The sequence below is a fragment of the Bos indicus genome, chromosome 10 (assembly GCF_029378745.1).
Source record: "Bos indicus isolate NIAB-ARS_2022 breed Sahiwal x Tharparkar chromosome 10, NIAB-ARS_B.indTharparkar_mat_pri_1.0, whole genome shotgun sequence".
NCBI lineage: Eukaryota > Metazoa > Chordata > Mammalia > Artiodactyla > Bovidae > Bos > Bos indicus.
In genome coordinates, this window is record NC_091769.1 from 80,848,177 (window position 1) to 80,977,455 (window position 129,279).

The following is a 129,279-nucleotide window of genomic DNA, read 5'->3' on the forward strand; positions in this document are numbered from 1 at the left end:
CTCTGGTCTTATCACTGACCTGTTTATGAGGCAAATTTTGTTCCAGACCTAGGTGGAAAGGTCTGTCCTAACATGTACCAAATGATGAAGTCCTTGACAAAAAGATGAGTATTACTAAGAACTTGGGTCCAGGGCCTTGAAACAGGGCATCTGACAGGGGAAAAAGCTAGTTCTGTCTCTTTGTCTTCACACGAGGAATCCAGAGGTCCTGATTTCTGGTGCACATGCCATCTCCCCCGTTCCTAGGTGCTGGGTACAGGTAGCCTCCCAGCTGTTTCTGCCCCAGTTGTGTTACGGTTTTCTCTGCTTAACTGACCTCTTCCACTCTTCTCCTGAGCACCAGACCTGGATTTAAAACTTCCTTTCCGGGTGGATCACAGAGAACTCAAGTTCAGTAGAACATGTCTCCTAAATCTGCTCCTCCTCCTGTGCTCTCTCTTTCAGTTAGTGGTTACCTTAAACCAAAGCACTTGTCTCCTACCAAGAAATGGACGTGTTATCCTCAAATCGTCTCTCTCACCTCCGCCTCTAACTGGTCACCAAATCCTTTGAGTCTACCTTCCTTCTCTTCTGCTCCAGTGTTTCTGCCCTAGTCCAGCCCACAGCATTGCTTGCTCGGACTATTGCAATGTCATTGTGCCCCCCTGCCAGTGGTCTTCAGCCTCGTCACTAAAACTAATAACTGATCGTGTCATTCCCTATTAAAAATCTTGGGTAGTTCTTCATGGCTTTCCAGAATAAGTCCAAACTACTTACAACAGCACACAAGACGCCTGTTAACTGGCCCATCTATCTCTCTAACCTGGTTACCATCACCACCCCCTCCCCCATACACACCAAACGATCGACCACTATCTTCCCCACCTGCTTACCCTTTAAAAAGACTCAGCTCTCAGATGACTTCTTCCATATGACGAAGGCCTCTTTGTGCTTGTATAGAGTCTATTATACCACGTGGTGACCATTTGTGCCTATTGCCCTAATATCAGTGACTGGGCTCCTCAGGAGCTGGAATCAGCTTTTGTTCATGCTTGTATTCCTGGCACCTAGAAGTGCTTGGCATGGTAGGTATTCAAGAAGAAAGGGAAGGGACTTCCCTGGTGATGCAAGTGGCTAAAAAGACTCCACATTCCCAATGCAGGAGGCCTGGGTTTGATTCCCGGTGGGGAAACTAGAGCTCACATGTTGCAACTAAGAATTCGCGTGCCACAACTAAAGCCCTGGCACAGCCAAACAAATAAATACCATTTTTAAATTGGAAAAAAAAAGAAAGAAAGACTGGAAATACCACCCTAATGGGCAAACAGGCATTGGTTTACTATTAGAGTGGTCTCGGTGACATTTTAATAGGACAGAATGAGGAGTAGCAGCAGATTGCCACCCTAGATATTCATTCATTCACTCATCGCACAGATACTTAGTGAGAGCTGCCACAATGCCCAACGCTGTGCTAGACACTGGAGATACACAAAAGAAGACTGCCAGGCCCTGCTCAGAGGAACGCTCATTCAAAGGCAAGAGAGAGGCATGTAACAGGCAGTGGCCTGACATTTGGGGCCATCTGGTCCTCTCTGAGGACCTGTGCTACTCAGATCCTCAGAGGCTGAGGAGGAGGGGACAGGGCAAAGGAGACAGGCAGTGAGATTGGGAGGTCACGGAGGGCTTGCAAAGGGCTTTGCCTCTGGGACCAATCCTGCTGATTAGCTGGCTTTATTTATGCACTTCTCCTTTGAAGGAATTCCTTGCTGTTAAGAAAAAGCATTTGACACATTTCTAATTAGCCCTCAGACTCTGCAGTCCTATTATTCCCAAATGTAGCAGCTGGGTCATCTCATGATCAGTAATAATGTTTGTAGTTCCTGCAGTTCGTCACCAAAATCAAGGTCATTCCTCCCCTGACTTCTGGTGGGACCACAGAGGATTTTCTCACCCTATCATCTGGGGCAGCGGGGCTTAGTGCCTGGCCCTGTGGTTGGGGGGCAGATAGCTGCTGCTGCGGAAGTCCTGTGAGGAAGCCTGGGTTACTCACTACACCAGCCAACACTGACCCAGGTGGGTCATGCCCTTTCTCTGGGCTCTAGTCCTGCACCGTCTCTCAGGCCCTCGCTTTAACAGAGAAGCGCCGAGTACCCTCCTCCCCATCTTCTTCCCCTTTTCTTCCACCAACAAATACTCAACAAGTATGCATGGTACAGCAACAACTGGGGGGACAGGTGAACAAAACATACAAGAACCCCTGCCCTCAGGGAGCTTACACTCCAGGGGCAGAAACTGATATAAAAAGCCATGTTCTCAGTCAAATAGAATGTACTGTGTGCTCAGTCATGTCCAACTCTTTGCGATCCCATGGACTGAAGCCCACCAGGCTCCCCTGTCCATGGAATTCTCCAGGCAAGAATATTGGAGTGGGTTGCCATTTCCTTCTCCAGTCAAATAGAATGATCACCGATAAAGAACTCTTCGAGAACTTCCTTGGTGGGCCAGTGGTTGAGAGTCCATCTGTCAAAGCAGGGGACACGGGTTGGATCCCTGGTCTGGGAAGATTCTACATTCGGCAGAGCATCTAGCATCTGCAGAGCATCTGGGCTCATGGGCTGCAACTATTGAAGCCGGCACACCTAGAGCCCATGCTCTGCAACAAGAGGGGCCACCGCAATGAGAAGCCCACGCACCGAAACTCAAGAGTGGCCCTGCTCCCTGCAACTGAGAAAGCCCATGTGAAGCAGGGACGACCCCATGCAGCCCAAACTAAAAAAATAAAAATAATTAAAAAAAAAACACTTCTCATTCCTTCAAAGAGCCAGGTCCCCTCCTTGATCTATAATGGCTTGTAGAAACCTAACTTATAAATAACCTTTCCTCAGACAAGCTGGTATGTTAAGTGGGGACAGCAGGCAGTGGGTAGCGTCTGTGCCGCCTGATGGCTGGGTGACCTCTGCCGGCCTCAGTCTCTCCATCTGTGAGATGGAGAGTGTCAAGCCTTCCTCACAGGGTCATCGAGAGCATTCTGAGATCCGGTTATCGGCACAGTGCCTGTTTCACGGTAACATGCCTTCTGTTCACCATCTCTGCCTCCTCTTTCCTGCTTAGAGCAGACATGGGAGTCTAGTCAGTTCCCTGATTAACCCACCTCCTGGGCCCCTGCTGCAGCTGCAGGCAGGGCAAGAGGCTTCGGAGGTGACCCAGCATCTCTAGGGTAATGGCTGTGCCGGCAAGAATGGACACCTGCAGAAGCTGGGGCCCCACGCTGCCTCTCCCCTCTCCTCCGTCCAGCCCGCTGAGCAGAGGGCCTGGAAGAGAGCCACATACCTGTGGGGCAGGACAGTCATCCTTGTCGGGCCTTGAAGAGGCCTACCTGGGATCTGTTCTTTGCAGCCCCGGTGAGCAGTCCCCTGCATGTGCCTGGCAGGCCCTTCCGGAGTCCCCTCACCCCGGCAGCCAGCAGCAGGGCCTGTGAGGATGGGATTTCAGAGGACCAGTGGGTTCCCAACCACTGGGTGTTACGTGGTTCATCTCATCTGACCCTTCCCAACAATGCTACAAGTTAAGGGGTGTCACTGCCCCATTTTCTAGTTGAGGAAACCATGGCTAAGAGAGGGAGTAAGAATTTGCCCAAACCACTCCCACATGTGACAGGACCAGTGGTTGAATTCACGTTGTTGAACTCCAGAGCTAGGGCCTCACACTGACCTATATCCTTTCTGCCCTCTGTTACCGCCCCCCCCCCCCCCCCAAATCCATGCATCAAATTCACAGGGGCAGACAGTTCCCTGGGACCTCTTGGAATGCCAGGAGCATGCAGCACTTTGCCCAGCTTACATGGGCTTCAGCACTTTTAAAGAGAAGGGGACAGTGTCCAAGAGGGATGTCACAAGAAAAACAATGCCCAAGGAACTGCAAGTCCGAAATGGCACAGCTGGAGTCCAGAATGGATGACCTGGAGGTCATCTCTCTACATCCCTTCTTTTCCAGAAAAGAAAATGGAGGCCCAGAGCACGAAGTGAGGTCCCTGCACACAGGACTTCTGACCACCCTGCAAACTCCCCAGTGGCCTCAGAAGCCAGACACTGGTGCCCAGACACTGGTATAGAAAATGGGACTGAACCCAGCCCCTCTGCCCACCTGTTGTGTGACTCTCTGCAACTGAGAGCTTCCCTGAGCCACCTGCAGTTTTCAGGGGCTTTAGAGATAATGTGTGTGAGATCCTGGCCCGGCAGCTGGCACCTGCTAGGAACTCAGCGAACTGTAGCTATTATTATCACCGTTGTTGGTTTCGAAGTTCACTGATGTTAGGCACCACTAAGTCTCTTAGGTGTTGCTTTTCTTCTACGGTTCTGTGGAGTCATTCCTAGCTAGGCCCAGAGAGGGAACGATGTTCCCAGTCATCTCTGAACACTGAAATCCATCTCAGGGAGGGCTGAGCCTCAGCTCTGTGTCTATTTGGGATTAGAATCTGGAAGAATGACCATGCACTGTAGCCACGGTGGCAGCTGCGAGTTCCCAACTCTTCCAGTGTGCCTGTGACTAATCACTCATCACTCAACCTCTGTCTATATCAAATTTCTGGGGGTCAAATGAGCATGAAATCACTTGCCCCCACCCTCCACCCCCAAGGGAAGTTTCTTGTGCTTATTTTTAAAGAGGGGCTGCCTGTGAAGTCTAACACCCCCCAGAGAGGCTACACTCCTATGGTGTTTTGGTTTTTTTTTTTTTTTCTTTTTTTGATGAGGATTGAGTGGGGACCAACCTAGACAGCATATTAAAAGCAGAGACATTACTTTGCCAACAAAGGTCCGTCTAGTCAAGGCTATGATTTTTCCAGTAGTCATGTATGGATGTGAGAGTTGGACTATAAAGAAAGCTGAGCACCGAAGAATTGATGCTTTTGAACTATGGTGCTGGAGAAGACTCTTAGAGTCTCTTGGACTGCAAGGAGATCCAATCATCCATCCTAAAGGAAATCAGTCCTGAATATTCATTGGAAGGACTGATGTTGAAGCTGAAACTCCAGTACTTTGGCCACCTGATGCGAAGAGGTGACTCATTTGAAAAGACCCTGATGCTGGGAAAGATTGAAGGCAGGAGGAGAAGGGGACAACAGAGGATGAGATGGTTGGATGGTATCACCAACTCAATTGGGTATGAGTTTGAGTAAGCTCTGGGAGGTTGGTGATGGACAGGGAGGCCTGGCGTGCTGCAGTCCATGGGGTCACAAAGAGTCAAACATGACTGAGCAACTGAACTGAACTGAATGGGGAAGTTTGTCTTCGGGACAGAATTACCAGGCAGTGATAATTTGGGGCAGATGTATGGCATCCTCCCCACTGAGCCCTGGGGAATAAGGGGTGAGACTTGCAGAAATCCTGACAAATCCCAGATCCTCCTTCCCTTCCTCTCATGGAGCCCTCCTTCTGGAGCCATCAGAAACCCATCAGCCTGATTTCAGTTTGGCCTGATCCAGCTTCATCCCCCATGCTGAAGGGTGCTGATGGGATGTCTTTGGATTCCACATCCTCTCACCCGGTTCTTCATGACCGAAGGCAACTAGACATGCAAAGACCAGGCTGATGGAGGGAGCAGCCTATAGCAACAGAAGGCCATTCTCTGAGTCTTCCCATCTGGCTGACCTGAGAGCCTGGACGGAGGTGGGGACACCAGGATGGCAGTTCCCTAACATTTTCTCATTGTCTGGAGATGCCTGTGGGGCCTGATTGCTAAGGAGCAAGGTCTCCCTGGCTTCCCAGAGAGAACATGACCCCTGGATCTGCCCCATGATTCCTGCAGAAACCAGAGAGTGGCTGGATAGTGGTTTTCTTGGTCTGTGGAAATGAATCCTGGTCCCTGTTGCAGTCTAATTAAACTCTCCAGGCAGGGCAGACGGGGGACAGTAAGGTTGGCAGGTATCCCCCCACCTTCTCCTACTGCTCCTGTTACCATCTCCTCCTGCCTCAGATTCCCTGCTACTCTTACAGAGCTCTTGGTGAGATCCTTTTTTGTCCATGACCCTTCTTAGGGTCACATTCTTGGTAGGGTCATTTTTGGATTTGTCCTCATGGTGAGACTTCAGAGTGAGGAAAGGATATTGCAGTTATAATGATGACTTTTCTGCAGCCAGAAAACCTACTCAGGTTTTCTTCCTTCAATTTACTTCACTCCAATGGAAATATATGGAGCATCTACTACATGCACATTTCAGTCCTGCTGCTGGAGAAACAGGGAAGGAGGGGTGCTGATGGAGGTGGTAGGATAAAGCATGAGCTGTGACCATACCATCTGCCAGCTTCATTTAGAGGCCAGGACCTGAGGTGGTCTTTCAGACCAGCCAGTGTCCAGGAGCACCAGCAGGACACAAACTCCTTGACAACCCTGCCTCTCACATGCAAGGGCCTCCTGGGTCCAGATTCCCTCAGCCTGGCCAACCTCAACTCCCACCCTTTTCAGATCCTGGTGCCCAGCACCACCAGGTACCTCTCTTCTTTGAAAATATCAAGTACTTTCATCCTCTGGACCTTTGCTCAGGCTGTTGATGGAGCTCACACCCTGCCCTGTCCTCCCCTTTCCTGCCTCTTAAGACTTTATTCGAAGAATTTATCCACTTTCTTTAAGAAGCCTTTCCTTAAGACTGCCTTGCGGTACAGTATTTCTTCCTCTGTGACCTCTGCTTGGTTAGTTAATTTAATATCTATTCCCTGAATGTCTGTTTCATGCCTGATCCTGGTCTCCTAGAACTTAGTCCACCTTGCTTTCTGCTCGGAAGTGACAGTAGTTCACATACAGCCGGGGCAGAATCTCACTGGTTTCTGTGTCCGTGTCTCTCAGCACCGTGTTTTGAACTTTGCTTTAAGTGTCAGACGGAGAGGTGGTTTCTAGACTGGGCTCTGCCACTAATTAGTCATGTGGCCTCGGGCGAATCTTCCAGCCTCTCTGGCCTCCTCCCTTCTTCCTGATGAAACGGTGATGACGATACCCTGGAGTTGTCCAGCGGACAATGAGGCGGGGTGGAGGGAAGCGTCGTGAACGCTGGGAGCCCCAGGACAACGGATGAGGTGAGGTGGTTGTACCCACAATCTCCTTTCACTGGCTGTGAAGCCGCGTCTCTTCCCCTTCGCTCTCTTCGAATGTCAAGTGCACCGGCTTCCAATCCCTCCTCGGGGCGGGCCCTCTGGCGGCTCGGCATCCTAGGCTGCGGAGGATCCCGGTGCAAACTCCAGACTCTCCTCGCACCCAGCTGCCCCTTCCCAAGGACTCGCCGAACACACCTTAAACCCTGTCCAGAGCGCAGCCCCAGAACTGCAGCTCCGCGGCGCGGGCTCCGGCCGGGGTCGCGCATCTCCAGCCGGTGACTCAGGGCCGCTCGGTCCGGGAGTGGGTGGAGGTAGGCGGGACAGACCCGGGCCGCGCGGGGGCAGGCGCCGTGAGCTCGGTCGCGGAGCAGTTGGAGTCGAGACTGGCTCTGGCCCGTCGCCATTCCGCCGCGGGCGTCTGCCTCGCCGGGCCTTCCTCCCGCGCCGCTTCGCATTCGCTGCGCTCCTTTCCCCGGGCGCAGCGGCCCGGCAACCCGCCGGGGCTGGAGCGCTGGGCGGGCTCTGCGAGCGAATGAATGGGCGCCCGGGGGAGGCGCGCGCCTGGGGCTGAAGGGCATTAGGACCGTGAGGATCGCTCCGCGCTCCTGTCTCTCCCTATCACCCCCCCACCCCCCACCTCTCTCCTTTTTCTGCTCTGCAGGACCGAGCAGCCCCGCGCGAGCGAAAACAAACAGCTGGGGCTGAGAGTGCCCCCGCCCCGGCCCCGAGAGCACGCCAGCCCGGGCCCCTACTCCGGGCGTCCGCCCGCCCACCATGAGGAAGATCCGCGCCAATGCCATCGCCATTCTGACCGTAGCCTGGATCCTGGGCACTTTCTACTACTTATGGCAGGACAACCGAGCCCACGCAGCATCCTCCGGCGGCCGGGGCGCAAAGAGGGCGGGCGGGAGGCCAGACCAGCTCCGAGAGGACCGCACCATCCCGCTCATTGTGAGTACGCGCTGCGCTCGGGGTGGGCGGCCGGGGAGCCGCGGCGCGCGTCCTAGCCCCGCGCGGCTGCAGAGGGCGCGGGGCCGGGCCGGGGGCTGCGTGCCCGCCGCGCTCCGCCGGCTTTGTATACGTTGGAGCATTCCTGTCCGTTGTTATGGCAACCTCTGTCGGGCTAGCGGGGCCAGGGCGCAAGGATGGAGGGAGGGTGACAGCGGGTGGGGGCTGGGAGAAAGTACTGCAAGTTTGGTGGGCCCGGCGTGCGCGCGCGACTGGGAACGTGGCGGCGCTCTCGGCACTGCGCCGCGGGGCCGGGGGCGCAGGGGCCGGGGGTTGGGGGTTAGGGGTTACCTCCGCCTCACCCGTCGGCGGAGGCAGCTGGCCCTTGCGCACCGCAAGCGGGCAGTGGGAACCGCAAGCGGGCAGTGGGAACCGCACGCTGCTAAGCGCGTGGGTGGCCGTGCTCTCCCCCTAGTCTCTTGGGGGCAAAGGACATGGATTGGGGACGCTGGGTGAGGCACGGTCGCTAGGGGCTGTGCTGGACTTCGAGCCCCCTTCTCAGACCCGGTCAACTTGAACCTTGTCATGAGGACTCCCTATGACTACTCCCAGGGTTCTCTGGATCGGGGAAAGGTCTCGTCCTGAAGGCGTCCCTCGCCCCAACATCAGTCCATCACCACGGGTGAACTAGCAGTGTCTGCGGCCAGCCCCGCGACGTCAGTGCGAATGGCAGGGCATGGCTGGGGCGTCGATGGAGGTGCAGGGGTGCCCTCCCGCGCTAGGGGCCTGGACTGGGGCGTGCCTGTCACCGCCTCCTCCTGGGCCCCGGGTGACAGCTGTGTGTGGCAGGGGCACCTGTTGAGACGGGAGGTTCCGGGACCCGCGAGAGGCGCCCTCGGGCAGGACGCGTCCTTCGGATGGGGGCGGATGGTGGGCGAGACCCTTGGGCGACCCTCGGATCTGGGCGGAGGGGCGGGGCCGCCTGGGGGAGCGGAGTGTGGGGCTGAGGGTGGGGGAGTGCAGCAGCGTGGCCATTCTGAAAGGCCTAGCCTTGAGGAGCCCACCTGGGAGGCGCAGGGTCAGGAGGGCGAAGGCTTGTGCGGAGGAGAATCTGAGATCTTCGTGCCAAGGCAGCTGAACCCCAGGAAAACGGAGTGTTGTCTGTAGGGAGGTTGTCGTTGTGTGGAAGGGCTCTCGTGTTCCCATCCTGTCCCAGATTACGTTGTCTTGTTACCTACCAGGAAAGAAGTAGCTATCCCCTGCAAAAGAGCATTTCCAGGCTGTGCCTGAGGAGACCTTGGGGTCCGTGGGTTTTCCCCCAGCCCCACTCTCCCATGCCCAGCTCCCGCTCTGGTCGAACTCCCTGGGACTGCGCCCTGATTAGGTGAAACGCTCTGCTCTGGGCTGAGGGTCCTTGCCGCTAGCACCCTGTTTCCAAAGCACTTGTGGACGTTTGGACAGACAGGCTGATGAGGCAAAAAGCCTCCTGGGTCAAGATCCCGGAGAGTTGGGATCTGGGTGGACAGACAGATCAGAGTCCGAACTGGGCAAAGCAGGAGCGGCCCCTGACAGACCCCGGGGGGAGCTTCCACAGCAAGGACTCATCCAAGCTGCCACGTTCCTGCTCTCCAAGAGGGCCAGCTCTGGTCCAGGGTAGGCGGGCTGGAGTGGCAGGGGAGGCGCAGACTGCCCAAATGTTCTGTCCTTCTCTGTGGTGACGTGATGGGAGGAGGGTCTGAGCTCTAGGAGGAGGGGGAGGGGATGAGGGAGAATGGAAGGGAAGAGCACAGAGAAGCTAACTGCTGCTCAGAGCTCCAGGCTGGTCTCATCACAGGTGCCTGCGCTTCAAAATCCAGGCCAGGCCACTCAGACTGAGAGCCCGGGAGGGTGTCGGGGGCTGCGGGGGCTCTGCTGAATGTGGGTGGCACTCATTTTGAGGGGGTGGAAATTGGAGGTCATGGGGGCTGCAGTGAACGTCCTCTCCTTGTTCCCTTGCGGTTGGACTTGCAGCAGATTAGAAGAGGGCTGTGAACTGGAAGCTGGGTTTCAAGTATGAAGAAGAATCAGGGAGCCAGGAATGGAGGTGCAGGAAGAGAGGAAGAGTGGAAGTTCCTCGCAGTGAGCTGCAGAGCCTTCTCTGGTCACTCTAGGCATAGCCCGCTCCCTCGCTGTTCTTAGGCTTTAAGCCCAGGATGTCTGTTCCCTGGGTGTTGATCCCCAGTCTCGCCCTGCCTTTGACACAGCCTTGCATTCCCATCTTCTGGGGTATTTCACTTCATTGGGATTCTCAGCTATTGGCCTGTCTCTTCACTGAGTGGCAGCTATCACTCAGGGACTGTGCAGGAAGCTTCATGCAACCCCACCTTGATGAGCACAGCAAGACTTAAGAAGTACTGTTAAATGAGTGAAGAAGGATTTTTGCTCATCTCTGGGAGCCATCAATGATCCAAGCTTCATATCCCACTAATACTTTATTCCAGCTCCAGCCTGACTCTTAACTAGAGAGCTAGAGGAATGTATGTTCAGCTTCTCCGGGAGATAAACCCTTTGTTCAGCTTAAAAGGGGCAGGTGCAGCTGAAGATTTGCTTTCTGTCTGAAATCCGTGGTTAACCTCTCACTGGTCGTCTTGCCATTTCAAAACATGTCCCTGTCTAGTTGGGCCAGAACGCACCGCACATGGATTTTCAGATTCTTAGGGAATGATGCAGCCAGCTCTGCTGACAGAGGCTAAGAAAATTCAGACAGGCATCATCATCCCTCCCCTGGGGGATCAGAGAGCTGAGCTGGGAAAGGGAGGGTCTGCATAACAGCCTGGGCCAGGAGGCAGCTCTGGCTTCACAGTGTCTGGGTGATCTGAAGCCAGCCAAGTTGTTTCTGGACCTTGGAGACACTTGTTTGGCATTGTGGGGTGTCGGCATGGCAACGGGATGGCCCAGATTTCTCGGGGAGGTCCTGATTTTTAATATTCTGTCCTGCTGTCAGCCCATGTGTCATAAATTTTGATGTGCAAAACTGGTTATGGAATCTGTCAAACTAAAGAAAGAGAGATACTGACTTCATCAGTAAATGGCTGCTTGCGAGGTGGCAGGGTCTGTGATTTTCTCCATGCTGTGCTTTATGGGCAAGACAGTGGATTTGAGGATATCCACTTGAACCTATACTGATGCTCGCTAGCTCTGGACAGCAGCCAAAGCAGGAGGTGGAGCAGACACAGCTGGCCTTCAGTCTTCGGGCCTCACAGCCGGGAAGAACATTTGTGATTGGTTTGGTTTTCCATATGTGAAGTCTCTATTAGGCATGGAGAGGGGGGCGGGATACTAAGGTGTTACACGGAATTTCACTTTACAGACATATTTTTAAAAGACTGTCTATTGTGGGTATTTTTAGGATAGGTGTACTTCTTTGTAAGGTCTCCTATTTGAAACTATGGAGGTTTTAGGCAAGAGTTTTCCCAAGCCGGAGTTCTTTATCCTACCTTTGGGGTACTGCTCAGTGAGCATGGACAAAAACTTGTATCTCTGGACTTTAGTTATTTTGTATGTTAAATCTGAGTGAGGGAATTCCCAGTGGTTAAGATTTTGCGCTTTCCATACCAAGGGCATGGGTTTGATCCCTGGTCCAGGAACTAAGTCTCACAAGCCCTGCTATGTTTGGGATTTATTTAAATAAATAAATTTGGGTGAAATGATTTGTAAGGTGTGTTGACCCTTGGGTAAGTTGATGATAGTTTCATTTCTAGAAGCAGATAAATGGCTTTAAGGGAGTTCTTTTGAACAAAGTTGTAAGATTTATGGCCAATTGAGGGGCTACCCCTGTCTGGAGTAGTTCCCCTGGTAACCTTAGAGCCTGCACAGGGATCCCTGCTTACCTAGCAGAAGGGAATATAGATGATGACTTTTCCAGCACTGTTCTCTGAGAGCAGAGGCTTCAGTTCAGTCTGGATAGGTTTATATTTTATTTATAATGTGTGCATTTCAGAACTGTGGGAATTATGATTTGCCTAAATGACAGAAAATGATGTTATATTTAATTTGTGTAGGTACCACACAAGATAGAGGGTGGGGAGGGAGAATCCCCAGTTCTTTTTGCCAAAATGTTTGAATTGAAAGGACCCAATTTCCTCTTATTGGGCTCCCAGCCTGGATCATGTTGAGACCTGTCTGTAGGACCTGGGGACCACACTGAGGCCGCATGACTGGTAAGGGCCCTGACAGCCCAAGAGTCCCCTTCCTGGGAGACCTGAGTGCCGAAGACACAGGATGAGTTTCAGGGTTCTGCTCGTCCTTCCACTGCTGTTGTAACAGCAGTTCCCACACCGGCTGCTCTGAGGGTGTTGGGCCTGGCTTTCCTCTTTGGTGACTGTGTTTGTCAGCTCTGTGGGCACAGGAAGCCCTGGGGTCTGAAAGTGCCATTAAAGTGGGCGTGGAAGGGCACTGATGGGCCTGGCTGGGCCCTGGGACTATCTTGCTGTAATGGAAGAAACCCCCCTGGGTCAGAGGGGAGCCTGGATCCGAGCAGTTCATTACAGTTACAAGATTGCAGATTTATCCCTGTCGGCTTCTTGAGACCTGAAACACCTCCCCCTCACCATGTGAAAAGGAGGGGCAAAGACACAGTGAGGCTAAACAGACAGGAGACCCAAGGGTTTCGGAAAGGAGCGGGGGGCAGAATTGTGAGACTCAGGTCGGTGATGAGTCCACGTGGGCGGTTCACTGAACCAGACAGCGTGCTTGGTGCCGCCCCAGGCGGTGTGCAGCTTGCTTTGGAACCGGTCTCAGCTTCTCTCCCCTGAACTCTGTAGTCTTTGATCTACGCCTGTTAGCCTCCGTGATCACTGCTGCCTCTGTGTTATGTTTCTGGTGGCCGCGTTCGTGGGACACGTCAGTGCCGTGTTAGGTGTTTTGCAGGCCTGAACCTCCTAGATTCCTTTCTGTAACCTAATGAGGTCAGCGCCATTATCTTGCCCAGTTAACATGAGTAAACTGAGGCTCAGACGGAGCCGGTGACTGGCCCATGATCTAGCACCGAGTTAAGTGCTCGATCTGAAGGTGTGTCTGCCTCTGAAGCCCATGCTCTTGTCTTTTCTCTGAAGCATCCTCAGGGTAAGATCCAAGTCTGATACATTAGCATGTCTTTCCTGGAGAGCACCTAGGTCAGCACCTTACTTTGCATTCACTCCATAAACATTTGTTGGGGAAAAAAAATGCAAAAACCATACAGAACAAAATGTTAGCAGGAGGAAAAGTATTATTATGGATAATCTTCCCGTCCAACTTTTGGCTTTCTCCAGCATTTTCTGTAATAAACATCTATTAATGTTATAATGATAAAGCCAATCAAGATAATTATTTTAAAAATATTCAACGACTGAATAAAATCACTCTTGACTCCTTGATTAAAGTGTAAACTTCTTAACCATGTCTCATGCTTCTGAGTCCCACATCAATGCTTAGCACTGAGCTAACAGAAAAGGCTAGAGACTTATTTGAATTATTCTGTAGGCCTCCAAGGAATAGAACTGGGCTTAGTGGGTTCCCTGGTGGCTCAGACAGTAAAGAATCTGCCTGCAGTTCAGGAGGCCTGGGTTCAATCCCTGGGTCAGGAAAATCCTCTGGAGAAGGAAATGGCAACCCACTCTAGTATTCTTACCTGGAGAATTCCATGGACAGAGGAGCCTGGTGGGCTTCAGTCCATGGGTTCACAAAAAGCTAGACATGACTGAGCAACTAACACGCTAATGGGTGAAAGTTGCAGAGAGAGAGAAATTTATTTTTACCAGAAGGAACACTTTTTTATTGAGCTGACCGTCCCTGGAATAGTCTGAAAGCTGGCCAGAGTTTCTCTTCACACTCCCTGTTGTCAGGTCAGTGCTTGCTTCCGGCAGCAGTTGGAGGAGGAGAAAGAGGCTCGTGGTCCTGACTGTCTCCAAAGGTGTCAGGCAGCTCTGTAACTGAGTTGGAAATAGGGCCCAATTATTATACCACCAGAGGCCTGACGCCCAGGGAAGCAGGGCTGGCCGAACCCCCCGAGGCCAGGGAGGAGAGTGACGAAAAGAAAGCCATAACTGCCACTGTGCTGTCCCCTCCCTGTTCCTTTGGAGCTGCCAAGAAGGGAAGGAAAGGAGGCCGAGGCTGGTCAGAGGCAAGGCCACAGCGTCGGAAGTGCTGGTCTTCAGGATCTTTCCTGCTCCCCAGAACAAGGTCCACAGAGGTTTTCCACCCACCTGAGTCCCCTTGAATCTGACCTTTGCATATGCCACTTCTGTTTCCTTCATCCAGCCTGGGGAGAGTTTCCAGGTGGCCTGTCCTGTCCCCTGGGGGCCCTGACCATTGCTTTCCAGGGTGGTGCCGGCTGGCAGTGCCCTGAGCTATGTTGATGGAGGAGGCCTGGCTCCCCAACACCGTGAATTTCAGCCACACCCTTTGTCAGTATCTGGTTAGAGACAGCAAGGCCATCGGAGGACTTCTGTGAACATTTCAGAACAGGCAGGAGTGGCAGACTGGGGACATTTGTGGACAGGGCATCATTATACTGTGTAGGCAAGATAAGGCTCAGGCCTTGTCTGGGGAGACACGGAGGCAAGCCTGCCTCAGGTATAGCCTTTCCGCTTTTCTGGACCCATTAGGAAGAGCTCCAAGTTTAGCCTGAAGGCACCAGTGCCATCTTCCTGCCATTCCATAAAGTGAGGTATGGCTCCACGCAGATCGGGACAGCATTGTCTCAGAGCTCGGAGAGGAGGTGACATCTCTTAATATGCTCTGAATTGTGAGCCCTGCTGTTGTGGGATTTCCCCCACAGGCAGAACAGAATGGCCCAGGATGGAAGCAGATGTTGGCTGCCAGGGATGAGAGGGTGAGGTGTGGAGAGAAGATGCAGAATAAAGGACAGATGACCTTCTCTCCTAGGTTCAGCTCTGCTCCCAGGGGGCTGTGTGTCCTTAGGTGAGTCATTTCCTATCTCTGGGCCCTTAGTTTCCTCATCTGTCAGATGAGACTTGAACTACGGGATCTGTGAGGTCGCTCTCAGCTCAAACCACCTTTGACCCTGTTGATCGTTCCTGCCAGAGTGAGGTAGCCCCAAGCCAGGACTCATGATCTGATGGTGCTGGCATTAAAAAGAATAAGGCCAGAGCGTGAGGCATACAAAAACCAGACCACTTGTGTTCAGAAAAGCGTGAAGCCGGTTCTCACAAGAAATAAAGTGGACCAAACCCATTGTGTTCTCTTCTCTCAAAACACTGATGGGACGGTGCAGCTCGCCTTCTGCTGAAGGAGAAGCCTATGTTATTCCCGTGTGTGTCCGGGAGGCACACAGACACGTCTGCGGGAGTGTCTCGGGTGGACTTCAGACTCTCAGCAATGCGGAATGAGGCTGCAAAGACCCCTGAGCAAAGAAATCACAGCTTCAAGCTCTTGGACTTTATTCAGAAGACAGGCTTGGAATTTGGCCACAGCCTAGAAACCCACATTGTTTGTAAAAATCAGTTTAAGGAGTTCAGAAGGTTGTCTGTCTCTTGGTAACCTTCAGCTTTTCATAGGTTACATATACAGCAGATTAGAGCGAGCAAGCTGGAGCCTTGTTAGGAGTTGCTGATATACCGAGAAGTGACAGTTGACAGCAGAGGACCAACCAGCTGTGTGAAGATGAAGCCATCCCCTTCCCCCTCTGACCAGGTGCACACTGGTCAGAAATGCTGCAGGCACCATTTATTCCTTCACTTGACAGTTATTTACTGGGCATGTACTGTGTGCCAGGACGGTTACAGGCTCTGGGAAAAGCAAAACAGGCAAGGTCCCGCTCTAAAGGAGCTTACATTCTAGTGGAGGAGACAGACCATAAACAGATAAATATACTGTGTGTTAAAGAAAGAAAAGAAAGTGAAGTCACTTAGTCGTGTCCGACTCTTTGCGACCCCATGGACAGTAGCCTGCACCAGTACTCTTGCCTAGAAAATCCCATGGACAGAGGAGCCTGGTGCAGGCTACTGTCCATGGGATTTTCTAGGCAAGAGTAGTGGAGTGGGTTGCCATTTCCTTCTCCAGGGAATCTTCCCGACCCAGGGATCGAACCCAGGTCTCCCGCATTGTAGACAGATGCTTTAGCATCTGAGCCACCAGGGAAGTCCTTACTATGTGTTAGGTGATGGGAAATACTGTAACAATAAAATAAAGTGGCAAAGGGGGACAGAAAGATGAGAGAAGGATGGCCAGGAAAGGCCTGCTGGATAAGATGGCGTTTGAGCTATAGCTACAGCAGAATGGAAAGAGTAAGCCAGGCAGACATCTCAGGAGAAAGTGTTCCAGACAGCCAAAGCCCAGGGCAGTATGTCTGCAGGGTAAGCGAGGGGGAAAATGGCCCGAGGTGAAAGTCCAGTTCATTAGGCCCTCTAGCCCATGGCAAAGATGGGCTCGGAAACATGTCCCTGAGTCATCAGGAAGTGATCAATTACATTCAGTGTACCGGCTTGGGATGTCAGGGAGCTTATGTCATTCAGTTCAGAAAAATTTCCAGCAGTGTGGTCAAATATATTAGTAAGTGTTGGTTCTTAAAGAGGTAAACCTAGGTTTTTTGAAAGATGTGCTGTGGCTGGAACACTTCATTTCCCTACAGTGTGAGATCAGTGAGGTACTTGTGTGTCCTGAGTGTGTGTGTGTGTGTGTGTGTAGGTGTGTATGTGTAGGCGTATGTGTGCGTGGTGAGGCTGGTGGGGGGGAACAGAGGGTGCTAGTGCCTGAAGAGATTTAAAAAACAAAAGATAATGGGGCCCTTGTTGAAATATTGGAGTAGGGGAGGACGGGGGAGGGCTCTGGGGGAGAGTTTTGTGTGGGAGGGAGAATTCCGCTGTGCGGTGGTACCTGATCAGACACCCCTTTGTTTCTTCGTCTGGTTCATCGTGTTCTCTTCAGGTGCATTGGGACTCTGGAGAGGATGTTTTCTGGCAATGCGGGAACTTGGAATTCTTGCATTTTCCTGCCCACTTCTGTACAAACAGATCCTGGAGGCTGAAGCATCTAGAGCCTTCCCTCAGACATGGAGGGTAGAGACCTGAGCACTGGCAGAATCAACAAGCCCGCACAGCTGTTTTTTTTCCAGGCAGGAGGTGGATGAAGGGGTTGCTTTCTGGAAGTGGGCTCTGCCTGGGCCTGGGGCTGTGTGCCCTGATGCTCAGTGCTTCCCCAGTGCCCAGGTATGATGCAGCTTCGTGTGCCCAGCAACCCGCAGGTGCTCTGTTTTTGTGGTTCAGGTCACCCACAGTCCGAGACCCCTGTCAGTCATGTCCATTTAGACTTCAGATTTCCATCCCTTTATCTTCTCACAGTGGCTCTGGCTTTTAGCTTCTTTAAACAAACTGTTGGGGAGAGCTTCTGACATTTCAAGGTCTTTCATTTCAAGGGAGTCTGGCCTTGATGCCACTGCCAGAGGGAATGAGTGTTGCCTTCCAAAGTTGCCAAGTCACTTCCAGGGCCCTTAGCTTCTGGCACCTCACAAGTCTGTGACCAGATTCTTGGCTTGGAAGCCATCTTTTCCCCTTCCTGTGAAATCCCTTACTGGATGCTTGGGGGAAGCTGGGAGGAGTGTGGGAGGCTAGAGGCATCATGCCAGGGTTTGGGGTAGAGCCCAGCCTGAGACTCAGGGAGAAAGAACCTGTGATCAATTAGTGATGTCTGCTGTGGTGTTGGTGCCTTGAAGGGATAAAGTGATAGGACTGAACGACAGCCAACCAAGCCATGAGTCCAGAGGAAGAGAAGGAACCAAGGGACAGAGCACACATACTGCAGGGCCCAGGGAAGGCGATGGGCCTTTTGGAGTCATAAGCCAAGAGTGATTCCAGGTAGAGAGCAGAGCTGCCTACAGTAAAGCTTTAATACAGGCTTGGTGCCATCTTATAGGAGTAGGGAAATGACAAGGGCCTTCTTCTAAAACACTGAGCAGAAATGAACTTGCCCCTGGATGTACCCCCAAATTGCCCACTCCTGGTTTTTTGCAAAGTAGAGAACACAGCATCACCTAGACAGCCCTTCCAGTCAAGCAGGGTCCCTGATCCACACCTGGGCAGGGGTTCAGAGCCAGGTTGGGGCCTGGGAGATCTGAAAGCCTGTATGGGGACAAAGCTGCTTGGCAAGCCAAGCAGAGAGAGTAATAAAGGGCCTGATCAGAAAATGAAACCTGTTGTGAGGCCCAGCCTGAGCAAGAGTATTCAGAAGAGCCAGGCCAAGTTCCCTGAGTATAGTCACAGGGGTGCTGATGGGAGATGACAGCGGCCCACAGGTAGGGAGAGCCCTGCAGGGTGCAGACCTGTGCTAACCAGTAGAGTAGCCATGTGGCTATTGCATGCTCGAAATGTGGAAAAATTAGATTTTAAATGTTCTTTCATTTTAATTGATCTAAATATAAAATCAGACACTCATTTCAGCTATTGGAAAATGCCTAGGAGTGTTTAGAAGCGTTTCAGTATAGGGAATCCACACTTTCGGCTGTAAATTTTATGAAATCTCAATATAGATAAAGTATTTCTGGTGAAAGTTTAGTATCTAAATTGAAATGTGCTGTAAGTGTAACATATACACTGGATTTCAGAGATTTAGTACCAAGAAAAAAAGAATGAAAGCACCTCACTCATATTTTTTGTATTATGTGTTGAAATGCTAATATTTGGGTATAATGGGCTAAATAAAATATATTATTAAAGTTAATTTTACCTGTTTCTTTTTACTTTATGTGGCTTGTATTCTGTTTCTTTGGACCACGCTTCTCGTTACATGTGTTCGTGACTGCTTACTGAAGTGCTGGGGGGTTGTTAGCAGAAGGTTATGTGTAAAGGACATGGCTACATTCCTAGTTTACCTTGACTTCAGGATGTGTGCCTTCTGGTCCAGCTGCTGCTGACTCTTTAGTTCCTAATTCACCATCATCTATGGGCACGGACAGCTCCCAGCCTGGACCCTCATCTTTATACCATCATTAAAACCAAGGTCAATGTTTCTTGCCGTGTCTTCTCTTTTTAAAAATCCCTTCTAAGCTCTCGCTGTGATGAAAATGGGTTTTGGAGGCGGGTAAGAGCAGTGGAGGCAGGGAGCCTTTTACTCCTTTGGAAACTAGAGAGATTAGTTCCAGTCTGTTGCTTTTGGTGTTTCGTCTTTGTCCTGTTAGAGCCAGAATGACAAATAGGTCTCAGCTCTACTTGGCAGCTCAGAACCTGTGGAAGTGGCATCCTGGAGCACTGTGGGGAGAAGGGTTCTGAAGCTGCATCCAGACTGATAGGAAAGAGGCAGTTGATTAGCCATGTCTGTAAAGGGCAGGGAAGGGGACTGTAGAAATGTACACCGTGTTTCCTGATCCTACATCCACAGAGCTGCCTTCTTTGAGCAGTTTCGCTCCACTTGAAAGATATGCTTTAAAAATATTGGCCACTTTGAAGAAGCAAGAATGAGGCTTGCGGACTTGTGCAGAGGAGAAACTGGTCACCACCAGGGATTCGAACCCTAACTAAGGAGATGTGACAAGAACTTTAAAACACTGCGTAAAGTTTTAGTAACATTTTTCACTTATTCAGTGGAGGTAAGTCGGACCAGAGTACTGGCAGCATTGGAGATGGTTAAAACCATCTTGGAGAAGGGTAAAACCTGGGGAGTCTGGGCGAAGAGAAGAGAGTTGCCTCTTTGCCTTTTCACGTCTTCCTCTTCCCTCCTTTAAAAGCAGGCTTTGTGAATCTGAGAACACTCCCCGCTTCTTGGTACCAGAGTTCTGGTTGTGGCTTTGTTTGGGATGCAGCATGAGGCAGCGGTGGCGGGCACAGCCGCTGGAGCCAGTGTCAAGGTGCATGTTCCAAGCCCTGCTGTTCCCTAGCAAGTTGTATAAGCTAAGTTCTGTGCCTTCATTGTCTTACCTGTAAAATGGGGATACTCGTAGTCTCCATTTCAGATGGTTGCTCTGAAATGTGCTACAAGTATAAAATATGCACTCAATTGCAGAGACGTAAAGTGTTTGGATTAGTGTCAAGCGCATAGTAAGTACTATACTAGCGTTAGCACAGAGGTTAACGATACAAGTTATTATAAGTTCATTTCCGTATTATTTACTTAAGGCTGCGTGCATCACAAATCACCATAAAATGTATGACTTAAGACAGCGACAGTCATTTATTGTCTCTCCCTGTCTCTGTGGGTCAGGTATTTGGGAGTGGCTTAACCTGGGTGGTTCTAGCTTGGGGTTTTCCGGTGAGGTTACTATTGGCTGTTAGCAGGAGGCCTCAGTTCTTCCCCACGTGGGCCTCTCTATAGGCCTGCTTGACAGTCTGCAGGGAGTGGTGTCTGGCTTTCCCCAGAACAAGCAAACCAGGAGCCCAAGATGCATACTGCAAAGCCTTCTTGACCTAACCCAGGGATTCACATAAGCAGCAGAGTGATGAGGTCTGACTTACGTTTTGAGAGACCTCTGTGACTGTTGGTCTGAGAAGAGACCAACAAAAAGGGCAGAGACAGAAACCTTTTTTCTTCTGCCTGCAACGTCCCAGGAGCCTGCCAATTGTGTTTCATGTATTTCCCCTCTAACTGTCTTAGCAGGCTGGTGAGCTGAGTATTACTGTCCCCATTCTACAGACAAGGAACCTGACTCAGAGAGGGTGGGTTACCTGCTGACAGAGCCAGGATGTGGCCAGGTTAGCCTGGCAACACAAACCTGAGGAAACACTGACTTCTCAGGATGCCCACCGCCTGACGGCATGGCATACAAGGGGAAAGCAGAATTTGTGAAGGATCTTAATTCCCTCATATCTTGAAATCAGGATGGGGAACCTAAGAAGGTCAAGAGATACTCACAGATCAGACAGAGGAGTGGGGTGGGACCTGGTGATCTTGGCATCTGTTGGAGCTGGAGAAAAGACGAGGGGCTGGGCAAGTTTGAAAGGTTTTATGGACTAGAAGGTTGTGGGCTGGGGAGACTCCCTGTGACTGGCTTAGTCTCTCCAAATCAGCAGCACCTTTGAAGTCAGGGAAAGCCTTGGTATTACCTGTGCCCCAGAGAGTACCATGCCAAGGCATCAGACCTACCCAGCTGGGATGGACTATTTGTGGTAGTAAAATAAATGAACTTGATCACTACACATCAGCATGAAAGAGGCTTAAAAACGTGGTGTTAGAAGGGAAAAGAGAACCAGATTGCAGATGGCATAGTATGATACATTTATGCAAATTTGAGTAATATAAAACAATTCCATCTATTGTTCCTGAAAGTGTGTGTGTATGTGTGCCTGTATATCTCAAAGTATAACAATGGACCAAAGAAGATACACAGCCCATTCCCGGGGGAGACGGGGGAGGGGACCAACAGAGAGTTCTGACTATCTTTGTAGTGTTATTTCAGGTTTTTAAAATATTTGATCTTATTTGCAAAGCAGAAATGGAGACAGAGATGGAGAACAAACGTACGGACACCAAGGGGGAAGGAGTGGGTGGTGGGATGAGTTGGGAGGTTGTTATTGACGTATGTACACTATTGATGCCATGTATGAAACAGATAACTCGTGGGAACCTACTGTAGAGCATGGGAGCTCTACTCAGTGCTCTGTGGCGACTCAAATGGGAAGGAAATCCAAAAAAGCTGGGATATATGTAAACATATAGCTGATTCATTTTGCTGTACAGCAGAAACGAACACAACATTGTAAAGCAACTATACTCCAGTAAAAATTAACTTAAAAAGAGAGAGAAGCTTAAAGCCAATCTGATAATATGTTGAGTTGTTAATTTGGGGGGCGATGTAGGTGATTCTTAATCTTTGTATGTTTTGGAATTAAAAAACCCCTCTTAATTCTAAAAACATTTTAAAAGGAAAAGGAAAAGCTGGCACCTCAGGATTGCTGGGTCTCAACTGCATGAGGATGGAGAAGGAGGGTGGTGGACGACAAAACTTCCTCCTCGCCCCCCACCACCAAAGCCTGTCACCCACACAGCACTGTTTTCACTTGCCTTGCTGCTGCTGCTAAGTCGCTTCGGTCGTGTCCGACTCTGTGCGACCCCATAGACGGCAGCCCACCAGGCTCCCCCGCCCCTGGGCTTCTCCAGGCAAGAACACTGGAGTGGGTTGCCATTTCCTTCTCCAATGCATGAAAATGGAAAGTGAAAGTGAAGTCGCTCAGTCGTGTCTGACTCTTAGCGACCCCATGGACTGCAGCCTACCAGGCTCCTCCGTCCATGGGATTTTCCAGGCAACAGTACTGGAGTGGGGTGCCATTGCCTTGGCGGGCAGCAAAGTGATTATCCATTCTCTATGCTGGATGTTGGGGTGTATGTGCTCTGTACCTGAAGACCAGCCCCAAGACAGGCATGGGGATCTGGAGGGTGGGGACTGGGGGCAGGGGTGCTGGGGTGGGAGACGGGGGTGGTAGAGAAAGCACTTTCTTCAGCAAAATCTAAGTTTTGGGATGCAAGGGACTGGAGGAAAAGAAGGGTCAGCAAAGGATCAGATGCTAGAAACTGGGAGTCCCATCTGTGAAAGGACAGGAATAGGAACAATGGATGTGTCGGACTTCCCTGGTAGCATAGCAGATAAGAGTCCACCTGCCAATACAGGAGACATGGGTTTGATCTCTGGTCCAGGAAGATTAGAGAAAGTCAGTGCAAAGCAACCAAGACCCAAAGCAGCCAAAATAAGTATTAAATAAATAAATAATAAATAAATAAAAATGGATGTGCCTACCCCCCTCTCAGGGTGAGGGGATGACAAATTCTTTTGAGAGAAAAGTATGAGATCAAAGACCTGCAGATTATTTTTGATTGTTCTTTTTTCTCCCTTCGGACATGGTACATGTTTAATACACAAGAGATGGGAAATCAGAAAGGACATGAAAATCACCCCCAAACCTACCGTTCAGGCTTGCCACTATCAACATTTTGGTGAATAATTAATTCAGATCTTTTTTGGTGGCTTTTTCTTAGTGAAATCAAACATCTTTATCCTGTTTTGTACCTGGCTCTTTTCATATAACACTTTATCTTTCTTTGCCACCTTTCTATGTCATTGTCTTCTTCCAAATATTTTTAATGGCTGCCTAGAAATTCCAGAGGGTGAATGGTCCATAGATTATATAATCACAGTTCATAGATGATAGATACTTAGATTAGACTGAACAATATGAAATTGTTTTTCTTAGGTCCGAAATAATCAAACGTTGGCAGTCTCATATGGTTCAACCAAATGTTCTCCTGTTTTTTATTTTTGTAAACAGCATGAAAATGAATAATATCCTTGTAGGTAACTCTTTACACATAGCCTTGATGAATTCCTTAGATAAATACCTAGAAATGGAGTTGTTGAATAAAGTATAGGAAAATAAAGACATAATCAGATAGGGCTGGGATTAGGGGGCAGCAGGTGTTGTAAGTGCAAAGCTGCATCCTGTCTTTAAAATGTTGATATTTGAATTAAGGAGATATTTCAGTAAAATATTATCTATGTTGATACCTAAGTGTTTTTTTTTTTTTGGTGCCCCTTTACAGTTTTGCACCTAGGCTGAGTGCCTCGCTTCCCTCACCTTAATCCCAGCCCAGGATAACAGTAGTGTTTGCCTTTTTGAGTTCTAGTCAAGACTATGGTTTTTCCTCTGGTCATGTATGGATGTGAGAGTTGGACTGTGAAGAAGGCTGAGCGCCGAAGAATTGATGCTTTTGAACTGTGGTGTTGGAGAAGACTCTTGAGAGTCCCTTGGACTGCAAGGAGATCCAACCAGTCCATTCTGAAGGAGATCATCCCTGGGATTTCTTTGGAAGGAATGATGCTAAAGCTGGAAACTCCAGTACTTTGGCCACCTCATGTGAAGAGTTGACTCATTGGAAAAGACTCTGATGCTGGGAGGAATTGGGGGCAGGAGGAGAAGGGGACGACAGAGGATGAGATGGCTGGATGGCATCACTGACTCGATGGACGTGAGTCTGGGTGAACTCCGGGAGTTGGTGATGGACAGGGAGGCCTGGCGTGCTGGGATTCATGGGGTTGCAAAGAGTCGGACACGACTGAGCGACTGAACTGAACTGACTGAACTGATGATTGACTGCATATAAACCTCTCAAAACAACATTCATGGCAAGTGAGCTCAGTAGATGTTATGTCCAATTCCATTCAGAAAGCTAGACTTTAGAGTGCAAGAGTGAATGAGCCCCGCCTCCTGCCCTCCGGTTGCTTGGGCTTGGAAGGGAAGTGGTGAGAGTGGGGAAGGTTGTGGGTGCCATCACAAGGCATGCACTAAGCAGAGCCCTTACTGAGGGCATGATGATGTGGCTAAGGCCTCATTCTTTTCATAAGACAACTTCAATGAAAAAAATTTTTTACAAATATATACATTCTTTTTAAAATTCTTTTCCATTATGGTTTATCACAAGATATTGAATAAAGATCTCCGTGCTATACAGTAGGACCTTGGATAAACAAGGTTTATCCATTCTATATATATTTATCCATTCTATATATAATAGTTTGTGCCTGCTAATCCCAAGCTCCCAATCCATCCCTCCTCCACTCCCCTCCATCCTTGACAACCACAAGTCTGTGAGTCTCTTTCTGTTTTGTACATAGATTCACTTGTGTCACATTTTAGATTTCACATCTAGGTGATGTCATATGGTGTTTGTCTCTTTCTTTCTGACTTACTCCACTTAGGGTGATAATAGGTCTATCCGTGTTGCTGCAAATGCCATGATTTCATCCTTTTTATGGCTGAGTAGTACTCCATTGCATGTATACACCCATCTTTACCCATTCATCTGTGGATGGACGTTCAGGTTGTTTCCATGTCTTGGCTATTGTGAATAGCGCTGCTATGAACACAGGGGTACATGTATCGATTTGAATTACAGTTTTGTCCGGATGTATGTTCCGGATTGCTGGGTCGTATGGTAGTTCTATTTTGGACTTTTTTGAGGAGCCTCCATACTGTTTTCCACAGTGGCTGTGCCAGTTTGCATTCTCACCAAGAGTGTAGGAGGGCTCCCTTTTCTCTACACCCTTTCCAGCATTTGTTATTTGCAGACTTTTTAATGATGGCCATTCTGACTGCTGTGAGGCGATACCTTATCGTAGTTTTGATTTACCTCTCTCTAATAATCAGCGATGCTGAGCATCTTTTCATGTGCCTATTGGCCATCTGTGTGTCTTGTGGGGAAATGACTATTGAAGGCTTCTGGTGGCGGAGACTTGAAAGATGAGCATATCTTGGCTGGACATGGAGAGAAAGGGGACATTAGACAGGAGGTGTGGCCTGCAAAGGCACAGCATTTCTGTCATTTTCTAAGGTTTTAGCCTGGAATGCGGGGAAGTAGGTCAAGAATCAGACTGGGTGGGTGGGGGCAGACCCTGGGATTCCGCCCTGAGCCAAATATTGATTCTGTCCCCAAGCCACACTGACCACAGGAGCGCCCAGCCTGGAATGGTCCACTGGCGCTTCCCGGGGTGCCACCTTCCCTAGGTAACAAATATGGCAATACTGATGCTTTTATATTGACTTCTTATTTTCTTACGTTCAATTGTAGTAAAATACACATAACATAAACTTCACCATATAAACCGTTTAAAGATGTACCCAGTGGCATTAGGTACATTCACACTGTTGTGCAACTGTCGCTACCATCCATCTCCAGAACCTTTTATCATCCTAAACTCAACACCATTAAATACTAAATCTCCATTCCTTCCCCAGCCCTGGAAAACCACCATTCTACTTTCTGTGTCAATGAAGGTGCCTATTCTAGACACCTCTTCATAGGTGGAATCATACAGTCTTTATCTTTTTGTGACTGGCTTATTTCACTTAAAATAGTTTCCTCAAGGTTCCTCCATTTTATAGCACATGTCAGAATTTCCTTTCTTCTTGAGGCTGAATATTTTCTATTATATGCACATACCACATTTTGCTTTTCCATTCGTTTATTGACGGCCGCTTGGGTTGTTCCCAGCTTTCGGCTATGGGGAATATGGAGATGCAGCTCTGAACGTGGGTGTTCAAGTCTCTTCAAGACCTTGCCCTCGGTTCCTCCATGTACATACCCAGAAATGGAATTGCTGATCATATGGTAATTCTATGTTTAATATTTTGAAGAACTGCCATCCTGTTCTCCTATTCTTACTATTTTTACCAGATAAGAGAGCTGAGGCACCCAGTGCGTTGTCTACCTCAAGAGAAGCTCCTTGACTGAATCAGACTCTTGGAGGTTGAGTGACTTGCCCCAGGCTCCACAACTGGAGGTGATGAGAGGGTGAGGTCAGAACAAATTCAAACCCAGAGGCCGAAGGCTCTTTATCTCCAGGCTGTTCCTGCTCCCTGAGAGGCCTGGCTCTCATCATTCTGGGAGGAGTCTCACCCTCTCTTCCCCCTTCCCTCCCTTTGGGGCGGAAGCAGAGGATACGGCCTTTATGGAGACCCCCAACCCTGTGCACCAATTATTTGCAAAGTTCCCAATGATAGTTGTGACTCTTAGGAAAAACAGGGGCTGGCAGGTCCAGCTTCCATCACCCAAGTTCAGGAGAAAAACATCAGCTTGGGCGGAAAGTGAAAATGAAAGTTACTCAGTCATTCGTGTCCAACTCTTTGCGACCCCGTGGATTATACAGTCCATGGAATTCTCAGGCCAGAATACTGGCGTGGGTAGCCCTTCCCTTCTCCAGGGGATCTTCCCAACCCAGGGATTGAACCCAGGTCTCCCTCATTGTAGGTGGATTCTTTACCAACTGAGCCACAAGGGAAGCTCCTGTGAAGGGTTTCTGACCTCACTATGCAACTTGAATTGTCTGCAAATGTAGAAATCAGCTTGGGCAGCTTATGACTAATAAAAACTCAGAGCCTTTGTCCCATGCCCATGCCTCTCCCCGAGTGCCCGGACACCTGCCACTGTGTCATGAACCCAGCCTAACCAGAGATTGCTTCTTCTTAGCTAATCCTGCATACCTGGGCAGACTGGGTTAGCATTTGTACCAGACCTCCATCGTGCCTGCTTATGGTGAGCACTCTAAACCTACAGGGGCTCCTGGGTGCTGGGCCCAGGGTAAAGAACTTGACTCATGTTCTCTGACTTGACTCTGTGAGCTAAGGACTGTTAGTGTCTCCATTTGACAGATGAAGAAGCTAGGCTCAGAGAGCGAGTGACCTGTTTGCTGTTCCAGCCAATCCTTTGCAATGCTGGGACTTGCAGCAGGCATCTGGGCTGCTCACGGTGGACTCATACAGAAGAGGGAAATCCTTTTCAGCTCCAGACTTGTTAGGTTTGGGAGGTCTCACTTGAAGCCCCCAGTTAAATCCCTAGAGTAAGAGGGAGGAAAAGAGGGGTGATTCCAAAGCTGTTGGACCCCAGTTCCTTGCTGGTCTTCCCTCCCCACTTTGCAGGGTTCTGGGAGCTCTGGCGGTGGGAAAAGCTCTGTTGCAAATAGGGCTGTGTGGTCTTCACACCAGCCTAGCTCTACATCCTTCTGGGCTCCACGTGTTTCTGTGAGCTGGGGCACCCTGGCTGCTCAAGACACTGACATTCCTCTCTTCTCCCGGGATTCAGGCCTATGGCATTACTGAGACTTGAGTTTTCACAGTCCTAGGGAGCCAACAACTCATCACCCACCATCACTCCAGTCTTCTGTCCCAGCACATGGGTGTTGCAGCTGAGCCTGTCCCCAGGGCCCATCTAAACCCCAAGACACCAAGATAGTTATTAGAGAAATGATATTCCTTCTGAAATCACTTCCTGCTGGTCTGCTGAGCACTTGCATACACAGAGTGTGTCAAAGACCAGGTGTTAGGACTATTAATTTTCCATAAGTTGTGTGGTGGGGATTTGCCCCAGAGGACCTCAGAGAGATGTCAGAATTGACAAAGACGAGCTTGCACTTGCTAGCTGAGTTTTACTTCACGTGCGGACAATTCAAGCTGCATAGTGAGGTCAGTACCCTCCACAGGGGCTTGGAACCTGGGACCACGCTTGTCCTCTAAAGGCGATTCCTTGCATTGTTCCTCTGTGTACCATCTGCTTGGACACGGTGTGTGTTGGAGCACCCCCCGGGCCTGCAGTCGGCCATGCCCAGGGCTGGACCTTCCACTTTACTGACCTCTTACTGTTGCCTCTGTTCTCTGTGCCGTGGCCACACTGCCCTCCTGTCTGCATCAGCGCGTCGAGTTGCCCTGCTCCAGGTCCCCTGCACAGGTGGCCTCTTGGCCTAGCGCCCGCATCCCCACCCCAGAGCTGACCGTGACAGCACCTCTCTCCAGGGTTTTTACCTTGCTTTATTGCCTTCCCCACACTTATCACTCCTGGAAATGGTCTTGTTTATGTGTTCTTTCCTGCTCTCCAGCTCATCCCTTTTACCTGAGAGCCCCCTTTTGTACCACCAGAGTATGGCCTGCCGGGCAGCTACCTGTAAATATGTGTAGTTACCATGGGGCAGGTGACTGGACCTCTCTAAGCTCTCTAAGTCTCTATTTCTTCATCTGTGCAGTGGCGTAATTAGTCAGGAGGGTTACACTGAAAGAGATACACCAGACTTCCCAGGTGGCACAGTGGATAAGAACCTGCCTGCCAGTGCAAGGGACACAGGTTCAATCCCTAGTCCAAGAAGATTGCACACATACTACGGGGCAACTAAGCTTGTGCGCCATGACTACTGAGCCTGTGTACCCTAGAGCCCATGCTCTACAACAGGAGAGGCCACCGCAATAAGAAGCCCATGCAGCAAAGAGTAGCCCCCACTGGCCACAACAGAAAGCCCAAGCAAAGCATTATCTTATAATAAATTATTGATTATAAATAAGCACAATCAAGAATAAATAAATTTTCAGTTCAGTCAGTTCAGTTCAGTCACTCAGTCGTGTCCGACTCTTTGCAACCCCATGAATCCCAGCACACCAGGCCTCCCTGTCCATCACCAACTCCCGGAGTTCACTCAGACTCATGTCCATCGAGTCAGTGATGCCATCCAGCCATCTCATCCTCTGTCGTCCCCTTCTCCTCCTGCCCCCAATCCCGCCCAGCATCAGAGTCTTTTCCAATGAGTCAACTCTTCGCATGAGGTGGCCAAAGTACTGGAGTTTCAGCTTTAGCATCATTCCTTCCAAAGAAATCCCAGGGCTGATCTCCTTCAGAATGGACTGGTTGGATATCCTTGCAGTCCAAGGGACTCTCAAGAGTCTTCTCCAACACCACAGTTCAAAAGCATCAATTCTTCGGCACTCAGCCTTCTTCACAGTCCAACTCTCACATCCATACATGACCACAGGAAAAACCATAGCCTTGACTAGATAGACCTTTGTTGGTAAAATAATGTCTCTGCTTTTGAAATTTTAAAAAAGAGCTATACTATACACACGTGGCAAAGCACAGGCACATCACAAATGTCATTCACTTGAGATCCTTGAGAGGAGAGAGCATGTCTGTGTCATCATGCAGGAGAGTGCCTGGAACCTACCAGTAAACATTGACTGAATCAGCGGGAAGCTGACCATTATTGGTAAGGCTGCTGTTTCTTTGCTCACAACTCGGCCCTTTGTGGGCTGTATCACCCATGTCTTGGTTGAAAGGAAATTGATGTGTCTGGGAGATTCACGCCGGGCTTCTTACAAGTCCTGATTCTCGGACTCAGGCAGTAAGGAGCTTGGTATAATATTCCAGGAAGCTTTTCCAGGATAGGTTAGATGGGGTGATGGTCATCAATGGAGTTAAGACCATGGACCCTGAGGTCTAACTGCCTTGGATTCAAGTCCAGCTGTGCTATGCTTAGGTGTTTAGTTGTGTCTGACTCTTCGCAACCCCATGGACTGTAGCTCACCAGGCTCCTCTGTCCATGGGGATTCTCCAGGCAAGAATACGGGAGTGGGTTGCCATGCCTTCCTCAGGGGATCTGCCCAAGCCAGGGATCGAACCCAGGTCTCCCACATTGCAGGCGGATTATTTACTCTCTGAGCCACCAGGGAAGCCCATGAATACTGGAGTGGGTAGCCTATCCCTTCTCCAGGGGATCTTCCAGACCCAGAAATCGAGCTGAAGTCTCCTGGTAAAGAATTGCAGGCGAATTCTATACCAGCTGAGCTGTCAGGGAAGCCCTTAAAACTAGCTTCACTGCTTATTAGCTGTGTCATCGTGGGCAGGTTACTTAACCTGTCGTGCCTCAGTCCCTGTGTCACAGGCTGGTCATGAAGATCTGACTGTTTACTATAAGTGGGGCTCTTAGAGTGGTGCCTGGCACTTACTAAGTGCTATGTTAAGTCTATTACCATTATTATCCCCCTGTTTTCTCCACTTCACTGTGTTGTGTCTTCACTCACTACGACACGTTCACTGAGCACCTGCAATGCATCAGGAACTGTGCAGGGTACCAAGGAGTCAAAGGTGAGCCAGTATCCTGCCCCCTGTCCTCAAGGTGCTTCCAGTCAGGTGGGAGAATAGATGATGGCAGAGGCGTAGATAGGCGCCAGGGGAGGATGGACCTCGGAAGAATGATTCAGCTCAGCCATGCCCTGTCCTGTTGGGAAAAATAGATTCCTGTCTTGGGGCACTCACACCTGCCCTGCTGAATATCTTTCTGATCCTCTCCTGGGGCTAGAGTCATCCTGACTTCCCAGGGCTGGCAGGGGCTGTGGAGACCCGTATCTCTTTATTCTCCCACCCAACCCCACTGCAGTTCCTCTAGGAAGGGCTGCCCCCTCTTCAGCCACAGGGAACACAGTCAGTTTCTTGATGCTGGTGGTGGGCCATCCTGCCCCCTTCCAGCCTCAAGAGTCCCCCAGGTTGTCACCGTCAGCAAGGACAGAGGACTGCAGCTGTCGGGGAGCAGGGTCGGATGGATGCTGGCACACAGATGCGTATACCTAAGGAACCCCAAACCCTGGGTCAGCTCCTGGGCTGCACTTCAGGTGATTCGCCCTGTCTGGTGTGTTCTGAGGAGGGGATGGTTGCGAGCTAGAGCAGGGAGGCTCTTTACATGCCTGTGCACTCGTGACAAATGCTCCAGGGCAGAAAACTTGCCACCCAGCCTTGCACACAATGCAGGGGCCTCCTCTGAGCAGACACGTGAGCACACGCCGGGACCCCTGCTCTGTACCACAGCTCAGGTTCCTTGGCTAACCATGACCTTGGGCCGATTACATCTCTGTCTTGTGGCTGTTTCCTCTACTGCAAAATGGGGACAATGAAAGTAAAGTGCTTTCTTCACATAGGAGAAGACAGTTGTGGGGATCAGGTGAGATGACGCATTAGAACGTGTAGTATGGGCTCGGCTTTGTTATCACGTATTATGCAGGTGTCATTTACTGTTGTCATCATTTTCCAGGGACATTTAGGTCATGCCTACAGCCCATCCCACACAGAAGCAGGATCTCATGTAAGAAAGATCCTTTCATTTTCCTAACTGTCTGACACACCATTGTCTGCATTTCCATTCCTGGGGGGCTGTGGTAGTTGCATGGAGGAGAGGCCCCCAAGTTCCACAGACCCTGGACACCTGGAATTGCAGCTGCAACTGAAGGGAGCTAGGCCCTCTCTCTCCTCCTCCCTCAGGGACCGGGTTGTTCTCACATTGAGGCTTGTTCTCCTGGATACACACTCGTGTTCCTTGCTAGCCCTGGCTTCTCTGTACTTCTACGGGCATGTGGCCCAGGATCCTGCTTACCCAGCCTCAGATCTGCTTTGCGGCCTGCAGCTCAGTGTCTTTGCCCAACCAGTGTGGTCTCTCAGTGTTCTGCTGATCTCAGAGACAGCAGTGAGTGGTGGCTTGGAGCAGGATCTTAGTTCCCTGTCCAGGACCTGGGTCGCCTGGATGAGAGGGCTTCCCAGGTGGCCCTAGTGGTAAAGAACCCACCTGCCAGTGCAGGAGACATAGAGATATGGGTTCGATCCTTGGGTTGGGAAGATCCTCTGGAAGAGGACATGGCAACCCACTCCAGTATTCTTTCCTAAAGAATCCCATGGATAGAGGAGCCTGGTGGGCTACAGTCCATGGGATCGCAAGGAGTCAGACACTGAAGTGACTTAGCACACACACACACAGCCTGGATGAAAACCAGGAATCCTAGCTACTAGTCCACTAGGGGCTAGAAGTGAAAGTGAAAGTGTTAGTCACTCAGTTGTGTCCGACTCTTTGTGACCCCATGGACCATAGCCCACCAGGCTCCTTACTGACTGAGCCACCAGAGGCTAGAAGCAAAATGGCCCTGACTCTTGCCCCTTGTTTGAAAGCAAGATGTTTCAAGGAGGCAAAAACTATAAAACCAGGTACAAAGTTTGTTATTAGAGACACAGTAGAACAAGTGGGAGAGCACACAGAGAAGCAGTTTGCTTATTTAAAAGAGAAAGCAGAAGTACTCACTGGGAGAGAAAGGGTCTGGGCGGCCTCTCTAATGAGGAGGACTGCAGTGAAGAGGCGATTTAAACCACTTACATAGGACAGACCTTCCTGTCTTCGTTGACCTTGGACCAATTACCTTGTTTCTTTTTTCACACCTGACCTTCCCTAGGACCCTCCCCATTGCTGCTGCTGTTGCTGCTGCTAAGTCTCTTCAGTCGTGTCCGACTCTGTGCAACCCCATAGATGGCAGCCCACTAGGCTCCCCCGTCCCTGGGATTCTCCAGGCAAGAACACTGGAGTGGGTTACCATTTCCTTCTCCAATGCACGAAAGTGAAAAGTGAAAGTGACGTCACTCAGTCGTGTCCAACTCTTAGCAACCTCATGGACTGCAGCCTACCAGGCTCCTCCGTCCATGGGATTTTCCAGGCAATAGTACTGGAGTGGGGTGCCATTGCCTTCTCCAGGACCCTACCCAATACATATGTGCAAATTTTTAGTAAGATGGATCCCACCCCTGAGGCGGTGGGGGTATGTCCACACTTATTATGGGGTGCCCCCTCTCTTTTTGATCTCCAAGGAGCCTTCCTGCATATGTGCTGACAGGGAAGTTTTCCTTGACCTCAGAATTGGTCATCTTATCTCTTCACTTTAGCAGAACACCAGTTTGTCCTTGGGGTGTCTGGGGGAAAACAAAGCTTGAGTTTTACCCCACTTGACAAACACTAGTTGTCCAGCCCAAGAGCACATTTATCTCCTACCTTATTACCTTCCGTGAGAGCCTCAGATTGACCCAGGTCATCCCCCGAGCCTGACCACAGAGGTCAAAGGTCACTAGCTAGCACTTAGATGGGCTGCCTAGGGCTCAGTGTCCACCCTGGACTGTGGCAAAGCACCCAGAGTCATGGGGCACAGGTTACATAGGTTAGGGATGAGGTGGGCGATGGGTCTCTTAAAAACGAGGTGGACAAGGGCACTCTCTTGGAGTGGTATTGATGTTGTATTTCTTGGTGAGGGATTTGAATGAACAGGTGTATGCATTTATCAAAATTTATCTAAGTTATGCCTAAGATTTGTGCATTTTTCATCTGCACCCAAAACCTTAAATATATTTTAAACTCTAGTTAATAATATGCACTTCATGCATGCATGAAGTGTTGAGAGGGTGGCGTAAACTGAGGTCTACAGCTTTGTTTGAAATATATCAAAAAGTTAAGGAGGATTGATTGACAAATGAAAGGATAGATGGAGGGCTAGACAGAAACAACTATAGCAAAATGTTGTAGAATTGAGCAGAGTGTTCACTATATAATTCCCTCAGTGTTATATAATTCCTTCAACTTCTCAGTATGTTTGAAAAATTTTACAATAAAATGCAAGTCTTAATAAAAAAAAGAAAAGGTATGTGAGTGGGCAGGCTCTGCCTGGCATAATTTTTTCTCTCCAGTCAGAGACACAGGAGACCAGTGCCCCGGGGCTGCTACAGAATGCTGAGCATCTCTTATCCAGCCCCTAACTCTTGTCAAAAGCTGAAATGAACTGATGAATAATTGAGAGTCTCCAGGATGTGTGAGTCGCTCACCACTCCTGGTTTTGAGATCAAGTCCCCTTATCAAGACAGGTCCCCAGGAAGGGGCATACCTGGCCAGGATTTGTGATCTTGCTCGCTGTTGATCTTTGTAGAATTACAACTGCGCCTGGTGGCTTACTGGTAAAGAATCTGTCTGCCAGTGTAGGAGAAGCAGGTTTGATCCCTGGGTCCAGAAGATCCCCTGGAGAAGGAAAGGGCTACCCACTCCAGTATTCTTGCCTGGAGAATCCCATGGACGGAGGAGCCCAGCAGGCTACAATCCATGCGGTGGCAAGGAGTCGGACACGATTTAGCGACTAAACGACAACAATCCCACCCTCACTTTTATAGAGCCCCTTTTGGCATCTTTGGTACCGTCAGCACTGGCATCATTGTTGTATTTCCACTGTGGGAGAATCCCCGAGGTAAAATGCCCTCAGGTGTGCTTGCTCTTGTAGGCCCAGCTCAGTAGGCCTCTCCTAGCTGCTCAGTACATGTTTACTGGTTAAACACAAGACAGTGAATTGCGGAATTCAGGGAAGGAAAGAAGTGTGTCCTGACTGATGGGTAAGCTTTCTTTAAGCAAACTGAGAATGAAGCAGTGCACAGTACTTCCTTTTTGTTTCAGCTAGAAATTTAGCATAGTAATGACAACTGTCCCCGAACCAGGAGTAGGAAAGTGACTTGCTTCCTCCCTTTTACGGCCCTGGACGTTTTGTTTTCCTGTGTCTAGTGCTATAGGGGGAGAAGACAGTGGCACCCCACTCCAGTGCTCTTGCCTGGAAAATCCCATGGACGGAGGAGCCTTGTGGGCTGCAGTCCATGGGGTCGCTAGGAGTCAGACACGACTGAGCATCTTCACTTTCACTTTTCACTTTCCTGCGTTGGAGAAGGAAATGGCAACCCACTCCAGTGTTCTTGCCTGGAGAATCCCAGGGACGGGGGAGCTTGGTGGGCTGCTGTCTCTGGGGTCACACAGAGTCGGAAACGACTGAAGCGACTTAGCAGCAGCAGTGCTATAGGGAATACATAATAAATAAATGAGTAAAGTCAAGTCCAATTCTTTCATTCTGCTGTCGAGGGAAACAGCTCAGAGGTGAAGTGACCTGGCAAACAGCAATCTACTGGGTGGCAGAGCCGACACAGACCCGGCCTTTTCTGCTGCCACAGTTCTTTCTCTTGGATCACACTGCCTCTTGTGTTCGGACTGAGGCGAAACTATAGCTTGGAAATGATGCAACTCTAAATGAGATACACTAACTGAAAATCCTAATTGTAGGGTCCAAATCCAGTAGAAAATTCTCCACTTGATCCTCTTCTGGGTTATTGTTGTTGTTCAGTCACCAAGTTGTGTCCGACTCTTTGCAACCCCGTGGACTGTAGCACACCAGGCTTCCCTGTCCATCACCATCTCCAGGAGTTTGCCCAAGTTCATGTCCATTGAATTGGTGATGCCATCCAACCATCTCATCCTCTGTCACCCTCTTCCCCTTCTGCCTTCAGTCTTTCCCAGCATCAGGGTCTTTTCCAGTGAATCAGTTTTTCACATCAGGTGGTCAAAGTATTGGAGTTTCAGCTTCGGCATCAGTCCTTCCGATGAATTTTCTGGGTTGATTTCCTTTAGGATTGACTGGTTTGATCTCCTTGCTATCCAAGGGACTCTCAAGAGTCTTCTCCAGCACCACCATTTGAAAGCATCAATTCCTTGGCACTCAGCCTTCTTTATGGTCCAGCTCTCACATCTGTACGTGACTACTGGAAAGACCATAGCTCTGACTATACCAACCTTTGTTGGCAAAGTGATGTCTTTGCTTTTTAATACACTGTCTAGGTTTGTCATAGCTTTCCTTCCAAGATAACTCTGAGGACTCACAGAAAAGCCTCCATAGCACCAGGAGCTCTGGATTGTCCCTGAAGTCTCCTGTGTCCTGGAAGACAGTGGTGCTAAGATGCCAAAATGTTTCTTGGAATCAGTGACCCTGCACGTCCACAACAAACTAGCCAAAGTGCCACTGCCTTACTCGGGTCCCCTGCTTTCCAGCCACACCTAGAACAGCCAGTCAGATCTGAGGAAAGGACCTGGAAGGCCACCTGGTGGCCTGATTTACAGGGAAGAAGTGACGGCTGGAGAGGGTGTCCCCTGAATAAAAGCCACACAGCTTGTTTGTGCAGACGAGGGCTGGGATGCAGGCTTCCAACCTCCTGGTCACAACTCTTCACCCTACACCACGCTGCCTTTACCACGCTGCCTTTTCTCAAAGCCACAGGGCAGTTGTTCTGCATTAGGGTGAACCAGAAAGCAGTCTGAATGGGTTGACAGCCGGCTGTCAAGAACCCTCTGATGCAGTTGGTGGTGGGTGAGTCTAGTGGAGACGCTACTAAATTGTTCCTACACCATCATGTCAGGCCCCGGAGATCCCAGCGCTCCAGCCAGTAACCCCAGCACCAGTGCGTCCCCAAGGCCCATTGTGGCCAGTGGCATTGCCTTTATTCCTGAGCTGAGTGAGCACCTAGCTGGCCTAGAGAATTGTGGCCCCACACCTCACTAGTTTCCCACCTGGAATCACTTGGAGACGAGATTCATGGGCCTTTGGCAGGGTACATCCTCAAGGACCAGAAGGTTCCAGCAGCTTTCCATCAGCCCAGAACTCTGTGGGTTGGAAAATAGTTGGTCTCCACAGCCTCAGAAACTTAAAAACTCAACCCAAGGTCTGGAGAAGTCAGCACCTAGAGAAAGAGTACATGTGGTCCAGGCTCATGTCTGGGTCTGACAGTGGCACGGCTTTTTTTTTGGCCGGTGGATAGAGGCCCTTAATTATCTTCCCTTTGGAGCACCTGAGGGATGCTGAGGTGCTGGAGGCCTTGGAGAAGCTGAGTGGCTAAGCCCATGTGGAAGTCATCACTTTGATGGGATCTCCATTTTAGAGTTTCTGGTTGTTAGCATTGTGGACCTCAGTTGTAGGTGAATATACTGCTATGATGATACCCTAGAGGCTGGGAGCCAGCTGCTTCAGGTGATCAAAACCTCTGAAAGGTTTACTTTGCCAGAAGGCTCACCATCTACAACTTCCCTGGTGGCTTAGGTGGTAAAGAATCCACCTGTGATGTCAGGGACCTGGGCTCGATCCCTGGATCAGGAAGATCTATCTGGGGAAGGGAATGGCAACCCACTCGAGTATTCTTGCCTGGAGAATTCCATGGACAGAGGAGCCTGGTGGGCTACAATTCATGAGATTGCAAAGTCAGATGCAACTAACACTTTCACATTTTTTTCCCACCATTTATACTTCTCTGATGCTGGTCTCAAGCCTGAGGCCTGGAAAGGCTTTGTTGGCCCACTTAAGTTCTGAGGGTTGCCCTTTTGTGGGAAGAAGTGAGATGTCTCCAAAGAGGCCTGCAGGCACCCCTCTGGCCTCTGTAGTGATGTTGGTGGGTCGGGGGAGACCCTTGGATGGTTTACCTTCCCAGCGAGGTTGCCTTCAGAGATAAGAGGCCGTTCCCTAAAAGGAAACCAGAGTGATCCTCAGAAGGGGAAATGAATGCTGGGCTTCCCAAAACAAAAGCTGTCTTCCATACCCAATGTAGAAATCGTTCTGAGCTATTTTTGTTAATTAATTTAATATGAACATATGTTCTGTTGGTCATTGTCAGTGATGTAATGTGTAAGATTCTTAAAAGCAAGAGACAGTGCCGTAGTGCCAGCTATTGCTACGTACCCACATGTGCATCTTTGTCCTCAGAACTCATATCTGTAGATACTCTCAAGTTTGCACTTTGACCCACATCATCCTGCTTAATCTTGGCAAGGTCCCTGAGAGGCAGTTTTACTGGATTCACTGCTCCCAGGAGAAGGACCTTTTGCTTCAGGAAGCCAACAACTTGGATGGCCTTGCAGGCAAACAGGAAGACGGGGGAAGAGAAAATTGTCTCAAGATATGAGAATTGAACCCAGGCCACGTGCATGGGGAACAGCTCTGCAGGGGCGGGCTCCCAGAATCCGTCCTTGGTGCTTCCCCAGAGGAGCCCAGACATTGACATGGGCTTTACCCTCTGGTTTCACTGTTGATGATTTTAAACTGACAGAACCAAATGAAAAGATTATAAAAATAGTAAGGCTCTCAATTGACCTCCAGATGCTGCGGTGGAGAGTGATTGAAAGATTCACGTTAAGAATGTGGCTCCCGAGAGCACCTGCCTTCAGGCAGACCTGCAGAGGGCAATTCCATGTACACTTTCCCTCTGGGCTGGGAACAGAATTTCAACCCCAGTGGTGATGGTCTCAGAAAATGACCGGCCCTTGGAAATGAGCATGGAGGATGAAAATGCTGTTTCAGCTCTATCTGGAAAGAATTAATTGCCCAAACCCTCCATCGCAGTTCCATCATTTATTTTATTATTTGTTTATTTATTTATGGCTGCACTAGGCTGAACTAGGCATGCGGGACCCTAGTTTCCTGACCAGGGGTCCAGCCCATGCCCCCTGCCGTGGAAGTGTGGAGTCCTTTCCACTGGACCACCAGGGAACTACCCCGCTTACATTACTGATGACAGTTAAACTGTGTTAGAGATGCAAGCCTCAACTGGGAAGGCTCCGTGCAGCTCTCGGGGCCCATGGAGCTCCTGTGATTCTCAGATGCAGATCTCGGGGCCCCCAAGATCCCTGTAGCTCTCAGGGCCCATGGATGGCTGTGATTCTCGGAGGAGGGGCTTGTGCCCACAGGGAGGGAGAGAGGGACTTCCAGACCCATAGGGGCTCAGTGACCCTGTTTTCATATTTAAATTCTCAACTTCAATGGTTAAAGGAAGGGTTGGTCTTTGTTGTTGTTGTTTTTAATAAGACTTAATATTTTGAAAATTTACATAGAGCAGTACCTTGCAATAACTTATAATGGAAAGGAATTTGAAAAAGAATATATATATATGTGTATATAAAACTGAATTACTTTGCTATACACTAGAAACTAACAACACCGTAAATCATATATACTTCAATAAAAAAAAAAATATAGTCTCTGTAAATAGTTTAAAATACAGACGGAATAAGGAAAATAAAAATCACCTAAAATTCTGACCAAAAAAATTTTTTTTCATAGAAATGTTTGAGGTTTGTTCCCCAAATCTCCTGAGAGGACTCAACTCCATTTCCCGTGTGTCTACACTGGGTGATCCCAGGTGACCAGCTGTGTGGACCACTGGCTTGGTGAGAAACAACCCAGTGAGACAGGGCCTGTCCCCACTTCTCCTGCTCTTGGTCAGCGCAGTGAGAGGGAACACCCCTCCCACAGACATGCACCAAGCCCTAACCTTGACCCTGGCCTCCAGGCCTGAGCTCACAGACCACTGGGCCCTGAAGCTCAGGCGGGAGAGGGAATGTATGCCAGGGCAGGACAAACCCTCACCTCTGCCAGGAAGACCCTGAATGATATAGAACACAAGTTCAGTGCCCTGAGCTTTAGTCTCCCTTCACCGGCTGTGGAATCCACCCACACCTTAAATCTCTCCAATTTTAATCTGTAGAATTGCAATTATAATATACATGGGCTTATCAGATGAGACAGTGTATATGAAACGGCTTCACCAACTGTCCAAGTGCTATAAAAGCATAAAGAACCAGAGTCGGCACTGTGGTCGGTTTGGTGGGCAGAACCCCACAGGCACTGCGGACTTGGGAAGGGGTTTGGATGCTCTCCCGGGCAGAGCCCAGATGGTATCCTGCCGGCTTCCTCTTTAAGACAGGGAACGGGACCCATGATTGGCTTTGTCTCAGCCTCAACACTAGCTTAATAACAGAGCTATTTGTGGAGCAGTAACCCTGTGCCCAGCACCGGCCTGAGCATTTTACACACATGATCTCCTTTTCTTCTCCCAGCATCTCTGTGGGATAGGTATTATGCTTACAGAGAGGTTAGGGCTTCCCTGGTGGCTCGGTGGTAAAGAGTCCGGCTGCCAATGCAGGAGTTTGATTCTTGGATTGGGAAGATCCCCTGGAAAAGGAAATGGCAACCCACTCCAGTATTCTTGCCTGGGAAATCCCATGGACAGAGAAGCCTGGTGGACTGAGTCCATGGGTTGCAAAGAGTTGGACACAACTGAGCAACTAAACAGCAACAGAGAAATTAAGTAATTTGCCCAAGGCTGCACAGTTTAGTCAGTGGCAGAGCTGGGGCTCCCACACAGCTTGTCTCATTCTTAAGTTAGTGCTTTTAGCCCGTTGGCTAGAGCACCTCTTTGATTCCCATTATGGTATGTGTCCTGGGACAGAGGGAAGAAGTAGGTTAGCTGCTTGATGGTACCGCCCATGCCTCTGCTCCTCCCTGGAGAAGGGAATGGCAACCCACTCCAGTATTCTTGCCTGGAGAATCCCACAGACAGAGGAGCCTGGCGGGCTACAGTCCATGGGGTCACAAGAGTTGGACACGACTTAGCGACTAAACCACTACCACTGCTCCTCCTGGGAGGGAAGATGGAAACCGAAGCAGGCAGGGCAGAGAGTGGGAGCGCCATTCCAGGGCCCAGGGTAGAGTATTTTCCCCTCAGCTGTCCCCTGTCCCCTGAAGACACCAAGGCAGAGCTCCTTCCACACCCTTCGCTGGTCTTAAGGTCACAGGAAGTCCTTCTTTGTGCCTAACTTGGCCAGCCTCTTGGCCCAGCCTAGACCCAGCTGCTCTGTCTCTGCTCTCTGGGGAGATGGAGAATTATTCTGTCCTAATCATGATAATCTTTCTTCTGCCAAATTCACAGGCGTACTTAAAGCCACTCCTCCTTTGGTCTTCAGAGGGGTTGGCTTCCCGTCACCCATCTGGTTTGCAGGCCCTATGGAGAGGCTGGCAGATGCCTCCTGGGGACAGTGGCTGCAGTTCCCGGCTCCCCTGCAGGTTAAGGACAGGACTGGCCCACTGGGCAGCCTTGTCCCAATGTAGAGGGTCAGATCACAGTGCTAGGAGCACAAGACATTTGGTCAATCTTCCTTTATAGCATCACCAACTCAGTGGGCATGAATTTGAGCAAACCCTGGGAGATAGCGAAGAATGGAGCCTGGTTTGGAGCATGAAGCCTGAAGAATGGAGCCTGAAGAATTGGAGCTACAGTCTATGAGGTTGCAAAGACTCAGACACGATTAGCAACCAAACGACAAGTGCAATGCTCCCTTAATGATCTACAATGAGAAATATACCTGTAGGTGATAAGAAAGTTAGATGGAAGACAAGCACTTCCATTTATTAAGTACTAAGTACGTGTCATGAACTTGGGCTGATCACTTTATACATGTTACAGTATGTAATCCTCACATCCCCCAAGCTGGACCTTTTTTTAAAAACCTGTTTGACAGATGAGGAAGATGAGACATAATAGAAGTTAAATATCTTGTCACTGGCTGGCCAAATTTGTTGAGGAGCTGAGGTCAAACTGGTTCTGCTTTGCCCCAAAGACTGGGCTCCAAACTCCTCAGCACACTGTCCCATTGCCTTGCAAGAAACTCAAGCACTTAAATGCATGTTAGGAATAGCACTGGCTTCTCTCTACTCTCTCCATCCGTTAATATCTAAACCAGATAGAAAAGAGATTTCTTTATGGCTACTCTGTAGGGTTTAGCACTTTCCTTTCAGACTATTTCTTAAACAGGGTTGACTTTTTATTGTCTGAACATTTCAAAATTCAGCTGGACAAACCCATACCATTGAGTCAATTAGATCGTGGTTTCTTCCCTGGCTAGCATTTACTGAGCACTTAATTTAGGTCAAGCACTTTGTATTAATTATTTTTGTTTAGTTCTCATAAGAACCTGAGTTAGGCAGTGTCTTTGGGAGGTAGTGCAGTCAGGTGGTTAAAGCACTTGATTCTTAAAATCAGGTTACCTGCTCTTCTGTTGGTTAGCTGTGTGACCGGGCAGGCTAGTCACTTAACCCCTCTGTGCCGTTTCCTCATTTGTAACAATGATTTAAATGATCACTGAGGGAGAGTTGTAAGGCTTATTAACGGGAAGAACATATGTAAAGTATTTGGAATCATGCCTGGCATTAATAGTAAGCATTAGTTACTACAGACCCACTCTGTGGTATGGACACTGGAAGGAGGTAGCTTGCCCAGCTGCACTGGGAGAGCTGATATTTTAACCCAGTGAGTCGAATGCCAGGACCCTTGCTTCTAACCACTACCACCCCTTAGTAGCCCCGATCCCTTCACTTTTTAAAGTTGCTTAGGTGTAATTTACACACCATGAAATTCATTCAATGACTTTCCCTAAATGTATAGAGTTGCACAGATCACCACAATCAAGTTTAGAATATCTCTATTATCACAGAAAGATCCCTTCTGCCCATTTGGAGTCATTTCTCTCTCTCACTCTTTGCAACCCCATGGACTGTATACTCCATGGAATTCTCCAGGCTAGAATACTGGAGTGGGTGGCCTTTCCCTTCTCCAGGGATCTTCCAAACCCAGGGATCGAACCCAGGTCTCCCTCATTGAAGGCAGACTCTTTACCAGCTGGGCCACAAGGGAAGCCCAAGAATACTGGAGTTCCCTGTGGCTCAGCTGGTGAAGAATCTACTGGGTTCGATCCCTGAGTTGGGAAGATCCCCTGGAGAAGGGAACAGCTACCCACTCCAGTATTCTGGCCTGGAGAATTCCATGGACTATTCCATGGGATTGCAAAGAGTCGGGGCATGACTGAGCGACTTTCACTTTCACTTTTTCCTTCTCACTCCCAGCCCTGGGCAACCACTCATCCGCTCTGTTTCTGTGGATTTGCCCTTTGGGGCATTTCGTAGAAATGGAATCATAGTTTATACTATACAATATATATACTATACTATATATATATAGTATACACATACTATATATGGTCGTGTGTCTGGCTTCGTTCCCTTTGTGTGATGTTTTTGAGGTTCATCCAGTTTGCAATTTGCTTATCAGTTGATTGTTGCATTTTGTTTATGATTAGTATTCCTTGTATAGATAGACCATATTTTGTTTACCTGTTTACTAGCTAAGAAACATTTAGGTTGTTTCCAGCATTTGGCTATTATGAATATCTTTTACGTTTTTGATAATTCACTGTGAAAAATTCTCAAACACACAGTGAACTGCCACAGACCCATCAATCAGCGTCAAGATTTAGTGTTAACATCTACCACCGTTGTTTCATCTAGACCTCTCCCGGAAAACATGTCATTGCCGTCTTTAACTTCTTCCTTTAAGCATGTGAAGTTTTACTCAATTTTAATAAGTTATATATTCATAAGATTCTAAGATCAAAGAGAATGAAAAGATAGACAGTGAAACGTTTCATTCTGGAAAGTTCTGTTCCCCATCTGTTCAGCTGTGCCCTCCAGCTTCTGTTATTTTCATGTATTCTTCCAGAATGCATATGTAAGAAAACAGGAATATGTAGTCTTTGCCTACGTTTTCTATAAATGGTAGCATGTTTACTATAACACTATTTTGTACTTTGGTGGTTTTAACTTAATAATATAGCTTCAAAATCTTTTCATATCAGAATATAGATAGTTTCCTTATTCTTGTGTCTTTATTTTTATAGCTTCATACTATTCCATTGTATGGCTGCACCATAGCTTAGACAAACAGCCGCCTTCTGGTAGACAGTTGAGCTGTTTCCAGTTTTTTACTGTCCAAGGCAATGCCATGGCCTGTAAACTTGTATATCCATCATTTCTCACTTACACAGAATATCTATAGATTTCTGAAACTGAATTGCTGGGCCAGACGGTGTATTACATTTGTAGCATTTGTAATTTTCATTGATTTGTCCTGTTTGACAGATGTACCATTTCACAGCTACCAGCAATCTATGCAAGTATTTCAACCCCATTGCCTCACCAACAGCACGTTACCCAGTTTCAAACTTTTACCTAATAGTTGCTTGTCAGCTCGTGCCTCATTTTCTTTCTTTCTTGTCCTTCTTGTTTTGCTTTAGTTTATACATTCTTTGTTAAGAATTTTTTAATGAGTTATTTCCTGCCTACCTTGTATCGTTTTTAAGGCTTTTTTTGGGCAACAGTTCTTTGAAATATAATTCACACATTGTATAATTCATCCATTTAAAGTATATTCTTCAATGGTTTTTAGCCTGTAGCTCATTTTTAATGTTTATCTCTAACCTTTTAAAAAAGCATTTTTTTTCTAATTACAGAAGTAATACCTGTTCTGTTCAGAAAACTTGCAAAGACAAAAATCAAACAAAAAAAGAAAGCATAGTGCCATCACCTGAAGATTCCACTGTTAGCATTTTAAAATAAATTATTGAAGTATAGTTGATTTACAATGCTCTGTTTAATTTCTGTACAGCAAAGTGACTCAGTTATACATATATATATATATATATATTCTTTCTCATATTCTTTTCCCCTCTGTTTATCACAGGATATTGAACATAGTTCTCTGTGCTATACAGTGGGACCTCGTTGTTTATCCATTCTCTATACGATAGTTTACATCTGCTAATACCAAAGTCCTGATCTATCCCTCTGCTTCACCACAAGTCTTTGTTCTTTATATTTGTGAATGTGCTTCCCTGATAGCTCAGTTGGTTAAGAATCCACCTGCAATGCAGGAGACCCCGATTCTCCTTTTGTTTCGTAGATATGTTCATTTGTGTCATGTTTTAGATTCCACAGATAAGTCATATCATGTGTCGTCTTTTGCTTAGTACGATAATCTTGAGGTCCATTCATGTTGCTGCAAATGGCGTTATTTCATTCTTTTTAATGGTTGAGCAATATTCCATTATACACAGTGTATTTTATATATATGTATATGCTGTGCTGTGCTTGGTCACTTCGTTGTGTCCGACTCTTTGCGACTCCATGGACGGTAGCCCACCAGACTCTTCTGTCCGTGGGGACTCTCCAGGCACGAACACTGGAGTGGAGAGTAACTGGAAATAAAAGCAAAAACAAACAAATGGTACCTAATTAAACTTAAAAGCTTTTTCACAACGAAGGAAACAATAAGCAAGGTGAAAAGACAGCCTTCAGAATGGGAGGAAATAATAGCAAACTAAGCAACTGACAAAGAATTAATCTCAAAAATATACAAGCAGCTCCTGTAGCTCAGTTCCAGAAAAATAAACGACCCAATCAAAAGATGGGCCAAAGGACTAAACAGACATTTCTCCAAAGAAGACATACAGATGGCTAACAAATACATGAAAAGATGCTCAACATCACTCATCATCAGAGAAATGCAAATCAAAACCACAATGAGGTACCATTGCATGCCAGTCAGAATGGCTGCTATCAAAAAGTCTACAAACAATAAATACTGGAGAGGGTGCGGAGAAAAGGGAACCCTCTTACACTGTTGGTAGGAATGCAAACTAGTACAGCTGCTATGGAGAGCTGTGGAGATTCCTTAAAAAACTGGAAATAGAACTGCCGTACGACCCAGCAATCCCACTGCTGGTCATACACACCGAAGAAACCAGAATTGAAAGAGACACGTGTACCCCAGTGTTCATCTCAGCACTGTTTACAGTAGCCAGGACATGGAAGCAACCTAGATGTCCATCAGCAGATGCATGGATAAGAAAGCTGTGGGACATATACACAATGGAGTACTGCTGCTGCTGCTGCTAAGTCGCCTCAGTCGTGTCTGACTCTGTGCGACCCCATAGAGGGCAGCCCACTAGGCTCCTCTGTCCCTGGGATTCTCCAGGCAAGAATACTGGAGTGGGTTGCCATTTCCTTCTCCAATGCATGAAAGTGAAAAGTGAAAGTGAAGTCACTCAGTCGTGTCCAACTCTTAGCGACCCCATGGACTGGAGCCTACCAGGCTCCTCCATCCATGGGATTTTCCAGGCAAGAGTACTGGAGTGGGATGCCATTGCCTTCTCCAACAATGGAGTATCACTCAGCCATGAAAAAGAATGCATTTGAATACGTTCTAATGAGGTGGATGAAACTGGAGCCTATTATACAGAGCAAAGTAAGTCAGAAAGCAAAGCACCAATACAGTATACTAATGCATATATATGGAATTTAGAAAGATGGTAACGATGGCCCTATATGCGAGACAGCAAAAGAGACACAGATGTAAAGAACAGTCTTTTGGACTCTGTGGGAGAAGGCGAGGGTGGGATGATCTGAGAGAACAGCACTGAAACATGTGTGTTATCATATGTGAAACAGATTAGCAGTCCAGGTTCAATGCATGAGACAGGGTGCTTGGGGCTGGTGCACTGGGATGACCCAGAGGGATGGCATAGGGAGGGAGGTGGGAGGGAAGTTCAGGATGGGGAACACATGTACACCCATGGCTGATTCATGTCCATGTATGGCAAAAACCACTACAGTATTATAAAGTAATTAGCCGCCAATTAAAATAAATAAATAAATTAATAATAATAATAAAAAAGAATACTGGAGTGGGTTGCTATGCCCTCCTCCGGGGGATCTTCCCAACCCAGGGATAGAACTCAAGTATCCCACATTGCAGGCAGATTCTTTACTGTCTGAGCCACCAGAGAAAAGCCCAAGAATAATGGAGTGGTAGCCTATCCCTGCTCCAGGGGATCTTCCTGACCCAGGAATTGAACCAGGGTCTCCTGCATTGCAGGTGGATTCTTCACCAGCTGAGCTACCAGAAAAGCCCATGAATATATATATATCTCTCACATCTTTTTTTTCCCATTCATCTGTCAGTGGACATTTAAATTGTTTTCTTGTCTTGGCTATTGTAATAGTACTGCTATGTATGTAGGGATGCATGTATCTTTTCAAATTATAGTTTTGTCTGGGTGGGAGTGGGATTTCTGGATCTTATGGCAACTCTTTAAGTTTTTTGAGGAACCTTCGTACTATTTTCCATTGTTAACATGTTTTTAAAATAAAAATGATAGCTAATGTATATACTGTGCTTGGATTTGCTTTTATCATTCTCAGTTCTTTTATTTTTTTAATATAAATTTATTTATTTTAATTGGAGGTTAATTACTTTACAATATTGTATTGGTTTTGCCATACATCAACATGAGTCCACCACGGGTGTACATGTGTTCCCCATCCTGAACCCCCCTCCCCTCCGTTCTTTTAAGTCTCTCAATTATGTCTTCAATATTCTATGTCTGTTAATCAACATAATTATCATTGATGATGGTAACAATAGCAGTAATAAACACAGTACTCCTCACTTAATGTGAGGTTGCTGTGTGCCAGGCACTTGTGTGTTGCATACTTTATGGGCTCAACCTCAATTAACTCTGGAAATAATTTGGTGACCTTGGTACTATGCTTGCATTTTACAGCTGAAAAACCGAAGGTTCAGAGAGGTTAAGTAATTTGCCTAATGTTAAACAGGTAGCAAGTGAAGGAGCTGAGGCTTGAACTCCTATCTGTATACTGCAAAGTTCCTGGTCACTATACTGTACTTCAGATTAAAGATGCTCAGGACTAATACCTGTTTGGGGAACTAAGATTACGCATGCTGCAGGGCAGCTAAGCCCGTGGGCTGCAAGGAAGATTCCAAATGCTGCAACTAAGACTCAAAGCAACCAAAAGTAAAATAAATAAATAGATATTAAAAAAATAAATAATATCTTTGATAGGTTTTTTTTTTAAAAAGAAAGACATTCAGGACTGGTTCAAACAGCTTCTCTTGGGACCAGTCAGGAGGACCCAGGGGTTCCAACGTCGCAAGGACAACCTTGGGGCCCACAAGCACACTCTGTTCAGGGCAGGGTTGTCCCAGGCTCAGTGCTTCACCTTCCTTTGCAGGATTTTCTCCTGGCTCTGTGTGGTCCCCTCTCAGCCCTGGAGGGCCCCTCCTTCCTTGAGCGTCCAGAAAGAGAGTGGAGGGTGTAGCAGGTACTACTGGAGAAATGGCTACATCGTGAGAAAGCTGGGGACCCCGCTGGCACAAGTTATTTACAGCTTCCCCAGCCTCAGCCTGTTGGTGAAGAATTATAGGACTTCCCAGGTGGCTCAGTGGGCAAAGAATCTACCTGCAATGCAGGAGACGCAGGAGGATACAGGTTTGATCCCTGGGTCAGGAAGATCCCCTGGAGGAGGGCATAGCAACCCACTCCAGTATTCTTACCTGAAGAATTCCATGGACAGAGGAGCCATGGGACAGAGGAGGGCTACAGTCCATAGGGTCACAAAGGGTCGGACACAACTGAAGTGACTGAGTACAAGGAACAATTACAAAAGCACTGAGTTTGGCACCTCATAAACCCCTTCGCGTCCCCCTCTCTCACTTCCCACGTCCCCCCCACCGTGCTCCAGCTTCTCAGACACTTTTAGGGTACCTTCCCCTGGGTTCACCGAGCCAAATAGCCCGCGGGAGGCTTGTAACTGTTAGCTCGAACAGCAGGCTGGCTGCTTGGTTGCCATGGCAACAGCTGTTGTGAGTAAGTGGTCTTTTTGGCAGAAGATTTAATTTAATAAACTAAATTTGGGGGCCCAGTGGGAAGATCTGGTACAGGCTTTATTGGGTATCTTCTGTGGCGCTGGGCTGCGGCAGAGGGTATGCCGGAGAAGGGCTGGAAGCTTTTGTCCTGCAGAGGTAGGCCCGGGGATGAGAGCTACACCCTGTGTCCTCAGACACCCTGAGACTCCGCTCTCCACATCACCTAGGAGTGTCTGGCCAAGGTCTTGCACTACTGCTTCCAGCTATCAGGTGTTGGAGCAGCCTTCCCTTGGGGAACAACCGGAAAATCTGGACGAAGCATGCAGGACTTCTCTGCGAGGTCGAGACCGAGGTAGACACGGCCGGTGTCCACTCCAGGGACCCATCTCAGTGTGTGCAGCGGCCCTGGGGAAGCAACATGCTGTTTCTGTGCTACTATTGAAATAACAAAACTGGAAAGCGTTGTCTGTGCTTCCATTCTTTCTTGATCCACTTCAGTCAGGTTTTTGTTCCTACTATTCCTCTGAAACGCTCTTGTGAAGGTCACCGAGGACCTCCACGTGACTAGTGTTAGTTGCTCAGTCGTGTCAGATTCCTTTCTGTGACCCCAGGGACTGTAGCCCCTCCAGGTTCCTCTGTCCGTAGGAGTCTGCAGGCAAGAATACTGGAGTGGGCTGCCATTCCTTTCTCCAAGGGATCTTCCTGACCCAGGGATTGGACCCAGGTCTCCTGTATTGCAGGCAGATTCTTTACCGTCTGAGCTACCAGGGAAGCCCCCCATGTGACTAGATCGAATCGTTAATTCCCAGTCCTCCTCCTTTTCTGTCAGCTGCTTTTGGCACTGTCAGTCAGTCTCTTTACCTTGTCACCCGGCTTCTGAGAGACCACACTCCACAGGCCGTTCCCTCCCCTCTCTGTGCTGCGGCTTCCTCCTCCCTGACCCTTAAACTTTGGAGGGCCAGGGCTCAGGGCTTGTCCTCTTATGTGTTCTGTCTTCTCTAGCTCCCTAAGGGATCTTGCCTAGACTCTTAGGTTCCCGGGAAACTGGCTCTGAGCCAGAGATTTGCATGCTGGGAGTGCCTGGGGACCAACACCTGTAAGGGAGTGAGGGATGCTGGGAGCGCAGAGAGAGAACTTGAACTGTGATGCTCTTGCAGCAAAGGCTTGAGCCAACAGGGCTGGGATCCGGGGAGTGTCAGGCACTGTGCTTTGCAGGAATTATCTCAGTGAATTCTCATAAAGCCGTCATGCAGCAGATTCTGTCCCCATTCTGCAGGTACAGAGGTTGAGGCTGGGTGAAGTTATCCAAAGTGCCCACTACAAGGATCTGGGACTCAGCTCCACGTTGGCTGCCTCCCAGAACCCTACATAGAGCCTCTAAAAAAAAAAGCATATTGAATACTCTTGAGCCAGGTCCTTGGTGGCCCTTCCAGAGCTCACAGCCCTGCCACTTACTCCCCTCACCACTGACATCCTGGAATGCACCCCTGCAGGGCTCCCAGGGCTTGTCCTCAGAACCTGTCACCTTTCTGAAAAGGGATACATCCCTCTGGGAATCTGGGGCAATACCTGAGGCCCACAAAGCTGTGGGAGTCTCCTGCTTCATTTACAGATGCGTGAGAAGTTTGTGCCTACATCCTGTATTATAGAAAAATAATGTCCTAGCTCCTAAATCTTTGAATGAATGGAAGATGCTCTGTGATTTTTTCATATCTTTGTGTATCCTTGGCTGGACTACCTCATATTCTTGAGGTTCACAAGCCCTCCTTTGATAGGCATAGACCTCCCTCTTTACTTAATAGACGCGGGCTCTGAGAATGAGGGCAGATGGGCAGATTTTCCCCCCCAGCTAGTCCTGGAGCAAGTAAACCCCTCCTTCCATTCTTCTTTCCTTTCTTCCCTTATCTCCAGGCGCTGTGCCTCACTCTGCCCTGGGCTGGCTGCCGAGAACCTCCAGCTTTTTGGTGCGGCTGTCAGGTTGGGGGTGGAGGTGGCAGAGGATAGTGCTGGAGGGGCCTCCCCTGGATTCTGTCCCTAAGACACCAAGGTGGCTGTGTTTCAGGATCTGTTGGAGGAGTTCTTGGTTGATGAAAGAATTCAGACAGCCCCAGAAGCAAAATGAAGGGCTGAAGACCCAGGTGGTAGCTTTCAGCACATATGTGTGCAGACTTCAGGGAGGGAAGTTAGGGTGCAGCCATGTGTCACAAAAGGTTCAGAAATTTACCCACAAAAAAACTCCATGCCAAAATAAGCAAATCTCTAACCTTTGGGGTGAACCCCTTCACCTTCTTAAAGAGCTTTTATGTTTAAGGTAGACATGCACGTGCCACACATAAGCAAGCCCGCCTGTGTGTGCACACATACATACATGTACGTCCTGATGCACGCAAACATGCCCACATCCTCAACAGCTTGAGCCCATGTATATACATGGGGCATCTGTGCCACCCAGCAGTATACCTGAGCACACAGTCCATGGGGTCGCAAGAGTCGGACGCGACTTAGCAACTAAACCACCACCACCACCACCACTGTAGCCTGCCAGGCTCCTCTGTCCATGGGATTCTCCAGGCAAGAATCCTGGAGAGAATTGCCGTTTCCTTCTCTACGTGATCTTCCCAACCCAGGAATCAAACCCACATCTCCTGTTTGGCAGGTGGATTCTTCACCACTGAGCCACCTGGAAAGCCCGTACACAGACATATGCACCCAGGTACTCATACAAATGTATAGACTCGGAATAGAAACTCTGACTAGATTAAAGCCATTCTCTCCTTTGCTACCTCTGGAGTCACTAGGGATCGAAGTGACATTCTCTGATCTCTCAGAAAGCTATTCTTGCCTTTGCCCACTCAGTGTCCAGGGTGACGTTTGAAGTCTGAAGGAGAAGCTTGGCATGTGGATGTGGGGGATGGTCATGGAGCACCTGTGGACTGGTCAGAGCATCCGCTGTGAGGCTGGAGGGAGGGAGGGCGGGCTGCTTCCAGAGGCCATCTCCTGAGTTTCACTGGCTTCTGAAGTCCTGGGTGTCAGTTTGGGGCCCATGGGAGGAGGGCTGAGGACTAGGCTCTTGGTGGGTGGTGGAAGCTGGAAGTGGAGGAGGTGGCTGGTACTCTGGACACCCTGGGATGGTGTCTTTCCCAGACCGGGGAAGGAAGGAGTGACTGCTCAGTAGCAGAGGCTGAGGACATTGGGAGGCTCAACCCTGAGAAAGCCAATTATCAGTGCTTGGTTTTAGGGCTGTGGGCTGTTCCCCAACCTTGGTCCAACTGGAGGATACAGGAAGGACTGGAGCTTAGTGTGTGTGTGTGTGTGTGTGTGTGTGTGTGTGTGTGTGTGCGCGTGCTCAGTAGCTCAGTTGTGTTCAACTCTTTGTGACCCCATTGACTGTAGCCTGTCAGGTTCCTCTGTCCATGGGATTTTCCAGGCAAACATATTGGAATGGGTTGCCATTTTCTTCTCCAGGGGATCTTCCCAACCCAGGGATCAAACCCAACTCTCCTGCATTCGCAGACACTGCGCCACTGGGGAAGCTCCCGGAGCTTGGTAGAGCCTCCAATAGAAAAGAGCAGCTTCCCCCAGTGGCTTCCCTGAGAACTGGGGAACTCTGACAGCCCTATTTCCACTCCCTCATTCATAGCCTCAGATGAAGTACCTATGTTTGCTGGGCTTTGTTTTCCTCTGTTGGTCTCTAGGGCAGCAATTTGCTCACATGACCTCATTTAATCCTCCCGGGAGCCTGAGGAGAGTCAGGAACTGTGCCTATTTTATAGCAAGAATGTCAGGTCAGACAGCTCATGAGGGGCAGAATCAAGAATTGAAGCCCATATTATTTCTTCTTTAGAAAGGATTATTGATTTTAAAAGTCACAAAAGCAACACACGCCTGTTTTAGCAGGTCCGATGATACAGAGCTATCTAAAGAAAAAGTTAAAATTCTCTCTTCCTGCCCTTTCTCCCCACCCCACTCCAATCCCATCTCCCTGAGTCTACATGGAATTTCCTATTCTTTTCTCTATGCTCATAGAAATGCATCAGATCAGATCATATCAGATCAGTCGCTCATTCGCGTCCGACTCTGCGACCCCATGAATCGCAGCACACCAGGCCTCCCTGTCCATCACCAACTCCTGGAATTCACGTCCATCGAGTCAGTGATGCCATCCAGACATCTCATCCTCTGTCGTCCCCTTCTTCTCCTGCCCCCAATACCTCCCAGCATCAGGGTCTTTTCCAATGAGTCAGCTCTTCGCACGAGGTGGCCAAAGTACTGGAGTTTCAGCTTTAGCATCATTCCTTCCAAAGAAATCCCAGGGCTGATCTCCTTCAGAATGGACTGGTTGGATCTCCTTGCAGTCCAAGGGACTCTCAAGAGTCTTCTCCAACACCACAGTTCAAAAGCATCAATTCTTCGGTGCTCAGCCTTCTTCACAGTCCAACTCTCACATCCATACATGACCACTGGAAAAACCATAACCTTGACTAGACAGACCTTTGTTGGCAAAGTAATGTCTCTGCTTTTCAATATGCTATTTAGGTTGGTCATAACTTTCCTTCCAAGGAGTAAGCATCTTTTAATCTCATGGCTGCAGTCATCATCTGCAGTGATTTTGGAGCCCAGAAAAACAAAGTCTGACACTGTTTCCACTGTTTCCCCATCTATTTGCCACGAACTGATGGGACCAGATGCCATAATCTTCGCATACACACATACATAGCAAGTTTTCGCTCCCTTGCTCTCTCTTTACACAGAAATTGGAATCACCTTATATGTGATTCCTCAACTTGCTTTTCCCTGTAAAATATTGGGACCATCTCTTCAGGACAGTGTGCTTAGGTCTACCTCTCCTTTGGAGTGGCCTTAACAGAGGTTTACCCATTCCCCACTAATAGGCATTTGAAGTGAAGTGAAGTGAAGTGAAGTTGCTCAGTCGTGTCCGACTCTTTGCGACCCCATGGACTGTAGCCTACCAGGCTCCTCCCTCCATGGGATTCTCCAGGCAAGAGTACTGGAGTGGGTTGCCACTCCCTTCTCCAGGGGATCTTCCCGACCCAGGGATCGAACTCGGGTCTCCCGCATTCCAGGCAGACGCTTTAACCTCTGAGCCACGGTGTTTTAAATCTTTGCCAGTATACATAATGCTATAATAAATACTCCTATACGTAGGACTTTACACACTCATACTTTCATTTCTGTTGCATGAAGTTCCCAAACTGGGATCACTGGTGAAAGTTTTGTATATTTTGAATTTAAATACACCTTGCCAAATCATTTTCCACCACGTGGTGGACACGAACACTTCTGCTAGTTATGTTTCCTGCACCCAGTTATCAGGTCTGGATGTTATTATTCTTTTTGATTTTTGCCCACCTGATAGATGAAAATGACATGTTGTTTTATTTTTATTTTCTCCCTATCAGTTGTTCCATATGTTCATTGGCAATTTGTATTTCCTCTTTGATGAAATTGTCCATATCTTTTGCTTAGTTATTATTTGGGTTGTCTTTTTCATATTTTCAGAGAATAACTTTTATCTGTTAAGTGTGGAATAAATAGTGAATTATTAAATCATAGGATGTTATTTGTCTTCTGAACTTAATAGTATCTCTCCATAGGAAAATTCTTACTTTTTATAAAAGCCAATCTATTTACTTTATCCTTAATGGCTTAAGGAAGGCTTCCTGTCTTCCAAAAGAATCATCCTCAATGTTCATTTATTCTAATTTTATTATAATGTTTTTATTGTTTTTTAAATATTTATATTTAAAAGTCATCTGGAATCAATTGTAGTATCTGTGTTGAAGAGAAGTCTTAATTTTGTTTTCTTCCATGAGAGTAACCAGTTGTGTCAACACTATGTCAAACTATCTTCCTCACTGAATCAGAATGCTGATATGTCATATACTGAGCTCTCATATATGTTATTTCTAGATTATATTCTGTTCCACTCATCTGCTTGTCTTCTCCTCAGCCAGTACCATATTGCTTTGATTATAGCGGCTTTAGAGTTAGTTTTAATAACTGGCAAGGCAGATCTGTTCCGTTGTCGTTTGTCTTCTTTGGGGGTGTGGGTGTGGAGAGTGGTCTATTCTAGAGAGGTCAGGGGTCTTTTCAGATGTTTATTCTTTCAAATGAACTTTAAGATCTTTTTGTCAAGATAAAAGCAAAGAGAAAAAGCACCTGGTGTTCCCAATGGCAGGACCTCCGTTTTGGTCTCTCATGAGTTTCCAAGCCCATGCCTGCCACAGTATAGGGCTGTTGTAGGCGTTTGCTGGTCTTGTGATCCTGTGAGTTCATAGAAATGAGGTGAAAAAATGAGGCAGCTTTAACCTGAGCTTGGAACTTTCCCTGTGCAGAATATTGTTGTGTGTTCCCTTGGAAAAGAAACATAAATTCATATTATGTTCACAGCATTTGGTGATTATGTTTTTGTTTAAAATGTATAATGGATCAGAGATAACTGTGTTGGGTGCCGTGCTTGAAAACAATACCCTGCCCATGCCTCCTGGGGTAGGTAGGTTAAGTTGTTTTTTTCTTTTTTTTTTTAAAGAGATGCCAAGATGTAGAGTTTTGAGATAGGAGGGTTTGCGCATTCAACATTCCAATAGCTATTGCCAAATTACCCTGCCCTTCATGGGGCTGTCCTCCCAGGCTCCCAGCCCTCTCCCCAGGCCTTGTCAATTGCTCCCTGCTCCTGCACCCCCCTGCTTGGTTTTCAGGGCCATAAAAGAGGTTGGTTCATGTTATTTAAATAGCTGCTTAAGAGCTATTAAAAGGAGTGGGTGGCAAACTTGGAGTTGACACAATACTCTGTACTCCGCTCCCACACCCTCTCCCTGCCCCTTTCATCCATGCCAGGGTCACAGATCATACAAAGCAAGAGGTACCAACTCTGGATCTCCCTTCTGGTTCTTCTTCCTGTCTGAGGAATTCTCTCAACTCTAATGCTTTTCGGCAGCACCCAGGATGCAAGAAACTCTTCTACATCCCTCTTTCTCTCTCTCTCACATACACACACACCCTCATACACAGTGCTTTTGCAGTGCTTGCTGTGTGACAGTGCCCTGGGAGTGCTGAGCTACATTCTATCCCTGGCTCTGTCCCTTTTTTCAAAGTCTATATTTAACCAGTTTGGTCCTAAAGGGAATTAGCCAAGTCAGGGCTCCAGTGAGTGCCAAAAGCTTGCGATTATGCCAGAGGTTCTGACCTGGAGTCTGAGAATGGACCTCAGGGAGTTTGTGAGCCTCAGCAACCGCCTGCAGCCGCGGCATTTGGGTTCATGTGTTTTTTTTTTTTTTCCCCACAGCTTCAAGTAGGATTTCAGAGCAGGTATGAGACCACTGCCTCAGAAAGTTGAAGAACGACTGCCACAGGGACAAAGTAGCTTTGTGAGGAGTTAGAGTAAATGAATGGCAATCTAGAGTCTAAAGGAGGGATTCTTAACAAGCAAAGATGCAGCGGGGGGTTGTATGTGGAATTTTCTGTGAGACCTTCTAAGACTAGGACAGAGAGATTTCATTAGCTCCCAAAGTTCATGACTCCAAAATTGAAGAATCACACATACAGAGGCTTAATAATGTAATATACGTATATCATCTGAGAGCATAGATATTTCTAATAGTAATTTTTTCAAAATGAATGCATTTAGTTCAGCATAGAAAACTGAAAAAATCTTCTAGAAAACTAAAAATCACCTATAATCCCAACAGCCAGAGATAATAACTTTTTTTTTTTTTAAGGATTTTTCCAGAGTGTTTGGATCTTTCTCTCACACTCTCTCATCCTCTCTTTCACATAAGTGCCTGTGTATATGCAAACCTGGGTTTGCCAGGTGGCTCGAAGGATCCACCTGCCAATGTAGGAGATGGAGGTTTGATCCCTGGGTCGAGAAGATCCCCTGGAGAAGGAAATGGCAACCCACTCCAGTATTCTTGCCTGGAAAATCCCATGGACAGAGGAGCCTAGTGGGCTACAGTCACTGGGGTTGCAAAGAGTCTGACACGAGTGAGCATGAATACATATGCAAGCCTAGAATCATACTGATTTTTAACATCAATTTTTCTACTTATTATTTTAAACCACCATCTCCCATTGTTAAATAGTTTTCTAAAACAGTGTTTTTCAACCTCCTTTTGGTAACAGAACCCTTATTTTCAAACCAAATGTTATACAGAAGGTTAAAATATAAAATAAATAAAAGATGAGATGTTCTAGCTAGAGCATAAGGAAAGAAGAAACACAATTTGAAAGCCACCGCTCTAAAAATTACAAGTTTTAACGTAGTATTCTATTATATGAATGTGTGCTAGATTTAGGAAATAAAAATATAAGATATCCAGGTAAATTGGAATTTCAGATAAAAATGAATCATTTTTTTATATAACTGTGTTTTTATTGGTCTGGGCAACCTGCATCTTACATGGCAACCTTATCACATCCCATTGTTGGACATTGAGATTATTTCCAATGTCTTACTAGTATGAAATATATTGAACGGTATATCTGTGTACCCATATCTTCATATACTTATTATTTTATATCACCCTAGGATCAGAATTGCCAGACCAAGCGTTGAAAATGCTTTAAAGGCTTTCAATACGTTTGCCAAGTTGTTTTCCCCAAAGGAATGCACTCTGGAGAGCTGTGTATGCAAGCATCGTGTTCCAGGAGATGTTAAACGTGTCCATCCACTTTCAGTGGTGTATATTAGGTGTTCATTCTGCCCCTGCAAGACCCTGAGACATTAAGGTTCAGAGCTGGCAAGTTTGATCCATGGGGTCTAAAATAAGCCAAAACAGGCTGGTTAGCTCAGTAGCATCTGGGTGCTTGGGTTCAGGGGTCAGGTCTGAGAAGCAGTAGGGTAGAGATGTACAGGGTTAAAACAGAAGGACTCTTCATGACAGACTTCACCCAGCAGAAGTAAGGGAAGCTGCAAAGAGCTAGGCCCATTCTAAGGCATTATTTTTAGTAAGCAGCCTTGCGTTCCCTAAAGACAACCCTTCTAAGCAGGGGAGAGGCTAGAGGAAAAAGTCTAGAAGTTTTTTTTCTCCAGTTGAAAAAGAAAAATTACATAAACATAGTATTAACCAAAAGGATGGAAAATCACCCATAATCTCCCCATCCTAACAAATAGCTGTTTTTATTTTTCAATATGCCTTTCTTGTCAAGCTCCATAATTTTTACATAACTGCAATCACAGAATATACAATTTTTATCCTGCTCTTTCCTCCCATTATTGTACAAGTAATATTCTGTGCTGCTGCACAGCTTTCATGGCTAATACTGCTAATGGTATTTTTCTTGATTTCACAGGTAATAATTATTCATTAAGACAAATTAGAACATCTAGATAAACAAAAATGGAATTAATGCACATATTAATTTGTGGCCTGCTTTTTTCACATAACCGTGTATGGTGAACATCTTTCTGTGTTACAAAAATACATTTCTACAACTTTTAAGAAAAATTGCAATGTGTTTTATTGAAAGGGTATACCAAAATTTATTGAACCAATTCCCTATTACTGTAAATTTATGGGATTTTCCTCCACAATTTTGCTATTATAAATGGAACCTTTGTTAATCATTTCCTTAGGATGGAGACACAGGTTCGATCCCTGGGCAGGGAAAGTACCCTGGACAAGCTCATGGCAACCCACTTTAGTATTCTTGCCTGGAGAATCCCATGGACAAAAGAGCCTGACAGGTTACAGTCCATAGGGTCACGAAGAATTGAACATGACTAAAGCGACTTAGCATACACGCATGCAATTATATGATTAAAACAGGAATATGAGATGAGAAGGCATATTTATACATCACTCCTTTCTTCCAAAGGTTAAATTTAAATATTCTGAATATATGGGAGATTTGGAGCCCATTTGGTACCCTGCCATGACTAGGGGAAGATAATGGACAGAATAAAATAGAAAAGGCCATGTGCCAAAAGATATAGCACTAGAAATGTACTGCTGGACTGTTTTCCAAAAAGGTGCTAATTTAATAACTTTCAGGAAACTTAAAAACAACTTAATATGAGTCAAAGATATTAGTCGAGGAAGAAAAGCACAATCCGTCATAAACCCACCATAATGTCATTTTCCACAAATGACTCTCAAACCACAATAAAACACACATTTCTGTTCCTCTTGGACCCAAACTAGGCCCATCTGCCTAGTCCATGCACTTGGCAGAAGTTACCAGTGGTGGTCTCAGGTTAACTTGCTTCCTGCAGCTTCTCCATTCTAGATAGCCTTTGTATTCTTACCTCCTGTCCAAACTCAAGGCCCCAGAAGGAGCACGGACAATTTTGGTGACACTTAATCAGAGTTGCTGGTCATTCCTCCAGCTCCCACGGAACTGAGATCTCTGGGACACAATGTACACCTTGCTCATGTGGCAAACACCCCCGAGCACCTACTGTGTATCAAGGTCGCATAAGAAGACGCTCTTGGCTCTTTAAAGGTTCTCTACAATCTGCAATAAATATGTCTTGAAGAATGATGAAGTGAATGGATATAGTTATAGTTCGTTTAATGTTCAAGGTGGAAGACGCCTCGGGGTCCATCTTGCTCAACCCCCCTTCTTTTATACAATCATTTCGTGAGGGCCTCCTGTGGCCCGGATGTGATGATTGTATAAAACACACTTGATACTTCTGGGTGGTAAGTGTCATCACCTTCTTTCTGCAGCTGTGGAAACTGCTGTACTCAGAAGTTAACCCAGGCTCTGCAGAGTGGCTTGTGAGCTAGCCTGAGAAACTCGACCGACAGCTCTTCACAGCCCTCCTTGGCCTGCCTGCCCTTTTCAACCAAGTTACTAAGTTAAGCACTCAACACCAGACACTTTTTTTTTTTATGTCTGTGCTGGGTCTTCACTGCTGCCCACGGGCTTTCTCTAGTTGTGGCCAAGCAGGGTATTCTCTCGAGTTGCCATGCATGGGCTTCTTTTTTATTTATTTTTTATTTTTTAAAATTTATTTACTTTAGTTGGAGGCTAATTCTCATTTGTTGGCTTTTGTTGTGGAGAATGGGCTCTAGAGCTTGGCCTCAGTAGTTGTGGCGCATGGGCTTAGTTGCCCCACGGTATGTGGGGATCTGCCCAAACCAGGGATCGAACCCATGTCTGCTGCATTGTAGGCAGATTCTTTACCACTGAGCCATCTGGGAAGCCCTTTAAAAGGCTAAAAAAGCAAAAAATGAATAGAATGAACAAAAAGGAAATGACACCAGTCGCCCATGAGCCTGAGGACCAATCTTTTCAGAGTGTATTTTCGGGGTTGGTTCCTCGAGTACAGTTGAGGTTAATGGCCTTGACCAGGGTTTGGCTTCTTAGCATTTTCCCCACATCCCATTTTTAGTTGTTGAGTCTCACTTTGGGGAGAAATCAAGCTGGGTCTCAAGCATCATCTGAATGTTGAATTCTCCTGCAACAGCCACCCCTTCCCTCACCTTTTGTACTGTCTCCATCTGGCTATTGATTTGTTTCCTTCAATATCCTTTGTAATAAACTGGTAATCTAATGAATTTGGTGAGGTGCTCTAGCAAATTAATTGAACCCAGTGAGGGGGCTGTAGGAACTTGTGGTTTTTAGCCAGTAGGTCAGAAGCACAAGTAACAGTCTGGGCTTGCAATTGTGTCTGAAGTGGAAGGCAGTCTTGTGGGACTGAGCCCTCAACCTGTGGAATCTGATACCACCTCTAGGTAGATGGTGTCAGGATTGAATTGAATGGTAGGACACCCAGCTGGTGTCCAAGAATTGCTCATTGGTGGTTTGGGGAAAACCCCCTGCACCTTGGAATTGGGTCCCAGAATCCTTCGTATCTCTTTTATATCAAGGGTCTCAGCTAAGATCTCAGAAGGATAGAGGAAAATTACTTTTCCTCCCTTAAACTTCCCTTCTTCTCCTCTCCATCTGAAACTTCTGCCCCAGATTGTTACAGCTGAGGAAGGGCTTACTTTTCATCAATTTATTTATTCTGAAATTCACTCTGAAAATGTTTATGTTGATGATGACAGTAATTAGCTCAACTCTTTTAGGTACAGAATTAAGTTTCATCTGGCTTTTAAGGGAACATTTCATGCAAAGATGGGCTCTATAAAGGACAGAAATTGTATGGACCTAACAGAAGCAGAAGATATTAAGAAGAGGTGGCAAGAATACACAGAACTGTACAAAAAAGAGCTTCACAACCCAGATCATCATGATGGTGTGATCACTCACCTAGAGCCAGACATCCTGGAATGTGAAGTCAAGTGGGCCTTAGAAAGCATCACTATGGACAAAGCTAGTGGAGGTGATGGAATTCCAGTTGAGCTATTTCAAATCCTGAAAGATGATGCTGTGAAAGTGCTGCACTCAATATGCCAGCAAATTTGGAAAACTCAGCAGTGGCCACAGGACTGGAAAAGGTCAGTTTTCATTCCAATCCCAAAGAAAGGCAATGCCAAAGAATGCTCAAACTACAGCACAATTGCACTCGTCTCACAGGCTAGTAAAGTAATGCTCAAAATTCTCCAAGCCAGGCTTCAGCAATACGTGAACCGTGAACTTCCAGATGTTCAAGCTGGTTTTAGAAAAGGCAGAGGAACCAGAGATCAAATTGCCAACATCCGCTGGATCATGGAAAAAGCAAGAGAGTTCCAGAAAAACATCTATTTCTGCTTTATTGACTATGCCAAAGCCTTTGACTGTGTGGATCACAATAAACTGTGGAAAATTCTGAAAGAGATGGGATACTAGACCACCTGACCTGCCTCTTGAGAAACTTCTATGCAAGTCAGGAAGCAACAGTTAGAACTGGACATGGAACAGACTGGTTCCAAGTAGGAAAAGGAGTACGTCAAGGCTGCTTATTTAACTTATATGCAGAGTTAAACTTATATTTAACTTATATGCAGAGTACATCATGAGAAATGCTGGGCTGGAAGAAGCACAAGCTGGAATCAAGATTGCTGGGAAAAATATTAATAACCTCAGATATGCAGATGACACCACCCTTATGGCAGAAAATGAAGAGGAACTAAAAAGCCTCTTGATGAAAGTGAAAGTGGAGAGTGAAAAAGTTGGCTTAAAGCTCAACATTCAGAAAACGAAGATCATGGCATCTGGTCCCATCACTTCATGGGAAATAGATGGGGAAACAGTGGAAAAAGTGTCAGACTTTATTTTTCTGGGCTCCAAAGTCACTGCAGATGGTGACTGCAGCCATGAAATTAAAAGACCTTTACTCCTTGAAAGGAAAGTTGTGACCAACCTAGATAGCATGTTGAAAAGCAGAGATATTACTTTGCCAACAAAGATCCATCTAGTCAAGGCTATGGTTTTTCCTGTGGTCATGTATGGATGTGAAAGTTGGACTGTGAAGAAAGCTGAGCACCGACGAATTGATGCTTTTGAACTGTGGTGTTGGAGAAGACTCTTGAGAGTCCCTTGGACTGTAAGGAGATCCAACCAGTCCATCCTAAAGGAGATCAGTCCTGGGTGTTCATTGGAAGGACTGATGCTGAAGGTGAAACTCCAATACTTTAGCCACTTCATGCGAAGAGTCAACTCATTGGAAAAGAACCTGATGCTAGGACGGATTGGGGCAGGAGGAGAAACGGACGACAGAGGATGAGTGGCTGGATGGCATCACCAACTCGATGGACATGAGTTTGAGTGAACTCCGGGAGTTGGTGATGGACAGGGAGGCCTGGTGTGCTTCAATTCATGGGGTCGCAAAGAGTCGGACACGACTGAGCAACTGAACTGAAAAGAATAAATACTTTTGTATTTATTTGTATAAAGGAAAAGGTAAAATTCCTTCATTTTCCAGCCCACTCTTGGAAGTGCCACTTGCTGGAATGACCACTATTTAGCACTCTACCATGGTGGTGGTTTAGTCTCTAAGTTGTGTCCGACTCTTGCCATCCCATGGTCTGTAGCCTGACAGGCTCCTCTGTCGATGGGATTTTCCAGGTGAGAATACTGGAGTGGGTTGCCATTTCCTTCTCCAGGGGATCTTCCTGACCCAGAAATCAAACCCAAGTCTCCTGTATTGCAGGCAGATTCTTTACCAACTGAGCTATGAAAGAAGCCTGACACTCTACTATATATTTTTGCAAATAGATCTATGCATTTATATATGCATATATTTATGAACTCTTTATACAAAATGAATCACAATATTCATACATAACTTATTCCTCCTAACATTTGTTTAGAATTCTATGGTAAGAATAAACTGTAATTTAATCAGTCCTCTACTGATGGACATTTTAATTGTTTCCAGTATTTTAAATAAATGATACTGTAATTAAGGTACTTGTACATTTCAAATACTCATGTGAGTTTAATTATAGAGTTAATATCTAGAAATGTAAGGTGATCATATAATCTGTCACATAAACTAACACAAATTCTAAATCAGAGGGGGTCCTGAGAGTACACTCAGGAAATAATACTAGGACTGTCTCAGGAAAATCAGGTATATGTTTATATAAATTTGAAACTTCTACTGAGTCAAATGGCATTAATAGCATTTAAAATGCTGGTGTTGGAACTTCCCTGGTAGTCCAGTGGTTAAGAATTCACCTTGCAATGCAAGGGATGTGGGTTGAATTCCTGGTCAGGGAACTAAGATCCCACACGCCGTGGGGCAAGTAAGCCCTCGAACCACAACTACTGAGCTTGTGTGCTCTGGAGCCTGTGCACCACAACTGGAAAGCCCAAGTGCTGCAACTAAAACCTGACCCCCCAAATAAGTAAATATTTTTTAAAAATGCTGATGTTGTCAGCCTTGGTCATATTGGTTGATAATCCACCAACATATAAGGGCTCCTATTTCTTCAAGCTTTCAAAATACATTATAGTAATAATTATCTTTGAATTTACTTAATTTCCACAAACTGGAATCAAGATTGCTGGGAGAAATATCAATAACCTCAGATACACAGATTAACACCACCCTTGAAGGCAATGGCACCCCATTCCAGGACTCTTGCCTGAAAAGTCCATTGGATGGAGGAGCCTGGTGGGCTGCAGTCCATGGGGTCGCTAAGAGTCGGACATGACTAAGTGACTTCACTTTCTCTTTTCACCTTCATGCATTGGAGAAGGAAATGGCAACCCACTCCAGTGTTCTTGCCTGGAGAATCCCAGGGACGGGGGAACCTGCTGGGCTACCGTCTCTGGGGTCACACAGAGTCAGACATGACTGAAGCGACTTAGCAGTATGGCAGAAAGCAAAGAAGAACTAAAGAGCCTCTTGATGAAAGTGAAAGAGGAGAGTGAAAAAGCTGACTTAAAACTCAGCACTCAGAAAACTAAGATCATGGCATCCAGTCCCATCACTTTATGGCAAATAGATGGGGAAACAATAGAAACAGTGGGAGACTTTATTTTTGGGGCTCCAAAATCACTGCAGATGGTGACTGCAGCCATGAAATTAAAAGATGCTTGCTCCTTGGAAGAAAAGCTATGACCAACCTAGACAGCATATTAAAAAGCAGAGACATTACTTTGCTGACAAAAGTCTGTCTAATCAAAGCTATGGTTTTTCCAGTAGTCACATATGGATGTGAGAGTTGGACTATAAAGAAAGCTGAGTGCCGAAGAACTGATGCTTTTGAACTGTGGTGTTGGAGAAGACTCTTGAGGGTCCCTTGGACTGCAAGGAGATCCAACCAGTCCATCCTAAAGGAAATCAGTCCTGAATATTCATTGGAAGGACTGATGCTGAAGCTGAAATTCCAAAACTTTGGCCACCTGATGTGAAGAGCTGACTCATTGGAAAAGACCCTGATACTGGGAAAGATTGAGGGTGGGAGGAGAAGGGGACAACAGAGGATGAGATGGTTGGATGGCATCACCGACGTGATACATGAGTTTGAGCAAGCTTCAAGAGTTGGAATGGACAGGGAAGCCTGGTGTGTGCAGCCCATGGGATCACAAAGAGTCAGTCACAACTGAGCGACTGAACTGACTTACTAAATTGGCAATAAGTTGTATCTTGTTTTAACTTGTATTTATTTAATAATCAGTGACATTGAACATCTATCATTTATTGTTGGTCATTTGTATGTCATATTTCTACAGACTACTTGTTGACACCTTTTATGTCTGTCGTTCAATTGTAAGTCATGTCTGACTCTTTGTGACCACATGGACTGCAGCATGCCAGGTTCCCCTGCCATTCAGTGTCTTCCAGAGTTAGCTCAAATTCATGTCCATTGAGTTGGTGATATCATCTAACCATCTCATCCTCTGTTGTCCCCTTCTCCTTTTGCCTTCAGTCTTTCCCAGCATCAGGGTCTTTTCCAGTAAGTCAGCTCTTCACATCAGGTGGCCAAAGTATTGGAGCTTCAGCTTCAGCATCAGTTCTTTCAATGAATAATCAGAGTTGATTGATTTCCTTTAGGATTGATTGGTTTGATCTCCTTGCAGTCCAAGGGACTCTCAAGAGTCTTCTCCAGTACCACAGTCTGAAGGCATCAGTTCATCATTCATCCTTCTTTATGGTCCAACTCTCGCATCCATACATGACTACTGGAAAAACCATAGCTTTGACTAGATGTACCTTTGTTGGCAAAGTGGTGTCTCTGCTTTTTAATATACTGTCTAGTTTTGTCATAGCTTTCCTTCCAAGGAGCAAACATCTTTTAATTTCATGGTGTAGTTATCATGATTTTGGAGCCTAAGAAAATAAAGTCTGTCACTGCTTCCATTTTTTCCCCTTCTATTTGGGATGAAGTGATGGGACCAGATGCCTTGATCTTAGTTTTTTGAGTGTTGAGATTTTAGCCAGCTTTTTCTCTCTCCTCTTTTACCTTCATCAAGAGGCTCTTTAGTTCCTCTTCACTTTCTGCCCTTAGAGTGGTGGTCATCTGCATATCTGAAATTCTTGAAGTTTCTCCTGGCAATCTTAATTCCAGCTTGTGATTCATCCAGCCCAGCATTTCACATGATGTACATATAAGTTAAATAAGCAGGGTGGTAGTTTACAGCCATGTATACAAACTTTTACATCTACATTTCTTTTTTTTTTTTAATTTTTAAGAAACTGAAGCCTGGTAATTAGGTGGCATCTTTTAAAATAATATTTATGTATGACTGTTTTGCATCTTCATTACTGTGCACAGGCTTTTTGTAGCTGCAGTGATCAGGGGCTACTTTATGGTTGTGGTGCACAGGCTCCTGATGGCAGTGGCTTCTCTTGCTTCAGAGCACAGGCTCTAGGCTGTGGGCTCCGTTGTTGTGGTGCACAGGCTTAGTTGCCCCGTGGCATGTGGGATCCTACTTCCCATACCAAGGATTGAACCCGTGTCCTCTGCATTGGCAGGTAGATTCTTAACCACTGAACCACCAGGGAAGTCCCTATATTCTTTTAAATATTCTTTTTCATTATAGTTTGTCCAGGATGTTGACAGCAGTTCTCTGTGCTATAGTGTAGGACCTTGTTGTGCATCCATTCCAGGAAGAGTTTGCGTCTACTAACCCCAAGCTCTGAGCTCATCCCTCCCCGACTCAGCCCACCTTGGCAACCACAGGTCTATTTTCTACATCTGTGTATCTGTTTCATAAATAGGTTTATTTGTGTCATATTTTACATTCCACATATAGGTGATACCATATGGTATATCATCATAGGACTGATGCTAAAGCTGAAACTCCAGTACTTGGGCCACCTCATGCGAAGAGTTGACTCATTGGAAAAGACTCTGATGCTGGGAGGGATTGGGGGCAGGAGGAGAAGGGGACGCCAGAGGATGAGATGGCTGGATGGCATCACTGACTCGATGGACGTGAGTCTGAGTGAACTCCGGGAGTTGGTGATGGACAGGGAGGCCTGGCATGCTGCGATTCATGGGGTCGCAAAGAGTCGGACACGACTGAGTGACTGAACTGAACTGAACTGATACGGTATTTGTCTTTCTCTTTCTGGCCTAGTATGATAATCTCTAGATCTATCCATGTTGCTGCAAATCATGTTATTTCATTCCTTCTTATGTCTGAATAATACTCCATTGTGTATATGTGCCACATCTTTATCCAGTCGTCTGTTGATGGATATTTAGGCTGCTTCCATGTCTTGGCTATTGTGAATGGTGCTGCTATGGACATAGTGGTGCCTGTATCTTTTTGAGTTATAGTTGTACCTGGACATTTGCCCAGGAGTGGGATTGCTGGGTCATATGGTATTAATAGTTTTATTTTCAGTTTTTTTGAGGTACCTCCTGAGAGACTGTCCCTCAATCAGTCACTCCATACTGTTTTCCATAGTGACTGCACCAACCTACATTCCCACCAACAGTGTGGGAGGGCTCCCTTTTCTCTGCACCCTCTCCACCATTTGTAGTTTGTAGTATGTCTACATTTCTTGTGAATTGTTGGCTCTTTGATTCATAAGAGCTCTTTGTATATTAAAGAAGTTAGTTCTTTGGCATATATTTGGCTAATATACTTTTTTCCCAGTGCGATATTTGTATCTTGACTTTCTGGTATTTCTAGTTTTAAAAGTCTTTATGTAGTTTTAAAAATAACATTTGAATTTTATGTTGAAGATTGCCAAAAAATAGAATAAAAAGTAAGCAATTTTCTCTTTACACTTCTCAGTTCCTTTTTTAAATTAAAATTTTTTGAGCCACCTAGAATTAATTTTGGTTTGGGAAATGCATTCAGCTTTCTTTGTTTCTGTGGCATCTCGTCGAGTTGCTAACATCATTCACTGAATAGCACATCCTTCCCCTTCCCCCTGCCATTTGAAATGCAACTGTATCTTATGACAACCCTTCATATTTACTTGGATCTATTTCTGATCTCTCCATTTTCTTTTACTGATCTGTTTGGTATTATGCCAGTAGTGTCTTGCCATACAAAATCTACAGACTTTGATATGTCTTACTATCTGGTAGGTCTATTTCTCTATCTTTAATTTTTTTCAGATTTTCACTGTTTGTTCACTCATGTTTAAACTCTCCTAGCTGAATCCTTACCACCGCCCCCCCACCCCCAACACAGTTGTTATTTGCTGTTAGTCGGATTGCCCTGAGTTTGTAGATTAAGTCAGGGAAAATGTGTATCTTAATATCACTGAAGCTTTTTCAAGAATGAACTGCATTTCTCTTTAAGATTCTGTTTAGCCACGGGGTGGACATCTAGGAAAACATGGATGAGCATATATAGTAAGTGGCTCATTTAGATTGCATGAAATGGTTGTTCGCTGTTGCTCATTAACAACGTATGGTTCGGTGCACTGTGCAGAGCTGCAACGAATACGGTACATAAGACCGCACTGCCCTGGATCCCAACACATGCATCTGTAATCAGATGATCTGTGTCTCTGATTTCTCACTGAATAAAACCACATCTTTGGCGTATCCCAGAAGTCATCAAAATGTCTCTATCCATTAAAAAATATTACTATTATCCCTGTTTCCAGACTTTACAGCCACTTAGTATATTGTACTTAGATAAAATGCTGGGCTGCAGGGGAGGGCCAGTCCTGGGGCATGGTCCTGCTGAGAGGACAAGTTGTACCCACCCCGGCAGTGGCTCTTTAAGAAAGTCACCCAGGAGGCAGACTGCTTTTTCCAGTTCCCCTTCCCTGCCTCCTTTTTCTTTCCGTTTAACCTGATTTTAAACGTCTGTCTCTGTCCTGCTTTCTCCTATTGATGGGTCTAACCTAATTGTTTAATCACATTAGTCATGAACAACAGGTAATGTATTTCTGAACTTGACCCACAATGCCAATAATGTACTGCCTCAGCCACTATTGGCTCTAATTTGGCTCTCTGTGCTGAAAAGTGTCTCAAACTAAGGTGCCCACCCCGTGGTCAGGGCCTTGCTGAGTCTAATGGATAGAATTTGATCCTGGCCCAGCTGGTCCCAATCTCAGTGGAGGCTACTGTAACCCTCAGTGTTCTATTTGTGACCACATGGACTGTAGCCCACCAGGCTCCTCTGTCCATGTGATTTCCCAGGCAAGAATACTGCAGTGGGTTGCCATTTCCTTCTCCAGGGAACTTCCCAGCCCAGGGATGGAACCCGAGTCTCCTGCATTGCAGGCAGATTCTTTATCACCTGAGCCACCAGGAAAGCCCTGTTACGTGACCCATTATTGCTTTATTTTTCCAATTAATATCTGACAAGTTCAAGTTCAATAGATTCGGAGTATAAAACACCAGAAGTGCAATAACTTACAAACAGTGACATACTACACTTGGTTACTGGAGCAGAACGAGGTGGGGACCTATACCGCATGTTGGCGGGGAGGGTGTGTGTTGGGCCTGGGGAGCCCTGAGAGCCGTCACAGCAGTTCTCTTTGCTGGCCTCCTTGCTCTCAGCCACAGAGCGTGGCAATGTTGTTTGGAGGATTGATACAATCTAGCAGACAGGAATCTGATTGGAAATCAGTTTTGTCCCCCTTGAACTGTGACTGCAGCTGAAGTCCATCAAGACCCTGAGGGTGTCCCTGGCTGGAAAGACTAAGGAGAGCCTGAGCTGACCTGAGGAAATCTGGTTATGTGCTATTTAGGTCTGAGTAATACAAGCTCTTCTACTTCTCATTTTTTCCGTGTTCTTTCTAGCCCTAAGCAAAGAAATGTTTCCATCCTCATGTCAGGCCAAGAGATGACAGCACTGGGCAGGTCCCCATTAAAGCCATGAACTGATGCTCTGAACCCTGAGCCCAGGAGGGAGGCCACCCCTAACTTGTGCTTGTCAGGGCCTGTTTGTGGTCCAGGCACTGAAGGCCAGCTTGCTTGGGAGCTGAGGGACTCAGAGTCGGAAGGCGGGTGCCAAGCTCATCTGGCCCCGGAGTAGTCTGAAGGCACCCCGAGGAAGCTTTGTCCTTAGGCTTTGCAGCCAGACAACCTCAATTCTAGTCCCAACCCAGCCAATCAGAAGCTGTGTGACCTTGGGCTGGTTATTTTACCTCTCTGGGCTTCAGTTTCCACCTCAGTAAAATAAGGATTAAAAAAACACCTATTTGGCAAGACTACTTGAAGATTGCATCCAGGTCATTGTAGACTCTCAGTGAGCAGATAGTATCAGATTAGAAGAGGCCTAATCTTTCCTCATACTCTGCAGCAGTGGTGGCTGGGAGGGTCAGCCAGAGTTCTGGTACCCCTTACAGACCCAGGAATGCTCTACTCAACTTGGGTAAGCTGATAAGCAGGTGGAAACTGAGCTTTCACACCACACATTGCTAGCATGGACCACCCTTAGAATCCCTCCATCCCTAGATGGCCTCTGGGCTGAGCAGAGAGTGGGAAATGAGACCCAGAGAGCTTGATTGCGACTGGAATATCCCTGGATCTGAGCAGAGGTGGTCTGGAACAGTGGGCCTGGTGCCCTGTCCCATCCTTGAATGGAGGACCCTAATTCAGAATGGGTAATGTGCCCCCACTCCCTTTCTTGGTGAGACCACTGATGTCATAAAGCTCTGCAGTTATCAGCACCCTGGAGAAGTCAGGCCATGGTGGGAAATCTAACTAGAAGTTCAAAGTGACCTTCCCAGGCAGCCCCTACCTTGGGCTCCTTGGTATGTAATTGAACTAGAACCTCCCAGGCCTGGAAACATAAGTGTTACAAGGTGGCATTTCTAGAGTAACCTTGGAGGCTCTAGCTGACCTGCATTTGGCTTTGCTGATGGTGAAACTCTGGGTCAGTACAAATAGAGGCCAGAAAACCAGACTCACAGTGCTGCTCCTGGGAGGAGGTCAGGGGAGATGGCTTAGGTCCCTCCAGACTCTTGGTCCTGTAATTTCAGTAGCTTGTGACTAGTAGTCGCTCACCTCCCTGCATTCGCTGGAAGCAGCAGCTCAGCCTTGGTGGCACATTGGAACATCTGGAGAGCCTTAAGAACCCCTGATGCTTGCCACTCACCTCCAGAGATTTTGATGTAGTTAGTCTTTGGTAGGACCTAGATGTTAGGATGTTAAAAATCTTCCCAGATGATTCTAATGTTCAGCCAGGGTTGAGAGCCACTGCTAAAAAGGCAGGCAAGCTAATGATAATTAATATATAATTTATATGCCAGTTACTGTGCTAAACCCATCATCTACATTATCTTCTTGAATCCTCACCGTAATCCCCATTTTCCAGATTAAGAAGCACGCTCAGAAAGGCTAGGTGACTTTCCAAGGCCAGAGAGCAGTAAGCACTTGGCATTCAATCCCAGGGCCATCAGATTTCGAAGCCCAGGCTGGTAATCCTATAATAAATGACTACTTTTGAAAAGGACATCCTAGGTAGCCCTAGTGGTAAAGAACTCGCCTGCGAAGGCTAGAGATGTAAGAGACACAGGGTCGATCCCTGGGTCAGGAAGATCCTCTGGATAAGGAAATGGCAACCCACTCCAGTATTCTTGCCTGGAGAATCCCACGGACAGAGGAGCCTGGTGGGCTACAGTCCTCAGGGTCACACAGAGTTGGACACGACTTGGTATACACGCAATTTGAAAGGGAAGATGGGGACATGTCTGGGGCAGGCGCTCAGTAACCCAGGCAAGCTTCCCCTGTGCCCAAGCTGAGATTGCCAGCCTGGTGCCGCCCTCAGCATCCTGTCTGGTTGAGCAGGAGCACTGGCAGGAGCACTGGCAGTCCAAGCGGAGTTGGCTGCTTCCCCAGAACCCAGCAGCATGCGGAGACACTCAGGGGGCCCGCCTTTTCATTTGGGAGAGGTGGAACGCAAGACCGTGTTCTCAGAGATGGTGACTCATGCACTGTTTCCCAGCTCTCCTAATGAATGGCAGTCTTTTAATGTGAGACACAGCATCAGATGAGATTTTTGTTCCCAGGGCAGTCGGGAGTGGTTGGGAATTATATTTTGTTCACCAGGTGTTTGGAGTTTAAAGCAGCCTCAGGAAAAAAAAAAAAAAAAAAGTCAAGAGTCATCCATTAAAAAGGACCAGAGTCTTTTTATTTGCAGTTCCAGTCAATTTAGTGAAAGGCAAACCCAGCAGGTACCTGTTTTACTGGTCGTAAAAGGAAATTCGGCAGCAGTTATTCAAAAGGAGTTAGAGTTGTTTAAATCTAAAATTTAGGGATATGTGTATGTTTTAAAAGAAAATTTACAAGGCTTGGAGATTTGGGTTGAACTGTTTTTGATGAAAATGACATGGAAAATATTTTCCTTTCTTATTTTAAAACTTCCCCTTGGCTGTTTGTTTCCTAAATTTAGCAGTCAAGAAGAAATAAGCAAATCTAGGTGGAAAAAAAGAACAAACTGATGCAAGTCAGGCAGGTTTTCAAAGTTTAATTGAAGTAAGGGACTGAAAATAAAAGTCTCCAAAAAATGAGAAATAATTCTCCCCAGTTTATAGAGCAGAGTCATTCTTTCAGCTTAAACAATTTCAAGATATGATTGACCTTATCGGACATGGAAGTGCTGGATTTGCCACTTCCTGAAAACACAGACTAGAGGGGAGGCTGTTTCTTAAACAACACCAAGAACTCTCAGGAGGAGGCTGGAGGGCTGTGGGAGGCTCATCAGGCTGTTACTCACTAATCTCTTCAACAGTGGAGCTTACAGTGGCAGCTCAAGGGCCTCTTAAGTCACGGTCCAGATGGGGACTCCCCCCAACCCCCACCCTTCCTGAAGTCTGACACAGCCCTGCCTCCTCGACAAGGCTACTAATGCCTCACCCCGCTCTGGGCTCAAGTCCCTGGGCCAGATTGCAGAGACTAGCTTGAAAATCTTGAAATGGATGGCTTTCACCCAAACCGCGTCATTGCTACTGGTGGCCCATTTGTTGGTTTTTGTTTTTGAGTTTTGTTTCTTACTTTTGGAGAGTGGTTTTCTTTTCACTGGAAGGACCAAAGGACTGATATCTCTGAAGGTTTGTTTTTGAGCGAATAGCCAACTCAAACTGGTTCAAAAGAAAAAAAAAAGGTAGGTAGGTAGACAGATATAGAAAGATTAAAAAAAAAAAAAAAAACTGAATTTGGATCAGAAATAATTGGCTTCAGGGACCCCAAAGAATATCATTGGAGCTCTTTCTTTCCATGTCTTGGGTCTGATTAATTGTTCTTGGTTTCATTCTCCAGATAAGATTTCTGTGGGCAGGAAGACTCCCACTTCCCAGGCTTAGCAGTGCTAACAAAAAGACGTCATAGAAAAGTCTCAGGGTGGATTTTGATTATTGTTGTTATTCAGTTGCTAAGTCATGTCCAAATCTTTGCAACCCCATGGGCTTCAGCATGCCAGTCTTCCCTGTCCTTCATTGTCTTCTGGAGTTTGCTCAAACTCAAGTCCATCAAGTCAGTGATGCCATCCAACCATCTCATGCTCTACCGCCCCTTTCTCCTCCTGCCTTCAATCTTCCCCAGCATCAGAGTTTTTTCCAATAAGTTGGCTTTTTGCATATGTGGCCAAAGTATTGTAGTTTAAGCTTCAACATCAGTCCTTCCAATGAGTATTCAGGGTTGATTTCCTTTAGAATTGACTGGTTTGATCTTCTTGCAGTCCAAGGAACTCTCAAGAGTCTTCTCTAGCACCACAGTCCGAAAGCATCAATTCTTCAGCACTCAGTCTCAATTCTTATCAGCCCAGATTAAGTCAAATGACTGTTCTGAACCAGTCCCCTGTGTCTGGGAGTGCAGTGACAAGGTCAGCTTAGCCTGGGTCTTGTGCCCACCTCATGGTGGTGACTGAGGTATTGGTCAGGTGGGAGGGAAGTGATTAGCAGCCCTGCCAGAAGCATGTGAGTAAGGAGATCCCTAAAATGGGCAAAAACTACCCTGCCACCGTCTTGGTCGATTACAGTTCCAAGTGTTGTGTTAGCTGAGTGTGGGGAGTGTGGTGTGGGGGCAGGAGATGCTTGTGGTCATGACAGCTCATCACTCCATCACTCACATACTCATTAGCCATTGTCTTCGAGTCCCATTGGGTACTGTTCTGGGCTTCAGGATCCAGCATTAGATGAAACAGACAATCCCTGCCCTGGTGAAGGTTTTATTTTTGTGGGAAGAAGCAGTCAACAATATAACATTGATAAGCAAAATGCACATAGAATATCCGATGGTGCTAACCACTGTAAGGAGAAACAGCAGGTGGAAGGATGGAAGGCAAGTGTGGGGCTGGGGTTTTACAGATGGTGGTTGGGGAAGGCTCACCAAGGAGGTGAGGTTTGAGCAGAGCCCTGCAGGGGGTGCAGGTGCAAGCTATGCAGACATCTGGGAGAAGAGCCTTCTGGAAAGAAGGCAGAATGAACAAAGGGGTGGAGGGGAAGGGTACTGGCAGACTCAGGGAACATTAGGAGGCCAGTGTGACTGGAGCAGAGCCAGAGAGGGGCAACAGTAGAAGCTGAGGCCAACAAGGGGACAGGGCATTGGCTCCCGGAGTCTCCTGGGCCACTGTGAGCTCTGGGGCCCGTCCTCAGGGAGGGCAAAAGCCACTGGGGGCCATGTGCTATGTCAGAGGTTCACTGTGGTTTTCTCATCAGATGATTTTAAGTAAGGTGAGAGCAGGGACACTGTCTAGGTATCCATTCACCCATTCATTCATTTATTCACTCACTCATTCATCCTTTTATTCAGTAAACATCTGCTTAATACCTACTATGTGCCAGGTGCTAGGAGCCCACAACTTAGTGCAAAAGAAAGAGACATAAAGCAAGATGTCAGTGGCTTGTGGTATAAGAATTCCACAGACAGCCCCTGTGCCCTCATCCACCTCCTGTCGCTCCTGCTGGCTCTGAGTCCAGCATCTCGGGTCCCTGAAGCTGATTGAGATATAGCTCCTTATGGTCCCGCAGCCTAGAGCCAAAGGATGCTTTACTCCTCACCAGTGTGCTTTGTAGGCAGTGTGGCTGGGAGAACAGGAGACCACAGCTCACCAGGGCCTGGTTCCTGTGCCATCACAGGACTCTTGCCCCAGCCGAGGTAGGGTGGATGAGGTCCCATGGCCAGTTCCCCAGCCACTGGTGATCTAAGTTTGAGGATGGAGGCTTCTTCATGATCCTGCATGGCCATGCCCTGTGTGGGATGAGAGAGGAGAAGCGGGCAATCTAGATCCCTAGATTTCTCTTCTGGGAGCTGTCCTTTTGATTTCCATCCTCCCAGCTTCTTGCACAGTGTTAACACAAACGAGACTCTCAGTGAATAACCTGTTGCTTCAACACTAGTGGGATGTGCATCAACAGCTGCCTGTGGGACCCAGGGCTGGGGGCTGCATCAGACTGTGGAGCCGGGAATGGGAGGGCACCAAGGGTGACCCCTGGACTTATCACCTGGAGGACCCAGAGGGTGGGACTGCCCATGTCCGCCTCAGGAAGCACAGCAGAAGCAGCTGCTCTGGGGACTGATGAAGAATTCATTTTGAGGCATGGAGTTAGAGGTGGTCATGGCCCGGAAGTCTCAGGATCAAAGGCCAGGGCCAGAGGGAGAGGAGAGTTCAAGAGCTGGAGGGAAGTGAGCCATGGGGGGTGTGTGTGTACTGCTTAGGTGCCCAGGAGAAGAGCTCCGGGTGGTGACTGGGCTGAGGCCAGGGAGGGGCTGGGTGCAGAGTTCCATCTTACCCTTCCTCAGTCTCCCCTGCACTCAGCTGATTCAGGGCCACTGTTTCAGCTCTAGACCCCGTGGATGCTGGGTCAATGGGAAAGCAGAGCTGAGACCTCTGGAGGGAGCAGGCCTGTGTTTCCTTGGCGCCCTTCTTCACAAAGGTGTGTCACGGGTGAAGGGTCTAACCTCGGAGGAGGGTAGGACCATCAGAAGTGATGGTCTGAGGAAGGGAACAGTTGATGCATCTTTGAAGATGTGTAGCTCAGTTTTAGAGAAGGAAATGGCAACCCACTCCAGTATTCTTGCCTAGAGAATCCTGTGGACAGAGGAGCCTGGTGGGCTGCTGTCTATGGGGTCACACAGAGTCAGACACGACTGAAGCAACTTAGCATGCATGCGTGCATTGGAGAAGGAAATGGCGACCCCCTCCAGTATTCTTGCCTGGAGAGTCCCACGGACAGAGGAGCCTGGTGGGCTGCCGTCTGTGGGGTCACAATGAGTCAGACACGACTGAATCGACTTAGCAGCACCAGCAGCAGCTCAGTTTTGAGGCCCCGAGAGGAACTTCCTTAGAGATGTTCTTCTACAACGTTCTCTGAGGCCCCAAGGAAGCTTTGAATGAGGCAAGGAAGGCAGCAGAGGACAGTGTCAGAAGCAATCCTTCTTCTTTCTGGCGCAATGAAGTGCTCAGTGGAGCTTTTCTGAATAAATGGATGGATGGATGAAGGAGTGTGTGGATTCAAGCATCCATAAAATGAATGAATGATCAGGTGATGTTTGGAACTTCTAGAAGTGTGTCCCAGGGCCTGGTAGATGGGTGGCTTTCGATCAATATTTTGGGGGTGATGGGTGAGTGTGGGATGAGGGCTTGGGGGTTTCCTGAGCCCACAGGGTGGCCATAAGTCCTAAATAAATAAGCATGGGATGGTTATTTCTCTCACTTGACTTGCAGGATAATTTGGTAACATACTCTCCCTATGGGAGCTTCTGCAATTTTTTTTTTTCTTATTTTAGCTCCTCCACCATCAACTGGAGGCTGATTTCCATTTCCCTGACCCCTAGGCTGAGAAGAAGTGGGGGGCATAATTACCACCCGTTCTTTCCCCGGGTGGGAAGGACACAAAAGAACCCTCATTCTCACTTTCACAGTTGACAGCTTGGGTCCTTCTAGCAATTCAAGGTTCAAGCCAGAACCTTCTCCCTTTCTCTCTCCTTCCCTCTTCCTCCTCCCTTGCCTCCTTCTCTCTTTCCTGAAATGGATTTTGAGTCCATGAGGACTCCACCCCATCTGCCCAGCCCCTGGCATGGCACCAAATCAGAACGCCACAGCGCGGCTGCCACAGCCGTCGTCACCATCTGAAGTATGTGTGTGGCATGAGGCTGGGCCCAGTGGACCCGAGGAAATCTCCCTCACTGGCTCTGACCTCAGGGAGCTCAGGACTGGCTCCTAGGAGGCGGGAACACTACAGAGAGGCAGCCCTAAAAGAAGCAGGCACTCCCTGGAGCTCTAGGTTCTCAGGGGAACGTGGAGGCCCTGGGCTGCTGGTGGAAGCCCCCCAGCATCACCTAACACATTGGTCTCCTCTCCGCAAGCCAAGCTGCCTTCCTGGGACCATCCCTCTAGACACTAGGCCTGTGGCGGGATTCTCATGCAGGGGTTCTATCTCTGGACAGCTCTCACCCACCTTCCTGCTGCCCCTGCGGGCCCACAGCTCCTGCCTGGTGGAGTCGAGATGGACTCACAGTTGTGATATTTCCGGGCACTCTAGGGACCATCGGGCAGCAGTGTGGCTCAAATAATGAGATGTCAGGATCCATCAACCCAACCATTCATCTCAGATGTGTCCTTCCCCAGTGTCTTTCATGGGGGGACTTTGGGAGCACAGAGCAGGGTGTGGCTAAGAGGAGGGGGGCTGGGCCACAGCAACCACCATCCATCACTTCCCAGCACTTAGCACCCGGGACCCCAGAGGTCTGACGTGGGCCATTTCAACAGCAAGCACGAGTCCTGGAGAAGATGCTTCACCACCTATCCTCACAGGTGGTCCTCTGGGCAGAACCTTGTCCAAGCCCTGGGTGTTGCACTGATCAGGCACCTCCTACATGCCTAGCCCCAGTGTCAAGCCCAAGTTCATACCTAGAAGACTGTCCATCTGACGGTTGCTTGGTGACCTCCAGCCTGGTTGGTGGTCCCCTCAGTGGTCCCCTTATCTTGGGGGATCTGGTGCCCTCCAAAGTGTCACCATCTCCACATCCAGCAAAGAGCACTGGTCAAGAGTGTGGGCTTCCGAGTCAGAATGACCAGTTTTGACTCCAGAAACCTGAGACTTACTAGCTCTGACCTTGAGCTTTTTTATTAATAGGTTTTTTTAATTTTTATTTTTTAATATTGATTTACTTACTATTTTTGGTTGCACTGGGTCTCCACTGCTGCACATGGGCTTTCTCTAATTGCGGCAAGTGGAGGCTACGCTTCCTTGCAGGGCTGGGGCTTCTCATTTTAGTGGCTTCTCGTTGCAGGGTGGGCTCTAGGCGCCCGAGCTTCAGTAGCTGCAGCACGTGGACTCAGTAGTTGTGCTGCACGGGCTTAGTTGATGCACAGCATGTGGGATCCTCCTGGACCAGGGATCAAACCTGTGTCCCCTGCGTTGGCAGGCAAACTCTTTAACTACTGGAGCACCAGGGAAGTCCAATGGGCTTTACTTTTTAAGAGCAGTTTTAGGTACACAACATTGAGTGGAAAGTGCAGAGAGTTCCCAGATACTCCCTGCCCCCACATGTGGGGGTACTGTCTCGAGCCTCAGTTTCCTCACCTGTACAATGGGGGAAATAATAATCTCCTGCTCAGGTACAAATGAGGTGATGCTTGGCTCCCGCCTTGTCATAAGTACTTACCACGCAGTGGCTCCTTTGTCCTCTTGCCTGTGGCCTTTCTGATGCTGACCTTTGTCTCAGGTGACAGGAACACCCTCCAGAGGCTTTGATGAGAAGGCGTACCTGGCAGCCAAGCAGCTGAAGCCTGGAGAGGACCCCTACAGGCAGCATGCCTTCAACCAGCTGGAGAGCGACAAGCTGAGCCCTGACCGGCCCATCCGGGACACCCGCCATTACAGGTGTGGCCTCTGCTGTGCTGGTGGAGAAAGAAAGGTGGAGGGAAGCGCCGACCCCAGTTGGCTTTTCTTTGAGTCACATGGGTTTAAGAAATGAGGAGAATTTCCTCAGACTCAGTCCAGCTCCTGAGACATACAAACCCTTCCTATCTGTTGTTTTCCTGGCTCCTCTTAGTTTCATTGATCTCCTGAGGGTCTCCTGGCCAGGCCAGGCCACAGAGGCCCCTCAGTACCTCAGTCCAGAGTCCAAGTGAGAGTGACCGGCCAGGAGATCAGGGGGAGGTCTGCAGCAGGCGGGTGAGCCTGGAGTTCCTGGTGCCTGGCTGGTGGTGCCCGCGGGGCCGCCAGCCCTGCCTGCCCTGTGCAAACAGTAGGGTGCTGTGCACCACCCGACAGGCATCACTTTCCTTGCTCTCTGCCTGCCCCACTGCCTCCCACCCTTCCTCAGCAACTCCCAGAAATGCCTCCCGGTCTTGCTCTTTGTTCTCCCGGCGTGGTAGATGGGAGAGGCCCTAGACCAGGACCTCAGGGCTTGGAGGCTCCCCTGACCCAAATCTGGGCACTGAGGGGTTGGCCTGCATCCCCTCTGCCCTTCCCCGCATCCTCCCCGACTCTGAACTTTTTCGGGTGTTCACCAGGAAACTTAAGGGCGGAATTCCTCTTGGGGCTACACATTTTAAAACAAGACTCCTCAAATCCAGGCCAGTGGTGGTTGGTGGAAGGCCTCTCCTCTTGCCCCAGTGCTTCTGCCCAGCCTTCTCAGAAGCCTGAGATGGATCAGGGGGTGCATGCGCGTGTGTGTGTGTGTGTTTGCACACGTATGTCTGTAGGGGCAGCAAAGAAGGTGTTGGCAGTGGTGGGCAGGGCCTCCCCTGGCAGACCCTGGGGTGTGGGGTGAGCCACGCTCTTCCCCTTCCAGGCCACAGCTCCTGTTGGACCCCAGACTGTCAGGCCAGGTCCTGATGCAGCCCTGAATCCAGGGAGCCCCCTTGAGGGAGGTCTTCCAACGATACCTAAACTATGAGAGACAGACCTACCAGCATCTCAGAGAAGACCCCACCAGCCCCAAACTCAGAGCACAGATGAGAGACAAAGCTGTTCAGAGGCTCCTGGTCCCTAGGAGCCATGAATTCCTATCATCACAGATACAATTCCCAGAGAAATGCAGGGTGGAGAGGGTTGAAGGGGGCGGGTGGGAGAAGGTCAAGTCCACTGTCCAGATGGGGTGTGGGCAGGTTGGCCACCTTCAGGTGGAGAATGGGCATCACTATCCACATTCCCTCCTTCCTGGGCGCTTAGGATTCAGAGATACAGAACGGGGGCCCTAGAGGTCAGTGCAGGGGGCTGACCCCTTCTTCCAGGGCTCCCCATCTCAGCAGACCAAGCCCCTTCCAGCCCCCAAATCCACAAGCCTCCGGGAGGAGAGGCGCTTGGAACGCCTGGCTTCCCGGGCAGAGATGAACTTCTCCACCCCTCCTCCTCCCCCATACCCCATCTCGAGGGGAATTATTTTAAGGCCTCTCACGACTTCTCCTGTGGGGGTCCCAGGCTAGTGGAACTCCTGCCTGTCTGACCCTGTCTGCTCTGCTGGACAGGAAATGGGCCTGGGAATTTGGCCGTAAGCCGCTGTCAGTGGAATGAATGCTGTAATGAAAAAATGGTCGTGGCTGGAATAGTCAGGGAGCAATTGTAATAAAGAAGATTGCTATGAAAACCAGCTCTGCGGCTGCCTTCCCGCCGGCCCCAGGAGCACAAGTAAATGCATTCACAGAAGCATTCTCAGAAATGACAGCGTTGGAGGCTGGCGGGGATGGATTGTTTTAATTCCCTTTCCAGAAGACAGGGGAGCCAGGGGGCCCAAAATGTGGTGTCTGGAGAAGGTGGGAGCACAGAGCTGCTGGGGGAGGGAGTGGGCTGGGGGGAACTGCCTTTGGTGTCTCCTCAGAGACTTCAGTTTACCCCTCAGGTGCCCCAGGGACCCTGGGAAGAGCGAGGGCACCCTACTTGCTGTTGCCAGCCTGGCTGTTCACGCTGGCAGTGAGAGGGAGAGATTCACGGGAGGGCAGGATGCGGGCAGTTCCTCCCTAGATCCCACCAGATGTCAGGAGACAGGCAACAAGAAGGAAGAAGCTACAGAGACAAAGAAAGGCCATTTTCTCTCTTCTCCCTGCTGCCATTTTTTCTGTCTCAGCTGCTGCATCGGGCAGGGAGTTCTGTCGGTTGGTCCAGGTTGGTTCTGTCTGTGTGCCTACACACGTCAGAGCCTCCCTTAGCACGTCAGTGACCGTGGGGCTCCGAGTGATCCTAGGACTAGGGTGAAGAGCCCCTGGGCCTGGGAAGTTCCCCCAGCCTGTGCTGTCCCTCCGGGGACTCCAGGCTGGGCAGCCTGAGTAGGGTGGGCGTGGGTTTCGGGGGGCAGGGCCTGCGCCTGGCCTCAAGGGCAGCAGACTGGACAGAGAGAAGCCTCAAGCCCGGATGCCCCCAGGATGTCCCACAGATGCCCTCTGTGCTCTCTGCTCTCTCCTCAGTTGTCCATCCGTGTCCTACTCCTCAGACCTGCCGGCCACCAGCGTCATCATCACCTTCCACAACGAAGCCCGCTCTACGCTCCTGCGCACAGTGAAGAGGTGAGCCCTGCCTCATCCCTCGTCTCGGTGGTGCTGCTCCCCCAGGCCTCGGGGATCTGCTGGGCCCTGGCAAGGGACACTGAGATGGGCACTGTGGCCAGACATCATGAAGACTGGTGGGCACTTGGGAGGGGGTTTCTGCCCTTCTGAGAAGCTGGGGTTAGTGAATCAGGGTCAGTTAGTGAATCAGAAGTCCAGCTGTTAGTGAGATGCACAAACACAAGGTCAGGTCCCCAGGACACGGGCAGAAACGCAGGGGCCAGGAGCCGATGGAGGCAAGGATGGAAGTGGGGCCTCACTTCCAGGTGGGTGGGTGCCAGCCCAGTGGGTACCTGAGAGCAATTCAGAGAGAGATACCCCTTCTGTCCTCCTAAGGTTGGCCCTGTGGTCAAGTTTGACTTCTAATCACCTGTTTCTTTAATGAACATAGATAAGAATAGGATTCAGAATGGAGTACCCAGTGGTATTCCAAGGATTAAAGAGGCTTGGGCTTTCTTCACGGGGAGTGAAGGAAGAGGAGGGATGTTGGGAGGGAAAAGCTGGGGTGGGGGTGCTTTCTGAGAACACCCATCCTGACCCATCAGGTCAGAAGGAGCCTCACCAGCTTTCCAAAGCAGGCAACATCCAGGCCAGCAGGGATCTGGCCTTGTTGCCATTGTTAAGCCCAGGCAGCCAGAGCAGCTATGGGTCCTGCCTCAACTAAACTAGGACAGTCCCCACCCACCACCTGGGGTGAATTTCAAGTGCCCGAGGGTCCAGGCAGCAGGGTCGGCGGGTGCTTGGAGGAGCCTGAGGAACATCCTGCCCCTCAGTCACTGACCAGGGCAAGAAGGGTTTGCTAGCAGCTGCCTATGGCCAGTGTGCTGGCCCCCCGAGGTGGGGGGTGAGGGAGTTGATGGTAGGAAGAAGGAAGTAGAAGGTGGCCCCTAAATCTGGGCTCATCTGTCTTGGTCACTACTCCAGCGTCCTGAACCGAACTCCTGCCAGCCTGATCCAGGAGATCATTCTAGTGGATGACTTCAGTTCAGATCGTAAGTATCCATCTTCTTTTTTTGCACCACTTCACACCCCATTTCTCCAGAATGCTGAGGGAGGCACTCTTGAAATAGTCCTGGCCACCACAGGCTGATGTCTGTTCCTCACTGGGATCTTCAGTCTGTACTAAGTGCCTTTCCTGGCTCTGCTCCTTGGTGCCAAAGGAGTGGTGTTGCTTTGATGGGACACCAATGGGATGACATTTTAAAAAATAAAACATCCACAGCATCCTTCATTATCACAGCTGCCGTGTGCAGAATATCGTCCCCACAAAATGGGCTTCCCAGGTGGTGCTGGTGGTAAAGAACCCACCTCCCAATGTAGGAGACGCAAGAGAAGTGGGTTTGATCCCTGGGTTGGGAAGATCCCCTGGAGGAGTGCATGGCAAACCATTCCAGTATTCTTGCCTGGAGAATCCCATGGACAGAGGAGCCTGGCGGACCGCGGTTCATAGAGATGCAAAGAGTCCGACACGAGTGAAGCAACTTAACACGCAATCTAGGTCAGAGGATGTTGGACTGGAGAGGTTGTTGGTACTCTGTGGCACCCCCTGGGGGTTAGGCCACAAGTACAGGCATTCCTCCGTCTGTCCTGGGAGTAGGGGATGGGGAGATGACCTGTCCCCCATGGAGACGATCATACCTCGCCTTCCCCAGCCCTTTCCCTGGGCCTGGTCAAAGTATATGTGGACTGATGTCCATATCTGAACAGTCTTGCTTCCTTCTCTCCACCCTCAGCCGAAGACTGTCTGCTGCTAACCAGGATCCCCAAGGTCAAGTGCCTACGCAATGACCGGCGGGAAGGTATGTCCTCGAAACCTGGGTGCTACTGTAGACCCATTTTGGTCTAGACTTCTGCTCCCTTTTGATGCCTTGTTATACCAACCAAATGAAGTCTTGCTGCATGCCTAGTGGCAAGACCAAGGTCTGCGGAAAGACCCTGCTGCTGTCTCGGAGCAGCCCGTATCACAGCATGACTGTAGGCAAGAAGCTCTACTTCTGGCACCTTAGTTATCTCTTCTGAGAAATGGGGCTGATAATATACTCTTTCTGCCCTGCACAGTTATTGTAAGGATTAAATGCTTTGAGAAAAGCACAGGGCAATATAGAGCAGATATACTTGGAGCATCAACTATGGCATAGGATTGTGCATGACACTCTAGGGAACACAAAAGAAGTTTACACGTGGTCCCTTCCCTCGGAGAGCTTATTATGGATTCCAAGGCTGGTGTAAGTATGTAGGGGTAGGGAGCTAAAGGAGAAGGGAGTGATCTGGGAGGGAGCCTGGATTGGGTGAGGGTGTTGAGAGATGAATGGAGCGCAAGAGAGAGCATTCGAGGCCCAGAGACTCTGAGCAAAGGCATCAGTCAGGCCTGGGTACATGTAGTACTAACAGCCTCTTCCTGCCTTTCCTACCTTCTCATCTCTGCTCACATGCTCACACTCAGTCCTCATAACAGCCCTTCATCCTGTTTTACAGATAAAAGAACTAGGGTGTAAGAAGGTTCAGTAATTTGCCTGGAGTGATGAACTGAGGAGCCAGGATTTCACCCCCAGCCAGGGGGCCCACACTCAGAGCCAGCCTCTTAACCTTCCTTTTCTTAGTCTCCCTCCCTGGGAGAATCAGACCTGGTCAGCACAGGGAATGAGTGGGGTGAGGAGATGATGGAGGGGCTCGAAGCCAGAGAAAGGCATTTAGATTTGATAAAGCAGAGAGCTCTGACTCCAGCCGGTCTTAGTCTGGAAGACTGTCTGCAAGTCATACAGCATAGTGCAGCCAGAGGGGAGCGCCCTGAGGTTCCTCCATGTTGAAGGGGAAAGGGTTTTGGTTTCTAGTTCCCCTTAGGTACCAAACCACACTTTATTGCCACTTCTGTTCACTAAACTCTTGACTGTTCATCAGTGTGTCCCCAGAGCCCAGTGTCTGGCCTCTACACTGGGGAGGGGGGGCATTCAGAGGTTGATGGATGGGTGGATAAGAGAAAGGAAGAAAGAGGGAAGAAATCAGCAAATACGAAGAGAAGTTAAATCACAGTAACTCAGAGGAAACCTGAGCCCTAAGGGGCAGAGAGCCCTGAGCCTTTGAGGGGACGGCTGAGCAAACTGGCTGAGTCCCACCCAGCACCACCGTGTCCCTCCCACTTCAGGGCTGATCCGCTCCCGAGTTCGTGGGGCAGACGTGGCGGCAGCTGCCGTCCTCACTTTTCTGGACAGCCACTGCGAAGTGAACACGGAGTGGCTGCAGCCCATGCTGCAGCGGGTCAAGGAGGTAAGTCTGTCTATCCCTGGGGGAGCTCTGTCCCTCAGGACACGCCCACCATGTTCTTGGCATTGCGGGTGGGGAGGGTATGAACTGTCTCTGAGAGCTGGACAGGCAGAGTTAGAAACTACGTGATCTGCTCCCTCCTGAGGGACTTCATTTGTGGGTAAGCCATGGAACTCCTTCTGCGAATGGGTGGTGTTGTTTTCCTCCTGGGTGAGTGACGAGGAGTGGAGGGTGGTGGGTCAGACTGGGAAGCCTGTGAAGGAGGGAGGAGGGGACATTGTTCTCAAGCAGAGGGCCTTCCCATGCGCCCACTCTTCTTTAGAATGGGGAGGATTTGGACACATGGAACCAAGGATGAAGTGATTACAGCTCAACCATAAAAGACAGAGAACCCAATTTAAAAATGGGCAAAGGATTTGAATGGATGTTTCTTCAAGGAAGATAGACAAATGGTCAACAAGCACATGAAGAGATGCTCAACATTAAGTCATTAGGGAAATGCAAGTTAAAACCACCATGAGATACTACTTGATACCTCCTAGGAGGGCTCTTCAAAGGATGGACAGTACAACTGCTGGTGAGGATTTGGATAAATAGGAGCCTTTGTGCGTTGCTGGTGGGAATGTCAAATGGCAGCCACTTTGAAAAACAGACTGACAGTTCCTCAAAAGTTTAAACATAGAGTTACCATATGACCCAGCAATTCCTCTCTTAGATATATACTCAAGAGAAATGAAAACATACCCCATACACAAACTTGTATCCAAGTGTTCAGAGCAGTGTTATTCCAAAGAGGCAAAACATGAAACAAACTAATGTCTGTCAGCTCACTAATGGGTAAACAGAATGTGATACAGCCATACAATGGAATACTATTCAGCCATAAGAAAGGAATAAAGTACTGATGCGTGTTATAGTATGGATGAACTTTGAAAACCATGCTCAGTGAAAGAAGCCAGTCACAAAAGGCTATAAATTATATGATTCCATTTGTATGAGATGTCCAGAGTAAACAAATCTGAGGAAATAACAAGTGGATTAGTGGTTGTCAGGAGCTGGAGTGAAGGGAATGGGGGAGTACCTCTAGTGGGTACAGGGTTTCTTACTGGGGTGATTAAAGTATTCTGGATTTAGATAGTGGTGATGGTGACACACGGAGAAGGCAATGGCACCCCACTCCAGTACTCTTGCCTGGAAAATCCCATGGATGGAGGAGCCTGGTAGGCTGCAGTCCATGAGGTCGCTAAGAGTCGGACATGACTGAACGACTTCACTTTCACTTTTCAATTTTCATGCATTGGAGAAGGAAATGGCAACCCACTCCAGTGTTCTTGCCTGGAGAATCCCAGGGACGGGGGAGCCTGGTGGGCTGCCATCTATGGGGTCACACAGAGTCGGACACGACTGACAGGACTTAGCAGCAGCAGCAGCAGCAGATGGTGACACAACCCTGTGAATACACTACAAACCACAGAACTGTACACTTTTAAATGGTGAATTTTATAGTATGTCAATTATGTCTAATAAAATTATTATATAGTGTGAATTATATCTCAATACAAAAACAAGTCTATAAAAAGGATAAAGTGAAGCCCCCACGGAACACTGTGAGACCATGGATGGTCTCCTCTGATCTGCCACGTCCCACAGTTTTGTCATCCTAAGACGGGGTGTGAACTGAGGGACAGAGCTAGATTCAAAGTCGCAGACAAGAGCATTTTGAGGGTCAGTGCAGACAGAGAAGAAAGAAGAGGCTCTGTTCCTTGTCCCTCCATGGAGGGAGAAAAGAAGAGAGCAGACATCCTACTGATGAAGGGCGATTAAGTTTTGCACGTGGTATATGATAAAAATCCACCACCACCACTCTCTCCACATCCCCCACCTCAGGAAAAAACCCTTTAGTAAAATTGGCATTACCCACCAATATTTTGGAGGTGGATTTGTGTCTAGGAGGTGATGAAGAGAGTATGAGTCTGACCTCTCATGCCTGGGTGGCATGAGAGGAGTGCCACCCAGGTTCCCCAGGGTCAACTACAACAGGGTCACTACCCTCAAGCTGCTGGTGGTCCAGTTGGGAAGACTCAACACCAACATGTGCAAAAATGGACGACAATTAGTAAAACAACCATTCAAACCAGGAACAGAAAAGCCACCTCAGGCAACATCTGATTCGTTGTCCCAGGAATTGTCTGGATTATAATTGCGAGAGCAGCTTAAAAAGAGGAAGAAATCCTCTGCCTGCAGCAATCAGGGAGGGCTTCATTGAGGAGGTGAGATCCCAGCAGGGCTCAACATGGTGTTAGAGGAAGAGGCTAGGAGAGCATTGTAGCTGTGAGACCCAAGTGGGACCTTCTGTGAGCCTGGTGTGGTGATGCAGGACAGCTCCTGGGAGCCTGACATGTCCTTCAGGAGGTGCTGGGTACCTCATGCCTTGAGAGAACTTCACCAAACAGGCAGTCGGGGCTTTTTTGACAGAGTCCCTGACCTCACACCACCTCATGTGTCCTCCCCTAGGACCACACCCGCGTGGTGAGCCCCATCATTGATGTCATCAGTCTAGATAATTTCGCTTACCTTGCTGCATCTGCTGATCTTCGTGGAGGTAGGTCCAGAGCATCTCCAGAAAATGAGACAGCATCTCCCTGCCCTTTACCTCCAGAAAATGAAAGGAGATTGTATAGAGCTGTGGAGTTGGGGACGAAGGACCAGAGCTGGCAGTGGGAGGCTCCTGGCATGATGAGGGCAGAGTCAAGCTAGTCTCCAGTCTTTCCCTGCCCCCAAACGTTGACATATCCTTCTCAAATACAGCTAGCCCAGAGAGGATGGGCACGAGTCCTGGCAGAAGAACATGATATGACAACTATCTTGGGAGTGGGGAAGGGGGAACCCTCAACTTTGCATGGATTCCTGACTTGTACCCCCGAAAATGGTGTAGACCTGGCTGAATACAGTAGCTATTAACCACATTTAGCTATTGAGCTCTTGAAATGTGACTCCATTTTCAGTGTGAATTGAGATGTGCAGTAAGATAAAATACACACCAGGTTTTGAAGACCTAGTTTGAAAAATGTAAAAAAATCTCATTAGTAATTTTTTGTATTCATTATGAATATGATCATCAGTTTGAAATGATAGTATTTTGGATGATCTTGCATTAAAAATACATTATTCAAATTAATTTCATATGTCCTTACTTTTAGATATGGCTACTAGAAAAATTTAAATTGCATATGTGGCTTGCATCTCCAGCTTGCAAAGTATTTCTTTTGGACAGCTCTGATCTAGACTTTAGAGCCATGTTGTGTAGCCACTTTGGGTTTGGGCTATGTACATTTAAGTTAATTAAAATTAAGTAAAATTCAAAACTCAGTTCCTAAATTGCCCCAGCAGCACATTAAGTGCTCAATAGCCACATGTGACTTGTGTCCACCATGTTGGACAGGGCAGATGTAGGCCCCTTCCATCAGTGCAGCAAGGCCTACTGGGCAAGCGGCCCTAGAGAATCTGTGGCCAGGAGCTAATGAGCAGAGTGGATTTCCTCTCTGGGGCTCAGATTTCCAATGGACACAGTCTTTAGTTAGATGCTGAGGATGAATGGGAGGGAGCCAGGCATTTCTCCTTTGGGAAATCACCTCAGGACCTTGGCACTTGCTGTTCTCCCACCTCGAATTCCCTTTTCCCATCGGTCTGCATGGATCAGTCCTTCATTCAGGTTTCTACTCAAATGTGACCTCATCAGAGTCTTCCCTGGGTACACTTATTAGAATAGCATGGACATGTCTCCTGTCTTTTCTTTCTTTCTTTTGTTTTTTTTAGCACTTTCACCCCAACTGACAGATTATCCATTTATTGATTTATCTTTGTAAGTCTTTGTCTTACCCATTAGATTGAAACTCCATGAGGACAGGGATCTGTCTCATTCTGAATGAAGGAATGACTACACCAATCGCCCAGGGCCCTCTGCAAGCTGAGACTATCAGGGGGCAGAATGAGGGGACAGGAGCCCTAAGCCCCATCCCCACCCCACTCTGACCCTTAGGATTCGACTGGAGCCTGCATTTCAAGTGGGAGCAGATCCCTCTGGAGCAGAAGATTGCTCGGACAGACCCCACCAAGCCCATAAGGTCAGACCTGCTGTGGGTTCTGGGGAGACCCATCCCTTCCCTGAGTCACAGGCTTTGGAGGGTGCTGGGGGCTGGTTCAGTCACCAGGGCTCCTAGAGGTGCATGATCTAAGGGCTGAGTCTGTTCTGAGCCCTGGGGAGAGAGATCATAGACCAAAGGACGGGCCAGACATCCAGCCCCAGTGACTCTGCAAGTGGGTGATCGTAGGGTAAATGGCCTGAGCCCTGGGGCCATCTAGAGGGGCTCAAATTCTAATGTGTTACCTCTTTCCTCTCCTTGCTCCCAGGACGCCTGTCATTGCTGGAGGAATCTTCGTGATTGACAAGTCCTGGTTTAACCACTTGGGAAAGTATGATGCTCAGATGGACATCTGGGGGGGAGAAAATTTTGGTAAGTTGGGGAATAACCACAATAACAATAGTAGGCAAACCCAGATTGAGTGTTTTCTATGTGTAAGGCCCTAAGGACTTCATACATATTGACTACTTAAATTCTCACAATGAATCTCTGAAGTACCTTTCTACTGGTAAACTAAGGCACAGAGAGGTTAAGTAATTTGTCCAGAGCCACGTATCTAGTAAACAAAGCAATGAGGTGGTCAGGGAGAACCTGTGGCCACGTGGCTAGACATGTGTGGAGGAGCTATGTGGCTGCTTCCCTACCAGAAACTCTGAAGGAGAGGTGGTGTGCAGTAGAGGGTGATGGTTCAGCATAAGTAATAGAGTCAGACCCTATTACTGGGTGCAAACCCTGGCCCTACCACCTACAAGCTGTTTGGCTCTTGGTAAGTGAAAGCCTCTTGGAGCCTCAGTTTCCCCAAGAGGCTGTCATGAGCACTAAGGAAGAGGATGGATGAAGATACTGATGGCCATTATTATTATTTATGAAGTCATAGGGCTTCCCAGGTGGCTCAGTGGTGAAGAATCCGCCTGCAATGCAGGAGATGCTAAGACACTAAAGGTTCAATCCCTGGGTTGGGAAGATCCCCTGGAACAGGAAATGGCAACCCACTCCAGTATTCTTGCCTGGAGAATCCTGTGGACAGAAGAGCCTGGTGGGTTACAGTTCGTGGAGTCGCAAAGAGTTGGACATGACTGAGCACACGTGCACACACACACACACACACACACATACACGATACCATAGGAATCCTTTAGCCCCACAACGAAAGAGAAGAGCCAGTGAACCTCAAGGGTTGCTGCTGAGGTTCATGAGACAAAGGCTGGATACAGATGGAACACTTGATGTAGGGGTTTATGAAAGAGCCTGTTTGTGTGGTGTGGAAAAATTATAGGGAACCACAAGGGACAGGGTAGGGCTAGGTGCGTGACTTCTGGGAGGTGCAGCCACCCCTAGGTCTGAAAGATGGGGACAGAGCACTCCCCAGTACAAGCTATGGTCTTGGGGTGCCTGCAGTCAGCCCATGCACCAGGTGGAAGTTGTCGGGGATGAACATCCACCCTCACTCTCCCCCTGACTGCAGGCTGAACCTGTCCTAACTCAGGAAGGAAGCCAGGGGTGTGGCCCACACAGTAGCCTTCCAGATGAAGAGCAGGGTGGAATAGGGCAGAGAACAATCCCAGAGGTTCTCCAGGAGCTGGGGGGAGAGATACGAAAAAGCCCATAAAAGACAGAGGCCCGTCCTTGCTGTTCCCGGACCCACTCAGTCCTTTGCAGAGCCTTTCCCACTGCTTCTCTTTTCATCCTGACCCGGGTTCTTGAGAAGTAAACAGGCCAGTATCTCACCCATCTGACAGGTGGGCAAACTGAGGTGGATGCCACCTTCCAGATCTCAGTCAGCAAACTCCACATCTGACAGGTGTAGGATAAGCACCTTTGCTGGAGGGATCACTTCAGTGTGGTGAGGTGTGATCCGAGTCACGGTCTGTGCTTCTGGGCTGGGAGGACCAGGTCTGTCTTCCTTCTCGGACTGGGACAGTGGGGCAGACGGGCACTGGGGCTTTGACTCAGAACCAGCTGGAGTGGGAACAGGCATGGAATTTTCTCCCCTTTGTAACTTACTCTTGGAAATGGTTTCTAGGCAGGCATTCGGAGGAGTCAATGCTGGGAACTGGGGTGCAGTGACCCTTCCATTCTGACCTCCTTTCATGTATTTTGGGCCAAAGTGACCTCTTTTGTATCCTCGGTCTCAGCCGGAAGGGAGCTTTGGCAAAGCTGGTTTCCTGTAAAGTCTCAGAGAGCTGCGAAACTAAGGATCTCTGCTGTGTCCAGAGGCCTTTTTCTTTTTCCCTTCCTTCTTTTTTTTAAAGGCTGGGGCCTGATAGAGAAACAAGTCAACGATCAAATAGCTAACTTTAAACTCTGCCTGAGGCCAGGGCTCAGTGGTTGGGGGAACTTGAAAGGTGAACCACACAGTGGTTCTAGGGAAGGTTTTGTTTCTTCGAAGAAATTCAAAGAAATTCCCAGGCTAGCCCTGTAGCTCAGACATTCAACTGCTGGGACCAGTTTTGAGCCAGGAGACTCCACCGCTGGTGGGTTTGGGCTTTTCGTTCTGTTCCTTTGTGGAAGGATGGGAGGTGCCCAAACGGAGACTCCTTCCTGTTTCCCCTGAGAGAGCCAAATGCAGGCAGGCGCTCAGAGGCCGCCCTGAGCGGGGGTGGCAAATGTGAAAACCTTGGGATTCTCATTAGGCATCTTTTTAAAGTTGCATCAGATCATGTTACTCTGCTGCTCAAGACCCCACAAGGGCTCCCATGTCACTCAGAGCAAAACCCAAAGTCCTCAGACCATCTGCCCTTCCCGCACAAGACACCCCACCAACCTCGCCCTCACCCCTGCCGACTGCGCTCCGACCTCTAGGTCTGTGCCCTTGCTGGTCCCTCTGCCTCCAGTGCTTGTCCCCAAGAGCCACGTGGCTCCTCCTCCCCTCTTCAGGCCTCAACTCAGCTGTCTCCTCTCATGGAAAACCCCTAATCAGCTTCACTACAATTGTGGCCCCACCCCCAACTCCACTCATTGTCCCCAGTTTCCTGCGTGCTCTGTCCCCTTCATTGTGCTTATAATACCATCAGACAGACATTATGGGCTCAGTGGTAAAGAATCTGCCAGTGCAGGAGACACACAGGAGCCAGTGTTCGATCCCTGGGTCGGGAAGATCCCCTGGAGGAGGAAATGGCAACCCATTCCAGTATTCTTGCCTGGGAAATCCCATGGACAGGAGAGCCTGGAGGGTTATAGTCCATGGGGCTGCAAAGAGTCGAACACAACTAGACCATGTATTCTACTCATTTTCTTGTCTACTTGCATTTTTGTTTCTTATTTTACTTCTTGTCTTCTCTTACTAGAGTGTGAGGGATTCTAGAACAGTATCTGATAGGTCATAAATAGGTCTTTGGTAAAAATCTGCTGAATATACTAAAGAATCTGGTTCAAATAATGGGACTTGCTGAACAAAGTATGGACTTTACATTACGGTTCTGCAACTGAGTCGGGGGGTGACCTTGGAGAGGTTATTTAACATCTTTGAGCTTCACCAGTTCAGTTCAGTTCAGTTGCTCAGTCGTGTCCGACTCTTTGCGACCCCATGAATCGCAGCATGCCAGACCTCCCTGTCCATCATAGTCCTTATTAAAAACACAAGGATCATAACACCAATGTCATATGGTAGCTGTGAGAATTAGACATCAGCCATAAAGAGCACAAAGTGCTCAGTAAATGCATGATGGTTAGCTGCTTTTGTTATTGCCATTGTTGCTAGTAATGACAATAAGTAAACAATAATATGACAATAAGGGGTATGTGGGATAAAAGTGAAAGTCGCTCAGTCGTGTCCGACTCTTTGCAACCCCATGGACTATAGTTCATGGAATTCTCTAGGCCAGAATACTGGAGTGGGTAGCCTTTCCCTTCTCCAGGGGATCTTCCCAACCCAGGGATCGAACCCAGGTCTCCCGTACTGCAGGTGGATACTTTACCAGCTAAGCCACAAGGGAAGCCCAAGAATGTTGGAGTGGGTAAGCTATCCCTTCTCCAGCGGATCTTCCTGACCCAGGAATTGAACCAGAGTCTCCTGCATTGCAGGCGGATTCTTTACCGACTGAACTATCAAGGAAGCCCTAACTATTAATAGTGTAACAATGTTAGCCTGGCAGAAATGGGACTAGAATGCAGATCTTCTGTCCCTAGTTCTGAATCTCAGTTGCTGAACCAGTTGCAGAGCTCTGACCAGGAGAAGAGAGAGGCCTGGCAGTTAGCAAGTAGACCTAGAGAAGCCCATTAATATAGCCAACCCTGAAGGCAGGTCCAGATATGCCAAATATCCAGTCCTGGTCCCAGGACCATATCGGGAAGTTGCCTGGTGCACACAGGCTGGCCAGGAGGTAGTCCTGAGTCCTCTGTAGGGTTAAAATGAAAGAGAGGAAGAAATCAGAGGAGATTACGTGAGGTTCAGCCAGCTACCAAGGTGGATGCTTGCCAGAAGTTGACAGAAGGACTGTTGAGTGGAGAACGGAGTGAGAAACTTGTGACGTCCCCTTCTGGGAGGCAGGATGACCACCGCTAGCATCTCCTAGCTCCGCTAGGGACCGGTCATCTGTGAGAGCTCCTTCAGCATCACCACCACCACCAACAGGAAGTGTGTCTCTGTAGGGCCAACACACGCGTGTGTGCGTGCTAAGTCGCTTCAGTCGTGTCTAACTTTTCGTGACACTAGGGACTGTAGCCCCCCAGGCTCCTCTGTCCCTGGGATTCTCTAGGCAAGAATACTGGAATGGGTTGCCATGCCCTCCTCCAGGGGACTGTCCCAACCCAGGGATCAAACCTGTGTCTCCTATATCTCCTGCATTGGCAGGCGGGCGCTTTATCACTAGGACCACCTGGGAAGTCCCCAGTAGGGCCAGTGGTAGCTGTAAATAGAGACCACGAGGGCCAAGAGGGCGGTCTGGGCCAGCCAGAAAAATGCCAACTGGAGCAGCCTTTCATTTGCTTGGTGTTGGTTTTCTAGCCTCTCCGTTCTGACAAGCAGATGTGTTCATCCTTAGCTTATGTCTGGATAGGACTTTCTAGGCAGAGGCTGGAAATAACTGATGCTGCCCTTTAAGTCAGTTTTCCTTCTCTTCATGGTCCTGGTGTTCCTTCAGAACTTTTCCTGCTGCTCTGCCAGGGCTTAGATGTGGGGAATGTGTGTGGTGTGTGTGGAGGGGGTCCGCATGTGGGATGTGTGTATGGAGAGTACGTGTGGTGTGTATGTATGATGTATATGTGGAGAGTATGTGTGTGGAGGAGATGTGTGGTATGTGTGTGTAGTGTCTGTGGAGAGTGTGTGTGTGTGGAGGGAGTATGTGGAATGTGTGTGTGTGGAATGTATGTGTGTAGAGGGTATGTGTGTGTGGAGGGTATGTATGTGGTGTGTGTGGAGGGGGTTTGTGGGATGTGTGTGTGCACATTTATGGAGAGAGCAATCAGGAACACATGCAAGGAGTGGGTGCACCCCAGGAGCTCCAGCCCAGCATGCGCCTCCAAGGGGACCCCAAAGGCAAGGGAAGCCAGCTCCTTCCCACCTTCACTCTGTGGGGACTTGCCAAGGGGCCCCAGCCGCTCCTGATGGCTGCTGTCTCTGCAGAGCTGTCCTTCCGGGTGTGGATGTGCGGCGGGAGCTTAGAGATCGTGCCCTGCAGCCGGGTGGGCCACGTCTTCAGGAAACGGCACCCGTACAACTTCCCCGAGGGCAATGCCCTCACCTACATCAGGTAGGTCACGGTGCAGAGAGCATCACACTAGGAGCCAGGACACCTAGAGCCCAGCCCTGTCGGTGACTCCTGTGATTTGAGCAACTACCCCAGTCTTAGTCTCCCCGTTTGTCCCTTCCATTCTGGGATCCCGGTACTTTCAGAGCTGGAAAGATGAAGTTGGAGGCGTCTCCTCCAGGCCTGTCTTGTCTTGACTGTATTTGTTCATGAAGGTCTTGGAAAACTGGTGAAATGACCAACTGGGAGCGGCCCTCCACACACTGGGTCCCAAGTACTGGTCATGGATGTTGCATCCTCACTCTGACTTGGTCAGCGTCTGCCCATCTGTGTTCCCAGCCACAGCGTGCACTCCATCTTGAAGGGGAGTGGGCAGGTCCTGGAAGACCACCCCCTCACCCACTCTCCAGATGGTGGAGGCAAGGGGAGGTGGGAGGAGTGCCATGAGCACTCTCCTCTTCCGAGGACGCGTCTTTGTCTCGTCAGACTTGCTTGTTGGCGGAGGGGGCTCCTTGAGTCTAGCTTATCAAATGGCCTTTTGTTTTGCTTCCCTTATTCCATTTTACCATTTTTATAATTATGGAAGTAATACATGGTCACTAAAACTTCAAGCTGTATCCATGTATATTGTGTGTGTGTATATATATATATATATGTACATATACTGTACATTATAATTTTTACTCTTCATATCACATAGACAGAAAAAAGTGAAAGTCCCTTTCACCAAGTCTTACACCTATCTGCTTATTCTATCCAAAAGAAACTACTCTTAACAGATTTCAAGCCTATCATTTCCGGTCTTTTTCAAGGCTGCCTAGTACTCTGCCATGTGGACGTAGCTCATTATTCTCCTATTGATGGCCATTTAGGGTTGTCGCCAATGTTTTATGACACAAATATTCTTGTATACATCCCTTTGCCCACGTGCTGGTGTTTCAGTAGAATAGATTCCTCCAAGTGGAGTGTCAGAGAGTATCCATTCCTGCAGATTTGATGGATGCTGACAGATTATCCTCCAAAAAGACTGTTCTCATGGATACTCCCACATCAGTGCCATTTTGCACGCACTCCTGAACGTCTCCTCGTCCGGTACTGCTCAGAGCTGATCTGGATCCCAACCCTAACTCTGTCCCCAACCTGGTGACCTTATTTTGCTTCTTCCTCTCCTTTTAGGAATACCAAGCGTACCGCAGAGGTGTGGATGGATGAGTTCAAGCAGTATTACTATGAGGCACGGCCGTCGGCCATCGGGAAGGCCTTCGGCAGGTGGGCCCCTTCCCTAGCCTTGTGCCTTTGCTCACAACCTTAGTGAAATACTAAATCATGTGTACTCCAGAGAAGCCTTCAGGGTGTCCTGAGCAACTGAACCCCACACCCCTGGGCTCTTTGGAGACTGTAGGGTATAGGAGACAGAGACAAGGTTCTGGTCCTGGAAGAAGCAGCAGCCTTGTGGGGAGAAATAACCAGAGAGGGCTTACTTATGCAAGCACTGCCCATCCACCAGCTGCCTGCAGGATGGATGTCTGTGGAAGTGCTTAAGGAGGGCTGTCTGCAGAAAACACTGGGGGTTTTGGCTTCCTTGCTGTTTCAATCTGACGGTGATCTGTTAGCTATTCTGCCCTGGACTGTTATGACTACAGTCTAATTAAGCATTTTCAAAATCAATTGAGTATGGCGTGACCAGTATTTTTTTTTTAAGTGATAGAGAACTAGAACATTTCAGATTAGAACAGAAAGTAACAGCTGATTGCAGTTGAGCATAGATACTGTTTTGTGAAACTCTTATTTTAGTTGTATGTCCATATATGCCCATGGGTATACTGGGTCACAGTGTAAGATGTATATATTTCTTACTTAATGTTGTGGTCAGAAATGTTTGAAAACATTATTAGTGATCATCAATGAATTTTCCTCTGTTTATTTGTATCTATCCCTTAAAGAATAAAAGTTATGTCACTCTTTGTTTTAGTGTGGAAGTAACATTTGCTGAGGGCCTACCCTGTGCTAGGCACTTATGTCTGTTCATTTGACTCTCATAAAAACCTTTGGAGGTGGATGGTTGTACCCCAACTTTACTGAGAACAAACAGGCTCAGAGGGTAGTGCTGGTCTTCTCTCAGTGGCCATGATGATCCCTGGAGCTGAGGAAGATGTCCATGAACACATCAGACGGTTCTTATTTGCTCAATTTTTGGAAAAATGTTTGAAACATGGTTTTCTTGTGGTAGACGCTTTCTGCTCAGCTGGAATGCAGGGAAGGAAAACTGCTAGTACATTAAGGCTCTGCTCTGTCTGTGAAAATAAGCACCAGGCCATGGTACACTCCCTGAGGTCTCAAGGAGGAAGAAGCCGAGATTAAAGCTTGGCTCCAGTTTGAGGAGAGATATAAGGCATGGCCAGGAGCCGTGGGGCGAGCTTGCAGGTCAGAGAATGAAGTAAGGCTGGAGGACAGACTTGGATAGCTAGCTCCGGGAAAAGGGACCTTCCCCCCCGGGGAGGGGGCTGACCTCCCAGGCTTCTTCCCACTGCTAAGCCTTTCCTCCTCCTTCTCCAGCGTGGCCACGCGGATCGAGCAGAGGAAGAAGATGAACTGCAAGTCCTTCCGCTGGTACCTGGATAACGTCTACCCAGAGCTCACGTGAGTGCCACCTGCAGTTCCTGCATCTGGCCTGGGTGGGGGCCAGCGGCGTGGGGACCCTTGACCCTGATCTCTCCCTGGCCCAGGCAGCCTGGCTCTTTCTAGCTGTTGGTGTTTGTCTTCATGTGACGGGTCTGGAGGAACCTGGAGGATGTTACCAGGAGTGAAGAGTGAGGTGTGGTAGGAGCGAAGAGTTTAACAGACTGGGCCTTAGAGCTAAGAATGGGCATTGTTGGGACTTCTCTGGCCAGTGGTTAAGACTCTGCACTTCCACTGAAGGGGGCACGGGAACTAGGAGCCCACCCACAGCCAAAATTAATCAATTAAAATAATCTTGAAAAAAAGAAATGAGCATTGTCCCCTTAGGAAAGCAACAGCACCTTATGTAGCAAAGGCCACAGAAACATTCACTTCCTCTGACTCTCTTCTCTCCCTTCTGGGAGTTTATCCCAAGGAAATAGAGCAAACAAGCAAAAACCCTTTGACAAATAAATGACCATTGTTGGCTTCTCTGCTGTGAAAAAAATAGACACAACTAACAATAGAGGCCGGGTTTAGTGAATCGTGATCCATTGACCTAAACAAATATTATGTGTCAATTAATATTATAATCATAAACTGAGTAAAACATGGGGAAATGTTTGCTTCAGCAAATGAGGAAAGAAAGTGAAAGTGAAGTCGCTCAGTTGTGTCCGACTCTGCGACCGCATGGACTATAGCCTACCAGGCTCCTCCGTTCATGGGATTTTCCAGGCAAGAGTACTGGAGTGGGGTGCCATTGCCTTCTCCAGGAGATCTTGGCAACCCAGGGTAGAATGAGCAAATGAGGAGCCAACATGCAAATGGTGTATGCATGTAGGCTACAGGACAGTAAGCTGTAATGACTGGGGGCCTGAGGCTGGGCAGAGTCGATCCTTTTTATTTCAGCATCCTTCTCAGCATCTTGCCTATGTCACTCCTTACCTCCTCCAGGTCTTGAGTCATCTGTCCCTCCTGCAGGAGACCCCCCTGACCTCTGCGTTTGCAGACTGACCCTTCCCCAGCACTCCCTGCTTCTTTTCCTCCGTCACCCTTATCGTCACGGAGCTTCTATGTGGGCAATTAATGTTATTGTCATCTTCCCACATTTGACAGTAAGCTCCATGAGGCAAGAGGAATTTATCTGTCTTGTTCACTGCCTTATCTCCAGCCCCTAGAACAATGCCTGTCACAGAATGGGCACTCAATAAACAGTTTTATTTTATTTGATTTTGGTGTCCCAGATCTTGTTTTGGTGCACAGGTCCTTCCTTTTGGCACCCAGGTTTCTTGCTAGTTGTGGTTCAAGGGCTTAGTTACCCCATGACATGTGGGATCCTGGTTCCTTGCCTAGGGATGGAACCTGCTTCTCCTGCGTTGGAAGGCAGATTGCTACCAGGGAGATCTGTAGGTGTTTTTAACTAAATAAATTGCATAGTCAATAAGGCTCAGTAATAACTTTGAAATTAGCATTCTCCCTTCTAGAACTGTCATCTCAGGAACAGCTGTCTCCCAAAGGATGCTGTCATGATTTTCCAGAACATTCCACCGCTCAGAGCCTGCATATCCTCAAAGGAGGCAAATCTTTGAGGGAAGATTTGATTTTGGGAAAACAGCCATGGTTAGGTTATAACCAAGTCCAATGAATAACTTAGTTGATTAACCCAGATATTACAGTCCTGGGTCCCAAACACAGAGTGACAAGACGGAAACAAGTAACAAGAATAAACTGACTGTGAGCAATGCTCAAGGAATTCCAAAACAATTTGAACGGCAGCAGCATCCTTGGAGAAAGTTGGCGGCCTGGATAGCCCCAACTCCCTAGACGATGGCTGTGAAGGGAAGAACATTAGTTTATGAAAGTATAATAAATGAACAGCTTCCTCAAGTGGCCACTTTGAAAAGGATAGTTTTATTCAGACGTGCCATTTCTGAGCAAACCAAGCATAGTCACGTCTTTATGTTCTGTCAGAGTTCATATGATCTGGTTGGAGCCAAGGACTCGAGCCTCAGGCAGGAGTTAGGGAGCCGTGGAAGGGGATCCTCCCACACCCCAGTCCTCACACAGTGCCCCATGTCATCCCCTGAGGACCAAGAGGAAGAAGTACTGATGGTTTATAACTAGCATCAGTCTGAATCCATCACAAGACAGAAGAGTGGACGAAACCAGCCGCGCTAAATGAGGAGCATAAGTCATCTTATTTGTTTTGTCATCATGTGGAAGCTTAAAAAAAAATGAATTTTTGCTATTAAGGTAGAAACTGCAGTTCATTCTTACCCAGGTTACTCATCGTCAGTCTGTTCCTTCATGTTCTGCCTCGGTTCTCGGGGGCCTGGAGTGAATCAGATTGTTAGACAGAAAGGAGTTTTACAGGCCCAAATGATACCAAGTTTCCTCCACACGGGATCCCAGTAGTTGGGCCACACTTGAACGTGGTCAGTGAGGAGACTGAGGAGGCTGAAGGGAGAGGCCTGTGCTTTCCTAGGCCTGCCTGCAGTCCTGCTATGGCTTGGCCGCTTTTCCAGATCAGAGTTCTGTGGCTGGCTTCAGCAACTGCTTATATATACTTTTATTAGGATGGTCAGGAACAGTTGTGCAGGCTGTGCATTGTACAAGCACACCACGTTTGAAGGGTGCTAGTCACACAGTACTGTACCTTTATTACAACAATTCCTGGCAAATGATAGTAAAAGTCTTCTAACAAAATCAGTATATTATGATGGTTTTCTAACATAAGTGAAGTGTCTTGAAAAAAGGATGCCTATTGCTATTTCTATAAAGGCGTCATAAGGGCTAATGGGAGCCCTGGCAGCCCAGCTTCGAGGTGGTCCACAGAGAGGAAAGCAGATACAGACTTAAGAGGGCTGCCAGCAAATAGGGGAGCTTAGCCTGGCTCTGCCAGGAAGCAGGGGAAGGGTGGTGATGGGCATCCCAGCTGCTCCAGGGCTGCTACCACATCAGACACCTCAGGAGCTGCATCTGGTCTTTATTTATTTATTTTTAATTTGTTTGGCCGCACCAGGGCTTCGTTGTGGCATGTGGGATCTTTAGCTGGCACATGCAAACCTTTAGTCGTGGCATGTGGGATCTCGTTCTCTGACCAGGGAGCGAACTCAGGTCCCCTGCATCGGGAGCGCAGAGTCTTAGCCACTAGATCACCGGGGAAGCCCCTGCATCTGGTCTTGAGATTGCTGCCTGAGCCCCAGGTTTCCTCCATAAGCATCAGTGGGCAAGCTTTGGTGTCAATGACCATTGCCACACTTGGACAATGCCCACCTCAATCTCTGCAAGTTGGTCATCTTGCACATCTTCCCAAGCAACAGCAGGTAGGGAGGAGAAGAGAAGAGAAAGGTCTGGAACAACCTTGGCCTCTCAAAGAGGGCCCCGCGGGACCTTGCCTCTGTGTAGAGGGGAAATACAGTCCGTTGCCCCTGGATGAAGTGGCGGGGGTGGAGCTTTGCCTCTCAACAGTCTTGCACCTAGCAGGTTTCAAACTTAAATCCTACAGTGATCAGACAGGTAATGTAAATAAGTCAAGTGAGTGAGGACACAATAGGGAGTGGAGGGGACTGTGGCAAACTGAAATGGGCAAGCCCCACCCATAGGGTGGACAGCTGCTGCTCCTGACAATGTGTTAGTGCTGAACCAGAATGCAGGTTTGATGTGACCTGACCTTCCTGTATTTTTGAGAGAAGCTGGATTTTTCTGTGTAATGTTGAAATACTGCCAACTAATTAAAAGCACCAACGACCGCACTGTGCAGGTCAGACAAAACCTGTCCAGGGCCTGATTTAGCTTGGGGGCCAACAGTTTGCAGCCTCTGTTCTCGAACTGCATATGACCTCTTGCAAGAGACAGGGGAGCAGTTCTGAAGGGGCACTGCTGTCAGGAATATGGAGAGAAACTGGAAAGTTCTCCACGAGCCTCCAGGAGAGCGGTTTGGTTCTGGAGCTCCAGGGGCTTCCTGTCAGCCCTGAGAAAGGGAGACCTGGTTTGGTTGATGTCCACATCAGAGACTGCCAGCACTCTTCTGATCTGCACCTGCAACCAGGTTCTCTTCTCAACAGATGTGATAGAGACAGATAAATTAGGCATGTGGTCAGACTATAAGCCCCACTGATTTTCCATCACCTGACCTGTGGGTCCATAATCCAAGCACATATATAACCTTCTAAACCCAGGAATACAAGCCCGTGTCAGCTGGGGCCAGCACCCCATTTGGGTTTATTACCCATGGGGTAAGGCAGTGTGTCTTATATTTGAGCTTGTGTGTGTGTGTGTGTGTATGCGTATGTATGTGTATGTGTTTAAATATACTTTCCTGTGCATATAAAATGTTCTAATAATACACTGTTTTCAAAACCTACCTGTTTTACTTAACAGTATCTTATAAACACTTCCCCATATTACCAGATGTTCTTTCTGAGTCCTTTTTAATGGCTGAAGGGATTTCGACAGATGAGTCAGAATTTACTTAGTCCTGTACCTATTGTTGGATATCTAGGAATTTCCAGTGTTTTCAGTATAACCAGTCACTCTGAATGAGTATCATTTAAACTAAATCTCTGCACCCATCTATAATTATTGCCCTAGAATAATAAGTTTCAGGAAGTGGGATCATTAGGTCAAAATGGGGTCACTAAGAGTCGGACAAGACTGAGTGACTTCACTTTCACTTTTCACTTTCATGCATTGGAGAAGGAATGGCAACCCACTGCCGGGGTCCAGCCCCGGTGGATCCAGGGAATTCGAAGCGGGGACAGCGTCGGCGAGGATCAGGAAACAACTGCTTAATTAAACGTTAATTAAGGATATAAAGAGTAATAGAATGAGGATAGCTCAGTAGGAAAATTCAGTGGAGAAAAGAGGCTGAATAATTCAGCCAGAAGGTAAGAGAAAGAACAACATGGGGAGACCAAGTTTCGGTGAACAAGGCCCGCACTTTATTTTCCAAAGTAGTTTTTATACCTTAAGTTATGCATAGAGGATAATGGGGGAAGGGGTAGAGTCATGCAGTAAGCCAGGCTTTCTTCCTGCAAACTTATCATATGCAAAAGTTTAGGTGATTTGCATCATCTTCTGGCCCGGAGGCCTGTTAATATTTTAAGAAACTTATTTTTCTCTAAAGGTGATTATTCTAAAGGCAGGTGCCAGCCTCCAAAAAGCATTAGATAAAGTTACATTCCTACAGAGCAAAGGTGTGGTGGGCTATAATAAGAAAAAGAATTAACTCAAGGGTCCCAGGTTACAAACATTAAAGCTACTACTTACACCAATTATATTAATCAATACACTGCCAGGGACACAGCAGGTAAGGGATATGGAAACTTAGCAGCAAACATTGGCCCGACAAGTGAAAATCCCTTCACCAATACAATTTCTAATCAATCTTTTAACTGCTCAAAGGAATCTGTATTTAGACAGTTTAGAACATCTCATGCCTCTCACAGTTGGGAGGCTCTGAGCAATCACATGTGGCCGGAAAAACCTAACCAGGCAGGCTAGAGGACTTCCAAAGGAGTTTGTAGGTTGAAACACTGTCACACCCAGGAATTATTAACTGGATCTGTAAGCTAACTCTTTTTTCAGAGAGAGGTAGTGGGGGACAGCCCCCCGTAAAGTCGGAGGTGTAGGTGAAAGCACAAAGCAGAAAGTAGGCAGACTCTGGTTTTGGGGGTAGATTGCTCAAGAATTTCCAGGGAGACTCCTGAGGCTTGATCCCGCCTTTGCGTATGCTAAGCCTCCTTCCTCATGACCTTTGCCAGGGGCGGAGCTCGCTCCCCGCAACCCACTCCAGTGTTCTTGCCTTGAGAATCCCAGGGATGGGGGAGCCTGGTGGGCTGCCGTCTATGGGGTCACACAGAGTCGGACACGACTGAAGCGACTTAGCAGCAGCAGCAGCAGTATGCACACTTTTAAGGCCTTTGATACATAGTACCACACTGTCCTCTAGAAAAGGTGGGCCAGTTTATGCTCCCATCTGTGGGATATGAAAAGATCCAATCCCAAGCCATTGCCAACACTAGGTAGTAATATTTAACATATATGTATATATGCATATATACACACATACACTTAAATGTATAATTTGTATATTGTTTATATATTATATGGTCTTCCCTGGTGACTCAGATGGTAAAGAATCTGCCTGCAATGCGGGAGACCCAGGTTCGATCCCTGGGTCAGGAAGATCCCCTGGAGAAGGAAATGGCAACTCACTCCAGTTTTCTTGCCTGGGAAATCCCATGGACAGAGGAGCCTAGTGGGCTACAGTCCATGGGGTCGCAAAAATCGGACACAACTCAACAACTAACACTTTCACTTATATATATACACTTAAATATTTTATGTATATAAATATATAGAAATTTCCCTGGTGGTCCAGTGGCTAAGACTCCATGCTCCCAGTGCAGGGGGCCTGGGTTCAATCCCTAGTCAGGGAACTAGATTCTACAAACTGCAAATAAGAGACTGCATGCTGTAATTGAAGATCCTGCAGGCTACAACAAAGCTCAAAGATCCTGCAGGCTGCAACCAGGACTCAGAATGGCCAAATAAATAAATATTTTTAAAATAAATAAATATACCTGTGGTGGATTCATGTTGATATATGGCAAAAACCAATACAATATTGTAAAGTTAAAAAATAAAAAAAAAAAAAATAAATAAATATACATATATGGCAAACAAACAATGGTAACTCTTTAATACATATTTCCTTAGTTATTAGTGAGACTGAACACATCTTTATATTTGTATATTTTACATTTGCCTCTTCAAAGCAACTCCTTCCTATCCTCTCGAGATTGCCCACTGAGCCCACATCTGAGTCTCAGCCTTTCCTCTTTCAGGACTGGGGAGCTCTGGCTTCTGGTTTGAGCTCTCTCCCACCAGCTCCTCTCAGGCCTGGTCTGAAGAGCAGTCCCTGGGGCTCCCAGAGCTGCCCAGAACCCAGAGGGGGAAAGGCCCAGTGTTCCCAGGGGGACCCCTGCTCCCTCACCATCCCCTGCTCACCTTCCCCTGCTGCCAGGCCTGCCTCTCAGTGTCCCTCCCCATGGAGACCTGGGTGCCCTGGGATTGCCTGGGCCCTGCTCTCTGGGTAAGCATGGGTCACCTCGGGGTGGGGGCCCTGCTCTCTGGGTAAGCATGAGTTACTCCGGGAAGGGCAGAGGCCAAGCCTGATCACTGCCTTTTCTTTCAGTGTCCCCGTGAAGGAAGTGCTCCCGGGCATCATTAAGCAGGGGACTAATTGTTTAGAATCCCAGGGCCAGGACACAGCTGGTAACTTCCAGCTCGGAATGGGGATCTGCAGAGGGTCTGCCAAGAACCCCCCAGCGGCCCAGGTACGTTGCTTGGGACCTCCGGGTCAGGCCCAGGAGAAGGCTTAGGGGCCTCCATCTGCCCAGTCTCATCCTCTCTCTTGTCTACACCTTCCACAAACCCACTTTTCCAAGGACCCTGCAAGCTGCCCCCTCACACTCTGCTCCTTGGGTCTGCTCCCGCCACACTCCACCCACGTTGTAGCCTGTCACACAGTTGCCCCCTGAGCACCACCTGCTTTCTGCTTGCAGGGGCAGAAATGCCACCCAAACAGAACCCAGTACTCTCCCCAGATGCAGCTGTGGGCAGCCTGCACAGACAGGCATCAGAGTGTCCAGGACTCCTGTGAACACGTGTCCAACATATGAGAGTTGATGCACTCACGTCAAACTAGAACAGGTCGTGGAGACCCCCGGCACGGACCTGACCCCAGCTGCCCTGCTCCCATGTCCTATCTTTCTTCCCATTCCTTGAGCATCCTTTCATACATCCTCTGGCTGGCTCCAGATAAGCTTCTCCATCCCAATATTTTATTATGAAAAAGTTCAAACATATAGAAAAGTTGAAAGAATTGTACAGTGATTAGCCATCCACCCATCCCTAGTATTTGTAGAAAATTCTACCAAAATACACAGTGTATTTGCTTTATCATCTATCTACCCATCTATCCATTCATTGCTGTATTTTTTGGCTCAGGCAGCCCACTCCAGTATTCTTGCCTGGAGAATCCCATGGACAGAGGAGCCTGGTAGGCCACAGTCCACGGGGTCGCAGAGTCAGACACGACTGAGCGACTTCACTTCCACTTTCTGCTCCTTGTCTTGCAGGCGTGGCTCTTCACTGACCATCTCATCCAGCAGCAGGGGAAGTGCCTCGCTGCCACCTCCACCTCTGTCTCCCCAGGATCCCTGGTCGTACTGCAGGCGTGCAACCCAAGAGAAGGCAGGCAGGTAAGCCTCCTTGCCCCCAGGCACAGGTTGACCAGCAACCCAGGGGAACATAGTGAAGGTGTGACATATAGATTCAAATAAGCCCTCCAGAGTGAGGACTGGGGATGCCTAAGCCAGTATCCAGGCAAGTCTGTTGTTTTCCTCATGAGGAAGTACTTTGGGTAAACAGTTGTTAAATGTCCATCCCGCATCCTGTGAGCTCCATGCGGGCTCACTATTTTTATCTTGTCAACACTGTATCCCTAGTCCCTGACAACCAGTACAGCCAAAACAAATGTGAGGTTTTACTGAGAACCTGTGCCAGGGGTTTTACGTAGATCATCTCATCTAATCCTCCCAGCAGCCCAGCAATCTGGCCCTTAGTGTGTGCATGTGTGCGTGCTAAGTCGCTTCAGTCATGTCTGACTCTTTGCGACCCCGTGGACTGTAGCCCGCCAGGTTCCTCTGTCCATGGGATTCTCCAGGCAAGAATACTAGAGTGGGTTGCCATGCCCTCCTCCTGGGGATCTCTCCAACCCAGAGATCAAATCTGCATCTCTTATGTCTCCCGCATTGGCAGGCAAGTTCTTTCCTCTAGCACCACCTGGAAGCCCCAGGCCCTAGTACTAACCCCATTTTAAAAGTGAAAAACTGAAGCTCCTTGAGTTTAAGAAACGTATCAGATCACACCGCTGTGAAGGGGTGGAGCTGAGATTCAAACCCAGTGTGACTCCTAAGGCCACAGTCCTGCCCCAGCACATAGTAGGTGTTCAGTAAGTATCTCCTGACTGATGGCTGGTTGGGGAAACTGAGACCCAACCATGGTGCTTTCCAAGCTGGCATGCCAGTATCCTGTGAACACTGCCTTTTCCTCTTGTCAAACTTTCACTTGCCCTGTTTTCACTAATCCTGGGAGACAGATCAGGCTCGCCTGTTGAGGAAGAAACAGATGCTCAGAGAGATGCAGTCACTTGCTCAGGGCACACAGCAGCCGACGACAGAGTCAGCCCTGCTCCATTCCTGGCTGGGAGGGCTGCTCATCTGCCCGGGAATGGACCAGAAGGCCAGAGTTCTGCTTCAGCCCCTCCTCTGCCCACCCCTTCCCGATAGCCCTCACTGTGCCTGATCCTGGCCAGCTTGCAGGGCATTGCAGGGGCAGGAGGGCGCCTGGCCTCTCAGTCAGCTGCCAGCGTTTTCTTATCTCCCCCTTTTCGATTGCATGGGTCAGTTCTTTCTTTAGGGATGACTGGCAGTTTGCTATTTCATTCTGGAAAAGCAACCAGATCCTTCCTCTCCCTCCAGCCTCCGTGTGTGTGTGTGTGCATGTGTGTGTGTCTGTGTGTGTGTATGAGAGAGAGGCTTGGGCGCCATGGTCTGCTCGCTGGCTGGGACACTGCAGCACATCCTGCCAGCCCCTTCCTTCACTGCCCCTGCAGGGATGTGTGTCTCCAGGGTCCCCTTCACCTGGGGTGCTGGCTTCTGTGAGAGTCAAGCCTTGAGCCCACTCCCACCTGCTCCTTGCTGAGGCCAAAGTCAAGGCAGTAGCTCTGAGGGCAGCCACCCCTCTCTGTGTTCCCCTTCATGCTGACCAGGACTCCTAGGAATCTCTTTGGCTACATTCCTTCTGCCCTGCAGGTCCTACAGGGCCCCCAACAGTGGAGCCCCTCTTCCAGAGGACAAGGGTGAGCAACTCTCCCACTACCAGTGACTTCTCAAGTCTGGGTCTCAGTTCCTAGTCCTCTGTTGACCCCGTTTCCGAGGCCACCTGGGTATCAGTTGTGGGAGAGATACCTGTGTAGAGTGGTGTCATCCTCTTCACCTCTCTGAGCCTCCATCTCCTCACTGATGAAATGAAGGGCTCCCTCCCTGCTGTCCCTTGTAGGGAATCTACAAGAACTGAGACTGTGGCGATGGAAGGGCACCATGAGATGGTATTTTTTCTCTGGCCAGGCTAGAACCTAGTGACCAGGAGACTCTGGGGGAGGGACCCCAAGACTGTCTGATGGCACCAACAGGAAATGAGAATCACATGATTTGGGGAGCACTTCCTCATGACTGATCGATTCAGTCTTTACATTCATTCTTCATAGAACAAAACTAGATGAAAGATGGATGAAAGAATGGCATGGCCCAGCATCGCCAGCCGGGGAATGTGGCCAGCCCCTCCCAGGGGGTCAGAGACTAGAAGACCACAGGCAGTAGGATGCTGTGAGTTCCAGAGGGACCAAAGGCCCTGTCCTGCCCACTGCCCAGGACCTTGAAGCCAGGAATCCCTCTCTACTGTGACCACATGGGCAAGAAAGACTGGTTCTCAGCGATCTGTATCCCCCAGCCCGCACTCCTAGGGGAAATCCAGACCCTGCAGCTCCGCCCCCACGCCTTCCGCCTTGTCTCCACCTCCCAGATGGTTCCCTTCTCTGCCCACGCTGTGTCCCCCTGCAACTGGGGCTGCTCATCTCCCTTCTAACTGTGGCTCCAGCAAGTACCTGGCCCCTCCCACCCAGAAACTAGGACCCCACCTGCAGCAGATCTTCAGCTGCAACCAAAGAGACTGCCTGTGTCTAAAGGGAAGCTGGAAAGGCAGATTTCTATGTGACGACTAAGCCAAACTTTAGATAAGCGCTGTGCAGGCCAAACAAAATCCACCTCTGGATTCCATTCAGCCTGTGGACCTCTGACTAGACAGTAACTTCATGCCAACCTATGGAAGCAAGAACACATCAGGAGGGCTGGGTTTAAAGCTTGTATGTGGGGTGCAGTGCTTCTTGTCTTTAGTGCAAAGGACACGGACTATTTAAATGGGACTGTGTCCTAGAGCCATTTACACCCATGTGTAGTGCGGGTACGGATGTTATTATTATTATTAATCCTTGTTTTTCTCTCCCCCGCCCCTTTTCTGCCTCTCCCCTCAGAGATGGAGGAGAAAAGCCTCTTTCATCCAGCATTCAGTCAGCGGCCTCTGCCTGGAGGCCAAGCCCGCCCAGCTGGTGACCAGCAAGTGCCAGGCCGACATCCCAGCCCAGCAGTGGCAGCTGTTGCCGCACACATGACCGTAGCCCCCGGCCTCCTGTACCTTTTGCATGAGACTTTGGGACCGGAAGGGGGTTGGGGTGGGGGAGTATAAAGCGGGCCGTCTCCATCTCGTCACATTTCTGCCGGAATCATCAGCCAACACCGCTGCCACGACACACGATGCTGCAAAGCTTGGACGGGGAGGACGCAGGGGGAATGCCCTGCTTGCTGTCCTGGCCACCACCTGGCCTTGCCTGGGGATAACTGGACTGCGACTGGGCAGCCTGGCCCTTTGTTACTGCCCTTCACCCTCCCAAGGCCTGGACAGTGGTTTGGGGCCTCTCCTCGTGGGCTGGGGAAAAGGAGGACTGCATTTCCCCCGAGTCTTGCTGGGCCCCGGGGGCCTGCCTGTGGGGTCGGGCACAAGAGGAGAGCGTGGGCAGCCGTGAACAGGAGGCAGGCGGAAGGCAGAGGGAGGGGCAGCCTGTGGGCAGGTGGGGAACAGGAAGAAGTGAGCCGCTCAGGGGTCTGTCCCAGGCAGGCGCTGGGTTGGGTGCGGGAGGGATGGGAGCCAGGGCCAAGGATGGGTGAGCTGCAGAAAGATGGGAACAGAAAAGCTGCAAAGCATGGAAAAGAATTGGTCTCGCCCGGGGGCCTAGTTCCTCCCAGGGCCCAGTGCCTCCAGTCCCGCGCTCTGCTTCCCACGTTCTCAGCAGGGCGCTGCAGGAGCACCTCCAGGGGCAGCCTCGGGACCCAGTTTATTAAACGGATCCCACTTCTGTTTGGATATGTGTCAAGACCAGACCTCTCCCTTGGGCCTTAAAGACCAGCGGGTTCCCGGAGCCCCTGCCTGGGCGCACCGGGTGGACCCCCATAAGGACAGGCACCACTGAGCAGCCCCGTCCTTCCCGCTAGTTTTTGACTCCTGCCTTCTCTAAAGCCCTTGCCTCTGTAAATACAGCATCATTATGGGGTCGGGGCGCAGGGCGGTAAGAACGGGGAGCATCGGTAAACCATGAGGACTAAGTCGTCCAGGCTGGACTCCCCACTGCCAGAGGGAGGCCCTTGGGGCTCGGCTACTGCAGCGGCCAGCAGGCTGGCTGGCAGCCCCAGTTTGTACAGAGTTCCCAGTTCCTTCTCACACCCACTGGGCCTCTCTCCCCCTCCCCCAGGGCCTGGTCTTGGAACCGCTTCTGCTATTAATATTTCCAACATTCCTCTTCCCCCGCCCCACTGGCTTAGGCCAAGTGATCTTAGGCAAAAGTCTGGTGATACCAGGATTCCTGCGGGGGGCGGCGGTGGGGGTTGTCTCCTACCCAAAGCAAATCAGCCTGGAATGCCTAAGGAGTTGATAGATTCTGGGGGGCCCAGGAATCTCCTGAAATGGTCCCCCAAATAGTGCATGTGTGTGCATATATGCACTGTCCTGGGGAGAGGATCCATGGACTGTCCCAGGTTCATACAGAGGCCTCTGGTCTCCGGAGGGTCTGGCTTTTTCTGGATTGGAGCTGCCGCGCCCCTCCCCTTCCCTAGTGTGCCTCAACTGCTTTGGCCCCGCTCCCTCTGCACAGCCTTGGGCTGTGGTCTGCCACACCCACCCTGGAGGGCTCTCAGTGGTTTCCTTTCACCTCCTGGCTCTCCGCAGTGCTCCTGGGCCTCAGCCTGCACCCCCTGCGCTCACAGCGAGGAGCCCTTGGCCCCCAGAGCCACACTTTTGCCATCCTCTGTGAGATGTTTATCCATCGCCATCTCCCTTGTGTGTGTGTCTACCCCGGCAGGTAGCGTGGGCCTTTGGGACGGGAATCTCGGGCCTCTCTTACTGAAAGTAAGAGGACTGCCATTCAGCCTTTCAGAGGGCCCCTTCCTTCCCTGTGATTGGACCGGGCTCAGCACCTGTCAGCCTCCTTTGGGACTCAGCCCTGTTCTGTTTTTGCTTTTCCTCTTCTTGACCAAAGCATGTGCCACTCGCTGTCCCTGAGGACCTCGTCTTTATGAAAAACACCTGGAATAAAACCACTTCTCACATGGGCATGTGCACCAGTGCCTTCCTTTCTGATTCCAGAGCCAGGCCCTTCAGCATCTCCCTCTCGCCCTGTATTCCAGAAAACTGAGCATGCTCAACTCTCACCTCCTCCTGCACTTGGTAGCTTGCTCCTCCACCTACGTCCCCCTCCGTGGGACCTCAGGGACTCCTGGACAACAGGCTGGCCGCCCTGGGGGAAGCCAGGAGATGGGGCAACTGGGACGGGAGCCCAGGCTCTTGTGACCTCATCATGGGACCCTACTTTGGGGCTTCGAAGTGGAAACCAAGGGGCTTCTCTGAATGCTTGTCTTTCGGTTTCTCCAGCCCTCTCTCCTTCCTTAGGTGCCAGCTGGTCCCTCTGAACTGCCCTTCCTCTCCCCTGCCACACAAGAAGGCAGCAGTAAAAATGCAGGTGGGGCAATTTTCCTAAGTAAGAACAGCGAGTCATTCCAGCATGAGTCTTACCACCCTAGCCTTGTTTGCTTGGGTAGCAGATGCTCTGTCTAATGTTTCCATAGAAACCAATGGAAAGCCCCCACCATTTCTGTGATCAGAAACTGAACCTACTCAGGTGAAAATAAGCACGGCCTCGGCGCACAGATCAACTGTAGTGGGCAGGCCAGCACGTGACTAAGCCTCCCAGGACACAGTCATTCTCACCCCCACCCCGACCTGGTCTCAGGGTGGCTCATTTGGGATTCTCCAGAACTGACCACCAGCCCCGATGGGCCCGGAGCAAAGCTCTGGCTGGTGACGGTTCCAAGCACACGACGTGGCTGCAGAGTCCGTCTGTCCCTCGTCCTCTCAAGGAGCTTAGCCCATGGCCTGTCGCCTTCTCGGGCCACCCTCCCGGCCTGGCTGAGTCAGTGTTCCTTCCATTTGGGTCTAGTTTCACTCCCACCCTTGAAGGGCTCTGGTGCTGGCTTCTCCTGAGCGGTGCTCTCTCTTGCCCTCCTCTAAGCCTCTCCAGAGGCCCGTTCTCTCTCTCACCCCATTCTCTCTCTCACCCTTCTCTTTTTTTCCCCTGGGAACTAAGGCTGTCTGCTGTTAAACAGCCTCTGGAGGATTCAGTAAAGCCCCGGGGCTGGCCATTAACCACGAACAGCCTTGGGCCTTAACGTAACCCGAACCCATCAGAAAAGAGGAGTCTTCCAGAGCACCCAGGGAGGGGAGGCGGGGAGGGGAGTCTGCGTGGGGCCAGCAGCAAGGGGTTCTCCGTCCCTGGCCTCTGTGACTTGCCTTCACAAAGGCTTCTCTTGGAGAGACTCCTGGCTCCCCCCGGATGGGTATCTTCGCTCACCGCTAGGAGAATATTACCCAGGCAACATCTCCGTCCTCCCATGGGTCTGGCGCCCTCAGGCCTGCGGAGGATGGTTTCCAGTGGGGTGTGGTCCTCTTCCCACCAAAGAAACAGGAAAGGAGACCTGGAGAGGAAGGGCAGGAGTTCACGGTGTCCACAACTTTATCCTCGTGAATGTTCTCAGTGTCTGTGGTATTTCTCAGTCCCCTGCGACGGTCTCTTTCCTCCTCAGAACAGGAAAGGGGGGGACCCAGGCAGCTTCTCTCATCTTAAAAGGTCTTCACCGTCAGGCTCTTAGCAAAGACCTTGCAGTGGAGCAGGGAGGGGCCACTCTGTCCTGACCTGGCAGTTGGGCTGCGGGCAGCTGAGCTGGGTGGAGGCTTTGGAGAGCTGGGAAGGGTGTAGCAGGAGTGGGGACCCAGAGACCCCAGTCAGCCTGGAGCCATGCCAGTCTGCCACTAGCTAGCTGAAGAGTTACTTCATCTCCCAGCCTTGGTTTCCTCCTTTGTGAAATGGGTTCACTCATAGCTCTTGAGGGTTTTGTGAGGACTGGTTTATTTAATGACCACGAAGTACCCGGCCCTTTATACTGCTTAGTAAGTGTGTGTTATTGCTGCTATTAACAAGCATTTTCTGAGTGCCCGCTGCATGTCAGGCACTTTGCCAAGGGTGAGGACACAAATGTAAACAAGACAGAAGCGTTCTAGAACTGTTGTTCTAGCAGAGGAGATGGACAGATACAGGCATGCGTGCGTGCTGTCTCTTCAGTCATGTCTGACTCTCTGCGACCCTATGGACTGTAGCCTGCCAGGCATCTCTGTCCGCGGAATCCTCCAGGCAAGAATATTGGAGTGGGTTGCATTTCCTTCTCCAGGGGATCTTCCCAACCCAGGGATTGAACCCAGGTCTCCTGCGTTGCAGGTGGATTCTTTACCATCTGAGCCGCCGGGGAAGCCCGGACAGATACGTAGGTACTAGATGATAAAACCACAGGGGAGGCAGGAGCTATGGGAGCACCACAGAGGGGCCTGGGAGCCAGGGAGTCATAATGCTTCCTGAGTAGCTGGGCTCTACACCGACATGACCTTCTGGGCTTTACCTGTCTCGGGCCAGGTAAAGCGTGGGCTGGGTGAGGCCTGATAAAGCCAGCGGGCCATACTGGCCAGCCGGAGGAGGCTCAGCGGGAATTACCCAGTGGTCTTGACTTTTTCCCCCAGTGCATGCAGCATGGTGATGCTGTGGACCAGGCTATAATCAGAGAAGAATTCTAGATAGAACTACGGGAGCCATTTAAACCCAAACAGATGTGTCTTCTTCTTCTTGAGCCAGTGACTATTCCTCCAGGGCTCAGTTTTCTCAGTCTGGGGAGGGCCAAGGAAAAGGTGGGAAGAGATGGCCTGGAAAATTCAGTGATCCTTATATGGAGAGAATGAATACAAATGACCGGGCAGGTGTTCAGAAAGACTCGATTTCTTCTTGCTGTCTTGCTCCCTGGTTCTGGTTATCTCTGACCCCTTAAGCAATCTGAAAATCAGACCTGTCTTTCAACAATTCTTCTTTCAAATAAGTTGTCTGTCAAGGTGCATCCAGATAACCTGCTGGAATCACCTGTGCTTGTAAGTGTGCTTGTGTCCAGGCTCCCACCTAGATCTGCTGACTCCCAGTTTCATCTGTGTGATGACGGGTGCCCCAGGCGACACTATGGTCATCAAGTTTGTACTGCTCTGAAGTGGGGGGGAGTGTGGAGTGGGGAAGCCGTGCTGGGGAGAGTCAGGCCAGCTGGCTGCAGACTGTGCACGCTGAATACACTGGCCCTCGACCTCACTGCGAGAGGAAGAGGCCAAGGGGAAGGCACGCGGCCCCTTGGACTCCCTGGGAGCCGGATGAATGTGGAGACCAGGTTTGGGGGCCAGAGCAGAGCCAGAACCTGCTCCCCCTTAAGGAGAAATGCCCCCAGCTGGGAAGGAGAGTCCAGAACCAGGAGAGGAGTCAAGGGGCCTCGCTGGGGCCTCTGCCACCATCTGGGTGAGAAGCGGCTGTCAGCAAGCCAGGAGGCTTTCTGAGGCCCATGTGGCTTGAAGGCCCCCAGCCCTCTAGGGCAGTTGCAGAGCTCCAGGCTCCTCTGCTTCCGGTCAAGGATGGCTCTAGCCCCGATGGACGCTGCTCTCCAGAGCCTGTTCTCCCTAGGGGTGGGAGTGTCGGCGGTTGTTAAGGTGAAATCAGGTCACAGTGAGAAAATGGGAGCTCCCACCCACCGTCCCTCACCCTGCAATCCAGCCAAACTGTCCTGCGTCCTGTTTCTGGAAATTGTAGCTTGTCTTCTCCTGTTTGTACTTTTGTGTTCCTTCTACCCTCTACTTATCCCCGTGGATCAAATGCTACCCATTTTCCAGACAAATGCTGCTTCTGTAAGGAAACCTGCCCTACCTTCCACCTGCCTGAAAACATCTCTCTGGACTGTTTCTTCAGTATCTTGAATGTTCCTCTCTGGCTGCAGTGAGCACCTTCTTCCTTATGCCTCCTTAATGCCGGTGATCTTGTCTTCTCTCTTCTATTGAAGCGTGACTATAGGACCTGTGTCTGCTTCAGCCTCGTACTTCCCACAGCCGGATCCCAGAGCCTGGTTCTTGGACTCCCGGTAAATGCTGGCTTGTTGAATGAATGAAATGAAAGATTGTAGCTGGGTTTTGCTTGCTTTTTTTTGTGAGTGATAAGGTGTTTTTGCATTTAGGAATCAGAACATTGCATTCAGAAAGCACCCAATCTGTATTTGTTCATTTTTTCTCTCACTTTTCTTTAAAAGCTTGGCATCTTCACAGCTCCACGCTTCCTGCTTATTAGTCTCTGAGCCCCACAAAATGAAACACGGAGGACGCGGGGGGCATTTCCTGGGATCGAGCATTTCCTGGGATCCCAGAACAGAACAGGGCTACCACGTGAGTTTTCTCATTTCGTGCCCACGCTTCCGTGAGGTAGGTTCTGGTGTGACCTCTTTAGGGATGAGGCAGTGGGGGCTCAGTCAGGAGAAGAAACTTGCCCAAGGACAAATAGCAAGGTTTAAACTCAGTTCCACAGAAGTGGTCCCACAGACCAGCAGCATCTGCAATGTGTGGGAACTTACTAGAAATGCAGACTCTTGAACTCCACCCAGACCTATTAAATCAGAAATCCTGGGAGTGGCGTCCAGCCATCTAAGTTTAACAAGCCCCTGGGGCATTCTCATGCACACTCGGGTTTGAGAGCCACTGGTTTGATGACTGAGATGGTTCCTGGTGTCCTCCTGGAGGGCGTGGGTTACCACCTGGCACCGAGGGTCAGAGAGCTGACACTGTGTGCGGCAGGCCTGGCCTCTGCTAAGCAGGCTGCAGAGCTCTGGGCTGTGATGGATGACTCTGGGGCAGAGGGTGGGTGGGCACAAGCCTGGGCCATGGCTTGCCGCTGAGCCAGATGCCGCATGCCAACCTTGCTCTGTGTGATTTATGAGTTTCTTCCCCAGTACCAATCACACATGGCTGACTTGGTTACAGAAGAGTTTCTACTCCAGAAGATTCATTAATCAGGAAATCAGCGCTACACCTCCCAAGCCTACAGGATGGGCATACTTTTTACCATGAGTTATACAATTAAGTCCTTTTTATGGATCAGCCAACTGATGACATTCATAGCCAATGTGTGTGCGTGTGTGTGTGTGTGTGTGTGTTAGTCACTCAGTCATGTCCGACTCTTTGTGACCCCATGGACGATAGCTCTCCAGGCTCCTCTGTTCAAGGAATTCTCCAGGCAAGAATACTGGAGTGGGTTGCCATTCCCTTCTCCAAGGGATCTTCCCAAACCAGGGACTGAACCCGGGTCTCCCACATTACAGGCAGATTCTTTACCATCTGAGCCACCAGTGAAGCCCCTCCATAGCCAATACTATCACTTATCCACCAGTGACTGAGTCACACATTTCAACTTCTTTAATCCTAACAACAACTCTATCAGGTAGGTGTTTTATTATCACCCCATTTACAAACTAGGAAATTAAAGCCCAGAGAGGTTAACATACCTGCCCAAGATTACCCAGCTAAGTCAGAGGTAGAGCCAGAATTTGAACTCATGAAGTCTGACCCAGGGTCCAGGCTTCTTCCTGCCCTTCATTGCCTTTCACATTTTAGTTCATATCCTTGTACCAACTTCTGTATTTTTGTTTTGCCATCTTGCAGTTAAGGAAAGTAAGCTCCCTTGTAAAGCTCTTAGTCTTATCCCAGATCCCAAATTTTGTCCCCCTACACCCGCATCCTTCCATGGCTGATTCTTAGACACCAAAGAGGTAGGGCAGGCTGGGGTTGGCTCTACTATCACCTTCTACAGATGTAGACACAGGTTGAGAGGCTGAGACACCCAGAGTCACAAGGTAGGAAACTGGGAGCCTCAGGACACCTGAGAACACAACGTTCCGTGACGCAGCAACGGGCAATTGGTGACGGCTCTGCCTGGTGCCAAGTGTCAGGAAGGTGAGACCCCCCTGAAAGACCTAGCCCCCCAGGCCAGGGCTCTTTGCTACATACACTGTCTGCTGTCTCCCTGCATCCTGACCAGGACTATTTCCATGTGCTTTCCTGGCCTTAAGGTTCTTTGTTCTGCATTATTGATCCTTAGACGCTAGTCTTGTGCCTGGTCAGGCGGCCCCTCCTTTTGCACACCAGACTCTGTGGCTTCGTCCAGCTGGGCTGAGGACTTGGTTCTTTGCGGAGCCCGGTAGGTTCATCCACAGTTTTCACCAGGCACCTGGGTCTTTGTATGCTCATCAAGCAGCTGGGCTTATTTTAAATTTATAACCAAGTGTGTCCATCCCGGTTATTTCTTGGCTGCTATATTGTGCAACAGCAGGGGTGGAGAGGAGCATCCCGGCCTGGCAGGAAGAGAACGACCGCTCCAGCTCTGGCTCAGCCCTTTATGAGCCAGGTAATCTCCAGCAAGCGGCTTAGGCTTCCTGAGCCTCAGGGTCCTCAACTGAAAAACGGGGGTGATGTGGGTGAAGGTCAAATGAGAAGATGTCTGTGGTCAGGTCCCAGACTAGAAAGCACGTACAGCCATCCAGGAATGATAGGGGAGTGTTTTTTGGACCCTGGGGCAGGCCAGAATGGCCAGACACCAAGGCTGTGGATTTCCCAGCTGCTAAGGACATTTTCCAGCCATCAGGACAAGACCTGAAGCTTCTCTGCTGGGGCACGTGGGAGAGGGAAGCCAACCAGGAAAAGAGGAGAAGCAGAATCTCAGCATCCACTTTGTTCCTGGCTGGACCTTGCTGATATGGCTCCAAAACCTTTCTGGTGGCACTTGCTTTGACCTTCAAGAAGTAGAGAAAGCCAATTCAGCAGCGGGCTTGATATTTCAACAAGGATTTGAGAAGCTTCAGACTGGTGGGGAAGGCAGGATGGGAAGCCCGAGGGAGGGTTGCGAAGCAGAAGCGGGGTTCCACCTGGGGTCCTCAGAGCAAAGCTGCCCCTCTCATCGGCATCCCCTGGCTGACATGCACCAGGGCTTGTGGGGTGTGCCGCTTAGAGCAGAGGCGATGGGGGTTGTGATGACCAGGGTCCTCTGTCTGCAGAAGCCACACAGGGCACAGCCTCGCCACTCTCGGCAGGCCTGAGGGAGAGTAACAGGGCCACCCCTTGAGAAGACCCCACAGATCCTGATTACACAGAGGAAGCCCCTGTGTCCCTGTTGGGAAGCTGCTTCCCAGCCCAGGGTCCACTCTGCCCGGTAAGGTGGCCCAGCTGTTCCTCTGGCTAACTGGGCAACCTGCCCCAAGTCAGCTCACCTCTCTGAACCTCAGTCCCCTACCTGGTAAAACAGTGATGAAACTACCTGCTTCTGAGGGATGTAGTGAGAGCTGAACGAGGTGACATTTGTGAATGGGCCGGAATAAACAAAGAAAACGGGGCATGGTGTTTACAGGGGTGTCCAAAGCCTGTGAGGGAAGAAGTGTTAGTCTTGTTTGCAGCTGGACCCCCAGAGTTTGACGCAGAGGATGTGGTCAATGCTGCTGCTAAGTCACTTCAGTCGTGTCCGACTCTGTGTGACCCCATGGACGGCAGCCTACCAGGCTCCCCTGTCCCTGGGATTCTCCAGGCAAGAACACTGGAGCGGGTTGCCATTTCCTTCTCCAGTGCATGAAAGTGAAAAGTGAAAGTGAAGTCGCTCAGTCCTGTCCAACTCTTAGCGACCCCATGGACTGCAGCCTACCAGGCTCCTCCGTCCATGGGATTTTCCAGGCAACAGTACTGGAGTGGGGTGCCAATGTGGTCAATAAGTGTTCATAAATGAATGAATGAATGAGTGCAGCTCTGTGTGAGGCAAACAAGTCTCCCTGGGAAGCCCTTGATTCCATCCTCAGCCCCAGCCCTGGTCCAGATTTCCCAGGACTACAAAAGGGTACATGTGCTCAAGATAGGTATGTGTCAGAATTGCACAGTTTGCAGGTAGAGGAGTCCGGGCAGGCACTGATCTGAGAGATGGACAAAGGATGTAATTCATGGGCAAGAAAGCTGGGAACTTCCCTGAGATTCTCCGCCTTCATCCCTAGCCGCTGGGGGAGGAGCCTTCCTAAAGGTTCCTGGGGGTCGGTATTTCCTCCTCTTACTTTGAGTCAGGGCTATATTCGAATCACCTGACTTTCTTCCATTCCCACTAGAATGCAAATCGCATGAAGATAGAGACAGCGCCTAGCACAGCACCTAGCGCATGTAGATGCTCAAGAAGTGCTTGTTGAATGAATGAACAAGAGCAAGAAGGCTGCTGTTCTCTCTATTCTGAGAGGGTAGTCTTAGCAGGGTTGGAGGGGGCATGTCAATTGTTCTCAGCTTTCTTATATAATATGGTTATTGATTTGGGTTTTCAAGGAATCAGGCGAGGTTTGACCAGAGAGAACACTTTTTCAGCAGGCATGGGGAGACCTAGTATTTGGACGTTAATGCCAAATCAGTGCTTGATTAAACAGACAACGAATGTGAGAACAAGGATAATACAGCAGAGATAATGCAGCAAATTCAGATGGGGATCACCTACCTTGTTAGAAAACTGCCTTACATACTAATGAATTCATTAAAGGCTAAGTCAGTGAGAACTGCAGCTTTGGGATTAAGGTTTTAGTTTAAACTGCCAGCAGAGAGAAACTGACAAAGGCTTCTCTGTGGTCGAAGCCCTGGTCTTCTTGAAGCTTTTGCCCAGGGCCATGTCTCGGATCCTGGTGTTGGAGTCCTTAGTTTATTTGCATACAAATTGCAAACATCTACAAAGTCTTTGCTCAAGCAATTTTTGAGTAAAATATTATTGCTTCCCTGAAGGATATAATTCCTTGGTTTTTCTCCTCAATATTCATCTCACTTAGCAGTCACTCACATTGACCCAGATTTTCCACCCCTGGAGTGTACAGGAGTGGGAGGAGCCAAAGGAAGGTGGAGCAAAGAAAGGCGTGGCTGGTTGGGCCATGGAACCTGCCTTATAGAACATGCAGGATGGGACTTAAGTGGTTCTTTTTTTAAAAGACTTTTTATGTGGATCATCTTAAAATCTTTATTGAATTTGTTAACATTATTGCTTCTGTTTTTTATGTTTTTTGGTTTTTCAGCCTTGAGGCAGGGAATGAACCCATACTCCCTGCACTGGAAGGAGTCTTAACCACTGAACAGCAAAGGAAGTCCCCAGACCTAAGTGTTTTAAGTATTATTTCATTTGATTCTCAAGCCAACTCTCTGGGAGTTGACCTTATTATTATCTTTATTTGTAAGGAGGAAATCAAGTTTAGGAGATGTTATGTGAGTTGTGCTCAAGGTCACAGAGCTAGGAAACAGCAGGACCAGGACTCCAAGAATGATTGGCTCCAGAATGATATCCTTGAATCATACTATCTCTGTACATCACTTACCCTTTACAGAGCTCTAAATGTACCAGGCAGTCACCTAATGCATAAACTGCTAAGAATCTCAAAAACAGTGACAGCAGTGTGGGGTCTTTCTAAGCATAGCTCCCTGAACAACTGCATACACTGCACACCCATAAAGCTGGTCCTGAGTCGGGGTTCCGAGTGGAAACATGTCTGTTTCGTCTTGGAACCCGGCATTAAGTCTGGCACATGACAGACATTTAGACTGTTGGCTAACTGAACGAAGCAATGCAATAAATATTCATCTACTACTATATACCAAGCCATGCTCTAGGCACAGGGAATATAGCAGTGAGCAATACCTACAAGGTCCCTGACCCTCCAGGACATACATTCTAGAGGGAGAGAAAAACAAGTAACCCACAAGATGTATCAGATTATTCAGAGATGCTGATAGGTGTTACACATAAGTCAATAGGGCCTATGTGATTGAGTTACTAGGAGGGTAAAGGCTTCTATTAAATAGGACAGGAGTTAGCACTGATTTAAGACGTGAGTGCTAGGAGGCAGCCAGAGGAAGAGCATTCTGGCAGAGGGAGTAGTGAGTGTAAGGCTTTTCACTTGGCCAGAATGAAAGAAACAGGTAACTAGGGGATGCCCCTGTACCGGGGTTTCCTGTGTGATGAGCTAGAGTCTTGAGCTCTGCCTGCTACCTTCCTGTCTGTCTCATTTTGTTCTGCTCCCCCTTTCCAGTCACTTTGCCAGTCTTTACTCCACTGTTTTGGTTTTTTATATTTATTTTTTGGACTGTCTTCGTTGGTCTTCACTGGTCTTCGTTGCTGTGAGGGTTTCCCTCTAGTTACGGTGTGCAGTGGGTACTCTCTATTTGTGGTGGTGGGTTCATGGGTGCACAGGCTTCTGTAGTTGCGGCACGTGGGCTGACTGCCTGCAGTTCAAGGACTTCTAGAGCACAGGCTCAATAGTTGTGGCACATGGGCTTAGTTGTTCTCAGCATGTGGGATATTCCCGGATCAGGGATCAAACCCATGTCTCCTGCCTTGGCAGGTGGATTCCTTACCACCGATCCAACTTCTCCCTGCTTAGGGCCTTTGCACTGCAGAGCCTCTGCCTGTTACCTGCTTCCCTCACTCTGATTGGCTGGCTCCTTCTCATTTTTCAGATCACAGCATAATGTCAAGCTTTAAAGGAGGGTCTCTGCCTCTGCAAGCTCAAGTAACTTGAAATATTATTTTCTCTCAAAAAACCCTGATGATTTCCTTCATAGTAATAGCCACATTAGTTTTTAGTTTTGACTGTAAGCACCATGAAGGTATCATGGATTGGGGTCACGTCTGCTTCATTCATTTATGAACTTCATTGAGGTAATAAAATGAGAATTGACCTCTGAGCCCACATTACTTTATAATGAAACCAGATTAATAGGTAAGTGCAGGTGAGAGTAACTCTTTGAAACTAACAAACATGTTGAGACTCTATTATTTAGATGGCATTAGGGATTCCAATATGAAAGACCGGGTTTCTTCTTCAAAGAGCAGAGATTATTGAGGGAGCTGGACAATCACCCCAACAATGCCACACAGTGTGATTAAGAGTCATGACAGAGAATGCTACTAGAGCTTAAAAGATAGAGGAGTGAGTGGAGAGATCAGGTGATTGGGGAGATCTTCCTGGATGTGGTGATACTGAGCTGAGCCTTAACCTATGATCAGGGGTAAGAATGTGTGGGCCTTGCAGAACTAGACTGCTCATAAAAGGAAGGGCCTGTGCAAAGGCAAGCAAGAGCTCATATGGTGTACTCAAGGGACCGACAGTCAGAAGTGTGGTGGGAGCAGGGAGGGGATGGGTGGGAGCTAAGTTTGACAGGTGCTAATCATAAAGAGCCTCGGGGATCAAGCTACAAACTTGGATTTTTATTTTAAGAGTAATAGAGAGCTTTAAGAATACTAAGCAGGAAACCGACATGATCAGACTTTTATTATAGGAAAAAATCTCTGCTGCACAGCAAGAAAGAGGGTGGACTAGGAAAGAATAGTGGTGGAATCTGTTCTTTTATCAGCAGGACAGTCCCCTCCTTTTCCAGGGAAGTGTTCCTTCTCTTGTGGTTTGAATAAAGCTTCCATTTTGTTAGAATATATTAGTCCTCTTTCACCGAGTAACAAATTACCTCACAATTTAGTGACTGCAAACAACTAATATTTGTTATCTCATAGTTTCTGTGGGTCTGGGATCCAGGAATGGATTAGCTGGATGGTTCTGGCTCAGGGATGTCACGAGGTTGCGGTCAGAGTGTCAGCCAGGGCTGCAGTCATCTCAAAGCTCAACCAAACCCAGAGAATTCACTCCCAAAGCTCACTCACATGACTTCTGGCAGGCCTCTGATAATCTGCCTCCAAGCCTGCTCACCAGGGTTTCTCTACCGAACTGTCTCACAACATGACAACTGGCTGCCCCCCAAGTGAACAATCCAAGAGACAGCGTGCCTAAAATGGCAGCCACAGCCTTCTTATAACATAACATAGGAAGTGAGAGTCCATCATCTCAGCTGTATCTTTTTATTAGAAGAGCAGCATCAATAAGTCCACACGTGAGAGCAGGCCTTTACTCAAGGGCACAGCTACCAGGAGGACCATCATGGGGGACCATCCTAGGGACTGCCTACCACACGGCTGAATTATTAATTAGGCCAGCTGACCCAAGCTGGGCCAACTACAACATTTCCTTGGGATCTGTGCACTCAGTCAGAAAGAAGAAATCTTTCTAAAGTAGTGAAGCTTGCACCTCCCTGGTGGTCCAGTGGTTAAGAATCCTCCTGCCAATGTAGGGGACATGCCCTAGGGTCCATGCTCTGCAGCGAGTGAAGCCACTGCAATGATAAGCCCAAGTGCCACAAACAGAGAGCAGCCTCTGCTCACCACAACTAGAGAAAGCCCACATGCGGCAACAAAGGCCCAGCGCAGCCAAAAGTCAAATTAAACCATGTACATATACATGATTTTAAAGATAAAATAATTCAATTAAAAATATGTGTTTGTGTATGTATATATATCCCTGGTGGCTCAGAGGGTAAAGCGTCTCCCTGCAATGCAGGAGACCTGGGTTTGATCCCTGGGTCAGGAAGATCCCCTGGAGAAGGAAATGGCAACCCACTCCAGTATTCTTGCCTGGAAAATCCCATGGACAGAGAAGCTTGGTAGACCACAGTCCATGGGATCGCAAAGAGTCGGACACAACTGAGCGACTTCACTTTCACTTTATAAACAAAAAAATAAAGTGGTGAAGCTTGAAGACTATGGATAGTCATGTTCTCCATCAAGTGGAAGAAGCTGGTCTGTGGAAAGAATGAAGCTGACACTGAAAGGGAAGCAGAAACCAGAAAGAGTAGACTTTCCCGATTGCAGTAGTGGGCTTTCCACGTTTCTGGTTGCATTTGATCCCAAGCCCCACTTGTGCTCTGGCCATTCCTGTAGTTTGGTTATATGCATCAATAAACAACACCTCCTCTAGCTTTGCTAAGGTAATTCAGATGGGTTTTTGTCATTTGTAACAAGAAAAATGACAGCTGACTCACTGATGCAGTCACACGGGGAGGCGGGAAACGGAGTAAATCTGGTGGGAGCTGATGAGGGGCTGACCTGGGGTGCTGGGAAGGGTGATCAGGGTCCACACAGGAGAACAGATAAGCACTGATGTTAGGGACAGTACAGGACTATCTTATTCATCATTGTACTCCCAGAGGTTAACCCTGTGTCTGGCACAAAGTAGCTGAAATGAATGAATGAAGGCAGGAAGACATAGAAAAAGCAGGACTCGCTGACTGACAGGACATGGAAAATGAGAAAGAGGGAGAAGTAAATTGTACTCAGGTCTCAGGCTTGAATGACTGGCTGGCTGGCAGCCCTATTCAAGACAGGAAATGCTGCCTTGGAGGGAGTCAAGCGGAAGGGTGATGAGTTTGGTCTTGAATTACTGGCAAGTGTTTTCAGGAGGAGTGGCTAGTCTTAGGAAACAAAGATGTTAACCTGTTTACATGAGGATGTCTCTGTCACTGTCTGCCTTAGCTCTGACCATGTAACTGAGGGACGCAGTTACACGCACTCAAAGTCTTATTTATGGGGCTCACGAAAGACCTAATTCGGCAAATAGACAGTGACCACAACTGCCTGGGGAACTGGTGGTCCTTGATTAGGAATGGTCTGAAATTAGCATGACAAAAATCAGCAGTCCAGTGCCAGCCTAATGAGCCCATCTGACTCCCAGCACAGTTCTTCACGGTCCCTGTATGACAGTCTACTCCCAACCGGCTTGGGAGAGATTATGGAATCGGCTGAGAAGTTTGAAATTGGGTATTCAGAAAACACATTTGCTTTTCTCTAACGGGAACAATGTGTCAACACAAATACCCACACTCAGGCTGGGTGTAGTTGGCAGCTCTTTAAAAACTGGCATTGGAAAGCTGTCAGGGGTGGGAAATGCCCCCTCTTAGACTGATACTTGGAGAAGGCAATGGCACCCCACTCCAGTACTCTTGCCTGGAAAATCCCATGGACAGAGGAGCCTAGTGGGCTGCAGTCCATGGGGTCGCTAAGAGTCAGACACGACTGAGCGACTTCCCTTTACCTTTTCACTTTCATGCACTGGAGAAGGAAATGGCAACCCACTTCAGTGTTCTTGCCTGGAGAATCCCAGGGACGGGGGAGCCTGGTGGGCTGCCATCTGTGGGGTCGCACAGAGTCGGACACGACTGAAGTGACGAGGCAGACTGATACTATGTCCAGCCAGAAGCAGTCTAGGGAGATAGGTTATTAAATTCCACCAGAATTTAGTTTGAAGTGCTGACTCTGTTTACACCCCTGAGCGAAGCTCATTAGCATGTGTCAGAAATACAGCTTCAGTGGCTCCAGACATCCCAAGCTGCTCTTGGTTTTTTGGGAATGCCAGCCTCACACAGTACAGCTAGCTAGGCTTACCAGTAAGCTCCTCCTGCTCCAGTGGCCCCAAGGTACTGAGCAAAGTCTTCCTCTGTGATCCAAATGTGTCCTGCTTTGAGAATGCTAATGCACTGGCTTGCCCTCCTGGGAGCTCAGGTTGCAGGGAGGGAGCTGGGCAGGTGGAATGCAAGAGCATACTTCGGTGCTGTAAATGGCCAAGCACTACAGAGGGGTGAGGAGAGAGTGCTGGATGCCAGCACCACAGATGATCAGCCTTAAGCTACCTCTATCCACAGGAGCAGTAGTCAGGACAGGATTGTAACTGCGTTATCAATTTTCTTTCCAACTTTCCATTATGGGAAATTTCAGGCACATGTGAAAGCCAAGAGCGACCTCCCTGGTGGTCCAGTGGTTAAGAATATGCCTGCCAATGCAGGGGACATGGGTTTGATTCCTGGTCCAGGAAGATCCCTTAAGCCTCAGGGCAATTAAACCCATGTACCACAAAAACTGCCCTGGAGCCCATGCATCACAAATAGAGAAAGTCTGGACATAGAACAAAGACTCATTGCCGCCAAAAATAAATTTTAAAAAAGCAGAGAGATTAACGCCCATCTCCCAGTCTCAACAATTATTAGATTATGACTAACTTTATTTCTTCTACATCCTTCCATTGGATTATCTTGGAACGAATCATAGATATTTCATCATTTTATCTGTAAATATTTCATATATGCTCTAAAAGATAACAACTTTAAGAAAATAAGCATAATGCCATTATCATACCTAAGGAACTTCATAACAATTCCTTAACTCTGATGGAACTGTATGTGCTAAGCCATGCTACGTTCTTTCAGTCCTGTCCAACTCTCTGCAACCCCAGAGACAGTCGCCCACCAGGTCCCTCTGTCCATGGGGATTCTGCAGGCAAAAATACAGGAGTAGGTTGCCATTGCCTCCTCCAGGGGATCTTCCTGACCCAGGGATCAAACCCATGTCTCCTGTGGCTCCTGCATTGCAGGCAGATTCTTTAACACTGAACCACCAGGGAAGCCCATGGAATTATACACTGGTGAGCAAAGGAGGCTCCCGCGCTCCCATCTCCTTTACTCTTCATCCCTCAAGCAAGGTGTCAAATTCAAAGGAACAAAAAAGGCAGAGATCAAAGTCAGGTAAAATTGTGCCCACACTAAGCTCATCCCCGATATCTCAGCGACTCTAGTATTTAAAACATTTCTTGAGATAGGCTAAAACAGAAATTAAAGAAAACAGCAGCCCTCACATTTTTATCAGACCATTTGGCATTTCTCAGAGCTACAAGGACAGCCCATAAGAGAACCAAGAAGTGCTGGAAGATTAACCAGATTCTTTGATCGGCAGGTGGTCGGGCTGCCACAGGGTCCAAGGCCTTCACTAAGGCACAGGGATACTTCATAGACTTCTTTTAGGAAATATTGTTTTAATAACGATATTCAATATTTCTGGGGAATACATTTTATTAAAGTATAACATGTATGTATAGAAAAGTGCACAAAACTCTAGGAGTTCGTTTTGTAAAAAGTTATTACTTATCGAGGTCTACATTTGTCTTGAGGATTAAAGTTAAACACTAAAAATGGGACATAAACAGCTGGACAGCTACTAGGGCAGCCAGTCATATACATGTTTACCATGTGAACTCATCTTTGCAGGATGAGACGGCATCTCCATGGGTGGACTGGGGTAGGAATCAGAGCTAAGTAGGAGATGTCTGTGCAGAGGGTAGCCAGGTAGGGGTTGTTAGAGCCCCGTGGGGTGAAGAACCTGTCCACCTGAGTGATCCTCCTAGCTATGGGCTCACACGACAGCATGCTCAAATGCTCTGTTGTTTGAGGAGTGACCACCAGCCTTTTACATGAAGGAAAGACACCAATTTCTCAGTCCAAGTACTTGAATAGCCCCGAGGGCCTATGGCTCAGATAAATACTGAGAAATACCCACAAATACTCAGAGAAATATCCACAAAATACCGGGGTATCAAGGCTTTCCATCTCAGATTCCTTAGGGATGTATCAAGACTTCATGCTAAAGAGCATTTGCCCTCATTAGTATCTGTATCATCAGACCCTTTTATAACACTCCTCTGAAGGGGATATGAGCCTAACTCCACTTCTGTCACTACAACTGCCACTTCCCATTGGGACTTGCTTAACAATTGGGAAGAATATTATGGTAGTCCTTTCTGGAATTGCTTCATAGGTAGAAGGAAGTGGATGACCATGCTTCTAACAGGCTTTGGAACTCAAGGATAATGTCAAGGACAAAGTAGTCTCTGGAATGAACAGGCCTTTGGACAGAAGGGCCCTAGCATGATCCGGTGCCCGTCACACTGTTCGCCCTGGAGCAGTACTAAAAACTCAAACATACTCCTTCCCTTAAAGACTAGAGGGCAATATAGTTGGCCAAGCTTTGGGAGTCTTGGAACAGAGCAGATACTCCACAACACATGCCAGTGAGTGAAGGTAGGAGTTAGCATTACCATGGCAACCCCTCCAATCTCAGGCTTCCCAGGAAGAAACCATGATCTATCCCATTTCTCTTAAATTACAGTCCAGAAACCTTAAATTCAAACATCTGTTGACACGGGGTCTGTCTCAGTTAACTGATGTAATCAGTCATTAGCCTTCTCCCCATTCTCTTGAAAAGCATAAAGGAAATTACCTTTAGCACAGAAGAGGCTTTTAAGCCAAGCTCTTCACAGTATACCTTAAACTGACTATCCCATTGAAGCACTGAATTACAAAACAGAAAGGAGTGGGCTAGAGAAGCTGACCCAGGATCTCTAAATGTAGCTGAAAGGATCACTACTGTCTCCAAAGGTAAACTATCTTCTTAGCTCAGGCTTACAAGTCAAACTATGTAGTGGAGAAGAAAGGAAAGTGAGTCACAAGAAATTATCACCCTCTAAGGTTCCTGTCTGGAGAAGGCAATGCACCCCACTCCAGTACTCTTGCCTGGAAAATCCCATGGACGGAGGAGCCTGGTAGGCTGCAGACCATGGAGTCACTAAGAGTCAGACACAACTGAGCGACTTCACTTTCACTTTTCACTTTCATGCATTAGAGAAGGAAATGGCAGCCCACTCCAGTGTTCTTGCCTGGAGAATCCCAGGGACAGGGGAGCCTGGTGGGCTGCCGTCTATGGGGTCGCACAGAGTCAGACACGACTGAAGCGACTTAGCAGCAGCAGCAGCAAGGTTCCTTTCACTGAAATTCCCTTCAGACCATCAACTAGTTTCTTCCAACCTCTCCATCTCCCAGCTGTCCTCTTGATTTCAGTCCCTCGGCCCCTCCTAATCTCTTAGTCCATCATTCACTTGCCTTTGTGTCTGGTCCAGAGCTTGGTTAGCCTTTTGATATTACGCTTGTGACGTATGATTCCTTGTCACCTTAACTCTCTCCTCTCCCATCCTAGTATTCCCTCCTATAACAATTAGATATTGTTTCTTGTACTAAAGTTGTGCTTTTATCTACCTTCTATTAGATGGTGAGATTTATACTGCCTAAGATGATTCTTGTTCATTTTGAGATCAATTATCTACTTTGCAATGCTTAGTCAGATTTGCTATTTACTGTACATTTAATTCACACCAGGCACTTTCCTATGTTCAGTTCAGTCAGTCGTGTCTGACTCTTCGTGACCCCCATGGACTGCAGCACACCAGGCTTCTATGTCCATCACCAACTCCTGGAGTTTGCTCAAACTCATTTCCACTGAGTCAGTGATACCATCCAACCACCTCACGCCAGGCTTTCATGTCCATCACCAACTCCCGGAGTTTGCTCAAACTCATTTCCACTGAGTTGGTGATACCATCCAACCATCTCATCCTGTCATCCCCTTCTCCTCCAGACTTCAATCTTTTCCAGCATCAGGGTCTTTTCCAATGAGTCAGCTCTTCACATCAGGTGGCCAAAGCACTGGAGTTTCAGCTTCAGCATCAGTCCTTCCAATGAATATTCAGGACTGATTTCCTTTAGGATTGACTGGTTGGATCTCCCTGCAGTCCAACGGACTCTCAAGTCTTCTCCAGCACCACAGTTTTGAACCATTCTTTGGCACTCAGCTTTCTTTTACAGTCCAACTCTCACATCCATACATGACTACTGGAAAAACCATAGCTTTGGCTAGACAGACCTTTGTCGGCAAATGTCTCTGCTTTTTAATTTGCTATCTAGGTTTGTCATAGCTTTTATTCCAAGGAGTAAGCATCTTTTAATTTCATGGCTGCAGTTACCATCTGCAGTGATTTTGGAGCTCAAGAAAATAGTCTGTCATTGCTTCCACTTTTTCCCCATCTACTTGCCTTTAAGTGATGGAACCAGATGCCATGATTTTAGTTTTTTGAAGGCTGAATTTTAAGCCAGTTTTTTCACTCTCCTCTTTCATTTTCATCAAGAGGCTCTTCAGTTCCTCTTCTCTTTCTGCCATGAGGGTGGTGTCATCTGCCTATGTGAGGTTATTGATATTTCTCCCGGCAATCTTGATTCCAGCTTGTGCTTCATCCAGCCCGGCATTTCACATGATGTACTCTGAATATAAGTTAAATAAGCAGGGTGACATATACAGCCTTGACATACTCCTTTCCCGATCTGGAACCAGCCTGTTGTTCCATGTCCGGTTCTAACTGTTGCTTCTTGACCTGCATACAGATTTCTCAGGAGGCAGGTAAGGTGGTCTGGTATTCCCATCTATTTAAGAATTGTTCACAGTTTCCACACAGTCAAAGGCTTTGGTGTAGTCAATAAAGTAGAAGTAGATTTTTTCTTGAACTTCCAGGCTTTTTCTATGATACAATGGATGTTGGTAATTTGATCTCTCGTTCCTCTGCCTTTTCTAAATCCAGCTTGAACATATGGAAGTTCTTGGTTCAGGTACTGTTGGAAGCCTAGCTTGGAGAATTTTGAGCATGACTTTGCTGGCATGTGAAATGACTGCAATTGTGCAATAGTTTGAACATTCTTTGGCATTGCCTTTCTTTGGGATTGGAATGAAAAGTGACCTTTTCCAGTCCTGTGGCTACTGCTGAATTGTCCAAATTTGCTGACATATTGAGTGCAGCACTTTCACAGCAGGACTTGAAATAACTCAACTGGAATTCCATCACCTCCACTAACTTTGTTCATCGTGACGCTTCCTAAGGCCCACTTGACTTCACATTCCAGGATGTCTGGCTCTAGGTGAGTGATCACTTAGACCAGTGATCTGGTCTTTTTTTGTATAGTTCTTCTGTGTACTCTTGGCACCTCTTTTTAATATCTTCTGCTTCTGTTAGGTCCATACCATTTCTGTCCTTTATTGTGCCCATCTTTGCATGAAATGTTCCCTTGGTATCTCTAATTTTCTTAAAGAGATCTCTAATTTTTCCTATTGTTTTTCTCTATTTCTTTGGATTGATCACTGAGGAAGGCTTTCTTATCTCTCCTTGTTCTTCTTTGGAACTCTGCATTCAGATGGGTATATCTTTCATTTTCTCCTTTGCCTTTCGCTTCTCTTCTTTTCTCAGGTATTCGTAAAGCCTCCTCAGACAACCATGTTGCCTTTTTGCATTTCTTTTTCTTGGGGATGGTCTTGAT

The 129,279-nt window shown here is 48.4% G+C and overlaps 1 protein-coding gene across 1 annotated transcript; it reads left to right on the forward strand.

Annotated features, from left to right (window-relative positions):
• The first annotated feature begins 7,838 nt into the window (after positions 1-7,838).
• Positions 7,839-109,547, forward strand: GALNT16 (polypeptide N-acetylgalactosaminyltransferase 16). Its single transcript, XM_019969114.2, has 15 exons — positions 7,839-8,015; positions 77,693-77,850; positions 80,376-80,474; positions 81,438-81,505; positions 82,247-82,312; positions 83,656-83,777; positions 86,289-86,376; positions 87,814-87,898; positions 88,185-88,288; positions 93,480-93,606; positions 94,780-94,872; positions 96,160-96,243; positions 103,463-103,604; positions 104,409-104,531; positions 107,423-109,547. Exons 1-15 carry the CDS (start codon positions 7,839-7,841, stop codon positions 107,558-107,560), a joined length of 1,674 nt encoding a protein of 557 aa, XP_019824673.2. The 3' UTR covers positions 107,561-109,547.
• Positions 109,548-129,279: the final 19,732 nt, after the last annotated feature.

Bases quoted from the DNA above. Each gene is read 5' to 3' on its own strand.
- GALNT16 (XM_019969114.2), top strand. From the start codon at position 7,839: ATGAGGAAGATCCGCGCCAATGCCATCGCCATTCTGACCGTAGCCTGG. The intron at 8,016-77,692 runs GTGAGTACGCGC...CCTTTGTCTCAG, and splicing joins ACCGCACCATCCCGCTCATT to GTGACAGGAACACCCTCCAG. The intron at 104,532-107,422 runs GTAAGCCTCCTT...CTCTCCCCTCAG, and splicing joins ACCCAAGAGAAGGCAGGCAG to AGATGGAGGAGAAAAGCCTC.